Genomic DNA, 137,464 nt, shown 5'->3' with positions numbered 1-137,464 from the left:
TTTAATCAAAAATTGTTCCTGATTATTGGTAAATAATTATGAATATTTAATGGATCAATTGCAAAGCAGCAACGTTTGAATCGTCTTCCTTTCAAAGGCTCACTGCTTCTTCAGTATATAACCGGGTCGCGATATCAACTCGACTTCGGATTGCAAATTCATACCCGGTTCACGTAGTAAATGGCTTAACCCGCCCCGATTATATATATTTGCATGGAAATTAAATAGCTAGAAAATTTCTAACTATCTACTCGAAATTATAGGACAGCTATCATCGTAATCCCATATAAATTTGCTTCAACAATTCATAATAATATTAAGACATGATTCTACTACATCCAATATCAATTGTAATTGTAAGTACATAATCAAACTTTTTTTAAAATATTTTATATTAAAAATTGATCTATAAATATTAATTAATAAAATAAATTCCACACTAATGATTTTGTAATACTATAAAAAAAATTAAAATTTTAACTTAAATATTTGTAATTTAAGAAAAATAGTATTAATACTATTATTTTTACTAATACTGTATAATTAATTCGTATCAAGCTCGAATTCATGTTATAATTTTGCATAAATTTTCTATATCACTTATTTCTTATTGCTACATACTTATAATACAATAAATAAATAAAAAATTAATTAAATTCAATTAAATTTAAATTTTTTAAGATATTTAAAGTTACTGTTATTTTTGTTCTATCTCCGTTCTTGAAAAACATAAATATTTGAAATAACACGGATTTTAATGTACAATTATGAGAAAAAGTATGCGAAGTAAGTTTCACATTCAAAAATAGAAAGTTTAGATTTTAAGGATTCAAAAATAGAAAGTTTAGATTTTTAGGGAGGTAATAGGAAAGAAATTAAAAATAAAAGAAAGGAAATCCAGGTGGAATATATGCGTTTATATAATGCATTAAATCTAAGTGATCAGAACGTTGGAGAAATGTCTACGTCGGAATCTGAAGGACAAGTGATCGGTTGCCACACTGATGCTACCTGGACCGACCAGCTTCAGAAGGCAATCGACAATAAGAAGTTGGTGCGTTTATTTCTCTGTTTTTCTTCAAATTCGATTTTTTTTTTTCAATCTATTGCTTTTGCATGATTTGATTATATCTGGACTGTTCGACGATTGGAGATCTGTTAACTTATTTTTTGATTTTTAAGATCTGGTTCAGTTTCAGTTTTTCCGATTTATGTGTGAATTCTAGGTTTGATTTTGTTGCATGTCGAAGTTCTATGTTTATTTTTATGCATGTTTCCAAATTAGTTGATCTATGTTCATCTCATTTACCTCTGAATGCAGGTAGTTGTGGATTTCACTGCTTCCTGGTGCGGACCGTGCCGCTTCATAGCTCCTTTCTTCGCGGAGTTGGCTAAAAAGTTTCCTCAAGTGATGTTCCTCAAGGTGGATATTGATGAGTTGAAGGTAAATTTTGACCAACACTTACTATTCATTCCTCTTCAATGTTTATAATGTTGTGGTTTTCATGTTTCCGCAGTCGGTTGCTAGTGACTGGGCAGTGGAGGCGATGCCGACCTTCATCTTCCTCAAAGAAGGGAAGATCTTGGACACCATTGTAGGAGCAAAGAAAGAAGAGCTGCAGCAGACTATTGCTAAGCACCTCAATGCTACTACTGCCTAGAAATATGCTAGTACTAATCAGTTATTTTTATTTCTCTTGCATACTAATGTTGATATTTTATTCAATAAATGCATATGCTTTTTATTCAAGCTACATAGTTGCCTAGAATTTTATTTCTCCTACTACACTTAGATAACAAATAGCAAATTTCCTGGTTAACATTCCCATTACTACAAACTAATTTTTTTTTTTTTAAAAACCTACCTAGAGCTATGCAATCTGAATCAGGTATGCAATAACACCAGCTTCACACAGCAGAACTGGATCCCTTTTATCCACCTTTTGCTTCCGCGATAGATGCATTATTTTCGAGGGGCACATATTGCTTCGACTGAGAGGCGCTTCAAAATGTTGGGGCAGGGATCTTTCCCGAAGTTATAGATTGATATTGTCACTGAGCATCTTTGCTTCCCTATGCAATTCTGCAAGATTGGGAGAGATAAAATCGTTTAGATTTAGAACGAGACTCTGTTTAAGCTTTTTTTGATGTTTTAGCATGTTTGGTAGAGTAGATAACTCATCTAGGGATGAAATTCTATGAGCAAAATTTAAGTGCACCTTCTCTAAGATGTCATATGATGTTGGAGCATGGCATGTTCCTTGCTGAAAGCTTCCGCAGGTTCCCAAAGGAGTTCCGAAGCTGGCAAACTTTATGGAAGATATGGACTGCCCCAGACCACAGTGAAGGTGAATTTTTGGTTGGTGGAACACTTGTGTTCTGTCATTGCTTTCGATTTGCCATCTCTTACTGTTTGGATGATACTCAGCGACATCTGCACAAACTGTCGTCACTGACCTCTTGACGAGAGTGATCCCTTTCGGGTCACCTCCAAGTTCTTCAAAAAGCACGAGGAGATTCTGCGTTGGTTTTAGCCATGACCGTGGTAGATGATACCTGAACGCATTTCTGATTAGTAAAGTTCAACAGAAAACAGATCACAGTGCTCTAAAAATTGGTCAGTTACCATCTTTGAGTTGGTTTTCCACAACCAATTTGACACTTGGGAGGCTTATAGACGCCCGCGTAACTACAGCCGTTGCAGTCACCAGCTGCGTATTCTGTCCAGTATCTTCCGAGGCTCTCGCCATTGACCCACAGTTCACCTTTTCCCATGCTACTCATATCCAAAGCAAGTGGCTCGTCTCCATCAGGTGTGTCGAAGTACGTCTGCAAAGTAGTAGAGTTTGAGATTTGAAAACATAATTTTTACCTTTTGGATACTTTTTTGTGAATTCTTTGTGGGGGATTTACCTTATGCCATGCTAAAGGTTGATCTTTCTGTGCACTAAGTGAACCCTTTGTCCAGTCAACAGAAGAAATGCTATTTGGAGAGATGAGATTCATCGTTTCTCCCTTTAGTCCAACCTGTTCGAAAGGAATAGAGTTCACGAGAATGTTTTTTACGACGAAATCTCTACTTGCAAGAATCTGAGATGCTAGATGTAAACCTTGTATGTCCATTTTACCCACGACAAGTCCAATTTTCCCCGGTCGAGTCCATGCAATACAACGGGAGGCTGGACTCCGGTCATATAGTTTTCAAAGTGTCCACCAACATTCTGCAATGGAGAATAATGCAGTCATGAGGAGAAGTGATGTATCCAGAGATCAATTGAAAATTTGGACACTCAATACAATTTCTGAACTAAAAAAACTCTTAGTAATGTCACAACCACGGACCAAATTAAAATGAAATTGGTAATTATAAAGGGAGAATTCGGAACTAACTGGAAGTCCAACTGCGACACTGAGGAGACTAATTTTATTCGATCCAGCACGAAGATTGATTTCCCCTCGAAAGGTGAATCTCCTCTTCTCCCTCGTCCCAAAGGCAGAACCTTTTGTGGCAGCCAACATTAGCTATTAATAACAGAAAAAACAAGCTATCGTAATCTCTATAGAATCAGAAAGACTGCCATATATGGCCTACCGGAAAGCTCTCCATTCACAAAAACATGCAGAGTATGACCAGCTGACTGAACGATAAGAGTTGGGAGATCTCCACTGCGAAGAAAGGACTCTGACGAGTCAACGTCAACGCTGTAGAAAGAGACTTAACACGTTAACTACATCACGAGGCAGTAAATCTTAGAAAGGTGAGACTCAATCAGCCAAGATTTTCAGCTCACCTAGTTGTGTACCAAAGATAATCACTAGCATCTCTAGTAACATTTATCTGTTCCAAGAGACCGACAGCAGAAAATGCTGAGCCGTCGTCAGAAGAATATAAATCTTCATTATACGTTTCCCAGGAAGACATTTTGCTGTTGCTTGGCAGCATGTCCAATTGCGATGTTTGGGCTCCAACCTGGTTCATAATTATTTTCCAGTTTTTTTATGTAGGTTAGTATTTCCTCCAAATTTTGAGTAATTCGCTGAGATTACATACTTTGGCTGTGTTGAAGGCGACAGTCTTGCAGTCGGGAAGTATGCTGATCGACCAAGGAGGCAGGCTATAATGAACGTTATTGAACATCACCTTTGCCGTAGAATTGGTATCGTAATTTGAAAGAAAGGCTGCACAATCTCCTGATTTTGAAGAGTATACGCGAGCCTGAAAAAAACGTTGAGCTTTAAGGGAAATTTATCAAAAAATGAAAACGCAACAACAAACCGTGGAATATAGGTAAAAACCTGCTGAAGGTTTCCTAGTGAAGTCACAGTAGGGTCAGCTGAAACCAAGAGCTTTCTCACATAGTTTAACAGCCTTGTGCAGCTCCTTAAGATGACCATACTTAGGCTGCCTGATCAAACCTAAAATGTTGAACGGAGCATGAATCGATGTTCAGCTATCATAAAACATTGAGTCTTATGGCATCCATTAGTCACCTGCTAGAAACTAGTGCTGCAAAATGGTTTGGCAGCTTATAATGTTCTTAGGATGACATAGAGTTTCAAATCAATGAATGGTTACCATATTCGTCAAGTGGAGCATCATAGTCGTAGCTTGTCGTTACAAAAGGGCCTCCAGCAGAGCGCCCAAAATTCGTGCCACCGTGATACTGTTCAGACAGCGTAATGAACTCAAATGTTGCAACGAAGACATTTTTCAAGATAATACGAACAATTTAGTTTGGTGATTATTAAAAGATGGTAACCATCAAAGCATACCATGTAGTAATTGACAAATGAACCCCCATTTTGGATGAATTTAGCTACAGAAAATGCCAAATCTTTAACTGGTCGCTGGTAAATTGGTCCACCGAATTCCGTAAACCTAATTATTGGTTCAAGACAGTGATTAAAAAGGTGAAATGCATTGATAGCTGGGTTACTTAAGTAATAGAGAAAGATAAAAAAAAAAATAGGAAACTACCCACCAGCCACTCCAAGCCTCGGTCCAGATAGCTGGTTTGTAAGGCTTGTTCGGGGTGAAAGCATCGCAGTAGAAACCGTTGCACGAATTGATCTACCAACAACAGAACATAGCTTCAAAATATAAATGTGTACTTCATTTCGAACTCTTGCACACAAGTAATAATGTTATGCCTCGTCTAAGTATGCCCAGTCAAATTCTTGTAAATAGTATAACAAGAATGTCAAACAAAAAGCTGATCCTCATTTTTTGTTCTTACCACAGGATCGGGTGCGTCATCTTCCTTGCACATCACCCAAGGAACACCGGTATTGAGTCCAACAGCCATCTTTGCAGCCCAAGTCACATATTGATGACCAGGCTCGCCAAGTTGCTTCGCTTGTGAACCATACTCATTCTCAATCTGTGCAAACAGTCTAATTAGAACTTGAAAACATAACTAATTAAAAATCCATGCTATAGCAGATTAATACGTGGAAGAGTGACACTTTGAAGAGGTGAAAAGACGGACCTGGGAGAGAATAATGGGGCCACCCTGAGATTCATACAGATCTTCGGCCTTCATCATGTCGACTATCTTCTTAGTAAAACCTTCCATTGCCATCTACCACAATAGAAGCCATCAAATAAGTTTTATACACAGATTCTGACCAATAACAGAAATCACTCCCGTTTCTGTAATAGACAGGGAACTCAAACCTTGAATGGCTCATTATCTGTCCTGAAGCTAATCCCCGGCACATATTTCAGCCAAACAGGAAATCCTCTGTCAACATAAGACATTGTCAGTGAAAAATCAACAGTTCTGCAACTAAGACCTGTTAAAAACACTGCTAAAACTTTGAAATTGTGTGTATTTGCATGATTAAAGACAGTGGTAAATTGAATGTTAAAACTTTGAAACTGTGTGTGTGTGTGAGTGAATATAGTGATTGGATCTCCACTGCCTGTCTAAGCAAAGAAAAACTTCAGTTCTTACCCAAAATTCCACTCTGCACAAACATAAGGCCCAATTCTAAGATGAGCATATAATCCTGCTTTTTGAATGGCTTTCACAAACCTCACCAAATCATATCTTCCTTCAAAGTTATACTGAAACACACAAATAGCATTCACCAAACACAAATTTAAGCCCAAGTTCAGCAAAATAAAGCAGAAAACCAACATTCTTTAGAGATAGAGAGAGAGAGAGGTACATGGCCAGGACTAGGCTCATGAGCATTCCAAAACACATAAGTCTCAATCACATCAAGACCTCCATCTTTAGCCTTGTTTATCAGATCTTCCCACATCTAAAACACAAGAAAAAATTAACGCATTGCACCAAACACAAACTTCCCTGAAACTATGCACCAAGATCTTCCATTTCACATAAAAATTCAAGAATGTTGTAGAAAAGAGATCAGATATCTAGTACCTCAGGAGTGCTTCTGGGATAATGTATGGAACCAGAAATGAGAATTCTTCTCTGCCCATTGATTATCAGGGCCTTCCTATCATAAGTAACACTGCATTTCACCACCCCACAAACAAGAATCCCCAAAATGCACAACCCAAAAACCCACTTAGAAGATGAACTCATTCTCACATCTAACTCTCCAATCAACCTCAAAACTGGATCTTTTTTCCCCTCTCTCTATCTAAGTTGCATGTATACATGTACTATCAGAGAATTACAGTAGAAATCAAGAATCTTGGAAAAATAATGAGTGTGTGTGTGTGTGAGTGGTGAGCATAGGAGTGTCACAAAACCACAGAATTGAGCATATGCTGCATTTCTACTTCAGGTCAGGACACGAAGCAATAATAGAATGAATGTGTGTGGTGGTGTGAATCTTACTACTAATACATAAAATCTGTATATACAGTTCTTGTCTTGAAGCTGTGACTGAGCAAGCGAGCTGCCTCAAGTGCTCAACACTAAAAAAAGGTAAATTTTTGTGGTATGAAAAGTGCCAAAAAAATAGAGAAAGTGGGAACAGAAGAAAAGGGAGGGACACCGACAGCTCGAATGAATCTAAAAATTGGATTAAAATTTAAAATAATTAATAATGGTAATGGAAAGATTTGTCATAAACCAGATTTGCTTTTGGTTAGTGTGTAGTTCTTGAATGTATACTATAATCCCTTTGTGTGTAGGTTTCATTTTTAAAAGGGTTAATTGTAATTTTATTAACATATCAACTAGTACTACAATTTTATCGACTTAATTAACTAGCCATTCGAGAAGTGTTGCTTTAATGTCAAGAAAGCTAGATATGATAGAATTCAAACTTACATGAAACGTTTTGTAACTAAATTATGTGTTGGAAATAAAAAAAAATATGGATAATTAATCTTTGCATCTATTAACTAATAACGATATGCTTTTTGTAAGTGGCAAGTGTATTGAATCACATAGTTATATGATAGATTCGTTTGAGAAGTTTTCTTCATTTAAATGAGGTCGAATGCACTGTTTTCGGTTGCATCATTTTGTTAAGTTCAATGTTTATAGATCTGGGATTTATTTTGGGACTATTAGCAACGAATAGATCGATGCAATTAACGAAAAAAGTAGGTGTTTTATGAAGAGAAAAGTTGACAAGCAACAGGAGCTTTTTTCCAAAGCACTTTTCACTAGTGTTAAACTATCCGTTGGAAATTGACTATTAGTTGGAAAATTTCTTTGCCATGTTGATCATATTTACATCTGTTTCCAATTTATTTGAAATGAAGGCGAGAAAATTTTTAATTATAGGATAACTTCCTAGAAAATTATACGATCGGAGCTAAATTTTACGCGAGCGTACGTAGAATAAGAGGAGAAAGCAAGATATCTTATAATTTCAGAAAGATAAGAGCAGTGGCAGATCCAAGATTCAAAAACGGAAGGTCGGAATATATATTAATGGTTTAGTTTAGGGCAAACATGGGTAATTTTTTTATATTCGGGGTGGTTGGAAGCAAACAGTGGGGGTGGACAGGTTAATTAATTAAAGTCAATAGCAAAATTTAATTAATTAATGGATATTTATATCTTAAGCACCAAAATTATAAAAATAAGAGGAAAGCCTAGATTACTAGTAGTTTTGGATAAGACGGTCAGTTAATATTATTCTATTGTAGTGACTGATTATAATACTCCCTCCGTCCACGAAAAGAAGTTTCATTTTGTCATTTTAGTATTCCAAAAAAAAATAGTACTGTCATTTCTAAAATTGCTAAATTTCCCTCTCATACTTTACCCACTTTTTTACCTATCTCCCATATTCTACCTTTTTTTTATCTCCATCTCTTTTACTAAACCTATTTTTTCTCATTCTCTCTTATTTTACCAATTTCTCATTAAAACCAATATCGTCCACAAATGGAACTACTTTTTGTGGACCCTCGAGTACAAAAATTTATGTTATACTAGACTACTGATGGTCCCATAACACAGAATCGACTCACACATAGTACACGCTTTAAATATTGAAACGCAAAAGATAATTGTCACTCCACGGTCGCCACTTCTCTCCGTCGTCTCCACCACTGGGCTGCTGGGCACCATCGTCTGTTGACGCCGAGAAGCTCGTGGTGAGCTTCGTGAGTTGTTAATTTTTTGTATTCTGAAGATGTTTTGTTATCTCATTTTTGAACTAGTTTTAAAGTGGATAATATGATAGATTAGTACAAATACTAAATATCACATGAATCATTGGATGATTTAAAATGAATTATCTTATTTGATTGGAGAATCATTAATTATCTCAAGATTAATATTGCTAATTTACTGGCACAACAACTCAATTATGTGGATTTACATGTAAAATATGACGTCGAATCTCTTGGCATCGTTGCATTAGATTAGCCATATATTTTGCCGTGTTTGCTATTACACTTTCCGTGCCCAACTTCGCATCGGTGAATGAACCGAATTCTCGTCCATCCGAAGTTAAGAATATTGTAACAAATATATGTCACATGAAACATTGGATGACTTAAGCTACACTTATAGTCAACACGCACCTGGCTTTAGAAAAATTGTCTAATTAAGGAAGATTCATTAATTCCCTCAAAGGATAGATATTGGTTACTTAATGGCATGACAACTGGATTCTATGGATTTACTTGTGGAAATACGACGTTGAATCTCTTGGTATCGCTGGATTAGATTAGCCATATATTTTGTTGTTTTCGTGCCCAACTTTGCACTAGTGAATGAAGGAATTCTCATCCCTTCGAAGTTAAGAATATAGTAACAATTATATGTCACATGAACCATTGGATGACTTTAGTTGCACTTATAGTGAACACACACCTTGCTTTAGAAGAATTATCTAATTATATGAGCGGAGATTCATTAATTCCCTCAAAGGATCGATATTGCTTACTTAATGGCTCGACAACTCAATTTTATGTGGATTTACTTGTAAAAATATTACGTCGAATGTCTTGGTATCGTTGTTTTTGATTAGCGATATATTTTGTCGTTTATGTTGTTACCCTTTTTGTTGTGAATGAACCGAATACTCGCGTGTATATAATATAGTAATAAATATATGCCACATTAACCATTTGATTACTTTTTTTTAATACAAAAAATCATTATGCATACTGCTTGTAGGTACTTGAATAGCTCTACCAGTATTTTGAATGGAAAAGACAAGCTACTTGGATCAAGTATACACACAGAAAGGGCCACAACCTTTCGAAACAGCTAAATTGAACAAAAAAAACTCACAAAATATTGGTCATGACACGGGCACACAAAGATTAGAACTACCAGTATCCAAAACAGTTTTGTGAAGAATAAAACTCCACATTGTGGACTACAAAATTGGTATTCTCTAAGCCTCAACAAAACCTTCCATTATCATCTCTGAGAGCTCTCAAAAATGTGCACACAGCGGCTTAGGGATGATCCACCCGGACATCCACCTTCATGGGACCAAGGAGCCCTTCGGTCAAGGCATTCTCTGATGTCAGAGCAGACCTCAAAATGCTTATAACCTCTTCCCTGCCAATGTTCAATGTGAACTCCTCGATATCAAAAGTCAAAATGCCGTTGCGGAGTACGGAAGACATATAATAGGGTTGTACCGTCAAATCATCCAATATTAGGAACTTTTCGGGTCCCTTAAGAAAGATTTCGGGTTCCTCAGGAAAATTAGTAGAATTGCTCGTCAATTCTCTAGAAAAACCTTCTTCGACTAGGATGTGGTTTTTTGTCAGATATCCGTTAGCAAAGGTTGATTCCATCAGCTTCTTTTTCATATCATCATAGTTGAACAGCAAACTTCTCACCAAGTTTCCAGCTCCTTTTAATGGAGAGTCCATCCCCACATGCACTGCTCCCAACGGAATAGCAATAAAACTAGACATGTAACACTCCTACCCGATTGGCCGCCAACCGAATAGATTTTGTTGGTTTTGAATTGTAAGTTAAGCTCCCCCATCTTGTGAGAGAACTCATTATATATAAAAGATGTCTTAACTTAATATTTTATTATATGGCTCTCTATGTGGACATTTGGCACTTTTTTGTTTAAAACACAAGTTTTCATGGTCTCTAGATTTTTCTACTACATTCCAATAATTAAAAGACCACTCTAGACAAGAGAAATCGGCACTTTATTTATTTATTTAATTATCATTCTATACAAATGCCTTTAATTTAAATTTAAGCATGTGCCATATTTGTTTCTAGATACATCTACTAATTTAAAAATCCCAATTACCACTGATAAATGTAACCATGCATCTGAGTCGTCCATTGTTATTAAGCAAGACCAATGGCTGAGCTTCAAAGGCAATGGTAAAATGAATTGGGTGTTATTTCTGTTGGAGTGAGTCACCAGCTGGGACCACGAGCTGGATGAGTGAGCTGCCACGTCGGCATATAAAGGTAGAACTCAAAGCGTCTCTCATAACAGAAACGAGAAGCATTCCATTCCAGATCGAAGAATCGTTTTTGAGTTTATCACTTGATTAGCTTTGGAGAGAAAAGTTAGATTAGAAGTGAGGAATTGTCTTCCGATTTATGAGATCTTTGTTTGTAATCTCTGTACCATTTCCATCAATAAAGTTACTCTCTTCCCCACCCGTTGACGTAGATCTTCCGATTGAACCACGTAAAATCCAGTGTTTAGTTAAAATTTTTGTTCTTGAGTTTACAATCGGTCGCCAATCATAACAAGTGGCGCCGTCTGCGGGAAACGAGATCGACGAAATTGGCGATGGCGACGATGAGGTTTGAAGCCGAAAAATTCTCGGGGAAGAATGATTTTGGTCTGTGGCAGATCAAAATGAGAGCTCTGTTGATTCAACAAGGCCTCGACGATGCAATTGTGCCGATCGATCCAAAGGGAAAGGAGAATGAAATCTTGATGAGAAAGAAGTGAAGAAAAGGGCGGATATGGCCAAGAAAGCTCACAGCGCCATTGTTCTCAATCTCACTGACAAGGTATTGCGAGAGGTTTCGAAAGAGACCACAACACATGGAGTTTGGACGAAATTAGAGAGTCTATATTTGACTAAATCGCTGGCGAATCGCTTGTACATGAAGCAGCGATTGTTCTCATACAAGATTCTTGAAGATCGATCATTTGCAGAGCAGATTGATGATTTTAGTAAAAATCTTGATGATCTGGAGAATGTTGATGGCCCTATGAAGAACGAAGATAAGGCAATCCTCCTCCTGAATGCTCTGCCGAAATCGTATCAGCATCTAAAAGATGCTATATTGTTTGGCCGGAATGCAGAATCTGGAATCACCTATGAAGAGGATCAATGTGCTCTTCGATCAAAGGAGCTTGAGAAGAACTCCTCTGCCCCCAGTGAGAATGGCAGCAGTCAGGCTTTGAATGTAAAAGGATTCAAAGGGAAAAAGAAGAAGGGGACTAATGGTTCTAAGCCTCATCAACGTCAAAAACAATCTGATGGAGGTGGGAAAGAAACCAGGAGCTGCCACTATTGTAAAAAACCCAAGCATTTGAAGAAGGATTGCTTCTCTTAGAAGAAGAAGCAAAGCGAGGGGCCTCAGAATCAGGCTGATCTGACTTTAGAAGGGGAGCCATCTCAGGTAATGAATGTGATTGGCAGAGAGATTGAAAAGGCTTGCATAATGGATTTTGGATGCAGCTTTCACATCAGTTCTTGCAGGGAATGGTTTGAGAGTTTTCTTGAAGCAACTGGATTAGTGATGCTTGGGAATGATCAAGTGTGCACAGTCAAGGGGATAGGAGATATACAGCTCAAAACCAACACTGGTGCAGTCAAGATCATCACATAAGTCAGGAACATTCCTGACATCAAAAGAAATCTCATATCTGTAGGCGTTTTGGAATCAAAGAGTTTTAAGAACACTTCTGAGAAAGGGCAGATGGTAGTATCCAAAGATGGTATTGATGTGTTGACAGCTAAGAGGAAAAATAGCCTATATTACTTAGAGGAAAAATCTATTGTTGGTTCTTTGAATATTGTGGAGAAAGTAGGTTATGAAAGGTGGCATAAGAGGCTTGGGCATATTGGTGAAACTGGGTTGAAGGAATTGGTCAGAAAAGGGATTATTCAGGTTGATGTTCCATCAAACTCGAGTGTGTGTGAACACTGCATTTTGGGGAAAAGCAAGAAACTCCCTTTTGAAGCAGGCATACACTAATCAAAGGAGATTCTGGACTATGCCCACTCAGATTTATGGGGCCCTACTCAGCCTCTTACCATGGGTGGAGGGAAATATTTCCTATCCATCGTCGATGACTATTCAAGGAAGGTATGGGTCTACATCTTGAAAGAGAAATCACAGGCCTTTGAGAAGTTTAGGGAGTGGAGTTTGGAGTTGAAGCAAAAGACTGGAAAGACTCTCAAGTGCTTGAGAATAGATAATGGCCTAGAGTTTCTATCTGCGGAATTTGAAGGTTTTTGCAAGAATAATGGGATCCAGAGGCATAGGACAGTTCCAGCCAACCCGCAACAAAATGGGGTGGCTGAATGCATGAACAAGATTCTCTTGGAGAGAGTGAGGTGTATGTTGTTATCCTCTGGGCTACCTAAAAGTTTCTGGGGAGAAGCAGTCAGCACTGCTGCCACACTAATCAACAACCTTCTTCTGCAATAGGCGATGAGATACCTAACACTAGATGGTATGGAAAAAATAGCAACTACAGAAGCTTAAGAGTATTTGGTTGCAGAGCTTATGCTCATTGTAAGCAAGGCAAACTCGATCCCAGGGCCTTAAAGTGCATAATGGTTGGTTATCAGTCTGGAGTCAAAGGTTATAGGCTTTGGTGTACTGAGAAAGGAAATCAAAAGATCATTATCAGCTGGGATGTGGTTTTTGATGAGGAGAAGATGCCATATTTGAGTAATGCTAATTCCATGGATTATGGGAAAGGAAAAACAAGTCTATATGAAGCTGAGAGCAGGTTAACTAGTGAAGATAAAGAAGCTATTATTGAGGATGGAGCTAATGATGGAGGTGGAGCTGATGCTCAGACACTTGATGCAGCTCCACCACCAACTAATAACAGTGGATGGAAACTTACCAGAGATAGAGTCAGAAGGGAAGGAAAGAGACCATCTAAATTCAGTGATTATGAGATGAGTTTTTTTGCTTTATGTGTGGCTGAGATCATTGAACATGCTGAACAATCCAGTTATTCAGAAGCCATCAAGAGCAAAGGAAAGGAAAATTGGCTTAGAGCCATGAGGGAGGAAATTGAAAGTTTGTTAAAGAACTATACTTGGATCTTAGTGAAGAATCCACTGACTAAGAAAATAATCAGTTGTAAGTGGATTTTCAAAAGGAAGATCGAGGTGGGAAAGACAGAAAACATAAGATTTAAAGCCCGGCTAGTGGCTAGGGGATTCACTCAAGAAGAGGGGGTGGACTTCAATGAATTTTTCTCACCGATTGTGAAGCACACTTCAAAAAGGATCTTGTTGGCTTTGGTGGCAAAGCATGATTGGGTTTTGCATCAGCTGGATGTCAAAACAGCTTTTCTTCATGGAGATTTGGAAGAAACGATATACATGCATCAACCAAAAGGTTTTGAAGTGCCAAACAGTGAAGGAATGGTCTGCCTTTTAAAAAAGAGCCTATATGGGTTGAAACAAAGTAGTAGACAGTGGTGGTATATGAAGTTTGATGAGCACATTACTGCCATGGGTTTCAGGAAATCAGATTTTGACAGCTGTGTATATATAAGAGAAAGAAAGGGTATTGGCGTATTGCAGTTGCTTTTCTTCTCTTGTATGTAGATGATATGTTAGTAGCAGCTTCAAATGATGATGAGGTAATGTTGGTAAAGTCAGAATTGGAAGCCAAGTTCGAAATGAAGGACCTAGGAGAGGCTAGGAGGATACTCGGGATGGATATAATCAGAAATAGATAGCAAAGGGAATTGAAGTTGGTGCAATCTGATTACATTCTGCTTTTGAAATTCCAGATGCATGATGCAAAGGCAGTGAGCACCCCATTGTCTGCTCATTTCAAGCTTAGCATGGACCAGAGGCCAAAGGATGATGGAGAAAGGAGGGATCTAAGTAAAATTCCCTATACAAACATCATAGGAAGCATTATGTACACTATGCTTTGCACTAGACCTGATTTGGCACAGGCCATTAGTGTCACAAGTCGCTTCAGGTCTGATCATGGGAGAGAGCACTGGATTGCACTCAAATGGCTGTTGAGATACCTCAAAGGGGCAGCTAAGTATGGCTTGGTTTACAGAGCAGGGATTGATCAGCAAGGTGAAGCTCTCATTGGCTTTTGTGATTCGGATTATGCCTCAAACAGGAACAACCGAAGGTCACAAACTGGTTATATTTTCAACTTGTATGGAACTGCCATAAGTTGGAAATCTGGTCTGCAGCATGTAGTGGCTTTATCTACAACGGAAGCTGAGTATATTGTCATTACAGAGGCAGTAAAGGAAGGAAAATGGCTCAAAGGGATCTTGGAAGATTTTGGTGAGAAACAGAGCACTTTGGATATTTTTTGTGATAGTAGCAGTGCCTTGGCTCTAACAAAACATCAAGTTTTTCACGAGAGAAGTAAGCAAATCGACGCGAAGCTTCATTTGGATGAAGTGCAGAAGGGAGAGGTCAGAATGCTGAAGATATCCACTGATCACAATGCTGCGGACATGTTAACTAAACCATTACCGACTGTGAAGTTTAAGTACTGTCAAGAGCTGGTTGGGCTCCGAGAGTAAGAAAGGTGTGACAAGATATGGAAGTGAGTGATCTTGATGGCATGGTTAAGGTGGAGATTGATAAATGTAACCATGCATCTGAGTCGTCCATTGTTATTAAGCAAGATCAATGGCTGAGCTTCAAAGGCAATGGTAAAATGAATTGGGTGTTATTTCTGTTGGAGTGAGTCACCAGCTGGGACCACAAGCTGGATGAGTGAGGCTGCCACGTTGGCATATAAAGGTAGAACTCAAAGCGTCTCTCATAACTGAACGAGAAGCATTCCATTCCAGATCGAAGAATCGTTTTTGAGTTCATCACTTGATTAGCTTTGGAGAGAAAAGTTAGATTAGAAGTGAGGAATTGTCTTCCGATTTGTGAGATCTTTGTTTGTAATCTCTGTACCATTTCCATCAATAAAGTTACTCTCTTCCCCGCCCGTGGACGTAGATCTTCGGATCGAACCACGTAAAATCCAGTGTGTAGTTTATAAGACACATTATCTATCACATAGAAGAAGAAAGGCTGAGACAATCGAAGCTCCTTGAATAGTGGGATGCAAATGTGAACATGAGACAGAGTATTGTGGGTCGTCTTTATCAGATGTCGACTGTGTTTTCCTTTTATTAAATGTTTAATTTATTTGTATTTAAGAATTATTTATTTTATCATATGATTCTGATATTTTCTTATGTGTTTACTTGAATTTTGATTTTTAGTTGGCTAAATGTTAGTATCATCCGTGATTTAAGGTTTCAAAATAAATTTTAAATCTAATATCTTCCTCATTACTAATTCAAATCTAATTTTTGTGTGTATGATGTATCTATTGACCTTAAAAGCACGAACTTTATAATTTTGGAATAGTTAAACAACATATTACTCATACACATTATTTTATTTACAACTTATATCATTGCATTACACTACTAATGATGTAAAGTCAACTCTCTCTCTCTTACTTTACCGATTATACATTAAAACCTTCGCCAAACCAAATTTTCACACTCCCTCCGTCCACCATTTAAAAAGCTCTTTTAACTTAACACGAGTTTTAAGAAATTATTTGACTTTGTGAAGAAAATTAAAAAGAGAAAGTGAGTGGAATATGAGATTCACTTTTAGTATTAATTTTATACTTGTGAGTATAAAAAGTTAATGTAATAATAAATGGTTCTCTATATCGTGGAACCCAAAATGACAAAATGATTCTTTAAATGCTAGACAAAGAGATTACTTTTTAGGGACAGAAAAAATTTGATATTTTTGTGAGACAAACTAAAATAAAGTATAGAGAAAATATTATATCGATGGATATATATTTTTATTGAGAGACAATGATAAAAGGACATATTTTTCATGTACTTGTATCGCTTTCAACAAAACATTCTAATTCTCATCTCGTACAAAACGAATATGTTATTCCTTCATCAAATACTACATAGTTTGGACTTGAAGTAAATTGAAGCTCAATTTAATTAGTAATAGTCCATTAGGTTTGACCCTGTTAGGTTTGGTATACTGAAAAGCATGTTTCGAGCAAGTTTCGCTCGAATAGAATCTTGCTTGTATACGTAAAACTCTATAATCCACTTTTAACTCGATTCAGTATTATTCGAGCAGTTTCGCACGAATAGAATCAGTATATTATTACATTGTGTTTGCTTGTGCATTTATAAGATGTTTTATAAACATTTAAATGCATAAGAAGTAAACAAAGTCTAAGTCTTTTGCTTAGTAGACCGGTTGTGGGCGTCATCCACTTTAAGGTAACACGGTCAGATCTATGCAATGCTTTGCAAAAGAAAAAGAAGAATTTCACAACCTAGATAGGCTTTGGCTACCTATCGTGAAAGGTTGCAATGTCAGTCCGCATATTTCTAAGCCTTATTGAAATAAGATGACATTGGTGTGCTATAGCACTGAACGGATCTAACAGCAAGACGTGTCTTTATGCTATCTACTTGAAAGACTAGGTCTTGATAAAATACTATTTCTTAATCTACATATGTTAGCATTGAGCATACGGTATTGATTATGCACTACTTTGACTTATCAAATGGTGCGGGTTTTTCGCAACCCAATAATCCTGATATATTGGGTAGTGGTGATTAATATCTAGCGGTGTTAGGATTGCTATTATGTTGAATCGTGCGCGAGGTGAGTCTTGTTTGATAATGTCCTCAAGAGGAGCTTGAACAAGGTTTTATTATTCGGAAAACTGGCCAGTTGGAGTTTTATTACTCTATGAATAATAAATAAATGTTTCTTGCTAAGTCCACTCTTGGAATTAATAAGATGTTAATTAATTAAGTCCATAGCAAACATTAATTAATTAATGAACATTTATATCTTAAGCGCGGGAAATAAATAATAAACAAAGTGGAAACCCGGATTACTTGTAATTTCGGATTTGGATGGGGAGAGTTTAATATTACTTTTGTAGTGACTGGTCATATTGTTCCAATATAAGCTTGTATTAAATTGTGGGTTCAATTTAATTAGTAAAAAGCTAATTGGGGGAGCCCATATCCAAAACCTTCCATAGATCCCTGTCTGGGTCCAAAAGGAACTTAATATAAATAGGAGAATAAAGAGAGACAGAAATCATAATTTTTATTACTCATATTTTTCGTCTCCCTCTACCTAGAAGAGTTCGAATTTCTCTCCTAATTGGAGAAGGATTTCTTATGTCTTCTTTATTCGAGTCCTAGTATTTTGATAAGATCAGCCCACCTTGATATCGAGATACGGTTCGGGAACCAGAGAGAAGATCTGTGGTTTAGTATCAAAGATCATCACGTGGAGAAGGCGCGAGCAATCGATGATTCTTTGGATAATCAAATCGGTAACCCTAAACTGTAGAACTCATGTTTTAGGATTTACTTTCTTAGAGCATGAATTATTTGCGTTCTAGCATGCAATTATCTGTTTAACATGTGAATTGATTAATCGCATAATCGGTCAAATAGATCTGTGTCTGATTTATTTGTTTTGTACAAGTCTTTCGTTGTGCAAGGGGCTCCTAACCCCATCAGACCCAAGTGTAATCTTCATGAATTCCTCATCTGACCCATCATAAATTTGTATAAGGGAGACTAGACATAAGACAAAGTAAATCAGTGTCATTATTTTTTGGGATTTTCCAAATTCTCAAAGGTGAGAATTCGAAATCTTCATCTTTCCTTCTAATGGGAATATTGTCTTCTTTCTAACACAGTCCTTTCCTGTTCGATATGTTTTGCCCATACAAAAATCAAACTTTGTGTTTTGGAAAAAATCATAAGATCGAGTTTTGAAGATCATAAATTCGGTAATTCTAAATCGTAGAATTCATGATTTAGGATTTATATTGTTATACACAAATTATTTGTGTTCAATCATATAATTACGTGTTTAACATGAAAAATGATTAATCCCTTAAACGTTCAAATAGATTTTGTGCCTGGTTTATTTGGTTAAGCAAGTCTTCCACTGTGCTTGGTCACCATAACCCTAACACGAACTACATAGGGTCAATCTGGATAACTATAGGGTCAATCTGTATACCTTTATTATTAAAGAAATACTCATTCCGTCCCATAATACTTTCTTTTTTGGTTCGTGCCACAAAATATGTGTATTTTATTTTTGGAAAGTTATCCCAATTTATTACCCGTATACATCAATTTTAGCTACAAGATCTGCCCCTCCATTGCCATCAAGCACTCATATTTTTATGGGTCGGAAGGAGTACAATATTAAGTTGTCAATTTGTTTTCCCCTTTCAGTTTTGGTTCTATAAGCATATTTTTCTCTCAACACCCTAGCCGCCCTAATCTATACGCGTCGCCGCTACCAGTGGCGTATGCAGCTAAGGACAAGGGGGTATAACTGTACCCCCAAAATAATGTATTCTTACTGTATTATTTGTATTGAAGTTACTAAGTGTCAAGTGCTCTAGTGGCTGATGAAGCACTTTCGCATTACAGCCGAGCTGAGTTCGATTCCCCATCGTTGCACTATGGCCTTTTCTCAGCCCTTATGTTTAAGTAGTTTAGGTTTTTATGCTTTTATATAGTACTTAGTACTCCCTCCGTTCCATAGTAATGGAGGCAAAACTTTTCGGCACGGAGATTAAGAAAAATTGTGTTATGTGAGTTAAGTAAAGAGAGAATAAAGTGAAAAATGAAAAAGGTAGAGAGATGAAGATAGAAAAAAGTAAGAGAGAGTAAAGTAGGTGTGGAAAAATGTATTGACTTTTACTAAAAAAAGAAATGACTCTATTACTATGGAACGGACGGAAATGGAAAAACGCCCCTATTACTATGGAACGGAGGGAGTATAATTTAGGTGAAATTCAATTAGTTACACTTTTTATTCTTTATGGTTATATTAATTGTTTGTTATGGGATACAATCTCTAAGTTTAATTATGTTGTAAAATGACTTTAAAATGGAAGATTATTGTAAGATGTTATTTTAAATATTATTTTATTTTTACTATGTTACACTCTCTCTGTTCCATAATAGAAGTCATACTTTTCTTTTTAGTTTGTGCCACAAAAATGTTACGTTTTCTTTTTTAAAAAAATTCTCTCTAATATTAATATAAATATATTATTTTCTCTCCCTTAACACATAAAATAACGTCCCCCAAAATCCCGAACCATTACTCACGTGTGCCATCTATTATGGGACGAAAAGAGTATATTACATAAAATTCGCACCTCCAATCCAAAAAGTCTGGATCTGCCACTGGCCGCTGCCACTCCGGCGCTACTATATCTATCCCCATCGTCGCGCCATTCAATCATTCTATTGTCGTTTCCCATCACGCTACGAGCTCCTTTCGTATCACATGTGTATGAGAAGATTTGGGGAAACTGATAAATTTGAAAATTTTATCCGCAAAATGTTGCTTTAAACAACTTCACATCAAGTCCCCGTAAAAATGACGTTGTTTTACTTACACTATAATTCCTTAATTTAAGGAATAATTTAAAATTTGGATGAAAAAGTTAGATTTTGCTCAAAGTTGATTTCTAAATTTTAAAGGCCTTATTGAATATCTGAAACCAAGCCCATAATAAATTTAGCCCAAGTAGCTTCCAACGTCGTCGTCTTGATCGCTTTCATTCTCCACATTCCCAATTCGATTTCTCTCTCTAAACACAGCTCACTCTACCAATCCGCCATAGCCATGGGTTTCGGATCCCTAAGGTCCCTGATCCGACCCGCATCCAGAATCCTTTCACCCGCATCCTTTTTCTCTCCAGCTACAAGAACATTCTCCACCTCCTCTCCGCCGCAGCAGCTCCACCGCCTCTTCGCTCCCCTCCGCCGCGACAATCCTTGGATTCCTCCTCGCAGCGCCTTCCACAGTCTCACCGACACCAGGTACCCAAAGCGTAGGCCCGTCGACAAGCCGCGCCGCAAGAGAGCAAGCTTGAAACCCCCAGGTTCGGCTGAATTTAGGGTTTTGTGTTGCTTATTGATTGGAATTGATGATTGATAACGTTATCGTGGGAAATGTGCTTAATTAGGTCCGTATGCGTGGGTAAAATGCGTTCCTGGGGAGACTATTCTTCCTAACCAGCCGAATCAGGGAAGTGTGAAGAGAAGGAATGAGAAGAAGAGGATTAAACAGCATCGCGCATTCATAAAGGTGGATTTATATGTCAAATTGTCTTTATGGTTTATTCATGCCATTCATTGCCATGTTTTGGTCTTTTCATTTCAATATATTTTGAGCTAGATCGTGTTAGTTCGGATTGTTGCTGTCTTTGGGTTAATTCAGTGCCTTCTAGGGTAGAGTTTTGGTTCACATTGAGCTTGATCGTGCTAAGTGAGACTTGTTGATATGAAATGTTAATTGCCCGATAGGAGGTTTAGCACTCGAGCTCGTAGTTATAAAAATGAAAACTATGTTGCCAAATGCATTTTTATGTGGGATGTATGTCAAGTTTGATTCCCATTGAGCTTGGCTGTCGTGAACTGAACTTCTAGTCTAGTATGAGGTTTAGGAATTGAACTTGTAGTAGTAGAAATGAGAATTATGTTATCAAATGCATTTTGGTGACTGACGTGTGCTTCTAGTTGATTTATCTACTATACTTTAGTTAGGCACCTCATCATCGGATGGGTTCTATAACTTCGCATTGAGTTGGAGACACCTTCTTTCTAAATCATAATTGCATGTCACAGCAGCATAAGTTTTGGTCAGCTGAGGATTTAAACTAGAATTGAGTCCATCAGGATAGAATATAAATTATAAATTTGATTGAAATTAACTTTTGATATGGTTACTCAATGTCATTCTTCCCCACTCTATGTTTTAGCTGTTGTATGTATGGTACTAAAAAATGTTATCTTGTCACCGGCCTACTAACATTGCCTCAAGTTTTCGTAATACGTTGAGCTGATTATGAATCAAACTTTTAGTTAGAAGTTTAAGATTTTATATTGAGCTCAACTCACTAGCATGTTGTAATATATGAACTTAAGCTTATGGAGTAAAGGTTTTTAGCAAGGCAAGTGCTTTTGATTGTGCATGCGCTGCTTTCAACTTACTCTGTGTGAAGGAGGGGTATAGGAAATACATTAGTTCATATTTGTTTTTCAGCTTTGAAACAAAGACTCGTGTTGACATCCTGTAAGTGATTGAGGATCTAAGTAGTTCTGTTATTGTAGCTCACTGTCTTCATTAAAGAAGTTTAAGACAGATTTTGTGATATTTCAGATTCTCATTCGAACTGCCAATGGTCTATAATTTTTGTTTTGGTGCGTGTTCTTGTTGGCTGTTGGTAGTTTGGAAGGACATTTTATTTCATAATTGTACATTGCTACCTTTGAATGTCTGTATCATTTCCTGTATTAGTTGGAAAGAAAGATACGCAGAGGTCAGGTGCAGGAGGCCAAGAAGAAGAAGCTCACCCTACGGGTGGAGCGTAAGATGGCTGCCGTTGCGAGAGACAGAGCCTGGGCAGAAAGATTAGTTGAGCTCAAACGGATTGAAGAGGAGAAGAAGGCAAGCAGCTATGTGAGCTGATTCTCTCTCTGCATCTCTAGATTTGGCTTCTTTTCAAGTTAGATGCCAAAGCTGCTGGTTTTCCTTTGCATATGGAAGCATCACTCTCTTTTGAGAGATGAAAATTCAATGCTTTAACTGATTTTAGCTTCTTTTAGAAAATTTTCCTTAACTACAAGTATATTTTGAGGACTACCATTTGTAATTTGTATGCAAATGGAATGGAATACAAGCTACGTGCAGAATGTTTCAATAAAGAAGCTGTGAAATTCCTTACTTGTATGGTGCAAGATTTTTCATTACATTCAACGGTGATAAATATTGATATGCGCATTATATATTGATAGAAAAGTATATCGAATGTAATCAGAAAAATCAGATACCAATTTTAATACTAATATTCAAGTATTCCATCCGTCCCATTATATGTTAAACATTTCTTTTGGGCACAAGTTTTTAGATGGTGTTGTTTAGTGATTAAATGAAAAGAAAATAAAGTAAAAGTGAGAAAAAAAAAGTAGAGAGAAAATGTAGGAAATAGGATAAAGTAAGAGTGAGATAGATGATTGTTGTTTTGTCATAAAAAAAAAATATAACTTATAATAGAACTGATCCAAAAAGGAATACGTCTAACTTGACTAGTATTATCAACCCCCTAATGTAAATAATTGAAAAACACTACATTTAGGTACAATGCAACATAAAAATAATATAAAATTGAGTAGTATTATCAACCCCCCTAATGTAAATAATTGAAAAACACTACATTTAGGTACAATGCAACATAAAAATAATATATAAAATGGACTATCCTCCTGTAAGGTTGTAACGAACATAATGCAATATTGTTCATTATATGGGATAGTTCTTTATATATACATAAAATATGGGTTGTGATAAAATGTAAACTCTATATATTGTACAAACTTCGAACTCCTCAACACAATGTCAACGCATTGTAAAATTTCAAGATTTTAATGTCAACACATTTTCAACCGTTGACACTCTGTTGACATTTTTCTGTTGATATTATTTTGTTATCTGTTAATATTTTTTAACGGTCCATGTCATAGTTTAGAGCTTGTACAATATTTAGAGTTTGCATTTTATTATATTTCCATAAAATATTCATGATTGCATTAAATATCATATCTCACTGAAAGCTATTTCTAGTTAAACATGTTTAATTGTATTTCAATGTGATATGAGTAAAAGTAAGAGTAACTTTTATTCGTTGAGCGACAGTGCTTCCACTCGGCACCGTTTGATCACTAAGGCCGACTTTCGTCCCTGTTCGACGGATTGGTCTTGCAGTCAAGATCCCTTTTGCATTTGCACTCGAGGGCCAATCTTCGTCAACGTATGCTTGCATATTCGTCCATAGGTCAAATTGAATATGTAATTATTGAAATAATTGTTGGAGACTCAAATAATGGATATGCAAGCATGATAACTTATATGTTGTTCTAGTCCAGAGCCTTTGTCCTAGCGGCAAGGAGCTTAGACATCAATGTATGAGGTGCCGAATTCGAGCCCTCTCGACGTCAGTTGTAATTTATGGAATTTCAGCAGTAACATATTGTTCCATGGAGGTAAGGTCCAAAATATGGAATTTCAGCAATAACGTATTGTTCCATGGAGGTAAGGTCCAAAATATGGAAGAAAGAAGCGTTTCCACCACTCTACCACCCAGTACGGTCATGGAATAGATTAAATCAATCCAAAAATGGATTTCGTTGTTCAAGAATTTTGTTTGGGCAGTTCATACCATCCATACATATAGTGCTTTGATCTAAGATTTCAATTCTTCCGTTTTTCAGTAGTAACATATTGTTCCATGGAGATAAGGTCCAAAATATGGAAGAAAGAAGCGTTTCCACCACGCTACCACCCAGTACGGTCATGGAATAGATGAAATCAATCCAAAAATGAATTTTTGTTCAAGAATGAAATCTTATTGGAACTATCCATATCCGGTTCATCCTTTAGAACCCTATCACACCCCAGATCTAGTGAAATATGATGAATTGAGACGATATTTTGAAATACGTAATTATCTTGAATAGATTAACCAGTTCTTTATTTTCTGATCGTCTGGAAGGAATCGCAGAAGGTGAGATGTTCTTGCACTTTTAATGTTTGGTTGCTGATTTTATCTCTTAAATATGAAATCAGCCGTTTATAATTTCAATTAATCAATGATCCTAGAGTTGTTTTGCATTTCCGTTCATTTTTCTCCATTATTTCAAGGTGTCGTCATCAAAATGTATTGCTACGTCATGTGTTACCAATTACCAGTACCAAATTGCACTGTTATTTATTAAATATCGCATTTGAAAGGGCATTTGCAGTTCAATATTTAATTGCATTTCAATTTGATATTTGTCACATGCTTATGTTTTGTTTTTTATTTTAACCAGTTTCATATGCAACATTTAGCGTATCAACAAAATCGCTAATTGCTAGTGCCATAGCAACTTCAGACGAATATAGCTCTTTCAATGCTTTATTTGGCGCTTCACCATTGCTCATGTTCTCTGTTCCATCTAGGCCTAGCGATACATCTGGTATATTGCTACTTTCTTCTTGGATTACCTGCTCTACCCTTCTCAACAGTGCTATGTCTCTATCTATGCCTTCTTTTATCATACGATCAACGTAAAACCACGTCCAAACCACCCAGCTTTTTGTTCAAACTGTTGATTTGTCTTTAACAATTCCATTATCCAAGTGCTCTGATAGTTGAGAAACGACGTTCCACAACCCTCCTGCCAATGATCATCCAATCAACATAACAATCCTGATAAAAAAAAAACACACATAAACTAATGACTGTGGAGATATAAAGTAATTGACCCTACCACAAGGAAAACAATGGGTCATGTGACTACACACATAAACTAATGACTGTGGAGATATAAAGTAATTGACCCTACCACAAGGAAAACAATGGGTCATGTGACTCAACAAGAAGATATTACACAGGACCCACTGTTTTCCTTGTGACAAGGTCAAGTACTTTATATCTCCAAATTCATTACTTACTCATAGTTGATGTAAGCTTCTATGTGTGTTCTTTATCAGGGTTGTTAACTTGATCAGATGATCATGCAGGAGGTTTGTGGAACGTCATTTCCCAACTACCAGAGACTTGGACAATGGAATTATTGAAGAAAAGCCAGGAGTTTGAAAAAAAAGCTGGGGGATTTAGACGTGATTTTACGTTGATCGTATGATAAAAGAAGACGTACACAGAGACAAAGCAAAGCATTAAGAAGGGTAGAGTAGGTAATCCTATCTGATGAAGAAAAGAGTAACATACCAGATGTATCGCACGATGGAACGGAGAACATGAGCAGCGCTAAAGTGCCAAATAAAGCATTGAAAGAGCTCTAGGCTCCATTGAGACAGGCAAGAGGCTCTCCACGCGTATCAGCATGAAACGAGCTCAACGTTGTGATGGCTTTTGCTTGTCCGTGAAGTGATGCCCTCGTAGATTTTAGTATGTGAACTTCCACGAAGTCACCAACTTTTGGGTTCCTTATAACATCGTTATCACTTCTATCTGGAACAGGATGAATGGCAAATGATACCCTGTGGCCTCTATCACTCTTCCCGATGAGCTCAGTGTCAGGGGCTCTCTTGTTGGGCCCTTCAACTAACACGAGTTGGACTGAGCCAACTTGGGAGTCAAAACACTGACCTGTGCTCTCCCGGAAAACTGAGATAAGCTCTGTTAGTCTCCTCTGCTTTACATCATCAGGAACATCGTCAGCATAGTTTCTGTGGGCGTGTGTTTTCTCCCTCATGCTGTAAGCAAACATATACGCCATGTCGTAGCCAACAGCCGTCACGAGGCTTAAAGTATCCTCGTGATCCTCCTCTGTTTCCCCACAAAATCCTAGGAATGTGACCGAGAAGGGTTAATAGAGAAGTGGTTTGAATGTCTAATAGTACAAGTCAACAAATTATTGCATTCCTACACAATAAAGATGGATTTAAACTCGGATTTTTTTATAGATTAGAGCCAAATAGAATTGCATGTTATAACTCAAACTTTTACTTCTCCTAAGAACAAATCCACATAGTAGAGACTAGAGAGAAATCTCTTTCAATTTCACCAATGCAGCCTAAGAATTGAGGAAAAAGAACTAAACGGTAAACAGACTTACCACATATGAAGTCACTGCTTATCCCAATATCAGGAATTATAGAGCGTATGTGTTTAACAAGATCCAAGTATGCTTCCCGGGTATACCCCCTGCGCATGCTTTCCAGTACTGTACTGCTGCCAGACTGTGCAGGCAAATGGATGCTTTTGCAGACATTGTATCTGTCTCGCATGACATACAATAGTTCATCAGGAAAATCTTTAGGGTGAGGGGAAGTGTATCTGAATCTCATATCTGGAAATTCAGTTGCAAGTGTGTCGAGCAGATCAGCAAAGCGTAAACCCATATTCTTAACTTTGCACCTGCTAGAAAAACCATCACTATACTTCCAGTTCCCACCAGATTCAACCTCTTCAACACCAGACGTATCATTGTAACTGTTCACATTTTGCCCAAGAAGAGTTACTTCTTTGACTCCTTCCTTCCAAAGTTCTGCCACCTCCCTAACGATGGATTCCACAGGACGTGATCTCTCCCGGCCCCTAGTGAAAGGAACAATGCAAAATGAGCACATATTATTGCAACCCCTCATAACAGAGACAAATGCACTTATTGAATTCTTCGAGATACGCACTGGATTGATATCAGCATAAGTTTCTTCAAGCGAGAGAAGTGTGTTGATCCCTTTCTGGCCTGAGTCCACTTCCTCTAACAGCCGTGGCAAGTCCCGATAAGCATCCGGCCCGCATACAACATCAACCATCTTATCTGAATCCAATATTTTATCCTTGAGCCTCTCGGCCATACATCCCAAGACAACAACTTTTGGAGGATGCAGGGACTGTGATCTTCCTGTAGCAACATTACTTTTCCACTGCCTCTTAAGAAACCAAAAGTAATTAAGTCTCTGCCACACCTTCTGTTCTGCATTGTCTCTTATCGCACACGTATTTATGAATATAATCTCTGCACTCTCAGGAACTTCAGCAATTTCACTATATCCAGCATTCTTCATGATAGACAGGACAATCTCCATATCATTGACATTCATCTGGCATCCATAAGTTTCATGGTATATACGTCCTCTTGGAAGAACATCAGACTCAGTGTTTGAGCTGGATAATTTAAAACAATAAAATTAAGCGCATAAGTTCCTGAATTGTATGATGCAAAAGAACCTGAGGGTGAGAGTTGAGCATTGTTTAGGGAGGTTGATACAGTGGTGTTGATTCAGAGCGGATGAGAGAGAGTAAAAAGAGGAAGACGCCATTAGAGATGAAGTTTGATAATACAGAAAAGATAAAGAGGATTTTGGAGGTATTTGGATTGGGCTCAAGATTCAACTATTTGGTGGCCCAACTCTTTTGCTATTAATAAATCATCTGTTTCAGGAGGAATTTGGGCTCAAACTTCAACTTTTGCTATTAATAAATGGGCAAATTGCCTATAAGATTGACACACTTTTTGGTGGACAATTTTTCTTTTTTGTCCATAGCCACTTTTTATTTGTCCATAGGCAAAAAAAAAAAAAATTCGCAGTAATAGTGGACACTTTTGTTAGCCACATTTCACTTTATTTTTATTCTTTGTATATTTTAATTCAATTAGATTTAAAATTATCGGACTAAAAATAATTAGAAAACGAGATAATAATAAAATTAAAAAGTGCGATGAGACCAAATATTCGTTGTATTAATGGATACCGGAAAATTATACAACGAACATTTTATAAAAAAAACATATAAAAACAAATAAAAACACCGCCACCATCTACTCGGTGGCGGAGTCGGAATCCTCTGCCTCTTCTTCGCCGCCCACTCCCCCCGGCGCCGCCGCCCCTGCCCCTGGCGCACCCAGCGCTGCTGGACCAGCCCCAGATCCTCTCTGATCCTACACATGAGCTCATAGTATATCGCCTTGGTGATCGGGTCGGTGGCCGACTCGTAGAAACGGCAGTTCTCTTGCAGTTGTTTCATCAACTGCACATTCAGGTTCCTGTTCAAGACCACATGGGCACCATGGTCCACCGGACTGAGCTCCAGAAGGCGCCTGCGCGCTGCGCGATCCAGACGCGGGCGCCGAGTAGCGGAAGAACCCGCAGACATTCGGGCGCTGCGGATACCGGCCTTCTGCCCCGGAGGGCGTGAGCGCCTAGTGTGTGTATCAAAGGGCTCCTCCGTTTGGGCGTCGTTGAGGTCGATTGATTGTCCGCCGCTGCTGCTGCTGTAGTTCTCGGCTCTGTTGCGTCTATTGCGCTTCGCCCGTGACCTTCGGCCTCCTCTCGCACAGATGGACTTGAATTTCGGGCAGATTCTCGAGAACGAGAAACTCCTCCCAATGGGTGAACTTAGGCTTCCATACCGCGTTGTATCGTGGGACACGTATGCAGCCTTCACGTCGGCTTCGTTGCGGCCACTCTCGCCGTTGAGAAGGTTGTTGCCGTAGATGCCCGCGAACTTCCTGGTGGGTGTCAGAATCCTCCCAAACTTTTTCCGGATCTGTTCCGCGTCACGCGGTTTGGCGCCTCTCGGCTTGAACTCATTGTAGGTCAACAAAACGCGCTTCCAAAAGCCCATCTCGGTCTGATCGGTGCCAACACAGGGGGTCTGATGTGACGGCATCCCATGCCCTCGCCACAGCAATCGACTCGTCTTTGGTGTAGTGCCCGCCCCGACTTGCTACCGCGACTCGCTACCGCTCGCTGCCGCTGCCATCCGCGTCCGCGCCGTCGCCGCCGGCCCCTCCCCCCACCGCCAGCGCCCCTCGCCGCCGCCTCTCCCACCACCGCCGTCGCCGGAACATCTCGTCGGCGGGGTCTCCGGTAGGCCCGGACTCATCAGCCCCATCATCTGCTCCAGTGTGAACCTATCGAAATCAGACAAAGGAGTTTGGGTGCGCTGGAAAGAGTGAGAGGGGGTATCCGGACGCGGATGGTTGGGCGAGTCCATAGTGGGTCGATAATCTCCGAATGCCGAACGACCCAAATTCCTCTGATGAGATGACTGACCCCGATATTGGGTTTGTTGCCACGACGGGGATGTCGGTGACCACGACTGGAATGGAGGGGGACTGGGACTCGATCCCCGGGGGGTGGGACTCGATACCCACAGCTGAGATGGCTGGGAAGAAGGATAGTATCCGTATCCCGATTCTTCCGTGCCGGGTGAATCTTCGTCTCTCCCGTGCATTTGGTATAAAATTCTGAAGAGTGAAATTGGAGGTGGAGTGAAAATGGGTGTGGAGTGAAAAACAAATTGGTGGGGTATTTAAATAAGCCAAAAATTAATTACAAATTCGAAATAAAAAAATAAATAAAAATACAAAGCGGCGACCGCCGCGCAGTAGATAGGCGCGGCGGCGGGCGCGCTTCTCTCTCCTCTGGCTCGTCCACGCCGCATTCGGGGCGAATGCCCGTCCGCCCCAACAAAATCGTCCGCCTCCGGGGCGGACGCGTCCTCCGCAGTAGGCAGCCGCGGCTAAGCCGCGATGGGGGCGGCCAGCGCGCCACCCCTATAGTGGATGCTCTAAAGTCACAAAATTTGGGAAAAGTTTGGTTTTTCCCACAAACTATAAAAGTTGCGCCTAAAGTCACGAACTTTATCGGATCGTGCAAATTTCTCAAACTACCCGACCTGACGACATATTTCCGTTAAAAACTTATCCCACGTGGCATGCCGGAGGCGTGACTTGACAAAATTTCTGACTGGGCACAACACGACGTCGTTTTATGCTTTTTATTTTTATTGAATCTTCTTTACACATTGCCGATTTCATCCCTAAACCGTTTGTCGACGATTTCACTTTTGTCGATTCCGTCGGTTGAATTGGGGTTGCGCTTTCGAAATCAGCCAAAAAGAGGTTATATTACCCGAGTTTAGAAATTTTGCCAAGTCACGTGGGAAAAGTTTTTAACGAAAATATGTCGTCAGGTTAGTTTGAAAAAATTGCACGATTCGATAAAGTTTGTGACTTTAAGCGCAACTTTTATAGTTTATGAAAAAAAATAAACTTTCCCCAAAATATGACTTTTTAGACAGTTTACCCTTAATAAATCATCTGTTTCGCTAATAACCTAATATCATATACTCCTCAGTCAATTTTAAAATTTTCATGATGTTTTAAATATTATACATATTTTAATTTGTTGTAAATTTAAAACTCTAATCTTGTTTGGCTAATCTTGGAAAAGATGCAGTTTGATCAATTGACAATTATAAGACTCATTTTGTGGGTAAAAAGTGTAAAATAAACATAAAGACGTGAAGTTTTCGATATCTAAGATTAAATAAGAATTACTTCTATTCAAATGTTTCTCCGCACAATTTTATATTCTTAAATTTTTATTTTTTATGTGTATTTTTTAGATATTTTCATGCAATTTCGTTTTACGGTTCAAATTTGATTTCATAATTTAAATTTAAGTTTTTTGGGTTAGGTTTTTCGGTTAATTCAGTTGGATTGGTTCAATTTAAAAAATTTTGACGGTTCCATTCTCGAAATATCTTTTTTATTTTCATTTTATTTCTCAAAACCAAGCTTGTCAAATATATTTTATTAAAATTTATAATATCTCATTCATATACTAGTTACGACTAAAAATTGTTTATTTTTTTACGGTCCGTCAAAATTAGACTCTATCTATTTATAGTAAGTAAATTTTTCTCTCTAACAAGGTGAGTCTAATTTTATAGTGATAAACACTTCAACTAATTTTTTCTATCTATCTCTTTCTTACTTACCAATTTTGCATTAAAACTCATGGCGTGCACAACCAAAACTATTTTTTGGGAGTAATACTAAGAGCATCGCAACGCCAATTAAAAAACACGTCCCGCTCGTCCCAGCGAGACAAGATGGAGGGAGATGCGTTGCAACCCCCCAACAGGACTGATGGAGAAGGGAGGGTGTGTGCGGCTGTCTAACTACAAACACACACACCCCTTCCCCCCAACTGGTTTCTGGATGGGCGGTGAAGCTTACTCTCCCCCAGCGAGTGGAATTTATTTTATGACTGTTTAAAATAACTTTTTAACTAATAATAGGAATTTATATAATATAAAATTATCACTCTTTCTCAAATATAATCGTTATATTAGCATTTCCTTTTAACTTTTTTTTATTTTTGTCATTCAATTCATTATATTAACTTCTATAAATACCTCATTCATTACATAATTTTTTTCACACAAAAAAACTTTCTCAATCAAATTTATTCTAAATTTTCATTCTCAATAATGAAAAAAATGTCTAGCGGAAGAACTTGGGACCATATCAATCTCAACCATCCGGAATCTGGATCACTCGACTTTGGCAACCGCCGGCTCGGTGACACATGCTACACCAGCTGATGATGTGTACATCTCCCACATGTCCAACATGCCCTACACGCCCTATAGTCCGATGCCCTATATGCCCTACAACCCGATGTAGTCTTTGTCCCAAATTCCAACGTCCAATGAGCGAATTTCGACGTCCTACGAAGACGTTGAGCCCGACGTCCGTCATCCTTACTCTCCGACTGAGATGAAGAAATTGTTCGAAGTGTTGGCCACCACTTCGAAATGTGGGTAGCCAAGAGCCCCCACCTCCCCCATTGATAAGAATATTTCATGTCTATTAGAAGAGAGCTATAATCGCCAACACTATCCATTTCACGCTAGGTGGAACAATTGATTTCACATTGTCTTTTTAAATGGCCTCTCGAGATGATTTGAGCATTCTGTTGTACTCCCTCCGTCCCAAGAAAGTTGATACAAAACTTTTGGGCACGAAGATTAAGAGTTTATATTAAATAAATAGGAGAGATGGAAAAAGTAGGAAAGATAAGAGAGAGTAAAGTAAATGATGGAATAAAGTAATAGTGATTAGATGTTTTGTCTTTTGTTAAAAAAGGAAATGACTCAACTTTGTTGGGACGGACTAAAAAGGAATACGACTCAACTTTCTTGGGACGGAGGGAGTATTATGGAACAGATGAAGTAGTACTAATTTTTCAGACTTTTAATTATGTGTATTTTAGTATTTTTTGATTAATTGTATTTCTAAATTGAAGAAATAAAATAGTAATATCCATTAATTTGAAATTCGAACTAATTAAGAAAGAAAGTGGATGAATTTAAAATTGTATGGAAATTTTGAATAAGCTTATCTGAACACGTCAGTATATTGACTAACCAAACAGAGAAAGGCCACATTATGAATTTAAATCGATCATCGCTATTGCACTGATTTCATATCGCGACGGCAATTTCAAGAATCAATGAAGTATTTTACAGCAGCTACTCGTCTACTCAGACATTCATCCAATCGTCGCTCCAACCTTCAGTTGCTCTCTTCCATCCGCCCTTCGAGCTCAGGTACCTGTGCTACTATACTCAGATTCTGCTCATATTCATGTAATTGTGCCTAATTTGTGATACATAGGAGTACATATTATAGAATGAGTTTTTGGGAGATTTTAGCAAGTCTATTTTGTCATATCAAAAAGTAGTTTTACTTCACTCATTTACATCAAATTCAAATTTCACACCATTTTTGAGCATAGAACTTTTGTGCAGTATTTTAAGCAAATCAGGAGTTGGTCTCTCATTATAAGCAGTTACTAGAAGGAACAGTGAACAGTTTTTTTTTTTTTTTTGGGTATAATCTGATGATTTGCATTGTCTTTGGTGTCAGGTCATAGTTATACATCTCTCCGGAGTTATGAGAAGTTCATGCAAGATGATTGTTTTCACAGAAAAATTATGGTGAAAAATAGCTTGAGAGGTTCTGGTGTTGGTATCCTGAATTGCTTAGCTAAATTTGGGAGTGATGGCATCCGAACACATCGTAGAAATCTTGCTTCCACTACCTCAATACCAGAGAGAAACAAGTCCTTTGCTACAATAAATTCTGATGATATAAGCTATTTCAATAAAGTACTGGGTGGGAGAGGTGTGGTTCAGGATGAGGAAAAGCTGGATGATGCAAACACGGATTGGATGCGGAAGTACAAAGGCTCAAGTAAGCTTATGTTACAACCTCGGACAACCCAGGAGGTTAATGTCTTCTTTTGACTACCAAACTTACATCCTTCATTCAATGATTAGTTTTAGTCTGTAGTCACATCCACATACTTAGTAGTCTATAGAACTTAGAGATAACTATATGCCGAATCAGTGGAACTAAAGGGTTTTCCTATTGTATAAACGAGATAAGATTGAGTCTCAACTCAGAGAAGAGTCAGAAGACTATTCTGAGATAACTACCACCAAACATCTTAATTCTTAACTCTGAAGAGCATTTTCTTGTGTTTGTAATGCACGGCACTTGGCAGCAAATCTATAGTCCTCAGGCACGGAGTTGTTATTAGGCTTGACTCTAGCGATTGGGTGCATTCTTTTGTTCTTAGTTCTGCCCGCTGCTAAGTTTAATTTTATGCTGTAAAATAGAGAATAATTATATCTTAGTCAGAAGATCTTTATCCGTAATACTGCTGAGCAGACACTCATGCGTCCTTTGATGGCAAATAGAAAGGAAATTTGTCTTTTAACGCCCAAAATATTTTAGTGTAAGCTTTAGTTTCTTTCTGTAGCAAACGCAATTTTTAGATGTACAAAGGTTCCTTTTGTGCACTCTGTTTCTCCTCTTTGCTTTCTGATTGACAGGCTAAGTTAACTTTTATTTCTTTACAGCTATAACTGTTGATCTTCCTCCCCTGTATAGGTTTCTCAGATTCTTGATTACTGTAATTCCAGATGCTTAGCTGTTGTACCGCAAGGTGGAAATACAAGTCTTGTGGGAGGAAGTATTCCTGTGTATGATGAGGTATTAACATATCTCTTTCTCTTCTAATTGGGAGATGAGAAAATGTGTTCTCTCTGTGACATTTAAAATTAGATTTTTTATGGTTATTTCATCTTTTAACTATTTTGCATAAACCTCTCTTTATGTCTATCTCCTTTCAGGTGATCATCAACATTGGCTCCATGAATAATATCCTTTCCTTTGACAAGGTAACAGTTTTTCATTTCAACATCCATACGTTTTTCTCTTATCTTCCAGAAGTAAGTTGGGGACCAGGAAAAGAACAAAGGAAGAATACAACCAGAAGCATCAATGTTGTAGATTAGCTCTGATATCAATGCTAGCACTTGCATTGATGACTCGTTTTTAGTTGTAAATAGGTTAGCGGTATACTGGTATGCGAGGCTGGATGCATTCTGGAGAACTTGATGTCGTTTCTCGATAATGAAGGGTAATGCATTCTTCAACATTTCTGTTATTAAAGACTGGCACCTTGTATAACATAATGATGATATCCAATTCTTCTCAATTGAATATAACTTTGAAGTTCTAAGTCCTTTTTATTTCCAAAAATGAGAAGTATTTCTAGTGTATTGTTTGCAGGGGTGGATGCTATCACTAACATATGTTTAATTAATCTTGAATTTGGGCGTCTCCTCCTTTCTATTTTGGGGGGATTGGGCAGGATTGCTACATTAATTCCTAATTACCGTTTAAACTTTCTGAAGGCTTTTTAATGATTTTTCCCATATCCATGTTACTGTAAGTGTTTTCTTCTTCAGATATATTATGCCACTTGATTTGGGTGCTAAAGGAAGCTGCCAAATTGGGGGAAACATCTCAACCAATGCTGGGGGCTTGCGCCTTATCCGATATGGTTCGCTTCATGGAAGTGTTCTTGGTGAGTTGTCTTCTGTGTTTTCTGTCTCCTTTGTACAAACAACAAAGTAACATCTACGTTGAATCTGATCAAGCACTTTAATTGAGAGAAAATGTATTTTAAAGAATTATAATAGATTTGGAAGCCTTGCTGGTGGTGTATGCTAGAGGTTGGTTAGAGGATGTTGAGTTCAACTATATTTTGACCTTGCTCATGAGAGACATTGTGAAGGTTTTTCAACATAATAAGGAATTTAAGAAGATCTCTTTCAGAATGTTTTTATATATCTGTACATCTTACTAAGGCTATTCACAACTAGAGAAGTGCATAGTTCTTTCTAGGTCGTATGTGCCTGTGTGGATTCTACTATTTTGTTCTGTTAATGGCACTCCCTGTTTTTTTATTTTTCTTGAGAATACAATTTATGGGTTGATATTTCAGGTCTTGAAGTTGTTTTAGCTAATGGTACTGTGCTTGATATGCTTGGTACTTTACGCAAAGACAACACAGGATATGACTTGAAGCATTTGTTTATAGGTGAAGTCGTGAAGACTATATTGTTGGATTTACCGTAATATCAAGATCTACCAAATGATCGTGTTTAAACTATAGTTATTTGTTGGTATATGTAGGGAGTGAGGGATCATTAGGAATTGTCACAAAGGTTTCGATACTCACCCCTCCAAAGTTACCTTCAGTAAATCTAGCTTTTCTTGCTTGTGAGGATTATCTAAGCTGTCAGGTAAAGCTGAATACATAGCCACTACCAGTTAAAACTTCAGTTTTTCAGATAAAAATAGTTCTGGATCCTACTCTGTTTCTAAATACATGTGATAAATTATAATGAAAACTAATGTTAACCATTCTTAATCATTCATATTTGGATGCTTCTATGCTATAGTATCATTTCATTATTCTCCAAAGTATGAGTATTAGGAGTGGGCAAGTTTAATCTACTATGTTACACTGGAGAGTGATGATGAGAACATGCCTTACATAATTCTCTGATCATTACAGAAAATCTTGGTCGAAGCTAAGACGAAGCTTGGAGAAATTCTTTCTGCATTCGAGTTTTTGGATATCAATGCTATGGATCTGGTAAGGTTTCATTAGATTAAACTAATACTCTCATAGAGTTATGTAAATCCTGTGTAAAATTCTACATGTTCTGATTGTCAGACTCTGATTACCATCGCCACATTTGCTTTTCATAATATATGTGGCTAAATTTCCTTCTATATATTGCTAGTAAAACGAGCTGGTTAATTCATGGCTTAAGATTGCATTATTTGATGTAGTCCTTACTAGGGGAGAGGAACGAAGGATCACTGCATGAGAACCTCTTTACTTTTTGAATATTCATGTTATTTTTCGACGATGGTTCTATGCAAAGAAATTTTATTGGTAGTTCTCTTTGTGAAACCATATTCATGATGCAGTCCCCAGACTAAGGGAAAAAGGAATGTAATGTATTGCGAGGTAAAAAACCTGAATGGATTGAGCAAGATCATGTGCTTCTTCTGTCAAGTATGATGCGGAGACATTATCTATATATCTAACCTTACGCATGGATGAATATCTAGTTTGTTTTCTAATGTATCACCAGGCGCCTGATTACATCTATATCTTAATAATAATGCCAAAGTTAAGAAAAAATTCCAATTGCAGCGAAAATATCATTTTTATAGTTTGCATCATGTATAACTTCTATTTGCGGGTTTTGTTTGACAGGTTTTGACACAATTAGATGGTCTTCGTGATCCTTTACCTTCCTCTAAGCACAACTTCTATGTTCTGATTGAGACTACTGGCAGCATGGAATCTCATGACAAGTAAGCTTTAAAATCTTCAATCATCCGCAGGATTCAAATTGACTTAATTTTACTTTTATGAACCTTAGCGTTTATTCAACTAATTCATTGTTGTAAAACTGATTATGAATCCTGGCAACATGGAATCTCACCGTTTCTCTGTCTGATACTTGACCAAACTTAATTTTACAATTTGTTTGATATTCAGTACTAACAACTGATGACCACAAAGTTTCTCTTTGTAATGCTGTCACAATATCATCACTAAGAACTATAGTCTTGCACTCTTGCTAGAACTGAATTGGTCTCACCATTGTGACTGGATATCACCATTTTTTTTAGTCTGTCTAAATAATTCTTCTGCCATGATTACTCATTTTAAGACGCAACTGGTTATACTAGTTTATAGATATGTGCGAGTATTTAGTTTTCGTTGATGAACTGGAATACCTGCTATTTGACCCAATATCACTAGGGAGAAGCTTGAAGCCTTCCTTGCTCAGGCTATAGAAAGTGGATTGTTAACTGATGGAGTTGTAGCGCAAGACATAAATCAAGCATCATCATTTTGGCGCATACGTGAGGTAATAATTTAGACTTCTGTCAACTTTTTTATTAGCATAATTTTAAAATGCTCAGTTGGGTGACATTTTTACATTTACAGGGAGTACCTGAAGCTCTGCTGAAAGCAGGGGCTACTTACAAGTATGACTTGTCTTTGCCCCCAGAAAAGATGTACAATCTTGTAGAGGAAATGCGTCAACGTCTTGGTAAATAACAAACTATAATCTCGCTGGAGTTTTTGCTTCTCCGTGAGCTCACCTTGGTCCTTAATTTAAAATTCTAGGCACTGCAGCAAATGTCGTGGCATATGGTCACCTGGGAGATGGAAATCTACATCTGAACATTTCAACCAAACAATATGACGACAATGTAACACTGCATTCCTTTTCCATCTGTAGATTATCTATTTCTGAGCTGCATTTACAAGGATTTGCATTCATTCCAGATACTAGCTAAAATTGAGCCTTTTGTATACGAGTGGACATCTAAGCAACGAGGAAGCATCAGTGCTGAGCATGGCATTGGACTGATGAAAGCAAATAAACTTCATTACAGCAATTCAGCTGAAACTGTAAGTCTCATCTCATTTCTTCTCATGTGTTATAGTAATGAAAGGTCAATTTTGCTGCCTGTTGCTTCTTCAAAGGTTCAAAACCCTCTTTAGCTGTCAGCACTCTAGCATAGACTCCATGGCCATCTATGTTTATGCTGTCTTTTTAGAAATACCCTCCATCCTTGTTTATAATTCAAATTCTTTAATTGTTTGGGTAAAAAGAGTAAATCTACCTCCGTTTTGGGTAAGATACTTGATAGCAGATGACACTTATTCGAGGACAGGAATGGGAACAAGAATGCGCATAACAAGAACTTGTGTGTATTTCTTTGCTTTTGAATGGATTTTTTTTTGGTATGCAGGTGCAAGTAATGGCAGCCATCAAGAAAGTTCTAGATCCCAGTGGAATACTCAACCCGTATAAAGTTCTTCCAAATTCCGTATTATCACAGAGTTGATTCAAACAGAAATCCAAAAATGTGTAATAGTTTTATTAAATATCATTGAAATGCAATCCGTTGTGACTGACACTAACAATTGTTATCTCAGTTATAAAAAGAATGAATAAATGATGAAATCAGATATCTTTCCTCCTAGTCAGTTTCAACATATTCAGCACATTCTCATACACGATAAATGTAACCGAGGCAGCAGGAGCGTTTTTCAGCACGTTTGCAGTTATGCCCTTGTAGAAACCTCGATAACCCTCAAATCTGCACATCAAAGAGGATAAGAAGCTAGTAAAGGGTGCCATGGCATAATTGAACATTGAAGATATGGGCTGAGGTGACCACGAATATGGTACTAGAGTATGACTAATAGAAAGGTCCTGTGCTTGAATTACAGAGCTGTTTGTAAAAATGTTTGCACATGCAGCAGTGCTTTTAGAGAAGGTGGCCATTTTAACACAAAATATTTAAACGGAACGTTTGAGACGAAATTATTGAACAGTAGAGTTCTCATTACCTTAGAGTTTCTTTGGCGACATGCCAGCTATCTATATATCTTGGGATGCCCTTAATAGTTGGGCGTTGCTGCAGGAAAAGATCATTGGTTTGAAGAGATTAGAATTTAAGTTCTGGTCTACTTGTGTTCTCGCCCTCTTAAGAGCAGTTTGAAGAAGTAATGACGGATTACAAATGGTAAGATACTTTTACCTGTAATCGAGCTCGAATAACCTGCCAGACATAAGACAACAACATTCAGCAAACAAGAAAAAGTATCATCTGATAATGAGTAAGGAGAAGGGTTAGCAAAGATTATGAATCCCTTCAAAAGGGTGCGTACTTGAAATGGATACGTCATGCTAATGGCAGCCAGCTTTGAAGAAGCACCTAATACGGCATAATCAATTGAGTCCTGTAACCACAATGCCAGAAAATTCGAGTCTTATAAACCAATTGCAAGTCAAAACTAACCTTTCTAGTTTCATATTGTTTTATGGTAACAAAAAAAGAAAGAAGTGTAATCAATGCACATATAAAAGAGCGCAGAAATTTTGCTACTTTATAAGACTACAATATTCTACAAAGGAAATGATGACACATGTTGTTTTGATTGATAACATAATATACAAAGGCATAAGAATATGCACTTAGCTTGGAGAAAGAAGCAAAACCAATAAATGCCTGTTTGTCTGCAGTTAAATTCAATATATCTCCCCAAGTTAACGAACTGTAATCAGATACTCACCAATGAATTAACACCAGAATTAAAACTTTGTTCACTTTCTGTAGTTCTGAATCTGATAACCATTTTCCGAAGTTCCTCATATGTTGTGAACTGAATAGCACCATGTGTAATCTGCTGAACAGCACCAAAGTCATTAAGTTATTCAGGCCTAACTTGTTCATCGAGATTTTAAACGATAAGTGTCATATCAGTAGACAATTACATACAAGAAAACATATCAAAAACAGAAAGGGAAAAAAGGCCTTACCAGAAACAGACCAGGACCGAGTCCTTTGTAGAGTGCTTTCCATCCCTCTTCTCTCAATATGGTTCTCAAAGCATCTGAAATTCAGTAGATGAAGAAGTTAAATATTACCTAGAGAAAACTATCAACCAAGAAAGCTGAAGATCCCTAACAATCTCTGATTATATTAAAAATAACGATACCAGAATTTAGGACTAAATAAAGAAAGACCTTGCTTTGCCAAAAACGCGATATACATATCATTATAAGATCAAAGCTAACCATGAAAGCCAGAATATGGTCGAGCTTGCTGTGGAGTCTGAAGCTGTAACCTTGTCTTCACCAGCCATATAGGATTAGTACAACAACTGACCTGGAAGAGTCAACAAAACTTCATTAAGCAAGAGAAGAAATTGAGGAGAGTTGAGGAACCATTCAGCTAACTCACTTTACAAAATGGAGACAACTGGAAAGATGACAAGAAGAAATCAAAGTGAGTCTTACAGAATATTACTTGTCTACGAATCTCATCATGAAAATGATTTTTATACTTATTGGCCACAATAAGTCACCTTTTATAAAAAAGTCTTGAATGGAACTACTTTCTGAGCTTCAGTTTACACATAACAGTAACATAATAGCCTAACCAATATAGAAGATAGAACAACATATTCATTGAGGGACTTCCTCTGGTAAGCATTTAGTTCCATATATAGCTGTTCTAACTTTTTCAAAAAAAGAAAAAGAAAATCAATACGGACCAAGGCTCCAGCTTCAGCAGCTGATGCAAGATGAAGACCAGGGGTCAGTTCTGCTCTGCTTCTCAGATAGCGCTCTTTGGCATTGTTGTAGCTGCAAATGAATAAGACAGGGTTATTGATCAAATAAAAGGTTGCGATTGTTCAAACAGCACTATGTCAGCAGACAAATTAGTGAAAAAGCTGTTTGCTAAAATTAATACTAGACGAAAAATATAAGCAGCACCTTTAGATAAGCACACAATATTTTGTTTCGTAGTCCAGCAAAAAAACCAAGAGACAGACTCAAACATATATAAACTAGAAAGATAGTATAAGATTACATCAACCCTAGAAGGAAGACATAATACCATAGATAAGAACTTAAGCATTTGATCCTCAAGTTATCTCTAGAAAAAAGATAAACAACATCCCTTGCACAATGAGAGCATGTATGCATAGACATGGAAAATGGAACACTCAGAAAAAAAGAGTCCAGGATTCAATTGGCCTTATAGAGAACATTTTGACCATTGCTTCTGCAAGTTTTCCTCATGTACATGGACACTCTTAAGCACAAAAAAGTTGATAAAACATAGGATTGCATATTTGAAGGATAAGATTGTCAAAATTAATCGTATCACTCAAAGTAAATGTCCCCAATAAGTTAACCTAACCAGCAAGATGAAATTTTTACAATATGGGCATGAGGCTTACAAGAAGAAATATAAACCCCAGGAAATGGTTGAGCCAAGGACGGCAGGATAAAATCCAGCATACAGCCCTCTGAGACCCTGAACCATAATACAATGCAATGCCTATTAACTTTATGAATGAAATGAGTAAGTGTTTGAAGTGGATTATGCAAATATGGAAAACAAACCTCGGTGCGAGCAATGGTGAATAGAGCGTGAGGAGTGTTCTTATAGGTAGGGAGGTGCAGTAAGCGACCGTCGTTCACTGAAAAATAGTAATTGAAATTGAAAAAAAAACAAGGTTTATTATTGGAGACCTAATCGATGAAATTGAAATTGATAGTAATTGCGAGACCTTGGAATCGAGTGCGGACGACGTCGAGCGGGTGAGTGAAGCTGACAGTGGCGAGGCCGGCGGCGGATCCGGCGGCCGCGTTCTCCCACTGCCAGTCCGCCGCCATGGATCTCAGCTGCTTAATAGTTTCAGCGCCAATCACTAATCAAATTAACCGTCGATTAATTAAACATGCAATTTAGGAATTGCACTAATTTTTCAGACCTCAAAGTTCAAATCTTTACGCACATATGTACTGTTTCTCTGTGTGGGACGCTAAGAATAACTACTTAACTTGCTCACCAAAAAATACTCCAATTTTAGTTGTTCAATTTTAATCAAAAAAAAATTGAAATAGTTGAAGTATTGAGATTGGCATTTTCATCGACATATATAAATTACAATTCCACCAAGAGGTGCCCACGATTCCGGTTTTGGAAATTGCCGAACCGGAACTGAACCGTGAGGGTGTTTCGCAGTTACGGTTCCGGTTCTAAAACTGCCGGTTTCGGTTCCCAACCGACGGTTTTCCGGTGGTTTTTTTTTTATTATGGCTTGGTTTCACGGTTTTCCGACGATTTTTCGCGGTTCCGGTATGGTTTCGATTTGAAAATTTTTGAACCTGAACCGAATCACGGTTCAAAAATCGACTGTTTCGATTTGAATAAATTCTCACAGTTTCGGTTTTAATCGCCGGTTCGATAAATCTTGGGCAGGTCTACTTCCACCCCAGCCTAAGTGATGTGTATTTCTGAAATGTCATAGCTTAAAGTGAGACATTATCTCTTTTAACAATAATTATCCCTCTTACACTTTATAATTTTATTTCCTTGCTTATTTTTTTCTTAATTTATTATCTTTCATACTTTAGTATTTATAATTTAACTTATTAAATACCACTATATAAATTCTTGTGCTAAAGTGAAAATGTCTTATCTAAGTTGGAATGACTATTTTTAAAGGACAAATATACTATAGGAGTATTTTGATTGAATTCTCATACATTATTCGTTAGATAAAATCACGATTAATTAGAATTCTTTATTAAGTTGGTGGAATCCAAATTCTTAACATTGATTTTTATTTACTTTTAATAATCTTTCAAATGCTCTTGACAATTGAAAATTTATACTCCTAGAAATTACTAGCAGTTATTGGTGTATGTGTTACCGTGAACTATAAGAAATCCTGTTCAAAAATGTTAGAATGCATACTCTCCAGTCTTCATTAACACATTGCACATTTTTGTGTATGGAGAAAATATGATTTACAAACCAAGTTCTTTTCATTTTTGTATATATGCTCATAACATATTCTTACGTAGGAATATTATGAAAGACTTTATAATCTTAATTTAAGAACTTCAAATATATGCACGCAATTCAAAAAATACGAAGACAAAGATGAGTTCAAATACACTCATTTGAGAAACTAATTAGCTCTGGACCTTAACCTTAATTTATTATTGAGCAAATAGATCGGGAGTTCGAGTCATCTCGGGAGTAGATATTGATTGATCCTCTTTGAAAAAAATTATTACCTTCAACTATTTCCAGATGCTATCCTTATTGTGAGTAAGGTAAGTTCATTAGCACAAAAAATCTTCAAAGCACCTCAAGAAAAATTCCTCAGAGATCAACTTAAACTTAACGCAATATCAATGAGGGTGGATTGCAAATATCAACATGAGGTATGAACACTAATATCTTGAAATGGCACGAGAACTTAGCACCTCCCATCCTCTATAATATATTGAACCAGTATTATTCTGGATTCACACGATTCCACAATGAGGTCGGTCCTTTATAAACATCAACGCATGGGACACGGCCTCTGTATCAACCAGTTTCCACTTTTGTAACTAGTGATATCCTCTAGTTTACAGCACAAACTACACAAATGTCAAACGAAAATTAGAGAAACATCCAAAATCACATTCAAAACATTGCACATTTGTGTTTTCTCCTAAAATTTTTACCTATCTCATGTTCATCACATGTATAATCCCACAGATACCTATCCTTGCCTCCAAGCATACAAATCAATCAAATCAACTACTCCTATAACCCAAAAAATGTATAGAAATAAAATTAAGCCACATTTTCAAGTAGAACAACAGAAAACAATGACTATGATCAACCACCTTACCTCACTCTGTTCCAATTTCCAACCAGTTTATACCATTATTTTTGTAACTAGTTAAAATGATTTGGACATGAACTAGTTTATAGCACACACTAAACAAATGCCAAACACAAATTGGAAAATATCACATTGAAAATACTGCAATTTTGTGTTTTACCCTCAAAATTTTACCTATTTCAAGTTCAATGTATGGATATTCCCACAGAAATCTATCATTGCTTCCATCACATTTCAGCATGTATCCATAGGAACCATCACATTGTGGAATCAATTAAATCTAAATTATTAAAAAAAAAAAAAAAATCAACTGCATTTTGAAGTAGAACATGAGAAAACAATGACTATGATCGACCACTTTACCTCACTCCATGATCACTTTAGCTCCGATCTCCTTCATCTTCCCGATAATCTTCTCGGCCTCATCCTTGGTCACGCCTTTCTTCAGCAAAGTCGGCGCTTTCTCCACCAAATCCTTGGCCTCCTTCAAGCCTAGATCCGTGCACGCCCTCACTTCCTTAATAATCTTAATCTTCGCACCCGCATCGAAGCCGCCCTCGAGCTTCAAATCGAAGGACGTCTTCACCTTCTTCTCCTCCTCCTTCGCCGCCTTTCCCCTTCGCCCCCGAAATTCCCGGTCCGAATCCCATCCCTGGCATCATAACCGCCATCATCGGCATATCCTCAATCTCCAATTTCTGCCTCAGGACCTCGGCTAGGTCAGATATTTCGAGTAATGTGAGAGCAGAAAGCTCGTCAACGATCTCATCTACTCGTTGTGATTGGGCAGGCTTCGACACCTGAGCTGTATCCGAGAATTTTCGAATCAGATTATGGCATTTCAGAGGGGTTTCAATTCGGGATTGGGGGATGCCGGTGAGGGATTGAGTAATGAATCGGGTAAAATAGTGTCTCATTGCGGGAGAAATGCTAGATTTTATTGGGAATTTACGGAGGTTGAGATGAAGTTGAAGGAATCGGAAATTAGGGGTTTGGCTGAAACCGAATGTTAAGCAGGGTTTAAGGATCCGGGTGGGTTGGCTTGAATATGGATCCTAATTTCAACCCGTATTTACATTCTGCCTAAGCTCAGAAGCTAATCACTCACTCACAAGTCACAGGTGCCTAAGCTTATAAAGCTAAACTAGAGTAGCATGAAGCAAAATACTAAATCATCACGTAATTTAGCTGCTTATTAGCGGAAAGAAAAATTGCCAACTACTACTTCATTTCTTAATAAGCTTAATTATCAAATGTCTTTTTCTTTAAGCTATTGTATTTGTATATGTTAATCATTAGCTACGAATTGCAGATCTTAAATATCAAATTCACGTATTGCTATTCAAACATTGTTTTGATGTTTCAGCAGTATTTACCTAATCTCTTTAGCTCTTTGTTAGAGGAAGAAAAATAGCCAACTCTACATAATAAGCTTAAGTACTCCATTTGTGAGATCTCGCTCTGAATAGACTTAAATCGTCAGATGTATTTTTCTTTGTTAGTGGAGTAGTATTATGTTTGTACGTATGTGGGATGTGACAAATATTTTGTTGAGTAGGATAAATAGAAAAATTTTACGTGGAATATTTATTGCCAAATGAAATTAAAATTAAGTGAAAAATAAATTAAATCTCAAATAATGTAAAATAAAAATACAAAATTGTATTATGTTAAAATAAATCAATATATAAACTATTTATGAAATTAGTCTTGCGAAACTATAAGTAAGCTAATAAATAGGCCTGCTTATTCGTCCGGTTCCGGTTCTAACCGGACCAGTTGGCCGATTAACCGGTTTTAAATTTTCATAAATCTTAGAATCGGAATCGGAACCGGCCAGTTAAAAACCGGTCGATTCCGGTTCGGAACCGGAACCAATGTATAATTTTAATCCGAATTTGTTTTATAATTTTAAATAATTCAATACCAATAAAATAATAATCAAACATTTGAAAATATAACAAATAATACCAAAAAATTCAAATAAAAAAAAATGCAAACCAACAATACAATAATATTCATTAATGGGTAAGAGGATGCTAAGTGTAGTAGGTTGGACTAGTTTATGTTGGCAATTCTTTTATAAAATAAAGAGTTCTAAAATTTAGCATTTTTTAAAAATTGAATTCCATTTCCCTTTTTTTTGCTAAATAAATATTCGATAGAATTTCCAATACTAATTGATCTTGTTGTGACTTTTTCATTTAATACGGAATAGTTAATAAATCATGCACAAACAAGTTAAAATCGTATATTACATAAATTTATTGTAAAGTTACATTTCTATCATATGAAATGATATTGTATTTTTATAGTTCTTTTGGAAATTAAAAACAAACTTACGATGTTCTACTCATAGAAGTTAGTTCATAAAAAATGGATAGGGGAAATAATTATAGATTTAAAGTATCACGGTTTAAATATTTTAAATACTTCAGAAAACAGTATCTCACTCAATGTTTCAAATTATTTTATTGTAATTCAATATTAATTCAATTAAGTTAGATTTATTAGTATATTAAATTATTTAAAAAATTGAATTGTAATCCGGTTCTTGGTTAGGAACCGGAATTGACCGGTTCCTAACCGGAACCGGTTTTATACAAAAAGATGGAACCGGAACCTGGGTTCGGAACCTGGGTTCGGTTCCCGGTTCCCGGTTCCTCAATTAATAATCGGTCGGTTCCGGTTAACTGAGAACCGTTTAAGCCCCTACTAAGAAATGTAAAATAATCAAATATATACCCATGAAATAAACTATTTATGAAATTAGCCAATGCATAAACATAAATTTGACTGAAAAATGTGGATTGTACACAAGTACACAACAATACATGAAAAAGATCAAAGTATTATAAATTTACTGACAAATATAGAACATATCAACGTAGGAAAAGGGCAATAATTAATGGAAAGCAAAGTTGAAAAACACAGCAACAACTTAGTTGAATCTTGATTATGAAGAAGACATCTTCCTGCAGTTGGTCCTGATCTCTCCTCTGCGGCCCGTCAATGGCGAAATGTTCCCCATTTTCACCATCGACTTTGCAAACTGGTCGAAGAAGAGTTCCTCGCTCTCCGCATATCTCTTCACCAGCTCCAGCGATTCTTCACTCTTGGTCACCAGCACTTGATCCGAGCTCAACAGCCCCTTGAAGCTCAGCAGATTCTTGAAGTAGCTGTTGTCGAAGCTTGTCGGAGATACAAAGTCGAGGAAGAAGAGGTTCTGGTCGCCCCCCGACTGCGGGCACCTCGTGCGCAGCTGGGCTGCGTACGACCGATCCAAGCTCGAATCCGGCTTCCCCTTCCCTGTCTGGTTGTACAGCCTCTGCCTGAAGCTTGTGCACCTTGCATTCCCTATGGTGTGGCTTCCTGCATATACCATCGTGTTAGAACTACCGCATGACTAATTTAATGTGTGTGACGCCAAATTATTAAATGTCATATATAGACTAACAGTGTAGATGTCATATTGTGATTTTTAGTTTGTTGAGGAACCGAATTGAAAACAAACTTTCTTATTTTCTATATAAGATATAATTCCACATGGATTCTGGTACGCTTCCGCTTTAGGTTTCTATTATGCTAGCTCTTTGTCTCGGTTTATCATCGTAGAGTTAAGGTTATGTGTTTCCGATCCAAAACATAGTAGTATTAATTTGAGAGAATAAATACTTAATAATTGCACTGAACGTATAAAGTTTACCGGATAATGCTACAAGATCAACAATGTTCAATCCTTTTAGCTTGAATTTGGTGAGGATTGTTTGGAAGGTGTTGTTTGGAGCTGGGATGTTGTTGTTCGAACCACTCAAACTTGCATCTCTCGAGTCCCTTCTCCCCAACGGAACCACCCAGCTCGGTCCACCAGCCTGCACGTGTTACATTTTCATGTTACATCTCGTATTTCGTTAGTGAGTATATAATATCAGCACATGGCCGGTCTAGACCACATTTTTACTCACTAGAACGGTGGAGTCTCTAGCTACGACAGCCAAAATATCTGCACATGAAACGGTTCGAGGGCAGGCTTTCTCGAGGGCTGATTTGATCTCATCAATCACATCGAATCCACGAACCGAATTCCTGTTTGGGATTGAGTTTTTCTCACTGGTTAAGCCTCCAGCGCTGTCCAAAAGTATCGATGCATCACATCCCTTCAAAACACATTCAATCAAGATTATTACACATATGTATGTGACCAAATGAGAGCCACATCAAAATAAGAATAGTGAACCATATAAGTTCATTGATTCATTAATATCAGTTTGGCATCACAAAACATATTAGTTGCTGACTTTCAGTATCACAAAAACCCTACTGATATTCATGAATCAGTGAACTGATATGTTTTGTGATGTCAACTGATATTAATGAATCAACGATTTGATATATAGGCTTAGGATTACGTTGGTTCATGTGTTTGTGGGCATATATAGTTGTGAGTACCTTCACGAAGCAGTCGTGGAAATGGAGCCGTAGGAGTGAGGCAGCCATGCGAGGCTCTTTAGCGACGGCTTTGGCCACGATGGATTTGACTATATGTAGAGCTTGTGGGCATGTTCGGTCGTAGAATTGTGGGTAGAGATAGCCTCCATTTGTGCTGTGGCACAAGCAGAGAGGAGCAATTGCTACAAAAGTGGTTATAATCAACAACATGTTGATGGAGTTTGCCATGTTTGTGTTGCTTGAGGAAAGGCTTGTTTGATGATATGGGAGATGGAAATGTTGAGTATTTATAGAGTTTACTTTTGTGTGTGAGAGAGAGTAGCAATTGGAGTTGGTAGGATTTTGAGTTGAATTGGTTACTGCCTCCATGATAGACATTAATCATCTTATTTAATTTTAATTTCGTATTTTTTAAGTTTGAGCAACGAAATATTAAATACGATGTTTTTGGATTTGAGTTAAGTAAAAGACCAAGTCTATGAAATATGGTGATAAATATGATAGAAAAAGTACATCACCTGCTCTGTTGACAAAAGGGGATTCACTCAAATAATCATGTAGTAGTTTATACAATATGCATCTAGCTAATATACAAGCTGCATAAGACATTAAAAAAACAATTTCTATTTGTTTACTTATTCTTTTTTTTCTTCAATCAAAGAAAAAGGAAAAGACTAACATAATATAGTAGGGCAACTGCTCCTCTGATTTTGTCAAAAGATATAGTACTACCATTCTCTATATCATACAAATTCTTATTAATAGTATTATTATATCGTAACGTGACAATTCGATTCATTTTGACTATTTTCTGTTCATCAATTGAATCGCGACCTTTTCAGCAAATTTACGTACAAATTATACAAAAGAATGTAATGCTTCGTTATAGTAGTTTTTACTGGTTAGGTAAAGATGCTTGCAGTTATTTTCTAATTCAGAAATTGACCAAACATTGAAATGATTTTGATTTAAAAGGACTAAAGAGTAGAACAACGCCATTAAAATTGTAGTATAAACATGGATCAGGCGAATAGAGATCTTAATTTTTTTGTTAGAAAATTAGCACAAACAAATCACAAACACAAAAGTGATGAATACACGAATTATTTCTCAATTCGATCCAATATGTGGGGGTAATGTCACGCTATAAATTCACTGTATAATTTTTCGTATACTACTATTTTACTAGCATAAGAGAACTACAAGTCATAAATAGAGTAGAAAACATCTTTGGTCTAAGTTACTTAGTTACACATAGAAAAGATCTTGGATTCATTTACTTTATTTTACTCAATATATAACCTTAATCTCATTCATGCATTATCATCTCCTAACCTTTTCTACAAGTTCCAAGTAGCTATTAAAGCTATTTTTTTGTTTCTTTTTTTGTTTTTCTTTTACATTTTTTTGTCATTGATCAAATTTAATTTGAATTTTAAAATTGAACAAATTTTAAGATTCAATTAATTGCACATTTAATTTTAAATTTTAATTATATGGTAATTTTAAAAAACTTTGTTTTAAGTAATTTATATAATAATAATAATACGAGTCTTATTATTTATTAGCATGATTTGAATTACTCTTTTATTAATTTTATATGAACGGAACAACTAAACGATAGCAGTTTGAATTTTGGAGCTGCTAAAGAAAGCTTCAAACTAACTTTTTTGAGTGTTGTGTAATGGTTTCACTCTCGAAGAAGCTGATTGCGCCCATACTCAAATCTTCATCCTTCATCTCCACAGTCGCCAAGCTTCACGACGACCACCACCTCCCATTCATCCCCTTCTCCCACCTTCAAAAAATCAAACACTTGGAATGCCAACTCGTCTCCACACTCGAACATTGCAGAAGCCCCGCCCAAATCAAGCAAACCCACGCTTACATAATCCGAAAATGCCTCCATCAATCCTCCTACATAATCGCCAAACTCATCCGAATGCTATCCAAATTCAATGTCTCCACAAAATCATACGCCGCCTCTGTTTTCTCCGAGGTCAGACACCCCAATGCGTTTCTCTACACTGCTTTAATCAGGGGTTATTTGGTCGATGGAATGCTAAAAGAGTCGATTCTCGTATACAATTCGATGCGCGGACGAGGCTTGATTCCCTTGTCCTTCACTCTCGCGGCGCTGCTGAAGGGATCTGCGAGCGAATCGGATGCCAATTTAGGGCGGCAGATTCACGGAGAGAGTGTGAAATTGGGCGGATTTGGTGCGGATTTGTTTGTGGTGAATGCTTTGATCGATATGTATGTGAAATGCGGGGATTTGGATTGCGGGCGGAAGGTGTTTGACGAAATGCCTGAACGAGACTTGATCTCTTGGACTACGCTTATCGATGCTTATGCGAAGGCAGGGGAGATGGACTGCGCGGATGAGATTTTTAGCGCCATGCCGGAGAAGGATATGGTGGCGTGGACCGCGATGGTGACCGGCTTCGTTCAGAATGCCAGGCCTAGGGAGGCGTTGGAGTGCTTCAAGAGAATGCAGAGCGCCGGTGTCCAGACAGACGAGGTCACGTTGGTCGGAGTTATAAACGCGTGCGCTCAATTGGGCGCGGTTAAGTACGCGTATTGGGTTAGAGACGTAGCTGTGAGATGTGGCTTCGACCCTGCACACGACGCTCATGTAGGTTCTGCGTTGATCGACATGTATTCGAAATGCGGATGTCTGGAAGAAGCATATGATGTTTTCAACTCATTGCAAAGGAAGAATGTCTACTCCTATAGCTGCATGATCATTGGTTTCGCAATGCACGGCCGCGCCACCTCAGCAATTGAGCTTTTTCACGAGATGACGACGAGGACAGATGTAAAGCCAAATTCGGTGACATTCTTGGGAGTTATGACTGCTTGTAGCCATGGAGGTATGGTGGAGCAGGGGAAGCTCTTTTTCGACGAGATGAAGGAGAAACACGGCATCTCTCCCTCTGTGGATCACTACAACGCCATGGTGGATATGCTGGGAAGAAGGGGTAGGTTGAAGGAAGCGCTTCGCCTCATCAAAGCCATGCCTATGGAGGCGAATGGCGGCGTTTGGGGGGCTCTCCTAGGAGCAAGCCGTGTACACGGAGATGCCAGCATTGCAGAGGAAGCAGCAGGGCATCTCTTCAAGCTCGAGCCAGGGAACATAGGGAACTATATACTGTTATGCGAGGCTTATGCAAAAGCGGGGAGGTGGGAGGACGTGGCGAGGGTGAGGAGGGAGATGAGGGCGAAGGGGCTGAGGAAGAAGGCGGCGGTGGCGTGTAGCTGGGTGGAAGGGGAGAGGGGGGAGGTGCAGGAGTTCTACGCGGGGGAGTGGACGCATCCGAGGAGTGGGGAGGTGAAGGGGGTGCTGGAGGAGGTGGCGGAGAGGGCGGGGTACGAGGCGAGGGTGGGGGGAGTGGTGTATGATGTGGATGAGGAGGAGAAGAGGAGGATATTGATGGGGCATAGTGAGAAGATGGCGTTGGCGTATGCGGTGTTGGTGGGGGGAGAGGGGAGTGTGAGGATTGTGAAGAATTTGAGGATATGTGAGGATTGTCATGTGTTTATGTGTGGGGTGTCAAGGGTGATTGGGAGGGATATTTTGGTTAGGGATAATTTCAGATTTCATCACTTCCGTCATGGGGTTTGTTCCTGTTCGGATTTTTGGTGATACAAAATGGATTTCACTATTTATAGTTGATGAAAATGTTTTTTCTTCTTTTTCACCCTCTTCATCTTCATTTCAATGGTCGAAATAGAAGATGAATTTTTGACAATACTATGATGAATAAAATGCTTTTTCCCCTTCTAACCTCAGGGTTTTTAATTAAAGAAATGCACATTAGCCTAATACTAATACATAGAATGGTTACCAAGAGTCTCCTATTCATTTTTTACTCAATACAGTCATTAGTTCGAGCCACATTATAATGTGCATTCCAATTTTAGTTCATATATGGTCAAACTCAATTATTTACTTGTGTACAGGTATCCCGGAAATCTAACTGAGCAAAGCACATGTTTTCGCCTCAGGATTTGGGATAAAAGAGATTACCAAAATCAATTGGACACTTGCCACAATTTCATTTGTTGGCGTTGACATGGTAAAAAAGTCAATTGTCAAAAGTTACATTTATAAGAGATTCTAAACTGGTAAATGTTTCGTATGTGAGAGTTATAATTATATGGAGGCACATACTTGGTTTAAAGATGGATCGGAAAATTCATTATTTGCATTAAATTTCGTATGTCATTCAAACTTTATTGAGTGGCTAGGCCAACTCAAAATTAGTGCCGAACTCTTGATGTTTCCTTTTGGATTAGGAATCAATTATAGTTGTAACTTGCAAGAACTTGCAATTAGATTAAAGTAGAAAGGGATTTGGAAAGTAAAAGGTGATAATACTCCAGTATATATGTCACACACAGAGGCCACTCCTCGAGAAATGGCTTATTATGGCTACTACGCATACACTGCATTATTCATGTATATATATATGTATATATATGTTCAATGGTGGCCGGGAAGCTTCTCCTTGATCTTGTCCATGATTCCCTTCTTCTCATGATGCTCTTGCTCGTACCCCACTCCAGTGGTGCCTGTTCCAGTGCCGGTTGTGCCGTAGCCATGCTGCTGCTCCGTGGTCTTGCCGCCAGGAAGCTTCTCCTTGATCTTCTCCTTAATCCCCTTCTTCCTTCTCCCACCTTGCCCATCATCCTCCTGCACACGCAAACGAATCCTAATTTACTCAACTTAATTTCCTCAGTTGCAAATATTTAAAGAACTTAATAAAACTTTTGTTAGGGAAAAAGCCTCGGTTCCAATTAAATAGAAAGTGGTGAATGATGAATAAGAAGAGAAATAAAGTACTTTAGAAAATATTTTTACTAAATATAAAAATGACTTAATTATATTAAAAAAAAATTAACTTCTCAGAATAAAAAATACATATATATTGACTCAAATAATTTTTTAAAATTGGAAAAAAAAAAAGATGGGGAGTTGAAAAAGCTATGATCATACCGAGCTACTGGAGCTGTCGGAGCGGCGGTGGTGGGCGCCGCCTGTGGCCATACCAGTACCAAGGCCTGCACCACCATGAGTGGGATAAGCTCCGGTGGTCCCCGGAGCTCCTACACCGTGAGTGCCAAAAGCCCCAGTGGTGCCGGTGGCGCCGTACTGATCAGTCTTATACGCTCCGGTGGTGCCCGTGGTACCATGAGTCATCCCTCCACCTGTGCCAGTGGTCCCATGAGTCAGCCCTACGCCGGTTCCGTGAGTGCCGTACTGTCCGCCGGTGCCGGTGCCATGGGTAATCCCACCGCCGTGAGTGCCGTACTCTCCGGCAGTAGTTCCATAGCCAGTGTGAGTGCCGTACTCACCGGCGGTGGTTCCATGGCCGGTGTGAGTGCCGTACTCTCCGGCGGTGGCTCCGTAAGGGTCAGTGCCTCCGCCGGGGCGTTGGACGGGGTTGCCGTACTCGTCAGTGTGGCGGATGGGGTTGCCGTACTCGTCGGTCTGCCTTCCGTATTGCGCCATCTTTCCTCTTTGAATTGAAACTTGATTGGATTTATGTTAGTAAACACAGTAGAGCTTGTGTTTGTAGCAATGGTGAAATGAGGGAATGAAGGGCATAAATATATATAGAGAAGAAGGATATGGTCGGAGAGAGAGGTGTTGAATGAGAGAGAGAGACACGTAGGTTGGTTTAAGTGAGTTGTTCTTCGGAGAGGAGCTTTTCGACATGTGTCGCATTTCCGCGTAGCAGCGGTTGCGGATAAGCACACACATTTTTTTTATTTTTGTAAACCTAATCCTCTTCCTTGTGTTTTTAACTTCGCTTTTATGACAAAAAACATCATTCATGCAAATGATAAGCATCGCAATCAAGTAACAACGAAGAAAAAGCACCATTCTACATTTTATTTTATCCAAAATTATTATCGTACATTTACCTAACAATATTTTTAAATAATTTTAATCGAACGCATTTACATGTTTAACAAGATAAACTGAAACAGAAAACGAGATATTTTTTATAAGACAAGACAGTATCATTTAGGAGTAGAGCGAACACAATTCATACTCCGTATGAGATCAAAAAGTGTTTTTTTCTAAAAGACTAATTTAACCTTAAGTCCTTATATACATAAATAAGTCTTGTAACCTTTTTTTTCGTACAAATAAAAAATTATGACACACTCGTTATAAAATGCATACTCTCTCTCTGCTCTATTTAAAATATCCATCTTTTTCGTTCTATATAATAAATCCATTTTTATATTTAAAAATAAATTTATCTTCTTATTTTATTCATTGTCTCATTTAATAAATCCATTTTTTATATTTAAAAATAAATTCAGTCTTTTTTTTATTTATTAAAACACTGAACTAACTTTTATCACTCTATTATTAATTTTTTCTAAAATTTCGTATCATTCAAAATGGTGGACTCTTAGTGAAACGGATGTAGTATCTTTTGATTAAAGATTGAAAACTAGTGTCATTTAATGAATGTTTTGAGATAAACTAAATTTGCATTTATTATTACAAAAATCGGTGACTAAGCATAGAGTTGTTTCATTAGAAATGAGATTAGGATGAGTAGCAGGAAAGCAACAAGTGATAGTAGTAGGCAAGGATTAGGTATTCAGGTAGCAGATTTCCTTGTCGGTGATACGATAAGTGATTGAATTTTAATTATGAAACAAATAAAGGTGAATATAGAGATTTACATGTGTCACCGACTTTGACTGAGTATTATCATAGGCCCATACGTCCAGGCCCAAGTGTCATCACCTCCGGCCTTGTAGATTTGCGTGGCCCTACTACTCCTATATTTTTAATTTTTGAGACTTACATATGAAGATATCATCCTTCAGTTTTACTATATGCACTAATATTACATTCATTAAAGCTGGATCTCTGAGTCTATCATCATTTTTTCTGCAATTCAGTTTACTGATAGACTTTCATCCACCAATACAACAAATACATTATACAAACATGCAAAATAAAGTAGATAAATTACCTGCGCTTTTGATTTCATATAAAGACCAATCTTGTCACATTTTGTGCATAAAGCAACAGATGTTGAATTCAAAAATATGCATAAACATAGATGGAACACACAAGTATAGGATTTTGCATATTCCGCAACTAGCTTCTCTATTACACCTCCAAATGTCTAACAAAAATGTCCAAACCAATTGTCAGCAACTTCTATCGAGTTAGCTGAATGCATTTCCTTCTCAAACTTCTGCAACATAATTGGACCATCAATAAAGTAAGTTCTATTTTAACAAATATCGGTATCTTATAGTTTAATAGTTATAGTTATGAATTGAAAGGTCTGCAGCTCCACAACCATTAAGTACTCTCTCCGTTCACTCCTAGCTTAGTGACTTGAGTCACTTTTTCAAAAGTATTTAGAAAATTTATACTAATAAATAATTAAAATAGAGAAAAAATAAAATAAAATAAAATAAATAACGTGGCAAACGAGAAATATTATGTAGGTATACAACTTTTTGAAATGGCCCTTTGGTATGTGGACCTACACATCAAATAGCCAAAATAAAATTTCATGGCTATCAAGACATAATTTTACACAAGGTAAGAACTAAGAAGCATATAGTTGAATAATTGAATGTTTATATGGATAAACAGATGCTGAAAATGAAGCAGCACATTCCGAAATTGAGGGTAAATTTTTTTAATAAACCTAATCAACAAATAAAGAAATGAAAGAACTGCATAAGCATAGGGAAAACGAATCTACGCCGGAGATTCTTTTTCAACTTAAACGAGCAATTTTTGCACTAGAAATGCGATACAAGAGATTCTAGCTTCTTTCAATCTGAAATCCAAAGCAGAGATTTTTGCTTGAGGTGTCTGCACTTAGCTGAGGGCTTCGTGTTTGCTTTGGATAGGAAAACTGCCAGAATCTGGTTGGGGAATTTGGCGGGTATTACATTTTTTCACAATTGGGCTTAGCGGCCCATTTGATATTGGCCCATAACTATCTTAATTTTTCAAAAGAAATGAGAATTAGTATAAATTAACAATTTTGAGAGATCATATTTAAACGAATTACATGGTATTTTTGTTAACTTTATAATAAAATGAGTCTAACTTCTTTTTTCTAAAATGAACAAAAGTACTTACGCCACCTTATTAATTTGGGCATGTTATAACTCTAGAAAGGATCTAGATATTGGTATTCCCTACGTGCACAAGAAATAGACAAGTTTTACTATTTTGATCATCTATTAGAATTAGATCAATTTCTAAACATGAAAAATTTTAAACATTTAAATACTGTTCCCTCTGTCCTACAATAGAAGTCATATTTTGTGTGGACACGAGTTTTAAAAAATATAAATAATAGTGGATTAATAAAGTTAGTGGAATATGTGGTCTAATTTTTTTTTAGTGAGACCTACTTACTATCAGTAACTCTTTTTTGGAACGGACCGAAATGACAAAATATTACTCTAATTGTGAGACGGAGGGAGTACTATTAATTTGGAATCCACAATCAACTAACACTACCTTTCTCTTACTTTACTTTATTCTCTCTTATTTTACCAATTTCACATTAAAACTCGTGCCATATACAACTGTCTATTTTTGGTAGACAAGAGAGTAGATTTTTATCCACTTAAATGTCTAAAAATAGATCTTTGCTCAACCTCCCAAACTGGGGCTCCTTTTAGCTTGATTTGTTTCGATATTTAAAATACTCTAAGTTCATTAATCAAATTTGCTGATAGCTCGAGACAATTAATTTATTTTCTAAGAGTATTAGAGTTCTGAAACCGTTATTTAATAAGTAAAATAATATTCCCTCCATCCATAAAAAATAGAACACAATCATTTATGGAAAGTTTTCAACAAATAATAACCCTACATATCATTCTACTAACATTATTCTCTCTTATTTTTTTCTCTTTTCTCCTATTTTACCAATTCTACATTAAAACTTATAGCATACACCAATTGCTCTATTTTTTATGGACGGATGAAGTATCCAACTAGATAGGTTTTTATACTATAAAACTTACCGAGAGCCTCTCTTTATGGACAATGTCATCTCCGGCATAACAAGGCATGAGTAGGGTTATGGAAGACCGCACGGAAGATGATCACATTGGTGGGGGTACTTGTCTCTTCTCTCGCTCATTGCTTGGTGTTTGTCTCGGCTTCATAGCTGTTAGGTGATGATCCTGATGGCTAGTTGCGTGATTTGTTCAGCTAGTTCTGTTTTATGTTTCTCTGGGTTTGAGCTTTTGTTTCCTTCTTCTTCTTGGGTTCTCTTAGCTCTTGTTTTGTAGATGTTGTTACTTTGCTCTTCTTCTTGTTGTGGTTGGTCTGTTTTCATTATGTTGTTATTCTGCACTCTACCTCACCAATACTTGGTGGTTTGAGATTTTTGAATTATAAAAAAAAAAACATGAGTATACAAAATAAAATTACTAGCTCTTCTCCTATTCAAGTCACTTTTACGGTTTTACCCAATATGTTGTGATGGTTGGGTTAAAAAAAGCTATGTTAGAAATTCAAAGTAGTGCGAGATCTAATAATGTATGTTGAATGTTACTTTTATAGATATAAAAATAAATAATCACTAAGATCTCGTACTTGGATTTAAATAAAACAGTAGTATTTATCTCTTCGTGATCCATTCAGCGTTAAAATGCACTTTAATATTTTTAGTCACTAAAAATAGGAAGTGACTTTAGATCGACATTACGAACTTTTTTTTCACGATAGATTAATTAAATTTAGTTGTCACGCGGCATTCATAGTCGTTTGATATTGCGATCCTAATATTGATATTTGAACTTAGTTATTCAATAAGATGCAAATTAAATTCAAAATCAAATTTTAAATTTTCATTTGATTCTACATGAATATTCAGATTTCATATATTTTGCTCACCTTTAATTTGGCGTGTTCAAATAAAGCCTAGTCGAGCACTTTGATACCTATAACTCCACCAAACCACAAACATGTCTTGATCACTTGTCCTAATCTCACAATTACACATCCTCGAAGACGATGAAGGACAAGTAATATGTACTTTAGCTTGCTATAAAGACGGCAATAGAAATGCAGCCTTGGACCCCTATCTAAAGAGACCCCTTTTGCTATCTTGGATTAAGTGAAATTCCCCATATCCATCATATGCTTTGAAAGATAAAAATGTGCATTTCCTTTTTTACAAAAGACCCCCCATTGGCTTATCAATCTTTTTTGGCAAAAGAAGTGAATCAGATAATGGGACTGTCCCTCACTACTGTTTATAGTAATAAAAGTAATAGAAAAAGTAATCCACAAAATCATTGATTGATGATTCTAATTGCACAAAACTTTACTACACTCCAAATCCCAATTTTGGACCACAATGTTTAACTAGGTGGCGTAGGACAAGTGTCTCCCTCACATTGCAGCTTACAGACCACAAAGATCCAACGGCCCAGAGTCATCCAGCACACCTATTGTCTAAAGTCAATTTTTACTCTTTTCAGAAAATTTCTTAGCTTTCCTTGAATGGATTTATGTTGCTTGAACTTGTCATCTAAAGGTTGAGGAAAAGAGGGAAATTGCTGGCTGTATTTTCCACACACAAGTTTGTTAAAATAATGGAGGACAAAAAATAAAACCTTGTGCTCAATTTTATTGTTTCTTTTGAGAATTGCCAACATTGGAATTTCGATTAGGACATACATAAGCACTCCCCATGAATCAATCTTTATCAAACATGCACTTGCGCGTGTAACTTTGGTCCATGTCCTTTTATTGATGCTATTTGTTTTTTCATGTCCTTTTTTTGAAGCAAATATTTAAGTGGCACCCTTGCTTTCCAATGTAATAGCATTCGTTATATAATCCAATTAAATACTCTCTACGTCCACGAAAAATAGTCGCATTTTACAATTTTGGGATATCCATAAAAAATAATCCATTTCTAAAAATAGAAATTTTCTCTCTCATACTTTACCCATCTTTTCTCCTCTCTTCCATACTTTACTTACTTTTTCTCCATATCTTATTTTACTATTTTTTTCTTTCACCTCTCTTACTTTATCGATTTCTGATTAAAACTTGTATCGTCCACGAATTGAACTATTTTTTGTGAAATGAGGGTGTATGTTGTTTCAATTTTTTACTTTTAGGACTTTTTTTGTGTGTATGATGTTGTTTGTGGAATAGCATTCCGTCTTCTTCTTTTTCTCTTCTATCTCTTGGTCATTTTTAGGTGATTGGGGGCTGAAAATCTGATTAGCATCGTACCCTAGCTCCCATTTATAATTAAGCTTAAAATGGAAAGTTTCCTGTAATGGTCGGCTTGTACTCGACCGAGTAGCCATTTAGGTTGAAATTGCCTTTGTCGTGTAGAGATCTCTAGATTTGGATGTTCGGCATGGACTTGGCCGAGTGGCGTCACACGCCAAATATGACACGGCCAGGTAGGATCTTCTGCATCAACTAGGGTCGACATGACTCGGTTGAGCGGCTTTAGATGCCAAATGTGACTCAATCGAGTAGGATCTTCTGGATTGATGTGCATTGGCAAGATTCGGCTAGTGAGTTTAATGGTTGAAATCAACTCAGCCGAGTAAAATGTTCTGAATTGGCGGAGATAGAAAGAAAAAGTAACTATAGGAGTATTATTAGGGGAGAATGGAGTCCACTTTATTAAAGAGAAAGAAGTTATCAAAAATAGAAGAAGATATAGTTTTATGGGACATCCCAAAATAGAAACTTATTTATGGGACGGAGGAAGTATTATAAATGAAATCACTCTTTGTCCATCTACTTTAATTATTAGTTTAATTTCCTCATTAATGCTTTCAATTTTAAATGCGCATTTGCATTTTATTTGATAACAAAAAAAATAAAAAATAAAAATCAAATGAAGTACTCCTATTAAAAAAAGAGACATGAGGACATGTGTATGTGACTATGTGGTAGGAAGAGTGGTATGACGCAGAAATTGAGAAGAATAATTATGTGGAAGTGGCTAGAGGTATGATGAGAGGTAGCCGTTGTGAATGATCTTACCACATTCGGCATCCCCCACTTTGCATAAACCTCCTCTCTCAATATTCCCAGTTTAATAAACATGATGAAATGTCATTCCAATTTCCAATTTATTTGGTTAGCGGTATGATGAGAGTCGAATTGGATTAATAGAGTCTAGTGGGGTGTTAATGAATGACTAAGACATCTTATATCTTCGTATCAAAAAAAAAAAAAAATCTTATATCCCAGTTCTTTTTTTTATTTCCTTTTTTCTTGTGTTTAGTTTGTTTTTGCTAATGTTATGTTTAAATATTTAGGTTAAGAATTGATCATTTCTTAATTATGATTTATAATATTTTTAATTGGGTTAGTTTCCCATAAAGTTAATAATTCTAGTTTGTCCCGACTTTTAAAATTTGAATGATAAATCACAAAATATCAAAAATTTCTTAATTATCCCATGATAACTTTTTTAGAGACAAATTTGATAATGAACTAGTGCATGCGCGTAAAAGTTTTGGTATTTTCAATGAATAGTGGCGTAAATATGTATTAATGTGACGACGTGGATGATTAAATGAGATAATTTTGAGCTTAAAAAATTAAAAATAATAGCAAAATGTGATCCAATAGGACAATAATTTTTTTTACACGATTTGTCATTCAAATTTTGAAATAAACTAGAATTTATTCAAACTTTATGATTTTATATGGACAATTAATCATTTTCAGTTTTTAATTTAAGTTAGTAGCATTGACTACTGACTAGTTTGGTTTATTATAATATAGTACTATACTTACTATTACTAAATTTGTGTATAGAGGATAGTAGGTCAAATATAATTGTAATGTATGTTTTCGGACACTATTCAATGAATCTAGTTTCATGGAAGAGTGCCCTTCAGCTTGAATGCAAGTTCGGGAGAAAATGCATTGAAGATTCATATATGATTTCAAATTCATATTTCATGATTTTCCCATTTTCCTTTTGCTACGTAATTTCAGTGAAATGTGAAGATATTTCATATCAAATGATAATGTTAAGCTGTGTGTACTCATTTGGCATCCAAACCTTGGAAGTTTTGTCTCAAACTTGTTGCCGAGGGAGTTTATCATCGTGTGAGCAGTCGAGGGTCGCAAAAGAGCACTCATTGATTACAACAGACAAGTTGAAAAATCACACATCCTTAGATGAACAATACAAATATTAATTTTTTGAGTATCAATCTTTTATGATGTTGAAACATTCGCTTTTATTCACATGCACAAAACTAACATATTAATTATCATTTTGAATGAACTGTCTTGATTTGAAGATGGTGTTGATCACTACTATAATGGGACAATTTTGCTCGACTCTTGAAAGTTTACACTTTTGTTGCAAGATATTGTTCTAATTCAATGATTTTATAGGATAAAATCGAGTAAACACCCACAGTAATGGAACAAAATGGAGTAAACCAATAGTTTTGAAAATTACACCTCATATATCATCATCGCGTAGATAATCGATATGTAATTAAGCTTTCACATCGATATTTCAATTGCCAAATTTTTTTTGTGATATTTTATTTCCCAAAATAAAGTAATGAATACTAAATGGTAATTATCTAGACTAGACATTTTCAAATACTGCCCCAAATGATGAAATAAAATCAGTCATTTTAATTCCATGATTGTAGATCGATTTAAAAAAAAAACACCCGCAAATAATTAATTGCAAAATATCTTCATATCGATTATTAGTACTTAATATCAATATAGTACTTAATGATTTAATCTGAATGAATATCACCTCCAACTTTTTTGTTAAATCTTTCAAATCGAGACCTAATTTGAGGGACCAAATTAACATTTAGCCTAAAAAATCTTGATCTCATAAAGCTCATCCAAATAGTGGAGCACTAACAATTAAATTGAGTTTGGCTATCATCACAATCAAATCAACATGAAGGCAAATTTAGAAAAATTTGAAGCATGAAAAAATAGGGAAAATCTTATAGATTTTGTGGTTTGAACTTTCGTCACAACATCAACTTCTTTTACTTTTTGACTTGTTATCCACTTTCCTTTTTTTATAAGTTCATGAGTGAGTTAGTGAAAAGTTTCACTAATTAAACCACATTTCCACCAATTATAGTAGTATGATATTAGGTCGTTCCACCTTATAACAGTGTGCTCAAGTTATTGTATTCATCCATTCCACTAGAATGGGATTATTCCTTTATTAAAAGAGGAAATATTTTTTTTGTCCGTCAATTTTACTAAACTATTAGTTTAAAATATTATATTAAAATATTAAAACTGGGAATGTATTATTATAGTAATTTCGCAATTGTGGTAACATTGTCAAAATTAAAACTAATGTGGCGATATCAACTATAAGGTTACAAAATAAAATGATGTATTTTGGACAAAACAACGTGGTTTTATTTGGTACATCAATTTTTTTTTGCCATATAATTTTGATTGTGACTATCTTGCGACGATTGTGAAAAATTGAGAATTATGGTTTTATGTTCTGATTTTAAAAATTATGGAGTGTAAAATTGATCGAAAGCAAAAGATGCAATAAATTTTTTAGATTTTGATTTTATAAATGACAATCATCCCTATATTTTTCGTTGAACGAATCATAACTGTCGAAACAAAGGTCTTTTCTGAAAAATATTTAGTGCACTTTAAATAAAGACTACCAAAAAAAATAAAATTGATCAAACTTATTATTATTATTATTATTATTATTATTATTATTATTATTATTATTATTATTATTATTATTATTATTATTATTATTATTTGGCGCTGCGAACTAACTTAACGTGTTACTACTGTTAAAGAAAGGAACTACGTACATTCGTGTAACATTCGTATTTATTTTAATATGTATATCCTCCGTCCTAAGAAAAATGATCCTTTTTTTAAAGGGGTAAGATTAATTTTATATGTTAAATAGAAAAAATAAAGTAAAAGATGAGGAATAAAGTAGAAATAAATGTGTTTCTATTTTTAATAATGAGTAATCTTAGTTGGAATAAATTAAATGGAAAAGTGAGGACGGATGGGGACTAAATTCAAGTCGTGAGACATGAGGATAAGGAATTGATCTCTTTCCATTTCACCAACTTAATGACTTATCAACAATCCACTTAGATTCGGGAATTTGGTTCTTTTCTCTTAATCTCCGTCAGATTAATAAATAGAGGAGTATAATGTTAGATATGAAATTTTCACTAATTGTTGGATTAACTTTGTTTTAGTGCAATGAATAATATAGTACTACTATTATTTTTGTCCCACGTTTTATGTCATTTCTCTTTATAATTAAAGAACAATACATATAATTTCTTTATATTATTTCTTTTCAATTTTATTCTCTCTTTTTTCTTCTTCATTCATTCTCCTATTTTAATTATTTGCTTTTCATTTAACCATTAAAAATCATTTTCTTAAATTTTATGTTCAAAATAAGCTACTAGTAGTATTTAATTACGTTGAATGAAGAAGTAGTAATAATTTCTACTACTACTTCAGTCCATAAAAGATAGACTAATTTAATCATTTTGAATCATCAACTAAAATTAAACCAACTTTTAAATATGAAAGTTTTAAATATTAAATTACTATTAATAATATGAATTTCACATTCCACAATTCCACACTAACAGTACATCTTTATTATTTTTACTTTCTTTCTCTTACTTTATTAATTACATATTAAAATTCACATCATACATAATTTATTTATTTTTAATGGATGGAGTTAGTTTTACGGCTACAATAGTTCGTACACACATACTCGGTTGATTGTTTTACTTGAAATGATTTACCAACTAATCGATTATATTTGATGAGCTTAAACCATTTTAGGCCAAACATTCATAAAGTGGAAAATGACTTGAGAAGAATTTTCCGCGTGTCTCACAATGAATTTCCACATGACACAAATCTAATTGAATGACATCCAAGTCATACAAAAATGATTAAAAATTGACATTTAAAAACCATCAAACTCTCAGAAGATTCCCTCCTCCCTTCACATGAATTGATAGAGACTTTTTTTTCTCATACAAAGTGATCACTTTGAAATATACTCCCTCCATTCCTAAAAAACATGAATTTTTTGAGTTTGACACGAATTTTAATATAAAATTGATAAAATAAGATAGAGATAGAGATAAAAAGTAACTAAAGTATTATTAGTGGAAAATGAGTTCCACCTTATTAGAAAAAAAAAACTTTTTAAAATTAGAAAGTACATAAAAAATATTTTTATGGGACGAACTTAAAAGGAAAAGGTGTGTATTCTTGTAGGACAGAGATAATATAATATTTTAATTAGATGAAATTATTAATTATTTCCTCTCTTTTCTATCAGGTGTTACACGTTGAATTGATAAGAGCTTTACAAAGAAAAAGTAGATGTAGAAAAGTACGGAATGTGAATTCTTCATACTTTTATATAATAATTTAATATTATAATAAAATATGAATGAAGTAGTTAGTGAAATATATAATCTATTAATCAAAATAGTAAAATGAGCAAATTGATAAGAGACATGTTCTGTTTAAGACACTTTCCCCATACCTGATACTACTAGTTTCATTTTTAAAGTTTTAGTATATCTCACAAATGTAGTTAACCTTTACTTTTAATAAAAAAAAATTCTTATTAGGTGGACTTCTTTCTTCATTAACAACACTTTGGACAAATTTTTCCTTCTAACTCTTTTATTTTAATAATTTTACATTAAAATTTGTGTTATTCTCAAATTCATTATACGTAGGAGACAAAGATTGCACTATTTTCTTGAATATACGTTATTTGTGTAGAATATAAGAATGCGGATATTTATGGAAATATGGAATCGGAAAAAAGAGAAAGCCGCAAGGTAAACAATAGAAATATTTAGACGATAAGCGTGATAGCCAAGCCCAGTTTATATCCCCTACATTAATCAGCTCTATCTAAGAATACTCTCATTAGTTTCTAACAAATTACACACTTCCACGTGTCAAAGCAACACGGGTTTGACACCCCAACATCTCCTTCCCCTCCAAGCTTTGCTAACAAACTCATGTTTATATAAATCTCATGGAAAGAAACCCAATATTCGCAGCAGAGAAACCTCAATTCGACAAAAAAATGAATCCTCTCTGGGAAATGAAGTCGATGGCGGGGAACGTCTTCTCCGCCTACGCCTCGGTGGCGACGTCGGTGATGCTGCTCCGATCCCTCGCAAACGACATCGTTCCGGAGCCGGTGAAGTCCTTCTTCTACGAGGCGTTCAGTCGTTTCTTCAAACACCTGGTGGACAGACTCCTCGGGAGGAAGCCGTCGCAGATGACGATGGTGGTGGACGAGCAGACCGGCATCGCGCGCAACCAAATCTACGACGCCGCCGAGGTCTACCTCCGCACGCGGATCAACCCCGACGCCGAGCGCCTCAAGGTCAACAAATCGCCTAAGCAGAAGAGCATCACGCTCAGCATGGTCAAGGACCAGGCCGTCGAGGACGAATTCCACGGCGTCGATCTCCAATGGCAGTTCGTCCTCGTCGAGGCGGACGGCCAGAAAGGCGATTTCCAGCCGGAGAAGCGCTGGTTCGAGCTCACTTTTGAGAAATCGAAGAAGAATGTCGTTGTGGATGAGTATCTCCCCTTTGTTCTCGCCAAGGCGCAGGAAATTAGGGACGACGACAGGGAGGTGAAGCTATTTACTCGCGATTGCCCCTTCGATGACGACGACGACGGCTGGAACGGCGGCGGCGGATATTGGGGATGCGTTAACCTAGATCATCCGGCGACGTTTGAGAAGCTGGCGATGGATCCAATTTTGAAGCAATCGGTGATGGATGATTTGGATAGGTTTGTGAGGAGGAAGGATTATTATAAGAAAGTCGGAAAAGCGTGGAAAAGGGGATACCTCTTGTACGGACCGCCGGGAACTGGGAAATCGAGCTTGGTCGCCGCCATGGCTAATTATTTGAAGTTCAATGTTTATGATTTGGAGCTCAGCAATCTCTACTCCAATTCCGAATTGAGGCGAATGCTGCTCTGCACCAATAGCCGCTCAATCATCGTGATCGAGGACATCGATTGCAGCGTGCAGTTCCACGATAGGGACGGGGACAAGGAAGGGGAGGCCGACAGCAACGAACAGTCCAACACGAAGGTGGATTTTGAAATACGAAACTCGAAATGACTTAAAATGTGTGAGCTTATTATGTTCTGTTTGATTGATTTAAAATATTGGGTCTTGCAGTTGACGTTGTCGGGGCTATTGAATTTTATAGATGGATTGTGGTCGACATGTGGAGACGAGAGGATAATCATCTTCACGACCAACCACAGGGAGAAACTGGACCCGGCCTTGTTGAGGCCGGGCAGAATGGATATGCATATCCACATGGGGTACTGCACGCCAGCGGGATTTGATGTGTTGGCACTCAATTATTTGGATATCAATGATCACCCGGTGTATTTCCCGGTGATCAAAGAAATGATTGAACAATTCGAGATCACTCCGGCCGAGATTGCCGAGCACTTGATGAGGAGCGAGGATGTCGAGCTTGCTCTTCAAGGAGTGGTTGATTTGCTCAAGGAGAAGAAGGCAAAACAAGAAGAGTTAAATATGGTGGAGAGTGATGCTAAGGAAATGAAATTAGGTAAAAATGTGGTTAAGAGTGGTAAGGAGAAGGGGAAAAAAGGGAATTTCTGGAAATCTGTGATCAAATTTCCGAGACAACAAGGGAAAGAAAATAACAAGTGAAAACTTGATGATGATATAAAAATTAGTATCCCATTTTCAATCATTCATTTCTACTCGAAGAAAATTATGTACATTCTGAAAGCCACGGCCAATTAATGAGTTTGAGGATATTTATGTTATATACTTTGCGTATCTCTGAGTTAATAGTGTGACAAACATATAAATAATTTTGTTCACGTGATGGACCCAAAAAATAGTAGGGTGTATTTTTGAACCAAACATATGGTCCACTTAGCAAATAAGCTATCAAATTTGTTTGTTTATTTTTGAATCATTTTTTCGAGTTAATATTGTTGTTGTAAATAGAAAGGGCAGAAAAGACAAAGGAGGTGGTGCGGTGTATTTTAGAATTTTAATCACTGTATTTTAAAATTTTAATTAAATTATTTATGTTTTATAGTTAAAATATGTAATAGATAAAAATGAAGAAAAAATTACTAAATCATAAGATTTGATTGTGTAAAATTACAAGATTATTTCAGTTCGAAGGTAATTAATTTGATGAAGGTGTGACGACCAAAATTTCATTATTATTTTATTTGCTTATGATTTCACTGATAATACGACTAGGGTATGATGTTGTATTTACGTAGGCAAGCGAATGAAAAGGTACTTTAATTGAAACAAAGATCCAAAATTTGTGATGGCGTCGCGTCAATCACACATTTTCAAGTGTTGTTATCTTTATTCTAGCAATTAAATGAAAGAAGCTTTACTTTAGATTATGGTATCCAACAAGGAAAGTAAAACTATTTGACAAAAAAAGGCAGATCATATTATTTCTTAATCAGGTTTACGTGTCTTTCTAGCGGGACAACATGAAAATGACGGCATCTAATCTAATGTCCTAATCATATTATAATGCCAATTAAATCTGGAGTGAATTGCCTCATTAATTCTTAACATTTTGGGTCGTGACTCTACATACCTCTATCAAAATAGCCCTAGAAGATTTTAACACTTCATATAATCACGAATGATGTTTTTTCGGATGAAAACATCCTCAGGTCCTATAAGGACATTTTTATCGCTTCATTATATTGCTGACATATAATTTCTGGCGCCCCATTTCTATCAGTAACTTCTTATGTCATTTCCTAATGAGTTCTAGTGCTTCATACATAATTAAAATTTTGTCATTATTTACACATTTTTTTTTATAATATGCAGATTTATCATTATCTGCATCAATTAATATGAAAATAATAAAATGAGACTATTTTTTTCTTATAAAACTCATTTCTAGTATTTTTTTCGTGTTTCTATTTTCTCTAATTTTTTCTTTGTCTTTTACCTTGATTTATGAATCAATTTTATTTATTATGAAAATATCCTAATTTTACGGTATTAATTTATAAATTTACATTCTCTTAATTTCAAATACTATTATTAAAAATAAAAAAAAGTTCTCAAAGGACAAAATAGCTAATATCGCATGCTTGAATATTTTCAAGATATTACTCATGTTTCAAATTTTAAAGATTGAATGTTCATATGATGTTAAAAATTTCAGTTGAGCTAAATTAAAATTTCCAATAAAATATCAATCATAAAAATCGTCTTAAAGTTAGACTTAGAGTAATAAATTAGTTCGATGATATATGATGAAATAATATTTTAAATGTTAGCGTTTTCAAAAAAATAATTACTGTATCTTTTAATTAAGTGTGAAATATTTTTTACCCTGCATACTCCCTCCATCCCACTCTAATTAAACCATTTTCCTTTTTGGGTGTCCTACTCTAAATAACACATTTCCAAAAAAAAAAACACCACTCTCTCTACTTTTTCCTATATCTTACATTATTCTATTCACTTAACTTACAAAACAACACTGTATAAAATTTCGTGCCGGAATAGAAATGCTCCACTTAGAGTGGGTCAGAGGGAGTATTATTGATTCAGATTTTATTGCATAAATAACTTTACTTTCCATATTTTTTGTTGTTTCTCAATGAATTTCCTATATGATATAAGTTACCATTAACTAGAAATAAAGGGATATGAGAAGTTTTTTTTGTGTGTGCAAATAATGACAAAACTTTAATTATGTAGTATGATTGTAAGTACCAGAACTTATTAGGAAATCACATAATAAGTTTGTGACAGAAATGTGACAGAATTCATATATCAGCGAATTTAGGGATTGTCAAAAGTTCCCTTCAAGTTATTTGGGTTTTTTCATGCGAAAAGTGGCTAAAAAACATTACATTCATGATTATACTAAATGTTAGGGTCCTCTTCACTATTTTTTTTATTAGGGGTATATGGTGCCATCCCAAAATATTAGTAGGAACCAACGAGGCAGTTTACTTTAGTACTGCGTTCATTTGTTTGGTTTCTTTGTTAGTACTTTAGAGTTTTGGGTTGGTTTGTTTTAGTTGGAAATTGGAATATTCTTTCGCCGAAATCCTCTGGTTTGAGCCGATGATGATACATTCACAAGATCTGGTCAGATTTCTTTCCAAGTAATTTGTGTATTTGAAATGTCTTTTCTTTAGTATCTTTGATTTACTTATCTTTCTGCAAAAAATTGGTGTGTTTCAGGCTATTATAAATTTGTTTTTGTAGGATTCCGTTGTTATTTGTCGCAAAAATTAGTGTGTTAGGGTTTCATTTTTTTTCGTTTCATTCCTCAAATTTCCCTACTATAGATAAAATGATGACATCTTTATTAAGTTTAACTAAAACAAAATTGAAACATTTTTTTATGGGACGGATGGGGATTAATTTAGGATTTAATATCATATCCATTGAAAATTAGGTAAAATCAGAAAGTAAGGCTATAATTAAATTTACTTTATGATAATATATGTTTATTGGCTGAAATATAAGAACAAAAAATAATGTGAATCTTCATAGGGAGATTCATAGTTGGGTTTCTACAACTCAAATTGATATAAAAAGGATAGGAGTTATCGCACAAAAAGTTATAGAGTACTACTAAATTTAAATCGATGGAAAAAAAGAGATAAAAAATGTGTATTAAGTAGAAATTCTGTTTAGGACCAATGGACATTTTCCTAAAAGAAATTAGATATTCCATCCATCCACGAAAATGGTCAAATTTTGCTAGGTGGATAGTCCAAAAAAAATAATTTTATTTCTTAAAACTAAAAATTTTCTCTATCATACTTTATCATTTTTTCTCTTCTTTCCCACACTTTATTTTTTCTTAATATCTCTCTTATTTTACCTATTTTTTTTCTCATTCTCTCTTACTATTTTACTCCCTCCGTCCCATAAAAGATGTCACGCTTGTGGGACGGCACGAAATTTTAAGAGGTTTTATTTTGTGTGTTAAATGAAGAGAGAAAATATTACTCCATGTTCATGTGAGAGTGAACTTTTTCTAAAAATGGAAATGTGCCCTCTTTTGTGGGAACAAATTAAAAAGGAAAGTGTGATATCTTTTATTGGATGAAGGGAGTTCTAAGTACTGAGTATTTTATATGAACACAGAGAGTACCTATATTGACTCCACAAATCTAGCTATAGTATCTTACATGCATAATTAATTCGACAATTGAATAAGCAACCTTGATAAATATGTTATTCCACAAAGAACTTTTAACATTATCAAAGGAGTTATCTTGATGCCAAAGAGTATTGGTTATGGATCAGACAAGAAAACTCGCCATTATCTTCCTAATGGATTCAAGAAGTTTCTCATGATGCACACAATGTCCCAGATAAGAAAGGAAATTGTTTAGCGTGCTGCTTAGTTGGAAGGGGTGGACTTTTTTTGATCGGACAACCCGTATACTATTGGATCAGTCATTTTTTTCGATTCCCCAAATATACTACTGGGTCAGTTAATTTTAGCCCACACTCGGTTACCCGCTCTGATACCATGATAGAAATTTATGGGTTCTATCCTAAAATTAATTGGGAAAAGGAGTAGCCATGAGATTTATATACTAGTTTTAGTTTTTCTCTTGACACGATGTATGATAGTTATATGTTATTTTCAAGTTTCAATTGCAACACTGGATGAAACATCATTTAAGCACATATTTCTTTTTTTGATTAAAATTAGTGTTCGTTTCATAAGCATAAAAAAAACATCATCAAAATTCTATATTGATCACTATTTTAAATCCTCTATAAAAAAATCAGAAGAGCAGTTAACTACAGGGTGGCCAGTTGTCATAGTAAAAAATTTAATTTATGAAGATTAAGTCAATAGCCGCGACAAAATAATGAAAGATGATTTATCACAATTTCACAACCCACCAAAAGTCAACGAAATAGTCACCTCTATCATTGAATATTACTAATTGATATTCCTTGGAACTCATCCCAAACTAATTCAAATTTTGAACATCAAGTCCATCCCAACATGCAAAACAGAGAAATAGATTTCTGAGTTGCAATTATGTTTTGGATGAGTTGCAAAGTGCTATACATGATTCCATTATATATATATATATATATATATATATATATATTAGTAAAATGTTGTCTACACCTCCTCTTGCTGCTGAGCTGATTCGGCTTCCACTTCCTCGTTTTGTCTCGTCTTCTCGTGCAGGAAATCAACCAGGCCCTGCAGAGCATCATGAGGCTCATCATCCTTGAGCAGCTGCTCGGCTACTTCAGCCGGGGTTGCTCTAGCATTTGGCAACAAATCTTCGATCTCTTCAAACATAGGGTGATCCTTAATGTCAAGATAGTTAGAGGCCAGCAGCTTGAATCCACAAGGGGTGCAGTATGACATGTTGATGTGCACGTCCATCCGGCCTGGTCGCAGCAGGGCTGGGTCGAGCCTCTCGATGTAGTTTGTTGTGAAGATTATGATTCTCTCGTCCCCACAGCTCGACCACAAGCCATCCACAAAGTTGAGCAAACCAGAAAGTGTCACCTGTTTCATATTTTGAATGCTAACATCAGATTCTTGAACATGTCTCAATCTGAATCTACCTTTTCCATCAATTTTCAAATCTTACTACCTCTGTCCCTAAAAATTTGATACATATTATCATTTTGGTCCGTCCCTGAAAATTTGATACACTTCATTTTTACCATCCCCTAATTTATTCACCTAAAATGACATCGTGACGTCATTATGTGCCACCACCGTTGTGTCCACTTAGAAAATTCTAGTTTCCACATGATCTAAATGACGTATGAGATAATTGCAAAATTCTGAAACTTAGTAATTTATCATTCTAGTTTCGAATAATTTAAGATAAACAAGAATTTGACTTTTATATGGCAATTTGCAATCAAAGGGTATCATAAATATTAAAAATCACAACCAATAAATGAAGCAATATAATGAAGTGATTGATGCAGGGGAAACCAAACCTTATTTTCTTCCCGCGCTTGGTAGTGCGGTGTGGAAACGGCGGCGGCCCTCGTAGCGAGCTTCTCTTTGAAATCAATGGTGCAATCGATGTCCTCCACCACCAAAATCGACTGATTGGCCGTCGTGAGCAGCAGCTTCTTCAAATCGGAGTTGCGCCGCAGCTCTGTCAGCTCCAAATCATACACATCGAATTTCAAGTAATTGGCGATCGCCGCAATCAAGCTCGATTTCCCCGTCCCCGGCGGCCCATACAGCAAGTACCCTCTCTTCCACGCCTTCCCCACCCTCCGATAGTACTCCCTCCGCCGCAGAAACCTCTCCAAATCCCCCAAAATCATCTCCTTCTGCCGGCTGTCCATCGCCAGCGTCTCGAACTTCGCCGGGTGGTCGAGCGTCACCGGATGCCACATATCGTTGAGGTGGTACAGGTTCTCGTAATCCACCGTGAAAATCTTGATCGTTTTCTTCTCCTGCTTCTTCAGTTTCGCCTCCTGCGTGATGAACGGGAGGTACGAATCCAGGGCTAATCCCCTGTTTTTCTTGTGGAATGTGAGCTCGAACGACCTCACCTCCGATCGGAGAGTCGAATTCATGTCTCGGGGGTTGTAGAAATTGTGGGAGGAGGTTTCGATTTTGCGGCAAATCCAGACCCATTTGAATTCGTGGCCGCGGAAGGAGTCGGTGATCTCCTCGCCGCGCTCCATGGTGATGTTGATGTGGTTCTCCCGCTCGGGCTTGCTGACCTTGAGGCGGCGGGTGTTGGGGGTGATTTTGGGGCCGAGGTAGGCGGCGGCGGCGGTGTAGAATTCGTTGGCGCCGAGGCCGTCGAACTCGTCGATGACGATGGTGAGGTGGCTGGAGAAGCGGGCGGCGAAGGAGCGGAGGCCGGAGAAGAGGTAGTCTTGGAATTCGCGGGGGATCAGGTCTTGGGCCACGCCGCGGACGACCATGATGCTGGCGGCGAGGGACCCCGCGGCGGAGAGGACGGTGGCGAGGTGGTTGGATTTGGAGTCCGAAGATGATGATGCCATTTTCGGATTTGGAAGGAGAAAGAGGAAAAATGGGTATTTTCTTGAAATTGATTTGAAGTGATTTGAGTTAAATAGAGATGACGATAGGTCAAGTGGGCCTACATTTTCAAATAGGCGGGAATCATGCGTCTAAATTCGAGACTTTTTATTCAAATACAATATCCATTTACATGTAACGTCAATAAATTTACACGCTTAGCGTATGCCAACAATTTTTCCCACAACATAATTAGAAAAATGTTACTCTCTCCGTCCCACTAAAGATGTCACACTTTCCTTTTTAGTTTGTCTAACAAAAGATGTCACATTTCTCTTTTAACACACAACATAATTAGAAAAAAGTTTCCTCTCACATAAATATAAAAGTTATATTTTCTCTCTCCATTTAACACACACAACAAAACCTCCTAAAATCCCGTACCGTCCCACAAGTGTGACATCTTTTGTGGGACGGAGGGAGTACTACAATTACTACTTTAGCCCCTTTAAAAGTTGTAGGTTTAATCAAAATTAAAACTTTTAAAAACAATTTGTCATATAAAATGACTGTTTATTTAATCAATTTGTCATATAAAATGATTGGTAGTGCATGCTAGGGCTCCAAGATTTAAATTTAAGCAAATTTAGAGAATATTTTAGCAATCTGCCATATAAAATGACTACAAGAGCATACATGGCCCCAAAATAAGGGGCAGCAGTCAGCACTATTGTAACGTAGCCAATAAAAATGTGTACCCCAAACTTAGAAACTTTCCCACCAACACCCATTCACAATTAATGGTCTAATAGTATTTCTCATTAAGATGGTGGAAGGAGTCAGAAGAACGTAGTCACCAAGGAAGATTTTTTAAGGTTAGACTGATCAAAGTTGGAATTTTCGGACTTTGCATGTCATCGGCAATTCCTTCGAAGTTTCTTGGAAATTTTATATTGGCCCACTAAATCATTTCTGCAAACAAAAGTCACAAATTGGTCGGCAATTATACCTGCCTTAATAATAATAATGGAGTAGTAATTAACCATCCCTTAGAGGCATAGGGAAATTTTTTAGAAAAAAATGAAAGTCAAACTCATTCATGCTAAAAATAAGATGTGATATTATTAACTGATGGATGAAAAAAAAATGAAACGTATAATTACATAGACGTTCATTTTAATAACTAGAATCAAACCAGTGTGATGGACATTTAAGATACATTCAAGCATTGATCTGAGGTTTATAAAAATAATTAAATGTGGAGTATAATTATTTACAAGAAAAAGGGAAATATCAAGAATCACCAAATCCTACACATATAATTGTGTGTGTATACGTATGTTGATGTGGCTTATATGAACGGGAGTACACACTGTATATGTACATGTATGAAAGTGCTAAATAGTAGTGAACTTCTTCTACGAAAAGGACTTTGCTAGAGGACTAAGGTAGAAGTTGGAGAGCACTCTTTTCACAAAGAAGGAACTCTACGTTAGAAAGAGGACAAATAAATTGATAGTCCATTCTTTACAAATGTTCACCCCACACCATGGGACTAAAAAGGATAAAGGAACAAGCTCTTGAGATTTGCTGAATTTGCTTGATATCACCCTCCACTCTTCTCGATCATTGCATTACCTCATGCCAAAGGAGATATCTTGTACTAAAATGACCTCTTTCTTGGGGGTATGAGATTTTATGTAGCTTTATTCTGTGTGTTAATGGAAAGAAAGTGGATCATTTTCAGTGGGACGGAGAGAGTAGCTAGTATGGACAGCAAGCAAGTCGTCCTTAAGCCTGCCAAGATTAACACCAAAGTGGTCAAGTTTTCTTTAGCAAATCTTAAAGCAAGTACAAGATTAAAACCAAGTTAAATACCTCTTGTGCTTTTCATAAAAATAGGAATCGAAACAAACTGACAAAGAGTTAATGAGCTCAGCATAGAGGCTTTAGTCACTCTATTTAGAATCAAACAAACAATGCCCGTTCGGTAAGCCATATCAGCGCCATCGAGATCAACAACGTTACAAGCACCAGTGCCACACAGGATGTAATCACATTCAACTACAGCCAAGCCATGCCAACAAGCCAGGATCGAAACCATTAATCTCAAATACATAAGCAAAAAGTCAGCGCCAACTACCAAATGCAAAAATATTAAGCCAATGTTCTTCGCCATGCAGAATCCCCCGTCTGCTCCGACCATTCCAATTCAGCTTATCTTAGTTAGCCAAATTTATTACCTCTTTCTGGATAATTATCATCTAGCGTTTCTTTTTTCATTCTATATTCAGTTGATTTATTTAATCTTATTGATACATTGACAGAAAGACACAATTGTTAAATAATATAGAATGACAAGTTAGGCGCTAGATATTAATTATTCACAAATAGCTAATAAATTTGGGTAGCTAAAGATAAGACGAATTGAAGGGTCGGAGCTGACGGAGATTCTGCGTGATATTTTCACATTTAGTAGTAGTGGGCACCAATCCTGACTAGCTGGCAGGGCTTGACTGCAGTTGAACGGGACGACATCCTGCATGACCCTGGTGACTGTGACATTGTTAATCTCGACATCGTTGATATGTATTAGAGACAACTTACTCAAAGAGCATTTTTTGTTATTCCAAAGAGAGGGAAACATGCTCCTCTTTAAGCCTCTATGCTGACTGAGCTCATTAGCTCTTTGTAATTTTGTTTTTATTCCTTACTTAGAACGAGCCAGTAGCTCAACGTCAGCCTTTTAGCCTCGACCATCTACTGATAGACTAATCATAAAACAAATTATGGTAAGACAAACATTTTATTAAATAAAAAAATAATAATAGTAAGACAAACATTTTATTTCCATAAAGCATAAAATACATCAACCTTAACTCGCTCGTGGAAAACCTTTTCATATAATTCCAAAATCAGTACATACACAACACGACATGCGTCATTATTATCTTTCGATTCTCGGCGAAACTCACTTCCTTTGTCCCTTCATAATTTTCAAATTAATTAAACTCGACTTGAAATAATTAATTGCATTATGCATCTATATGATTAAACTTAAGTTGATTATTCCGAAAAGAGAATAATTTTAGAACTAATTCATAGTTCGGGAAATAAATTAATAATTACCCGTCGCTTCGCCACCACCACCATCGTTGCTGAGCAGCCGCCACCGCGCTGCTGTCCGTCCGACCACGCCCAGTTCACTGCCCAGATCGGGAAGTCTCGTTAAGTTTGATAAAAATTTCATTCTTGGTTCGGTTATATTTACATGATATGCAAAATGAAGAATGCAAAACAAGATAGAAGTTTGAATTGAGTTGGGAAAGACATATACCCTTTGCAAACTTGGTAGAACAATTGGGATGGGCGGTTGGCTACTTGATTCCCGTCGAGTTTCTTGAGAAATTTGGGAATTTGAATATGAATGTGATTTGTGGGTGTGTAGAGAATGAAAGGAATTCATGCATTTATAGAAGTAGGGTTTGATTCTTGATGACCAAGTTTGTGGAATTATTTGGTGATCTTCTTGCCATATTTTGGGGAGTCTAATTTTGGTGTATAATTTAAGAAATAAAGAAGGAAATTTGGAGTGGGGAAAACCATGTAGGCGTGTAGTATGGAGAAAGGAAGAAGATCTTTTCTTAATTTGAATTTATTTGGATTTGAGCTCAAGAAAGATAAAAAGAAACTTAAATAAAAGGGTCATGTATCTTTGTGGTCAAATAAATTGGGTAAAGCCCAATTCACGTGTTTTAATAAAAAATTAACCATGGATTTTAATTATTTTGATGGACTAAAGATGTTATATTGTTAACTCAATGCTTAATTGCTAACTATAATTAAATAATAGTTATAGATATTTAAATTAATGGCCTAAATCATAACCCCGAAATGTGAATACGATCATTAAATAACACCAATAAAGTATTAAGATCAATTTACAACAAATTAGTTGTAACTAATTTTTGAAAAATATCTCATAACTTTAAAACACATATAACTTTCTCGATTTAAATTATTCTTTCGCACAACATATATCTAATTAAAGATTATTTCATGAGGATTCTAACGAGTTCTCACTTGCACATGTTCCGACTCAAAATTTGAAAAAAAAAATGAAATTTTATAATTTTTTTCGTACAGCACAAATGTCAACATATTATATAAAATATATCAATATAATACATGTAGAATGTCAATATAAGCATTGTGTTAACATTCTCAAAGCATTGTGTTGATATTTTCGAAGCACTATATGGACATTTTCATCAAAAAGACCAAAACCCTAATTTGGTACTTAGGTTTTTTTTTTTTTTTATCTTTTTCGATTTAATTAATACAAACGAAAATTACACGTGGCAAATTGTAGACTATAAGTTTTCTAAAATTCTATGGTCTTAAATTAGTTGTAGTTAGCAATTAAATGATGAGTTAACAATTGATCACTCCCCCCTAAGATAGTATTTATATTTGATTTAATTATTGTCCTTTTGAAAGTCCAAAGACTTAGAAAATACTCGAGGTCATGCTAAAATGTACTCAATTTAGTATCTAATCCACGACTAAGATCAATCCTATACCATTAGATCTTAAAATGACTGGATGAGATTAAAGCTCACGTATTTCAATAAATAGTAAATAAAATATCAACAAAAAGATAAAATAGTCAATCTATTATAACATAATAATTTTTACGGTTTTTTATATCAACATAGTGTATTACAAATATCAACACAGTGACATGAGAATCTCAACACAAGTACCAGAAAATTTTAATACTGTTTTATTAATATTGTACATGCATTATATTGAGATTGTTTGGTGCCTTTATTGATATAAAATTTGATTATCAACATATACGAAAATTGAAATAAAAATTATACCCTCCGTCCCATAGAAATATGTTATATTTCCTTTTTGGTACGTCCCATACAAACAGTCCATATCCATTTATGGTAACCTTTAGTCTCTTTCTCTTTTACTTTATCATTTGTGGGCTTCACCACCCACTACACAATTTCAACTATTTCTTCTCTTTCTTTCTTACTTTACCAATTACACATTAAAACCCGTGTCAAACCCAAATGACCTATTTCTATGGGACGAAGGGAGTATAAAATTTCATCATCCGATCATCGTCGAAACATATGCAATTGAGATCTCTTTAGAATCCTTATGAATTTACCTTTAATTTGATATATTTTTTAAGAATTTTTTTTTTTAATCGAGTGAGTTACTTAAATTCAAAATCTTAAGATGATTTTGAGGAGATATAAAGCGGTTAATATTAACTACCAATGATAAGAATTGACATTAATACTCTTTAAGTTTATTTGAGTAATTTTTTTAATTTAAAATATAATCCACTTGACATTATTTCAACCACTAGATCACATAATCTAATGCTTAAGATTTGGTCATAATTTGTGATTGGTAATTAGTTAGCAATTGATCATCACCCTACTAATATGTTGTCATTTCCTGAATAATGTCAACTCATGATATTTTTGTTATTTTTAATACATGATCATTTTTGTGATTCTCACGATATCAACACGGTATATTAATAATGTCAACTCAATGTCTTGAATATGTGAACTATATTTCTTTACATTGGACATGCATATGATTAACATTATATGTATAGTTGTTAACAAGAATCTAATTGTCAAAAATATTGAAAATTCAAATAAGATAATTAAATTTTATCATCAAAACATATGCAATTAGGATTGTTAGTTTCTTTATAAAATTATCTTTAATTTGATATTACAATACACCTTCCGTCCCACTCTAAGTGAAGTATTTATATTCCTGTACGAGATTTTGGATAGTGTTGTTATGTGAGTTAAGTTGAAATAATAAAGTAAGAGAATTGAAAAAATAGAGAAAGTAATGTTTCTATTTTTAGAAACGTGTTATTTACAGTGGACATCCAAAAAGAAAAATGATTCACTTAGAGTAGGAGGGAGGGAGTATAAGACAAGTAAACATTGAATCATGACAAAAAAAATTGTTTAGTTGAAAAGATAACTTTAATATACTTCTCTCTTCATCCGCCGTTTATAGTCTCATTTTGAATTGGCACAGATTTGAAGAAATTGTTTGATTTTATGAAGAAAAATGGAGAAATGAATTAGTGGAATGTAGACCTACTTTCATATATTAATTGAGGGAACATCTTTTTAGGTTCACGAACTTTGTCAAAGTATCATTTTAGGTCTATGAACTTTAAAAATATCATTTGAAGTCCGTTAACTACAAGTTAATATCATTTGAGGTACTTTTAAATATTTTCAAATTTTTTTGACCGAAAATGCCCTCAAGGCTTTGAGGGGCAATTATGTTAATTTAGTTTGATGGGTGGTCTGACGCTGCTGCAATGAGATCAACCTTTTAAGTGATTTGACGTATTTTTGCACTTTGTCATACCGATGAAAGAAGAGAGAGAGGTACTTCATGTATTTACTAAAATAATTTATCTATGTCTCTTTCTTTCTCACATTTCCCCTCATTCCTTCTCCTCCCCTCTTTCTCTCTAATTCGAAATTATCTTCTAAAATTTCTACATGTCGACCACTTCTACAAACGGATGTCACTTGTTACGCTTTGAATATGGTAAAATTGTTTGTGCCGTGAACGGGCAGCCCTTAAAATCGTTGCAGATTCGAGGAGGCATTCGCATGCAATATTATACTATTTTATTTGCGAGAAGAAAGAGAAGAATGGTGGGTGCTCATTTTTCCGTTGGTGCTACCCTATTACTAGCGATTATGCAAGAAAACCGTCGAACGAAGAAGGAAGAGAAGCTGCAATTTCAGGAGTCAGTGAAAATGGAAATCTTCACGAAGTTAGCAGCGGTTTGAAAGAAAAATTTGTTGTCGTTGTTGTTCTTTTGTTTTCTCAACTATGAAAATTTTGGTTAGTTTATGCAAAAAGATCACTCAAATCCTACACATGCAGAGAAGTGACGTCTCTAACGCAGAGATGCAGCAGCGAAGAATTGTCGAAATTGCCCTTTGAAGGCCTTAAGGGCAGTTTTCCCCAGAATAAAATCCAAAATACCTCACATGATATTAACTTATAGTTGACGGATCTAAAATGATATTTTCAAAGTTCACAGACCTAAAATAATGCTTTGGCAAAGTTCGTGGACTTAAAAAGATGTTTCCTCTTTTTTTTATAATAGAATGTGAGTGTAATGAGTTAGGTGAATGGTGAGGTCCATTTATTTATAATGGAAAAAAGCTAAATGAGACTATAAATCCCGAACAATCCAAAGTGGCAAAATGAGACATTATTTCACGGATGGATGGAGGGAGTATATGAACACTATCTACTAATTTACTTAAATACCCTTCATTTTTTCTCTTTTATTAGTTCGAAGCCAAGACTATTTTAGTTGGAGGGGATGAGTATAACTCATTATTATGAGATTATCAATTTAGTATTATGTTGTGTTATTTATATATTTAATTACATGGGTGAAAATAAAATAAGTTTGTTAGCTATAAATTTTTTTTATAAGTAGGTGATAAAATTAATAAAGTACTCCTCCCATCCGTCATTAAATGTCTCATATTTCCTTTTTCGTCCATCGCCAATAAATGTGTCATTTCACTTTTACTATGTTTGTTAAGTGGACCCTACATTCCACCAACTCATTTTACTCACATTTTATTATAAAACCAATATATAAAGTAGACCACATATTCCGCCAACTTACTATCCATTTATTTTATAAAGTTAAACAATTTCTTAAAACTCATGCCGGTCAAATATGAGATATTTAATGGTGGGCGGAAGGAGTAAAAAAAAGGAATAAAGTAAGAAAATACAAAAGGGATGAGATATTATAAAAATAAGAGTAATTTTGGTAAAAGTAACAAAAAGAAAAATAAACTTCTACTACTACTCCCTCCCAGGGACGAAGCCACTATGGGGCTTGGGGGGCCACTAGGCCCCCCAGCTTATGTTATTATTAGTATATATATTCTAAACAAATACATAAAATCTCACCTAGTGCAGTTGGTTTGGGCCCAAGCCTCTAATCTTAGTGTCCCAAGTTTGAATCCTGGTATGTACAAATCCCTATATTTTTCTTTTTTTATGTCCCACTTTTTATTTTCCTTGTTTTGTGTCCCAAGTTCGAGTTCCCTCTTGAACAAATCGATTTATTCTCCTTGTTTTATGTCCAATTATATTGTCTAACACTCTTTTTTCTATAATCTAAAATAAATGCATTTGTACATTATATGCCAATAATCATTTGAATTGATTAAAATTTTACAAATCTTAGTAAATTAAAACTAATTATAGAAAAATAATTTACCTAATTAGATAAACTAACATATCAAATAAAATGAATTTATCGACCGCTTTATTTGACGATTGTATGCTTGTAACCCCATTTGGTTATTTGTAATTTAATACATAATCTTTGGAATCATTTACAGCTAGCTCTAGCAATCATTGCAATTTATTAGATCCCTTCAATTTTTCTATGTGAAATTGCATTTGAGATTTGACATGAGTTATATTCATAAGAGTCTTTATTTTATTTTTTACACTTTTATGTCGAAGAGTTTTACTCGAACTGCTATTTATTTTCATATATATCCGATTTTTGTCTTATTTTCTAATTTACTTACACTTTATTTTCTAACAATGACCAACATATCTATATCTAGGTTCTACTACGTATCTCTAATTTTTTTTCCTCTAATTATTCATCTATATCGCTTGCAACTATCTATTTATTGAAACAACTTTTGGCCATACCGACACTAAAAAATACCTAAAATTCGGGTCCTTCAATAAAAAATTTCTGGCTTCGCCTCTGCTCCCTCTGTCCCGACTAAGATAACACATTTCTTGGTCGGTATGAGATTTTAGGAGTTATTGGTTATTATGTTTAATTGGAGAGATAAGAGATGAGTGTAAGTATTAAAATTGAGAGAGAAAGAAACATGAATACATTTTTTAATAAGAGTGAAAAAAAATGATTGCGTATATTAAATGAAGAAAAGATATTTCTAAAAAAACAAATGTATCAGCTTTGAATGGAAAACGTGTCATTAAGTGGAAGCGAGTAGTATTTTCAATGGACGAACCCCGTTTTAATGTATGTGTTCAATATGCATAGGTTTTATGATGACTGAATTTTTGGATACGAGGCTAGGTTTTTTGCGATTCTCAAAATTATGGCACAGATTCCAGTTTTGTTCGTTTCTAATTTATTCATAAATAAAAGGAAAAAGTCCGCCTATTACTTTTGTTTCACTGTTCTTATCTTCTTTTACATTTCTTGATTTCATTTTTGTGGAATTAAGTAAATTGTGTATAGTCCACGCGTCCATTTCTGACCTGTACTGATTTATTCATCTGTAAATTTCTTGATTTTGAATTAACTTCCAAATTCGTTGGTGGTGAAGCTCCGCAAAACGCCACCAAAATCCGAGTAAAGAAGGTCAGAATGTCTGCGATTTTCACTCCCATTTCAGCTACTTCCTTTTCTGTCTCTGAATTGAGAAATTCTCGAGAGCCCGCCAAGAGTTTCTCAGAAAGACTGAGTTTTTCAGGGGAATCCAGCTGCAGAAAGTCTGTTTCTTGGGACATTAGGAGAAGGAATCTCTGTAAAATGATGGGTTTGAAGTGGGGTCGTGCGAGCACGACCGATGATGGAGTTCAAGCCTTTGAGCAGGAAGCTTTTGTGGATGTGTCCTTGACTTTTGAAGATGGTGGAATTGAAGCTACTATGAATAATTTGGTTGGTATACCCTCAAATTCTTGTTTAACATCTAAATTTGGAGTTACTTCAACAGACTAAAATGGAGTTATGTGCTATATTTTCTGTTGACATAATAAAGCATTATATTTGTTGAAGAATTTTAAACTCGGTGCTAATTTGTAGTATAAAATTTATGTGGTATTGTTGCTTGTATACATGGTTTTTCCGGTTTGTTGCTTATCTATGTAGGCATGTGTTCATGCTAATGGATGTGAAACTGATGATTATTCAAGAACTAGGAGCTGCAATTTTTGTGTATTTAGCAGTTAATGTTTTTGCAAATTTTGTAAGGCTCTTGATCATGATCTAGTATTGGAACTTTTATTGTTAGTGATATGGTTTGAGGCATTGGTTTGAGTATAAAATGTACTTGAAGTGGAAGGTAGATGATTTATAATGGAAAGCTAATGATGCTAAATGAATCTGTTGTGTAATTGTATAGTGGTTAATCACAGAAATGTGCCTGTTCAAAGATTGTGTTTAAAGCAGACGTCAATGTTGCGAGACAGAGTTTAGCTACTAAATTGCTTTCGACAAATCATAATTTGATAGGAGTTCAGTTCTGTTGTTGAATTAGAAGTTTTGTTTTGTTGTAGGTCTTCTTGATGTTTATTGTTAATATGTTATGGCGTTTGCTCCGGTAATGGACTCAATTTGTATGTTTAGTAAACAGATCATGTTGTTATTCATGTAATTTTTTTTTGAAGTTTCATTCTAAAGCTCTTTCAGCTCAACGCTCATACATTGTCTAATTGTTTTTTCCTCTTGAATTCTTCACTTGTCTTTTGTCTACCGAAGGTCCAATGTGTAGCTTGATTACGAGATCAACATGAGTAATCTTGGAGAATTATGCATATACATACATACATAAATCGGGTTGAAAACAACAATTTTCCTGGACTTGATTGTACTTGAAGAATATTTTCTGGTCTTTAAGAATTTACTAATTGCATTGGCTTCTTACACTTGACCAGAGCAAGTGGCTTATCTCAGCGATTTTTATCGTATTTGTTCTCTGGAGGCATGACGCACTAGCTTTATGGGCTTCTCTGGGTTCTGCACTCAATGCTTTACTCTCAGTTGTACTCAAGCATTCACTAAACCAAGAAAGGCCCTTTTCTACGTCAAGATCAGACCCCGGGATGCCTTCTTCTCATGCACAGGCTATAGCTTATACCATCATATTTCTCGCTGTTACATGTAAGTTTTATGCTGCAAGTGGAAATTTTGTGAAACTAGGAAGCCAATTGTATGAGTTTCAAGCACGCATTCCTCTGCACGATATGATCATCTTCTCACAAATTTACTGTGTATCCTTCTCTGCAGTGGTGGAGATGTTCGGAGTCAATGCTTTTACAGTCGCTCTAAGCGGAGTTTTTGCTGTAATTGGTTCTTACTTTGTAAGTATATAACGCTTAAATTGGATTCTCCGAATTCGGTATTCTCCTTGCATCATAATCGCCATTGAGAGTACATTACTGTGATTTAGTAAATTATCATGAAATAGTAGAATCATTTGGTTGTTGAATTTTTCATACCATATCGTTACAGGCATGGCTTCGGGTCTCCCAACGTCTTCATACAGTTAGCCAAGTGGTCGTGGGAGCAGTCGTGGGATTCACATTCGGATTCCTCTGGTTCTGGTCGTGGAACAGTTTCGTGCTCAGCTTGTTCACATCCTTCTTGTGGGCAAGGATTGTGATCACTTTGGGTGCTGTTGTTTTTGTTGCTTTTTTTCTTCTTCACAGTTACCGGTCCCAGCTTAAAGTATAACAAAATTTACATCTCTTTCCACATCTTTTTTGTAGCTCTGAATGATCTTGATTGGATTATTGTCCAACTCAATGCTCATAGTGAATGAAAATCCGTAGCTATATCTTGTTAGTCCCTTCAATAGATATGTTCCATGATGCGAGTTACTAAGGTTCGCATCATTCCTCTATGCTTGTGAAGATTTTGTCCTCAAATCTGGAACATCACCTCAAAAGTCAAAATGGCTTGAAACAGAGACACTGAAAGTGTTGTTATTCTGATACATATGCATAATTTTTTCACTTTCTCAAGCACTTGGAAGAGACCATGTCCTATACAGCCTGTAGGATCGAGCTTAGACTAGGTTTGGTTGGAAAATTGGATCTTTCGAAAGTTTACCCAAACCAATTACTCGGTTGGAAGATCACCTCACTCTTGGTTTTGTTAGAGATTAGGCATGGTGCTTATTCTTCTTCTAGATGTTCTCTTACACATTGATATGGAGATCTTAGATAAATTTGGCATTTTAGACACTATCTACATGACACAAATGAGGCAAATCCGACGTGGAGAGACTAAAACCATAAACAACCTCAAAAGAAGAAAAAGTTTGCGGTATAGTGGATAGTGCGACTATAACCAAATTCGGTAATGAGAATGCACAACTCCCATGACTTCCTATTCTTGGCCACTAAAGCTCTAAGAAGGGCTATTAGGGTACAATTAACTACCTCGGTTTGTCCATCTATTTTGGCTGGGGCGGCGGTTGAGAATTAGAATTGGGTACCTCGATTTCCCAAAGGGTCTATCAAAAGTAGCTAAGAACCTTGACATCCCTATCACCCACTAGAGTTCATGGTATCCGGCATGGACAACCTTCCTAAAGAAAAGATTAGCTATATGTTTAGCATCATTGGTCGTTTTGCAAGTTATGAAGTGTGTCATATTTGAGAACCTATCTACCACCAAATACTATCATTCCCCTTTCGAGATGTAAGCAAATCTAGCACAAAGTTCATTGGCAAATCTACATAAGGCTGTGTTGGAGTAAGCAAAGATGTCTATTGGCTAAAATTATTTTGTTTTGATTTAGCTTGCCTACACTCAATGCATAACGGACAAAAATTTTCAATATCATTTTTCGTTTTAAGCCAATAGAAATGCTCACAGAAAATGTCAAAAGTTTTGTGAGTAGCATACTTCCTAAAGATGTCCGTTGTCCCTCCAGTTCCCAATCACATACCCAGTGTCATTCAAGACTTAGAATTTCAAATGTCTAGGATTCACACAATATCAACAAGGCATTCCAATTCTCAACGGTACCACTAGTCAATTCAAGTTCAAGTATGTCAACCAAGTAATTGAGAACTAGCAAATAGAACCAAGTGAAAGTAGGTCTAAGGCTTATGTGAGAAACCAGCATGAATAAAATAATACAGTAATAATAAGCTTCAAAATTGAAAAGCAATTTTCAAGCAATAGGAAAAAAGATTTTTTTGTTTTGCAAAAGTTACCCAACTTCAATGGAAGGTCTAGAATATGGAATAAATAATCCCAAGAAACAAGATTATAAATTGAATCCCAAATTTTGTATTTCTGCCAAATTTACTGATAACAAGGCAACGTGGACCTATCAGACAGTGGAATGCTTGGATGAAAATTTGTAGATATAATAATAATATACCCAAGAATATATGTTTAATATTTTAGCTCAATCCAATAGCTATATACAATAATGACATGAACATATGCACAAATCATACCACCTCAATTTCTTAAAAATAGGGACATTTAATACAGCACGAGTTCTAATGCAAAATTTGAAAAAAGTAAGAGAGGGGGAGAAAAAAAATGGTAAAATAAGAGAGAGGAAGAGAATAAAGTAATAGAATTAATGTTAGTGGATTATGATGTCCACTTTATTACGGATGTGTATAAAGGTGTAAAGATTTCCAAAAATGGAAGTTTGAAAGTTGTTATTTTTATTTTAAGAAACGAACTAAAAAGGAAATAGTTGCTATTTTTAAAAAACGGAAGGAGTAACAAAGAAAAGGTTTATCCAATCACTTATAAAAAGAAGAATCAATAACTCTTGATACCAAATTAATGATGTGAATCATTGCACATGAACCCAAGACCTGGATCGGCCTTTCTAACTCTGCCACTTCCTTACTTGGTTGGGTGGTTTGAGTGCTTGGCTCCCACTCGGCCGGGTTCAAAACCCTGGTTCATTTTTGTTAACACCCGTTCGGGTGGCTCAAGGCCTTCATAGCCAACGAGCAAAGTGGTCATAGCTCAAACACTGAAATTAGCGTAGTCCTTGGTGCTAGAGAAACAGGTACCATACTTGGATTTAACCGGCAGAATGCACTTATTTATTTATAATTTAATTTATTGTTATGCCATACTTTGTCATCGGTCATCTAGAAATGAGAATTTTTTTTCCTTTCATTTTACTATTTTAGGCCTTCTTCCCGTTCATAGTCAAAATTTGATACACATTCTATCGCTAGTCAACAAATTTGAAGTCGAGAGCATGCACCAATGTCGTTTCGACGAAAGGCATTCTCGGCTAGAGGTGCCCACAGTTCCAGTTCCAAAATCGCTGGTTTTGGTTCCGAACCGACGGTATTTCGCGGTTCTGAACCGCCGGTCTTTTGCGGTTCCGGCTTGGTTTCACGTTTTTCTGGCGATTTTTCGCGGTTCTGGTTTGAAACTACCCGGAATTGGCGGTTCTGGCACGGTTTCAGTTCGAAAATTTTTGAACCTGAACCGAATCACGGTTCAAAAATCAATGGTTTTGGTTCAGATAAATTCTCACGTTACGGTTCGGATAAATTCTCACGGTTTCGGTTCGAAACCGTAACCGGCGATTACAGTTTCGATTTTAACCAACCGGTTCGATAAACCTTGGGCAGGTCTATTCCCGGCATTCCACATATCATTTGGCCCATTAAAATTTTAATGGGCCTGGGCCGAAATATGCACGATCCAAAATCAGGGGTTGCCCCTCTCGACAAGAAATGGTTTGATTTATTTCGAATTATTTATCGGAATATCAGTTTTCGAGCTTCTCATTTTCTTTCTCTCCTCGCGTCGGCGCCGGAGCTGGATTTGATCTGAGAGTTACTGGTAAGTGTTGCTCGTTTACCATTTCGACTTTGTGATTATTGAATTGTGCTCTTATTTATCTCTGTGTTCTGCGTGTGTGTTACGGATTCGTGATTTTCAGTTTCTGTTTCGTTTACCTTGCCCTAATTCCCTGCTTGGAATTGTGAAATTATATAACTTGATTGATATATTTGGGGGATGTATCTGTGAAATTGAAGTTTGATTGCTTGAAGCAGTAATTTGACTAACCGTGAGAGAATGCTCCACCGCCTTTATGTTGAATTTAATTTGATTTGCTGCTAAACTAGATTGTTATTGTTTCTGATTTTTTGTTTAGCATTGGAGTCTCATTGAACAATGAGTTTCATTTAGTTGTTGGAAATTTAGTGGTGGCTTTGTTGGTAACTATGAGTTTAAATCTGGTGGCAGAAACCTCCCATCTGAAAGGAATAACTATGTCATCTCAACATGTTCCTGCAACTGAGGATTCGATTAGTGCTGCTAAAGAGAAAACTGCGGCTGAGGCTATCCCTCTCCTTTATGGGATCCTTGAAGATCCTTCATCTTCTTCGGAAGCCTTAAAGATCAAAGAATTGGCTATTACCGACCTATCAGATCGGCTGAGGGAAGTTGGGCGAGCAGAGGAACTGCAGAGCCTGCTGACTAAATTGCGGCCTTTCTTTTCCTTGATCCCAAAGGCGAAAACTGCAAAGCTCGTTCGTGGTATTATTGATTCAGTGGCTAAAATTCCTGGGACCTCTGATCTCCAAATATCTCTCTGCAAGGAGATAGTGCAATGGACAAGGGCTGAAAAGCGAACTTTTCTCCGTCAAAGAATTGAGGCTAGGCTTGCAGCTCTTCTGATGGAAAGTAAGGAATACTCGGAAGCACTGAATCTCCTTTCAGGTCTCATTAAGGAGGTTAGAAGGTTAGATGACAAGCTGCTGCTTGTGGAGATCGACTTGCTTGAGAGCAAACTCCATTTTGCTTTGAGAAACCTGCCCAAAGCCAAGGCTGCACTCACTGCAGCAAGAACAGCAGCAAATGCGGTGTATGTGCCCCCAGCGCAGCAGGGAACCATAGATTTGCAGAGTGGAATTCTCCATGCGGAAGAGAAGGACTACAAAACGGCATACAGCTACTTCTTTGAAGCATTTGAAGCTTTCAACACTCTTGGAGATCCCCAGGCAATTTACGGCCTTAAGTACATGCTTCTGTGCAAAATTATGGTGAACCAGGCTGAGGATGTGGCCGGAATTATATCATCGCCCAAGGTTGGTCTGCAATATAAAGGACCAGAACTAGATGCGATGAAGGCCATTGCTGATGCTCACTCAAAGCGCTCTCTGAAGCTCTTTGAGACTGCGCTGCAAAATTTCAAGAATGAGTTGGATGAAGACCCAATTGTCCACAGGCACCTTTCCGCCCTCTACGACACCCTGCAGGAGCAGAATCTTTGCAGATTGATCGAGCCATTCTCAAGAGTGGAGATTGCCCACATTGCTGAATTAATCGAATTGCCATCTCATCAAGTTGAGAAGAAATTATCTCAGATGATTTTGGATAAGAAGTTTGCAGGGACTCTAGACCAAGGAGCTGGATGCCTAATCATATTTGATGATCCCAAGACTGACGCTATCTACCCAGCGACTTTGGAGACTATATCAAACATGGAGAAGGTTGTTGACAGCCTCTATGCAAGGTCAGCCAAAATAATGGCATGAGGATCACTGGCAGCATAGAACTTTTCTTTTTTGCAATTTATGTAGGTTCCAAGAATTATGGCCCATATTACTATCTTGACGTTCATCTAATCTTTGTACTCTTCTTCTCTCACGCAATGTCACATTTGAGCACTTGATTGTTGCAACTTATTTGAATTTCTAGCTTTTTATGTGCTCCACATACGCATGGTTTCTTTTGTGTATATAGATCATTTCTGGCTTCATTTTGCTTGTAGATTATTCTGTGTTGAATGGAAGGGAATTTTATTTGTTAACCCCCAAGGAATTTTTCAGGACTGCCCCATGAAAATGTTCTCTTCAATTAAAATAATGATTTAAAAACTAGCCATGAAAATGATGAACATTCTCCAATGGAACACACTCAAAAAAGATGCATACTTTGGCATTTTAATTGCTTCTGTATAGCTACTAAGTAGCTATGTTTTTATTACATGTATAAAACCTGCAATAGCAGAGATTGCGCAACAAACAGGAAGAATGCAGTTGGTATTCACAAGATGGTGTTTAACCCCTTGTTTTTCTATTATTATGACTACTATAATTCCTTTAGTGTGGCCTCGACTTACACTATATCCTCTTGGAGTTCACTTGTTTGAGCCACGGTCAGTCTCCGAAGATTGTGCTGAGCTTTGGGAAGATGACCCCTTTCCACCGTGTAAGTAAGAGTACAATAAGACGCCCGATCCAAGCGTCAATGCAGCAGAAATCGAACCCCAGATCCATCTTTGTCGTCTTTTCCTTCTTTGCCTGAGGCGCCTTGCTGTTTCTACACAAGGTTACGAGAGATGAGATGAGAATCTCACTAATATCAATGCCGAAAAGAGGAAAAAATAACTTTCTTGAGAGATTGAAGTGTGCTCGACTAAGTTAATTCTATCAACAAAACCATCATATTAACAGGACTTACTATCAAGCTTATCAATTTAAGAACCAATTCAATAACATTAACATACATCACAAAACCATGAGACTTAATGAGGTGTTAGAGATTATTTGGAACAGGTATACGATGATCAGTAAGTGCAATATAAATAGCAAGCTTTTTCTTCCTTGATCTCTAAGGCCAGCAGTTACAATTATTCAAAAAGAATGGAAACCAAAAATTCGAGTCCTCAATGAAGTATAATAGGGTTAGGCTTAAATGTGGCACTTAGTTCTATGCATGGAAGGCTAGAAAGATAGACCCCCTAAAGGATATCTATAGGTAAATAAATCAAAACAGGGAATACAAATATCAAATGTAAGACATCTTTAAGGCAAAAATAAGTCCTAGAGAATTTATCTAGGGTCTCTCTATGTTCTGTTAGTTCCATTTTGCATAATAACAAAATTTAGATAACCAGGTATTGCTATGGCTGCATATGCATAAAAACTGAAATAGAATAAAACCTAAGCTCACAGCAAATAGTATGGCTTCAGAAACTAACCTACGACTTCTTGGTTTCTATAAGACATCTCTTGGTTCACAGCTTCAAAGTAATGAAGCCTGTCCAACAAGCGAGCAATTTCAGAGTTCTTTAGCTCTATCTGCGCTTCCATCTCCATCTCAACTTCAGCCTTTGCAATTCCTCTACCAATTGAATTAGACACGAATTGGGTAAGATAAACTTGTTGGCATATCTCAGCTGCTGGATCAACAGGTTCTTCACCCTCTCCCAAAGCGGTTGGATCAGCAGGAAGATTCAGTCCTACAAGAGACGATTGTTCACAGATCCTCTGCCATTGACTTTGCAGAATATTTAGGTTTTCCTCTGCTTCCTTCCTCTTTTCAATCTCCATCAGCAAAGTCAGTTTAATTTCTCGCAGTTCTGTTTCAAAATCAGGTGGTGGATGCTGGTGTCCACTTTCAGACGACAATTCTAAGGCACGACACACATCCAAGTCATAAACAGATTAGTCCAAGTTAGTGAAACAGTCATTTAAAAGTTAATAACTCCTAATAAAAAGAGAACTCTATTTTTCACTCAACCCTCCCATAATCCCATCAGAACTAACACCAGAATCGGGGGAAAATAAGCTTTCCTCTATTAAATAATAATGAATAACATGTTCTAATTCAATTCACAGATCATCTATGTGACAATGCCTTCACGTATTGTTAAATTGAAGTAAAGAAAAGATGCCACATGAACACGAACTGACATAATCAGTGAAAATGAGATATTCTCTATTTTACCTTAATAGTCAGGTAAATAAAAATGAAGAGTAAAGGGTAAAAAGAAGGCACCTTCCCAAGCATCATAGAACTCTGTGATTGGAGTCGCCTGACTCAGATATGACCGTTCAGCTCCACCGTTACCCTCACTTTCACCAACGGTCTCAAGACTCACTGATTCCTGTGGATCAACTGGACTACCAACCACTCCATCCTGCTGCAAATTGAAGTTGACAGATTTAGTCGCACCATTTTTCCCCACTGGACTATTCGCTATTTTACTGCTTCCATATTTTTCGTTTAAGACACAAGTTAGATTCTTCTGGATGGCATTTCCAGTACCAGAGCGACTAGCATAGTCATCCATGGCAGGATCGATAACCTCTGTAGGAATACTAGAGTCATCTTTACATCCACTTGGTACACCTTTTTCAGCCCTACTCTCATTCTTATCCACCTTGATCTCATCAGATTTATTCTTCCAAGTTGCAACGTCATATTCAGAGAAACTCTTCATGAGCCGTGGGCCCCGTCGCTTGTGATTAATAATGTAAGGTGATGGGGGAAATGAAGATGGGGAATCAGGAAGTGGAGTTGATTCAGGAGTGGCATAGAGGGCTGGCGAGATCTGAGTCCAATGGTGCTCTCTATCTACAACTGTTGTAGTTGGTGCATGAGAAGACATAGCAACACCCCTCTCTAGTTTCGTATTAGGAGGCACACTAACTCCCCTCTCGAGCTTCGAATTAGGATGTATACCAACGCCTCCTTTCAGCTTCGTGCGAGGAGGAACACTAACACCTCTCTCCAGCTTGGGGTTCGGAGGATCATTAACTCCCCTCTCCGACTTAGGATTTGGAGGAATGCCGTATCCCCTTTCCACCATTGAGCTAGGAGCATCCATTGCCCTAATTTCTATAGTGTTCGCAGTGCTACGCCTCCTCTCAAGCTTTGAGTCGGGAGAATTTCTTGCTTGCACCATGGACTTTGCAGCTCCCGGTTCGATCAGCCTATCCAATGCTATAGCTGTAATTGTTGGCATGGCTTTCCAGCATTCAAACAATCTGCACACACAATGAAAGAGACATCCATGACTTCAAAGAACATCAAACCACCAATGAAGTCCTTCTCATTAAAAACATAGTAACATTGAAGTCACAAATGAGGCATAGAAAAATAACAACTTTTTCATTGTTTCTAAAAGGTTCCACAACAACAATAAAGGAAATGCAAAGCACATATACCAGAAACTTCATCTAACCAATTCCAACCTAAATTTCACATTCTTAATTGACAGCGAAGCATTTCTTCAGTTAAAAAAATCATTTCTACATTGTTAATTTTGTCCCTCACCCAATCCAAGAACCATAAGAGCTGCATCTTCAAATCCCCTAAAAAAATCCCCAAAATAAAAACAGCAACAATCCACCCTTCAATACACCTAATAAACAACAACACTCCGCCAATAAAGCCATGAAAAATCGAATTGAGAGAAAAAATCCCTCGAAACGATCGATTCATGATATGGAAAGAAGAAAGGGAAATGAAACTCACCGGCGGAGAAGAAAATAGAAGGAACCCTGGAGGAAGGGAACAAGAAAGAAGCGTTCATATAAATAAAAATTGTGCAGGCTTAATGGCGTAGGGCACCAAGAATGGATCCATGAGGTGCGAGAGAAAGATGAGAGAGTCGGTTACGATATCTGAGGAAACAACACTCTTTTCTTTCTCTCTATAAATTTCTTCTTCTTCTTCCTCAAGAAAAGTTTTGATTTTGTTGAATTATGATATGTGGAATTTGAAATTAGTCTGCGGGTGGTGCCGAATTTTCTGCTCTTATTTTTCATCAAGGCATTGCCTCTTTTTCCCCACCACCGTTTGCCATTTGGAAGTAATGATATGATAGTTACATTTTCTTTTTATTTTATAATTATTGATGATTTTGTCAGAAAAAATGTGTTTATCTATTATCGAAATGGCTCAAATAAATAAATGTATTTTATTTGTTCGATAAAATTGCAGGGATCATGTTTAGCTGTGGTTCGGCTATATTTTTTCTCTGTTAATGATTTATTATGATTGAATTTGTAAAATTTAATCATGCTGTAATTGAGGAATTAAGCTATTGTTTGGCTCAACAGCGATTTAATGATTCAAGCATATTGAAGAAGTCAAGTCGACCACCCAATAACAGTTGATTTGAAAGTCAACTAATTTCTATGTTTTCAAACTATGTAACAATTGTTATAATGAAGGTCAAACACATGTATTTGGATGTATCGTTAACGTGTGAAAACTAATTAGCTCTTTGTACTCTTCCACACACTAAAATGCAAGGGCCAATTAAAATAGCCCACCAAACTATAGCAAATATGTCGGTCGTATCATTAAAGAATAAGAATTAGGTCATTCCATCTATTTTTGCCTTTTCAATTTAAATTATACACCCCTTTGACAATAGTGCAAGTGAAGCCTTCACCCATTAAACGGCCGGGTCATTCAATGTGAATTATTGTAGTAATAACTTAATATGGTTAAATAGAATTGTCTAAAGTTTATATATATATTCCCTCCGTTCATTTATAGTTCAGTCATTTTTCCATTTCAAGAAATTTTTTCATAGATCATTTCTATATATGATAATCTTTTTCTCTTTCTTACTTTATTCTCTCTACTTTATTCACTTTATACTTTATTCTCTCTATCTTTTCCTCTTTCTTACTTTTTTTTATCTATTTATTTAACACACCCAATATTCCTTTCCAAAACTCCGTGCCGAAAAATTTCGCCTCAACTATGGCGAAACGGAGGGAGTATTATGATTATTTATTGAATAACTCAATTACATAATTTACCAAATTGAAATAATTTATAGGGTTAAACAACCATCTATAAAAAATAATTGTGCAAATACTACTATTTTAGTTCATTTTTAATTTGTTGTAGGTGAAATTACAATTATAATAAAGTTAGGAACTATATTCTCTAATTACGGGTTTATGATCTCCAAATGCAATAGATAGATACTTTGACAAAATCTCATTCATATACGTTACGGAAACAACATACATATTTTATGTGAGAGCATCAACATTTATAACACCAAATTCACACTTCAAATCATAAAAAAACAACCAACTTCATGAATCTGGATCTATATATGTTTTCGCTTTATATTTATCAATCATATTCAACATGTAAACTATAATTTATATGAATCATTAATTTAATTCCAACAATATTCGATCTCTATAAAGCCAATAATCTAGGAAAACATGATGGAATAAACGATTGATAACCACTCTTCACAAGGTCTTAAAACTTGAACATGTAACCCCAAAGAAATGGCTTCATTTATGAGAGAATACATGTGTTTCGCATACACAAATTTATGAGAGACTCCAAAACTAATAAAGCATTAACAAAAAAAAAAGTTTCATTTATAATACATAACAGGCCTATCTGCAGCCATGTCCCATGCTCCTCCTTCCCTGAGATAATTCAAATACCGGGAAAATTCCGGCTTGGCCGTCGCCTTCTTCCTCCGTCTCGACTCGAAAATACTAAAAAAGGGATGAATTTTGCTTGCCTTCTTTGCTTCTTTCGGCATTTTTGGTGGGTTGACCATTTTTGTTGGCAAACTTTTTGATCGGCTCAGCTTCGGCACCAAAGCTGCCGAGGGCGACAGCTTCTCGCCTTTGTTGCCGAGCTGCTCATAGCCGCGCCACTTCCGCCGTATGCTCAGAGCTCCAAACATGGATGTGTTTTTTTATGAGAGAGCGAGAAAGAAGATAGAGAGGTTGTGTTGTTGTATAGACGATGGAATTGGCATATCATGTGTATTTTCTTATGTTTGTTTGAGTTGTGATGTTTTGACATTTTCTTTGGATTTTGAAATAAATAACGTAAGTATCGACCAATTCCTTGCTAGTATAGTTTAAAATCTTCATCCATTGTGTTTTTTTATTTGCAGAAATTAGAAATTTAAAGACGGTCGCCTCATTCTGTCTCATCCATTGTTCAATTCTAAATTAGTAAATTACTATGCCGATCAGAATGTGTTGGATATTCTAACAGAGAATTCGAGTTTCATATATTGGATTCAATACATATAATTTATCATCTTGTATGTAATATATATGCATTATATATTGTAAATTGTAATACATTGGATCATGACAGAGTGCTCAGCCATTTACCGAATTAGCAACGCGCTCTATAATTTAAAGAATAAAATAATTGTCCAATACATCGAACAATCTCTCTGCTCAGCAAATTGTGGATAATTTATCACATTATTTCTAAATCTCTACTTATATGGTTCCGAAAATCTCTTTAGTAAAAATAACAAATTTTCATTTATATAATTAATGTAACAGATAAATACTCCGGATAAAAGAAGATAAAGAATCCAGTTATTAGAAAAAATACCTTAAACTTAAAATAAACTAAGTAGTTAATTTTGAATAAATACAGAATAATGTTAATTTCTTGAGTGTATAATAATAAAAAGTAGTAGTAAAAGTTTTTATTTATAAAATTAATGTAAAAATAAAATAATTTTTTAAAAAAAGATAGTAAGTAATTATCAAAATGTTAGATTAGAATATTGCGGAACAAGGAATTGATCCACACTCGTGGAAGCCAGGATCATTCCTCGAACATTTGGACAAACATTTCAATTTAGTACTCCTCCATGCGTTCACTATTTAAAGAGCCATTTTAATTCGGCACGGGTTTAAGAAATTGTTTGACGTTGTGGAAAAAAAGTAAAAGGAGAATGTACGTAGAATGAGAGACCCTTTTTCATACTATTAGTTTTATAATAAATTGTAAGTGTAAAAAATTAGTAGGATGTGAAATCTACATATCAAAAGTGAAAAAAAAAACTGAATGGCTCTTTTAATTGTGAAAAAAATCCAAAATGACAAAATGGTTCTTTAAATAGTGGACAAAAAGAATACTACCGCCTCTAGTCCATTAAAAATAAAACGTTTTCTTTTTCTAGGTTATCACATTAAAAATATATTAGAACCCATAGGTTGTCCAAATGTATCATACAACGGTCATAATGAAATCTCCAATCATATTAATTTCACATAAACCCATTTCTCGGTAGGGGCCCCTTCACCGTTTTCGTACTCGTTATTATCATACTCCCTCCGTCCCGCTTTAACAGTTTCAGTTATTTTTCTGCACTCGTTTTGTACAAGGACACACTAATTTTTGAACCATCCATTTTAGAGTGATGTTGCATAACAAATTTAATAAACAGATCCAATCAAAATTTCCAGGTTATATTCTCATGTGGAAATCTTCTCATATATACATACACTCTCTGTCCATTACTCATTTCACTAACCTTATATCATTCGAAAATTAAATAAATTAATTAAAATACAACATAAACTAAAGCATGTTTACAGGGGAAAAAAATAAACAGATACCTTATACTTTATAGAAATATCAAATTCTTAGATATGGTAACTCAGCTTTCTGATGCCTTCCCCGGGATATCAAAACAAGGGCATCTAATAAAGTTGAAACAGATAATCATGAAAAGAGCAAGCAATATCCAAGCGTTTAATTAATTGAAGCTCCTCATAAGAAACACTTTGTACCAGGATTGATCCTTTGAAACTTTAGCCTGGCCACTGAATTTATTGGAGGCGAAACTCAGCCATCTTCTTGGAACTCATCAGAAACAAAAAACAAGGAAAAAAACAAAAACAAAAACAAAGCTGAAACGTGTTCCGTATTAGGAAACTCTTGAGTATTTTTGTTTTGGAGTTATGGTGATGCGTCACCCAACAACACCTGATTTTAAGTCATATCCTCCGTCCTGTCCAGTAAATTTCTTCTGAAGTACCTTTTCAAGCTCTGCCTTGTCAAAGTCCTTTGCATTTTCGGCAGCATGAGCTTCCGCTAGGTTTGCATAATTGGTAGCTGACTGAGATATGAATGCGATTTCATCATCTGTGAGATTCCTCAGGAATTTGGCTGGATTCCCTCCCCATATCTGATATTGAAAAATCACATATTCAGAAAAGACTCTTTAATTGGTCTGTATTGTTAAACGAATTGAATCCGAATTAGGTATTTAAGTCACTGATTTGAAGCCAGCAGGACAAGATGCTGAAGGTCCGAAAGAAGATGTTTAGGCGGCTATTGAGATATGTTAAGCTGAATTACAGAAAGATAGCGCTTCACGCATCTAAGGGCACTTCCATGCATATTTCCATAACAAAACTTCATGAGATAAGATAATAGGCAGCTCATCAGTGTGTCTTACTAACCTCTCCAGATGGTATTCTTGTATTCTGTCTGACAAGAGCTCCGGCGGCGACCATTGAATGCTTCTCAACAACCACCCCGTCAAGCAATGTTGCACCCATACCAATAAATGCTTCATCCTCTACAGTACAACTGTGCAAGACAGCACTATGCCCTATAAAGTCCAACGTGCAAATTATCACTCAGGATCAAGAAACTCTGAGATGAAAATATTATCTGAGAATGCCTTCGATGATACTAACCAACAGTGACATTGTCACCAATATTTATGGGCAGAACTTTCCCAGCAATATTAGATTTAGCTACATGAATAAGAGAGTTATCCTGTATGTTGGTTCCAGCTCCGATGCTAACGCTGTTCACATCACCTGCTTACCGACCATTTCAACTTAGAAACGATGCCATCACACAAGCACACCATGCCTAAAGACAATGAGGGAACCAGCAGTGATGACACTAACAACCAAAACACATCCAAGAAGTTCACTAAATGTTAACGCAAAAGAAACTTTCAGGTTTACTTTTTTACTTTGGACAATGTCAATCCACGAACTGAAGATTACTAAACCAAAGACGTGATACAAACCTCAAAAAGATTATAGATCACATTTGCATAGGAACCATAAGCATTTCAGACGCATAAAAATGAAAAGCTAGAGCAATGGCCCATCAGATGGATTCTATCATGACCTTCATCGAACACAGAATGGTTTTACTTGGGTTTGAAATAGCTCAAGTATACACCGGTAGCTAAGACTCCAAGAAAGATCAGTATCTAATGAGAGAAGACATGGATGACTCTGCACGAAAAACACATTACAGTAAAATACTTGAACTTTACTTAACTAAATATGGTTACTTCCTCTCATTATAAGTTACGCCAGTTAGAAGAGTTTCATATTAGATCAAAAGACATTTTCTGGAGCACAAAATTGATAAGAGTTATTTTTATAAAGAGATATCAATCAAATTAAAGTGCAACATGGCAACAAACTATATCTCAGTCAGCATAAACCATACCTCTGACAACACATCCGTACCAAATGGAGGAGCTTGGTCCAACATAAACCTCCCCAGTCAGTGATGCGTTAGGGGCCACAAAAGCATTCTTAGCAACCGAGGGGGCTTTATCAAATAAATTCATGAGTGTTCTATGTCTTGACACTGGAAAGAAATTGTAGTGTGTCAAATATTTCATCCGAATAATTTATAAAGAAGATGGAACAAACACAAATCTACCTGATTATCTATGCATGCGTAAAGAGAATGAAAGATACACTGTGGATTTTATGATAAATCACCACGACATTTTCTACATAGAGGCACAAAAGAATTTGAAAAATAAACTATAGTTATGTGGTTCAATGCAACACCTGTGCCAACAACAATTCCATCTATCTCCTCCAAGAGGCCAGCATTTTAAATGAAATTATATGGCTCATGTAGCACCAAAATGGTTGACAGGATGGGGAGCTTAAGATATGGCTGAATTCCTCCTCTAATAACCATCTTCTTACAGCTTCGTAGAAAAGCTAGCTGAGACAACACACTTCTGATTAAGGTCATTTGTTTTTCCTAATTAACCCATAAACGGAAAGGGGGGAACAGAAAAGACGCATTCCATCATTGAGGCCCAATTTACTTAGTCTTACACATTCCCTAGATCAACGCTTTCTCTAACACAGATTAATTTTGGTTCGATTCAAAAATTGAAGACCGAGTCTTCTAAGACCGGGCTCAAATTTGACAGATAAGTAGATGAATAAAATAATGACGGCAGCAGAAAGCTAAAAACGGATATAATAGGTAAAGAAAAAGAGGGAGATAGCATGATTACATTGTTCCTGGAAAAGGTAGTTTCCCTGGAGGCGGGAGCCGAGGCGATCGAGAGCTTGGCCGGTCTCCCTAATCCAGAATCCGACCGTGTAAAAAGCTCTTCCCATGGTGCCCATCCTGCCCTTGAATTCTTCACGGAATTGGATGTTTCCGGTCTAGGGTTGTGAGAATGGGGGTGATTTGCAGAAGTAGCTAGATTGATAGTGTGGGAGACTACAAGAGCAGCACAACAGGAGTACTTATTTTCTGTTAATTACGTGAAACACCAAAATTTAAATTTTTAGGCAAACGTAAAGGTGCAATACTATGGCTTGACAAAGGCCAAAAAAGACGAAAAATGATTTAAAAAAATTATACTCCTATTTTAACAAATAATTAAAAAACAAAATAAATATTAGTATAAACTTCGAACAAGAGGGACGTAATCAAATACAAACTCCAAAATATAATCTGAACCGTTAGAAAATGTCAACATATAAAAAAATAATAGCAACAAAAAATGTCAATACAAAGTCGACGGTTGATGTTATGTTACATTGTGTTGACATTAAAATCTTAAAATTTTAAACAGTGTTAAAACCGTGTTGATACTGTGTTGAGCAGTTTGAAGTTTTTACAATATACTCCCCCCGTCCCATAAAAATTGGGCAATAGATATGGCTTGGGAATTAAGACAAAATTGGTAGAGTATGAGAGAGGAGAAGAAAGGTATAGTAAAGTAAGAGAGATGAGGTAAATGGTAGTTAAAATAGTATTAGTGGATAGTGAGACCTACCTTATTAAATTGATACTCCCCCATCCACAAAAAGTAGAGCACAATTACCATTTTTGGCCGTCCATAAAAAATAGAGCACATTTATTTATGGAAAATATTCAACAAATAATAATCCTACACAACATTCCAATAACACTACTTCTCACTTACTTTTTCTCTTTCTCTCTTATTTTTTTCCATTTTCTCTTACTTTACCAATTCTTCATTAAAATTCGTGTCATACACAAATTGCTCTATTTTTTTTTGGTCGGATGAAGTATAACTTTCTAAAAATGGAATGTACATATTTTTTGGGATAGACGCAAATAGAAAGTGCACATATTTTTATAAAACAGAGAAAGTATAAAATTTGCATTTTATCACCGTCCCTCGAAACAAACTATATTCAAATAAAATTTCAGATATTAAGATTGCACTGAAATGAAAATAACTTGTGTATTAGGCAGAAAATTTCACCGATAACTACTTGATCTCACAAATGCGTTTGTTCATTACTTTTTGAAAATAGAAAATATTTCTTTTTTAGTTTGTTTCTAAAAATAATCTTTTCTTTTAGAAAAATTCTTTCTGAGGATGTGAAACTAATTTTACACTAATACATTTTTTTTCTATACCTATCTTACTTAACTAATTTTGTATTAGGACTAATGTCATTTTAAATGTTTTTATTTTATGGGGATGGATTGAGTATGTTTGGCCAAAATCAATCTATTATTAAATATAAAATCAATCTATTCAAAACAAATTAAATATTAAATCAAACATAGTAAGTCTGGCCAAAATCAAATTGGCAAATGAATTTAGAAGAGGAATGAGTAATTCTTAAGTAACATTAAACATCAAAGACATGAAGTACTAAAATACTCCGTCGGTTTGCGAATAAGAGTCATATTTTTCCATTTTAGTCTGTCCGTGAATAGGAGTGCCGGTTCATTTTTACCATAAATGGTAATAGGGTCTCACCTTCCACTAACTCATTTCACTTACATTTCATTTAAAACTAATATATTCAAGTGGGAGTATGAGACCTCTATTGTACTAACTTTTTTTCACCCACTTTTCTTAACATTCTTAAAACTCGTGCCGCCCATAAATAGGACTTCTAATGGCGTACGAAGGGAGTACATTTATAGATTTTGAATATTGTTGTAGGCTGGCTCACTAAGTATAGGTATCGAGAAAGTACATGTAAATTAGCCGATTAGCCTTATTAATGACGTTGTTACAACTTTTCTATTCGTGATCTGATTGACGATCATATTAATTTTAATTTGATAAAAGAATGAACCAATATTGTAAACCACAACGTACTACTCCCTCCCTCCATGAAATGTTGTCTATTTTTATCATTTTTGTTTGCCCGTGAAACATTGTCCACTTTACTTTTTTTTTTCCTTCCATTTTTGATAAATGGAGTCCACTTTGCACTAACTCATTAGACTCACATTATATTATACTAATATATAAATGTTGAATCCACATTCCACTAATTTTTTTCACTATTTTGTAAAACATTTCTTAAAACCTGCATGAGTCAAACGTGGACAACACTGTGAAGAGAAGGGAAGTATGAAGGTAGTGTGGTCGGTGTCATAATTTAAAAGTTGTTTTACTATAATATTTGAAAACAAACTCAAAGAGTGCTTGGGTCGGTGGTGATGTATCCCAGTCGATTGTGAAATAGCGAGTCAGTCCCCCGATCACCTATGGGCACACACTAGCACATATTGTTGTGTCGGCCAACACTTGGGCATCCGGTGGTGCGCATGCGGGCTCCCAATGCGACTAATATTAAATCACTCTTCGTTAGTATTTTGGAAAAATTATTCCTAGTCTTTTCCATTCTTGTTCTTGTTTTATACTAGTTGCAATATGGAGTAACATATGAACTTGCTTCTTTATTTATAATGTAAAAAATCAGTATCAACGCACTTATACCATAATTATAAGTACTTATTATTATTTTTAATACTATTTGCTTTGTTACATACCATAAAAGTGACAGTGTTATGATTTTGACATGAATAAACTTGAGTTTGCTGAGAAATCGAAACAAAAGTGGAGTGCAGGTGCAGCACAATCCCTAGAGAAACTCAGTCTAGCTGAGGGACTTCATCTCGTTAATTTATCAGTTAAAACATAATATTACAAAAGGGTCGAATACAAATTGTTCAAGCAAAAGTTCCTGTCATGACGGACTTATACAGAACACGATAACAACATTATACGATAAAAAAATTAGAAAAGTGTTGTGTGATGAGTTTATTTAAAGGCCATCAGCTTAAGTTATCGCTGCTTTCAATTGATTCAGCAATCACTGCCTCAAGTTCTCGACAATGTATGAGGCGTAAAGATCCCTACAAGCCACAACACAAAAAGTGTATTAAGGGGTCGTTTGCTAGGGTAGATAACTCATTTATCTTGAAAGATCCGTTTTTCATATAATAAAAAAGAATTTGGTATGGAAATGATTGAACACTCACATTGAGTATTTGATAGCATCAATAGCTGTTTCAGCAGGGAGGAACTCTTTCACTGCAACTGACTTGTTCTCATTCTTCTTATCTGTTTAAACGAAAGTGAAGTGAAGGACACAAATGGAAACTAGTATACACAGGCAGTTAACTAGTGGTTTTGGGAAAGGATACAGTCCTCAAAGAAGCGGCGAATTTCAGCTAGACGGTGAGGAGGGATCTCGTTTATGTCCTGATAGTGGCGGAACTCAGGGTCGTCAGCGCATACTGCAATGATTTTGTCGTCCCTCTCGCCCTGTGGGATGGATGGTTCTTGAAAGATGAGTTAGGTGAAGCAAGTGGACTAGCTAGGGAGACAGACGGTTACCTGATCTATCATGGGCATCAAGCCAATGGCACGAGCACGGAGGTAAGTACCCGGAAGAACAGGTTCCTGTGCAGGAATGAAACATGTATTACAAGTATTTTCAATATAGTACTAGCAATCTGAGAAGTAAAGAAAGGAACCTGCATCAGCACCAAAACGTCGATGGGGTCGTTGTCTTCGCAGAGGGTTCGTGGGAGAAAACCATAGTTGTGTGGGTATACAACAGAGGAGTAAAGAACTCTATCCACCTGTAAAAAATCATGAGCTGTTTCATAACTTTGAGCATATAAATAAGGAAAAGGAAGGAGTTTCTCACTTTGATAAGGCCACTGGTTTTGTCAAGCTCATATTTTACTTTGCTGCCTTTTCCAATTTCAATCACCTGGCAAGTTATTGATTGGATAATAAGTGTAACTAGAAAGATGGTTCAGTTTTTGGTGCAATCTGAAAAAGAACTCACACAATTGAATACTGCAGGTGCTCCCGGCCCTATATATACATAAACCACGTGAACGACGATGGTCCAAACTAAAAAGCATAGGCATAGAAGAAGAAACACGGTCTAACCAATTTCCAAGTCATGCCAAGGATGAGCAGCAACCGATCTCCTTGACATAGAAGAAAGAATCCTCTCATTCAGAGCAACGCGACGACCACCTTCTTCAGCCATTTTCTACAGAACAAAACTCACCTGGCTATCATCAACGTTGTCTTATTTTTCTCTTAAAAATGATGCTTAAACACCACATAATTCTACTAAGCATGCAGCCAACTTGTTCAAAACCATGAACAAGTGCATATTTTGCATTTCAAGAATTACTAGTTTACTTCAAACCCAAGAAAAAAAGCATAAATTTTCATCACATGAGGTGTAACTTACAGATAGAGAGGCGCTTGAGTTTGAGGTGTGGCAAGCTTCCCAACTGGTCATGAATGAGAGATTCAGAAGCATAAGTTAAGTACATGGACATGAGGAAAGGGAACGAAAGAAAAGCTGAGAGTGACGCGACGCCTTTTTATTTTATTTTTTCTTTAGTTAAATCAGGCATGGTCGAATATGAGCCGTAGATGTTAGTTCCCTTTGCATCGCACGACCAATATGTTCGGAAAATATTATCTCGAGAAAAGGAGCTTTTAGTAAATACTCCAGAATCTAATCATATGAAAGTTAGGACCAGAATATTCCTGATTTGAGGTTTTTAATCGTTTTATTTTTGTCATCTATTTCCTGATTCAAACTAACAGAATATCATTTACTTTCAATTCCTTTCTTATTGTTTGACAAAATTGGGTGAATAGATGGATACCTCACAGCTTTATGAGAAGAAAAAACATTATCTAGAATAAAGGGTGTAAAGAGAAAGTGTGAAGCATCTACTATCAGAATAATGTACACGAATCCTTCTATCCTTTCTCATGCAACTTGAGATCATATCAATCTTTAACCTTATACATGAAAATACAGTTATAGAACTAAGAAACATTTAAAGGCTTACTTAACATCTCTACAAACTCAGGAACTGAGGCGGCTACCCCGCTGCACAAAACCAAACAAAAATTACTCCCTTTTATCTATTACATTTTCATGTTACATCTAGTCACCATGCACTTGGAATGAATCGGACAATATCACCGTTGCTAACCTTCTATTAATGTTCTCTAACTCACGCCCATTGTCAGCATCAAGAATCTTAAGCAATAAAGTTGGAAATTCAAAAACGTGACACTTTAATAAATCCCATTACTTTTAAGGCTGAGGATTGAGACATACCTCCATTACTTTGAAATCTGCATTTCCAACTCCAACGAAATGGATTGAGAGGGGTAAGTCAGACGATATCACAGAATTTGGATATTTCACTCATCCACTCATTCATTCGGATATTTCACCCTCTCTCTAAGTCGGATCATTCTCGTCTCTTGAGTGTGCTTTGCCTTCTCTAAAGGCGATCCTCTCTTTTTAGTAGACTCTCGTTTGTCACGTTGATTAGCAATCTTATGAATTCGTTGCAGGACAGGCAGATAAATTATAGAGAATTTGCGGCCATGACGAGAAAAAGAAACCATGAGGAGTACTATAAACTTGGGGGAAGCACTTAGGTTAGGGGTTACAGACAAGAAAGGAGGAACCTAACAAAGCCAACTCTGACTTCCTTTCCTTTTTGTAGTTACCTAGCTTTATTCTAGTGTGAAATTTTAACATTCTAATTGAGAAAATAAGCTCATCTTGCTCCCTACTCCTCATAGTTGCCACTGCCAATATATACTCAGATGCATATGAGATTATATTGACAGTGCCTTTTCCTCCCACAACAGAACGTCGAATTCAAAAGTTCGACCACCTTACTAGTTTCTACTATTGCTGCCAAAATATACTCAAGTACAAAATCTAAGCATGATCAATGTCAAAATATGGCCTTGCACAAATCTTGATTTCTTGATAATATATACAATGCGGGCATTCAAATAGTTGACACTTGTTTTGTATGTTTGAAACAAATTATTAAAGAGCTAAGTAGCATCAATAAAATTTTCAAATTTTACTAGGGAGAACCAGATACTTTGTGTGGAGTGCCTTGCTTTCGATCTCAACTTCATCCTGAAAAGAAATAGCAGGTTCTAAATTAATGGATATTATTTGCAAAGCAACTAATATCTATAAAGAGAAAACATGCTATGTAGTAACTTGAGCATTGAAGATAGGATTGCATGAAGAATGAGAAAAGCAAAGCTCAATTAGTATGAGGCAACATGATGCAGAAAATAACACACACTAATGCAAATACTTCAAACAGCTCCATTACCGAATCTTCTATTTGACACATTCAGTCATTTACCATGTAAGCAGAAAACTATCATAACTACTACACCCTCTGTCCCCCAAAAATTGCCATTTTCTACAAAATTAGTCCATTTTCTATTTTTAGAAAGCCCAAACGATGCGGCCGCGTTCGACGTGATCGATTTTCATGCCCTACATCACCATTGGCTCTATGAATCTCTCCGGCATCGAATCCACAGTGAATTCGTACGGTCCGCCGGTTTTCTCGATGAACTTCTTGACCGTCTCATAATCCATACTTTCCGGCGACTGGAGTTGACGGCGTCCAATCTCAGGCGAAATTCAATTCAAGCAATCACTAGTTTGATTTATTGATTCTCCTATCCTATGTGTCTGTTGGCTTGGAAGAGTTCGATTAATTTAATTTTATTACTATAAGAGCATCCACACAGTGGGCTCCTATCAAAGCGCTGATTGGTGGCCTCCCCCAGCACCCAACTCACTTCCGTGGCGATTTTCGAACCGTGCTTAGATCGGCGGTCGACCGCATCCACTGCAGCCGCGGATCTCGCCCCAATTTGTATTTTTTATTTTTTTAAAAATTAATTTCACTCCTATATATACACCCTCGTATCCCATTTTTTGCCAGTCCGGATCACCTAATTCTTTTTCTACACCATCTCCTGAGATGCTCCACTCCTCACAAACATAAGTAATGGGCCCACCATCATATTTTATGTTTGTGAATAGTGGAGCAGAAGATGGTGTAGGAAAAGAATTAGGTGATCCGAACCGGATTTTTGCTTCACACCTTTCACCATTCTCTCATTCATCTAAACTATTTCTCTCTCTAGCTCTAAATAACGAATACCGATGGAAGTTCCCTAAATTCTAGCAAAAAAAACCAATATCCCGGCGATCCCCCTTACCCTGGCTTCCCTTCGTACCATGGCGGTCACCCATACCCTGGCAATACCATGGCAATGCGATGTCGGTACTGGTAGACCCTTAACCCTGCAAGCATCACAAAATTACTAGTGGAGCTACAGACGAAGGTATGACCCGAATTATGGTGATGAAGTCTATTGACCAACAATGCTTAGTACTCCCTCTGATTCAGACAGTTCCACAACTTTTCCGAAAACTGATTCGACCTTCAGCACGGACGAGCACGAGCTGACGGACATGCAACCATCTTCTCCCAATGAGAATTCCACTCCCACGCCGAAAGGAAAGGGAAAGGCAGTGGGAGAGGGGAAGGAGACTGCGTCTGCGCCTGCATCCGTGCGAAAGAGAGAGAAGAGGATGAAGAACTACACCCCACATGAGTCGACGGCTCTAGCCATGTCTTGGGTCTACATCTCCAATGACCCGATTGTGTCCACCAGCAGGCGAGAGGAGGGTTCTGGGGGCGTATTAGGGATACATCCGAACGGGTGAAGCCTTAATGGCAAAGACCCACACAATATTGTAGAAATATGAAACAATTGGGTGAAGGATATTAAGAATATTCCAATAGTCGTGCTAGTTGACATGTGACATCCCTAACCCGAAACTTACATAATTTTTGCATATTGATATAGTTTTATTGATCATTTCATATTTATAATGCTAATTGCATATAATATATATAGAAATGTGTGTAGGTTTATTAAAATTCTAAATAATTAATTTTAAGTGTGTGTATGTTTATTTATGTATGTGTGTACATGAAATTATTTTTATGTGGATACTTGTATTTAGGTTTTTGCATGGGAATAAATTGTAGGTACGTAATTAAAGAAAGTTGATATGTATATGTTGTTTTAACTACTTTTAAGTTTTATTTTATGAAGTAAATAGTACATGGAAAATAGAATTGTTACGTGTGTTTGCATGGGAGCATATTAGATTATCTAATACACTTGAGTTAATAGTTTAATATTTTTGTATATGATGAGTGTGTTGTTTTGGGCAATAGCTAAAATGCAAACATGTGGCTGAATATTGATTAACATGCAAGTGACTAAGCTCATAGGATATGTTACTAAATTATTTAAATTAGGAAGTCGGTGGAACCGACTATGGTATTCGATAAATAGGTGAGGAGGTGAGTCACAGAGGGGGAAGAGGAGATAATAAAAGAAAAAAAAGAATAAGAAGAATATAAGAAGAAATGAAGAACATATCACATGGAGATTTTCAGGAATAAGATATCAATGATGCGTGGATTGATGTGAGTTACAGTTATTATAAGGGTTGGCGGCTGGCGCGTTTTGTCAACCTTCTCCTCCTCATCATTTTTGCATCTAAATAAATGTATAGTATATATAGAGTGGTGAGAGGGTCCCACTAGATTTAGAATGTTTCGAAATATGTACTTGATAAATATTGGTTTTTGAAATGATATAATATGTGTGTTTTATTTACTTGACGTGTGAATTATTTCTTTTAAATTTTGAATTTATTTATTATAAGTTTATACGTCAGAAAGGGTTGAGGTGTGACATGACAGTATGAGATCGAAGTTCATGGAACACTATGCAAAGAGGATAGATGTAGGTGAAAGGATTGGAAGGCCACACTATGCTTCCAATTGTTGTTCACCATCTCAATGTTCTTAGTAGATAGACAATTGGGCCACTAGAAAGTCCAAGTAGGTTGTATGGGTGAGGCAGATGTGATTAGGATCACAAATAGACACAAGATAATTAGATATATGGTGGATCTTGAGCAACACGCTTCCTCATGCAAGGAGTGGCAAGTCTCAAGGAAACCATCCCCACATGCATTAGTAGTGATAACTTCACCTAGAAATTCTTAAATGGATAATTGCCTACATCCTTACTTTCCATTGAAACTATTTAGGCTAGCATATGCAAGGGTAATTAGCCCATTTTCTGACGACAAGTCTCACTGGCCTAACATGGACCTTGGCTTTAAGGTGTTAAAGAGCTCCCGACATCCTGGGGAAAAATAGGACACCAAGATGCTTGGAAGGCAAGGGAACAAATATAGGACAAAAGGAATGTGGCAGGTCCAACATAAGCAACGCAAAGTGGGCACGAGTTCTAAGAAATATAAAGAAAAATGGCTTGAAAAAGTTAGTGGAATGAGAGTCCCACTTTTATATATTTATATAATAAAATGTGAGTGCAATGAGTTAGTGGAATGTGAGACCTACTTATCAATTATGGTAAAAAGGGAATGTGGACAATAAATGGGGGATATGTGAAAATGGCAAAAGTGGAAAAAAATGGGGGACAGAGAAAGTAGAATGTGAGTATAATGAGTCAGGAGAGTATGTGGCCCACTTAGAGCATCTCTAAGAGAAAAAGGTAAATAGAGAGGTAAAGTCTTATAACTACCATATTTACCTTCTTTTCATGAAAAATCATACTCCAAGGGGAAAGATATTAGAAGGTATTATACATTTTTCCATTTTAAAGAGGTACTCCCTCCGTCCTACAATAGGGGTCACATTTTGTGTGAGCACGAGTTTTAAGAAATATAAAGAATAATGGGTTGGAAAAGTTAGTGGAATATAGGTCTATTTTTTTATATTGGTTTTATAATGGAATGTGAGTAAAGTGAGTAGGTGGAATGTGAGACCTACTTAACATTTATGGTAAAAGTGAAATGTGACTCTAATTGTGGGACAGACCGAAATGACAAAATGTGACACTTATTGTGAGACAGAGGGAGTACCTTAGAGCATCTCCAAGGAGGTAAGGTATATAGAAATAGTATATCATCTATTTACCTTCTGAAAATGAAATATACCCTTCTAAAAAGTTACAAATTCCAAGTCAACAGGTATATAGAAAGGTAAATTATTTTTTAAAATAAGAAAAGAGCACAATATACACTTCATAACATTAACGGAATAATACTTTCTCAAATACCTTCCCCCTTGGAGAACGATTTTTCATGAAAAGAATGTAAATATGGTAGTTATAGAATTTTACCTCTTCATGGATGGAGAGGTAAAGCTATCTATTTAAAATGAAAAAGAAAAAGGTATAATACATTCTCAAATACATTTCCTCTTTTCATGAAAAGAAGAGAAATATGGTGGTTATAAGACTTTACCTCTTCTATTACCTCTCCCCTCGGAGATGCTTTTATAACTATCATATTTCCCTTCTTTTCATGAAAAATCATTCTCCTAGAGAAAATGTGTTTGAGAAGACATTACATCTTTATATTTTGGAATGCATCTTGTACTATTTTTTTTTAGTTTAGAAAATAATTTACTTTTCCCTTTAGAATTTGTTACTTTTTGAAAGGGTATATTTTCTTTTTTGGGAAGGTAAATAGATTATATATCTTTTTTTATACCTTACCCTCTTGAAGATGCTCTTACTAAAAGTGAAAAAAAATGTAAATGTGTCTTTAAATGGCGAACACCCATTGGAGAGAAATAAACTAAACGGAGCAATGGCCACTAAACAGGTCTACGATAAAAAGAACACTTGTACTCTCTCTGTCCCATTAAAGATGACCCACTTTCCTTTTTAGTTTGTTCCAACCAAGATGACTCATTACTAAAATTGGAAACACCTTTCTCTCTACTTTATTCCTTCTCTCTTACTTTACTCTTTCCATTTCACACACAAAATAAAGTTTCATAAATTCCCGTGCCGCCCAAGAAATGGGTCATCTTCTTTGGGACGAAGGGAGTATTCATCAAGGTCATTCGGGGTCCAAAAATCTAAAATTAAATTTATACTCTCTTTATTTATGAGAATTAGTCCTACTTGACCTTGGGTATTTACGAAAAATAGTTTCATTTTAAAAATAAAAACTCTCTTATACTTTATCCACTTTTTTCCCTCTTTTCTCTCACTTGTTTTTCTTTCACTCTACTACTTTATCTACTTTCTCTCTTATACAATTATATATTCTTAATCAGTAAAATCAATAGAATAAGGGCCAAAAGTGTTCCTAAACATATGCCGATTTTATAGCTTTGGTCCTAAACATTACATTTTGGATTATTGCATCCTGCATATTTAAATAGGGGCAGAACCAGTCCATTTGGACGGCGCCGTTTAAAATTGACAGTCAACGACTAGATTATAGGCTTAAATTAAAATATTTAATTCTTTTCTTAATTTTTAATGACAAATTATTTTTTACTCTCTCCCTCTCAACACTATCATCTCTCCTTCTCTAATGGAAAAAACAAAGGCAGTGCACCTTAAATCCACCCTCTCGCCGTTCTCGGCCGCCATCGAGTCCCCCCTCCGCCACGCCCACCAAATCACCCCCAATTCTTCCTTCATCCTCATGCCCTCCTGGTCCACCTCGTGTCTCCTCCCTTACATCGGCACCAAGCTCGTCACTCACAACCCTAAAAACTCCACCCAAAACTTGCCCGCAGTCCACACAATTTTCACTACAAAAAAATGCCAATTAGTGATGGATATTTCCGTCAATAAACAGCGAAATTTCTTCACATAATAGATTAGTGACAGATCAAGTTTTGGCAGATCCGTCAATAATAAACTTGTCAGTGAAAAGTTTTAGTGACAGAATTTCCGTCACTAAAGTTATTGTGACAGGAATCATAAGCGTCTGTTTCGCATTACTGACGGAGTACTCTGTCACTAATTACTGACAGACATGTTTCAGTCACTAATTTTGTCACATTTGTTGAGCTATGGAATTCCGTCACTATTTTCCGTCACTATATTGCATTTTTTTTGTAGTGTTTCGTCCTCATCAACTCCCTCAGCGGCCACTGGCAGACGCACGTTGGAACAAGGGGTACCACTATACCCCAAATCTCGTTCCTCTAAGTACTATTTTCACTGATTATATTAATGCAACATTGGTGGTCCAGTGGTAAAATGCTCTGAGGTTGTCTTTTCCTGCTCGTATTCGATGCCCCATTGGGGTGCATTTAAACCGAATTTTTTTTTATCGCACCTTTCTCTCTGTATATTTTTAATTGTGTTTAGACGAAAGAATCTTTTCAATTATCTACCCTTCTTTTTAATATGTTTTAAGTATGTTTAGAGTCCTTTTTAAGTTAGGTAGATATCCAGTAATAATTATTTGCTCATCTATTTTCTGTTTATGCACTTATATTTTTCAGTTATTAGGTTGTTTAGTGGAGTAGCATGTTTTCATTATTTTAAATTTTGATATTATATTCTATTATTTATTTTTTATAATTGCTTTGATTTTATTACTTTAGACGCTATTATTTTTATAATTTTATGTAATATTATCTGTAGCACGACTTGTACTAAAAAAATATTCTTGTTTTTCAAATTATGCTATAATTTTGTTTAATTTCTTTGATTTTTATATTATACGTAATTATTTCATTATTTTATGTAATATTTTTGTAGGACAATCCGCACCTAAAAATTATTGCTATTTTTAATTCTTTTTTTTATTTTTTAATATTGTTTATATATTATTTTATGTTGTACGATTCGTCCCCCAAAACCAAAAATTCCTGGATACGCCACTGTCAGCGGCCAGCCCCTCGCCCCCATGGGCGCCACCGCTCTCATTCTCTACCTCACCATCTACGACTCCGCCCTCGCCTCGTAGTATCTATCGAGAGAGGACGCCGAGATTCTTGTCATGGTCGGTGCCGGATCCACAGCTCCTCACTTAATCAAGGCTCATTTAAGTCTGTCTCGACGTCGTGAGGTCGTTCGTAAGATAAATTTATTTTATTTTTTCATTTGTAGTTCTCACCTTTATGATTTTAGATGTTCAAGCATTTAAGGAAAAAATTTGGAAGGAAAAAATTTGGAAGAAACATTGATGATTAACTATTTGGAGTTGAATAAAAAGAAAAAGGAAAGCGATGCCATATTAAGAGAGAATTTTTAAAAAAATCAAGTATATTCTAATTTAAACCCTAATCAAGTCAAAATAGCAAAAATAACCGTTGATCGTTACTTTTAAGCGGTGCCGTCCAAAATGGACTGATTCCGGCCCAAGTTTAAACGTATATGAAGCAATAATTCCGAACTTAATATCTAGGACCAAAATTATATAATTGTCTTATGTTTAGAATCACATTTGGCCCTTACTCAAATCAATATTGAACAAATTATTAGACGTCATTGTTTGTTTCAATGAAGACTGAAGGTGCGGACAATAGATTAATGTAAAATCAATAAATTATCCTTTAAAAGCATCTTCAAGAGAGAAAATAAATAAAAAGGTAAAAAAAACTGTATTATATTTATTTTTTCGTTATAAAAACTCCTTCTTCAAAGCAACGAATATTTGAAAACATATTATAATATGTATATTCTTCAAGATATATTTACCCCTTTCTTGATATAAAAGGTAAATATAGCAGTTATTAACCCCTCTAATTTACCTTATTTCGTTTAAAAAAAAGTATATTTACCTTAAATACATTTTCTTAATTTACTTTCCTTCCCTAGTTCCATTAGATCAAAGTTACTGAGTATATATAATTGTAGTTGAGCACCCCTCGGCCGTATCATAGCACATTACCATCTTCTTTATTCCTAAACCCTAACCGTAAGAGTATCTAGGTTTTTACCTTCTTATATATTCGTGAATTCTGAGTTCCTTGTTCATATTTGAAAGAGCATCTAATTAAACTCGTTTGCATCAATGGCCATGGAGGGGGAAGGACGGGCGATCGGGATTGATCTAGGCACGACGTACTCGTGCGTGGCAGCATGGCATCACAACCGCATCGAGATCATAGCAAACGATCAGGGCAATCGCACCACGCCCTCTTACGTCGCTTTCACTGACAACGAGTGTCTCGTCGGTGAAGCTGCCAAGAATCAAGTCGCCAGTGCTCCAACTAACACAGTGTTTGGTTTGTTTTTTCTCGTCTATGCACTTATTATCTTCGTTCAAGTTATTTTTCCTGGTCTATTTTTGTTAGAAAATACAACGATACTCTAATTATTTTACTCAATTAATACTGATTGACGACTATTTCTTACTTTGATTCGCAGATGCAAAGAGGCTGATTGGCCGTAAATTCAATGATCCAATGGTTCAGAGTGACATGAAACTATGGCCATTCAAGGTCATTCCTCATCCCACCGACAACAACAAGCCTATGATCGTAGTAACATATGAAGGAGAGGAGAAACATTTTTCAGCTGAGGAGATATCTTCAATGGTGCTCTCCAAGATGAAGGATGTCGCCGAGGCCTATCTTGGATCGTCTGTGAAGAATGCTGTCGTCACCGTGCCTGCCTATTTCAACGACTCTCAGCGTCAGGCCACCATGGCGGCTGGAACCATTGCCGGCCTCAACGTTGTAAGGATCATCAACGAGCCTACTGCTGCAGCAATTGCATACGGTCTAGACATAGGGGGTAATAATGTGGCTAAGAATGTGCTGATATTTGATCTAGGTGGTGGCACGTTCGATGTGTCTGTGGCCACGATTGAGGCGGGTATCATTGAGGTGAAGGCTATTGCCGGTGATACTCATCTTGGAGGTCAAGACTTTGACAGTAGGATGGTGAACCATTTTGTGAAAGAGTTTGAAAGGAAGAATGGCAAGGACATTAGCATGAACCCGAGAGCTATTAGGAGATTGAGGAGTGCTTGTGAAAGGGCCAAGAGGATGCTTTCCTCCACTTCCCAAACTAATGTTGAGATTGAATCTTTGTTTGAGGGGATTGATCTGTTTTCGACTATCACTCGTGCTAAATTTGATGAGCTCAACTTGGATTTGTTCAACAAGTGTATGGAACTGGTTGAGAAATGCGTTAGTGATGCAAAGATGGAGAAGAGTAGCGTGGATGAAGTGGTGCTGGTGGGCGGGTCGAGCAGGATTCTGAAGGTGCAGGAGATGTTGAAGGAGATTTTCAGTGGGAAGGAGGCGTGCAAGACCATTAATCCAGATGAAGCTGTGGCTCATGGTGCTGCAGTGCTGGCTGCCAAGTTGAGTGGTGAAGGCAACGACACGGTACAAAAGCTCGTTCTTTTGGATGTTTCTCCATTATCCCTTGGCGTTGGACTTGATGGAGATCGGATGTGCGTAATTGTTCCGAGGAATACAACTATCCCAACGAGAAAGTATCATGATAATATTCACACGGCGAAAGACAATCAGATCAGTATAGGTTTTCCGGTGTATGAGGGCGAAAGAAGCAAGGGGACAGACAACAATCTGCTAGGTAAGCTCGAACTCTATGGCATTCCAGCAGCGCCAAGAGGTGTTGATAAATTCAAAGTGTGTTTCGACATTGATGAGAATGGAATCCTGAAAGTGTCGGTGGAGCACATGGGGACGGGAGTGAAGAAGGAGATCAGCCTCACCAACTACAAGGACAAGGGCAGGCTGTCTGAGAAAGAAATAGAAAAAATGGTGAAAGATGCAGAGAAGCACAAGAGGGAGGATGAGGAGTTTAGGGAGATGGCTGGTGCAAGGTATGCTTTGGAGAACTACGCCTACGACATGAGAAACAACACCAGATGTGCAGCTGGGATGGCAGCAGCCGACAAGAAGAAGATAGACAATGCTTTTGAATCTACGGTGAAATGGTTGGAGTCAAACAAACTTGCAAAGGTTGATACTTTGAAAGAGAAGTTGGAGGAGCTTAAGCTGATCTACGATCCCATCGTTGCCAAGATGCAGCATAGTCCCAGTTCAAGTAGTATCAAGAAGTGGATTAAGAGTGTAATGCCATGATCGTGTGCATTGTCTCTTTAACTTCCTTTTATTAAGACAAGTGTTGGTCTGTTTCCTTTAATTAGTCAATTAGTATAGTTTAAGGTTTGCGAAGCCTTCGGGTTGTTATGTTACACTACATTTTAGTTTAAGTCCATTGCATGCTACTGGTAGTAGGATTAATACTTATCACATTTGCTTATTATTGCTTTTATAATACTACCCAGTCCCCCAAATATTGATACACTTTGACTCGACACGAATTTTAAGAAATATAATGGAAAGTGAGTTAAAAAAGTTGATGGGATGTGGTTCCTACTTTTAAAGTATTAGTTTTATAATAAAATGTGAGTATGAATGAGTTAGTGGAATATGAGATCCACTACTAAAAATGTTAAAAAGTAAAGTGTGTCAAACTTTCAGCGACGGATCGAAATGATAAACTGTGCCAAACTTTCAGGGACGGAGGTAGTAGATCTCAATTTTTTTTTAGTAACTCACTTCACTCATACTCCCCCCGTCCCATTAAATTAACACACCCACACTTATCAAATTTGTTCTGTTCAGGTATTAATCACTCTATCATTTGGCCAACACACCCACACTTATCAAATTTGTTTTGTTCTACTAAAAGGTGGGGATTTCAGATGTTTTTTTATAATTGGTTGCAAAAGTACTATGCCATATTTGGTTGACAAGATTCTGTGCAGGAGTAATCTGATTCCTTAATTTTTAAAATCCTGTGATTGTTTTGATTTTTAATACTTGGAAAGTAATCAAAATCTTGAAAACAAGGAAAGTAATATACAACTTTGTAGGATTCTGAATCCTAGCTTTTCTTAGATATTTTTTCTCTAGTTTTAGACTGACATATTTAGATATTTTATTTAATTAATTTTTTATAAAAAATTTAAAAATTATGAATTATATTTAATTTCAATATAATAAATAACTATAACAACAATTATAATTATAATAGTAAAAACTATACTAGTATTAGTATTATGCTACCTTAGTCTAAGAAATAGATAAAGTTTCAAATAACACGAGTTCTAATGTGTAATTGGTACAATATGAGAGATGAAGAAAAAATGTGGTGGAAGTAGTGTTAGTGGATTCCAGGGTCCACATCTAGGATGACGGTTAATATTAGTTTAAAACTTTCCATATTTGTAATTAGACTAATTTTAGTTGGACAACCCCAAATAATAATTATAATTGTTAGTATCATAATTATAATTAATAATTTATTAAACCATAAATTATAATATAAATATTTAAATTATGAATCATATAATATTTAATAATAATTTATAGTATTACTTATAAATTAATAATTAATCAACAAAGTCTTAATGAATTTTTGAAATGATTTGTTACTCTCTTCGTCCCACAGAAATAGATCATTTAAGGTTGTCATGAACTTTAATGCATAATTGGTAAAATAAGAGAGGAGGAGAAAAAATAGTTAAAATTTTGAAGTGGATGTGTGGAGAAGGAAAAATGGGCCATTTAAATTCGGGCAGGAATGAGTCCATTTTGGACGGCGTCATTTAAAATTAATGTCAATGACTGGATTAGGAATTTTGACTGGATTATAGGCTTAGATTAAAATATTTAATTATTTTCTTATTTTTTAAGGATAAATTAATTTTTACTCTCTCTCAACACTATCGTCTCTCCTCTCATTGATCTATTATGGAAGAAGCAAAGGCTGTGCACCTTAAATCCACTCTCCCACCGCTCTCGCCTGCCATCGAGTGTCCCCTCTGCCACGCCCACCAAATCACCCCCCATTCTTCCTTCCTCCTCACACCCTCCTGGTCCACCTCGCCTTTCCTCCCTTACATCGGCACCAAGCTCGTCACTCACAACTCCAACAACTCCGTCCATAACTTGCCCGGAGTCCACGCAATATTCGTCATCTTCAACTCCCTCACCAGCTTGCCCCTCGCCTCCATGGATGCCATCGCCTCGTTGTATCTATCGAGTCATGGTTGGCACCGGATCCATGGCTCCTCACTTAATCAAGGCTCATTTAAGTCGTTGATGAGGGAGTGCAACGAGGAGGCGGTGAGTGTGAACTGAACGTCGTGAGGTCATTTGTAAGATAAGTCTATTTTGTTTTTTCATTAGTAGTTCTCGCCTCTCTGATTTTAGATGTTCAAGCATTTAAGGAAATTTTTTGAAAACACATTGATGATTAACTATTGCCTGTTGGAATCTGAATTTTAAAAAAAAAGAAAAAAGAAGGCCCTGCTATATTAAGAGAGAGAATTTATCTGTTAAAAAATATGAGAAAAACTAAATATTCTTATCTAAACTCCAATAAAGTCAAAATATCTTAAACAACTGTTGACCGTTAACGTTGCTTTTAAATAGCACCATCTAAAATGGACTATTACGACCCGAATTTAAATGTGTAGGATGCAATAATTCAAAATGTATTATTCAACACCAAAATCGTAAAATCGCTATACTAGGCCCAAATTTAACCCTTATTCAAATCAATATTAAACAAATTATTAGACGTCATTGTTTGTTTCAATGAAAGGCTGATGGTGCGGACAGTAGAATATGTAAAATCAATAAATTATCCTTTAAGAACATCTTTAAGTGAAAAAATAAATATAGAGGTAAGGAAAAATAATAGTAGTACTTATTTATTTTTCGTTATAAATACTCCTTCCCTAAATGAAATAATATTTGAAAAGATATTATATATTCTTAAAGATATATTTACCGATTCTTTATATAAAAGCTAAATATAGCAGTTATTAACCCCTTTAATTCTTCAGTGTGGATCAAAGTCACTGAGTATATATAATTGTCGTTAAGCACCCCTCGGCCGTATCATAGCACATTACCATCTTCTTTATTCCTAAACCCTAACCCTAAGAGTATATAGGTTTTTACCTTCTACTAATATATTAGTGAATTCTGAGTTCCTTGTACCATATTTGAAAGAGCATCTAATTAAACTCGTTTGCATCAATGGCCGTGGAGGGGAAAGGACGGGCGATCGGGATCGATTTAGGCACAACGTACTCGTGCGTGGCAGCATGGCATCACAACCGAATCGAGACCATAGCAAACGATCAGGGAAATCGCACCACGCCCTCTTACGTCGCTTTCACTGACATTGAGTGTCTCGTCGGAGAAGCTGCCAAGAATCAAGTCGCCAGTGCTCCAACTAACACCGTGTTTGGTTGGTTTTTTCTCGTCTATGCACTTATTATCTTCGTTCAAGTTATTTTTCCTGATCTATTTTTGTTAGAAAATACAACGATACTCTAATTATTTTACTCAATATATACTTACGAGTAGACATGGCCACGGTTCAAAAACCGCCCGGCTGTTAACCGCCGGTCCGGTTGGGTTTGGCCACCTAAACTTACGAGTTACTATTTCTTACTTTGATTGGCAGATGCAAAGAGGCTGATTGGCCGTAAATTCAATGATCCAATGGTTCAGAGTGACATGAAACTATGGCCATTCAAGGTCATTCCTCATCCCACCGACAACAACAAGCCTATGATCGTAGTAACATATGAAGGAGAGGAGAAACATTTTTCAGCTGAGGAGATATCTTCAATGGTGCTCTCCAAGATGAAGGATGTCGCCGAGGCCTATCTTGGATCGTCTGTGAAGAATGCCGTCGTCACCGTGCCTGCCTATTTCAACGACTCTCAGCGTCAGGCCACCATGGCGGCTGAAACCATTGCCGGCCTCAACGTTGTAAGGATCATCAACGAGCCTACTGCTGCAGCAATTGCATACGGTCTAGACATAGGGGGTAATAATGTGGCTAAGAATGTGCTGATATTTGATCTAGGTGGTGGCACATTCGACGTGTCTGTGGCCACGATTGAGGCGGGTATCATTGAGGTGAAGGCTATTGCCGGTGAAACTCATCTTGGTGGTCAAGACTTTGACTGTAGGATGGTGAATCATTTTGTGAAAGAGTTTGAAAGGAAGAATGGCAAGGATATTAGTATGAATTCGAGAGCTATTAGGAGATTGAGGAATGCTTGTGAAAGGGCCAAGAGGATGCTTTCCTCCACTCTTCCCAAACTAATGTTGAGATTGAATCTTTGTTTGAGGGGATTGATCTGTTTTCGACTATCACTCGTGCTAAATTTGATGAGCTCAACTTGGATTTGTTCGACAAATGTATGGAACTGGTAGAGAAATGCCTGAGTGATGCAAAGATGGAGAAGAGTAGCATGGATGAAGTGGTGTTGGTGGGCGGTTCGAGCAGGATTCCGAAGGTGCAGAAGATGTTGAAGGTGATTTTCAATGGGAAGGAAGCGTGCAAGACCATTAATCCAGACGAAGCCGTAGCATATGGTGCGGCAATGCTGGCAGCCAAGTTGAGTGGTGAAGGCGATGAGAAGGTGCAACAGCTCATTCTTTACGAAGTTACTCCATTTTCCCTTGGTATGGAAGTTGATGGAGATGTGATGTCTGTATTTATTCCAAGGAATGCACCAATTCCAACCAGGAAGGAAATGATTCATGGGACGGTGAAAGACAATCAGACCAGTATAAGTTTTCCGGTGTATGAGGGCGAAAGAAGCAAGGCAAAAGACAACAATCTGCTAGGTGAATTCGAACTCTATGGCATTCCAGCAGAGCCAAGAGGTGTTGCTAAATTCAAAGTGTGCTTCGACATTGATGAGAATGGAATCCTGAAAATGTCGGCGGAGCACATGGGGACGGGAGAGAAGAACAACATCAGCATCACCAACTACAATGGCAAGTGCAGGCTCTCTGAGAAACAAATAGAAAAGATGGTCAAAGATGCGGAAAAGTACAAGAGGGATGATGAGGAGTTTAGGGAGAAGGCTAATGCAAGGTCTGCTTTGACGAACTACGCATACGACATGAGGAACAACACCAGATGTGCAGCCGGGATGGCAGCAGCCGACAAGAACAAGATAGACAAGGCTTTCGAGTCTACAGTGAAATGGTTAGAGTCAAACACACTTGCAAAGGTTGATGCTTTCAAAGAGAAGTTGGAGGAGCTTAAGAGTATTTACAAACCAATTGAAGCCAAGATGTACCACAGTCCCAGTCCCAGTATCAAGAACTGGATTAAGAGTGTAATGCCATGAAAATAACGTATTCTCAGATTCTCAAAATATTTATTCAACCCAAAATTTCAATCATTCCTAAACTTTCAATCCTTCCCAAGATTATGTATTTTCAATTTCGGCAATTTATATTATTGTAATTTATATTTTTTATTTGTATGTTTTTATAATTTTTAGTTTGTCATTTAATGTGTTTTTTAATAAATTTTATTATGCAATAATAAATATTTATGTGCCGAAATAGAAATGTTCCACTTAGAACATGAATAACGCAGGCGGGTCGGACCGCACCTGGGTCCCGGCCCGCGGCCTGCGTATTGAAGGAGGGAAGGGACGGGGCTGGCCCGCGCCCGGAGCCGTGTGAGCGGCCTGAGGTCGGGCCTGGTTGCAGTCTGGCCTGGTGTTACACGCTCTCGGGACGGGCTGCAGTTATTTTTTTTATTTTTTAAAAAATCATATTCAAGTTGTTGTATTTGAACCTTCATATTTGTTGTATTTTCGAGTTGAGGAGAGGAGTGCTTGACGGGAATGGAAGTAAAGAAAGAAAATGAAAAAGAGAGGTGAGGAAGAACATGACTGCGGTCTGCGTGGGGAGAAAGGAGGGAAAGAACAATTTTAGGTTTAATATATTTAATGGGCTGGGTTGCGGTATTTCAATTTTATACATTTAACTATTTGTTCAATTTTAATGGGCTAGCTTTTTTAATGTATTTTTTTTAATTTTAAATTTCTAGGTTTGAAATTATTTATTTTCAACTGAATAATGAATTTTTTGTGCTTTAATTGTTTAACGTTTTCTATTTTACCATTAAAATAGCTTATAATTTTGAATAATGCAATTTAATAGTTGAGGCCTGAATGGGGCCTGCACGGTTATGGGAGTTGTGGCCTGGCCTAGAAAATTAGGAGAATGATGAAGGGAAGTTGACTTGTGACCTGAATTCTGTCCAGAGTTAAGAGCATCCACATCGCGTCTCGATGCGGACTCGGTCTCGTTGCTCCGAGAGGAGACCGCATCAAGACAGCGATGCAGCCTCCCATCTCGTCCCGTAGCTCGTTCGGGAGAGCAAGCTGGCGAGCTCCCGTTCGTCCGTGACGCCCACTCGCCGGCCGCGAGTGGGCGTCGTTTATATCCGTTAAAAATGTTTTTTTGTTTTTTCTCAATTCTGAAAAAAATCAAAAATTAAAAAAAATATTTTTTCCCCCAAAAATACTAGCCGTTTTTTCCAATATTTTGATATTTTATTTTCTATTTTTTAAGCCCCCAATCACTTCTATAAATACTAGGATTTCAATTATTTATTTTTCGTATTTTTGGATGTTGTAATTTTTGTGGTTTTTAATAATTTTATGAATTATTAGTATTAATTTAATATTTTAATGAAATATTAATTGAATTTGCTGGAAATAAAAATAAAAAATGAAATTAAATGAATAGTTAAGGGATGAGATGGTTAAGAGATGCAGGGATGCAGGTGGTGTCTCTTACTTGAGAGATAAGGTGAAAAGTACAGTGAGACCCATGAATAGTGAAGGGATGAGACGATTAATAAACGTATAAAAGACATGGATGCAGATGGCTTAACAATGCTCTTAGGGTTTGGACGGAGGAAGCAGTAGACTACAATGTAGCATTAAACACTTCTTCGCTTGTTAAAATTAAAAATAAATAGTACGTAGTTAGTTGGAGTTGTTGTTTATAGATTTTACCTATATAGAAGGTTTTTCATTGTATTTTATAATAACCATTTCACAATACAGTGCATTAATGAAATTTTCCCTTTTATCTTCTCGACAGCTTTTCTTCATCCATAGACCATGTCAGTTTCTTCTGTCATCTTCAATACGTTCCTTTGTTTTTCGTTCTTCATTTTTCACATAACTAATGAAATACTCCATCCATTTTTTAAAAAATAGACAAACTTATAAATGATACAAGTTTTAATGTGCAATTAGTGAAGTGAAAGTGAGATGAGAAAAAGTACAAGAAAATATGAAAAAGTAGTGGAAATAGTATTAGTAGATTATGAGATCCAATTATTAGTGGTGTGTAATTTGTTAAAAAAAATGTATATTTAGACTTGGTCGAATTTTAGAAGACGACCTAATAGATAAAACTAATCTAACTTTTTTGGAATGGAGTATAACAAAATCTATAGTCCCCAATATATTTTATTAAATCACTTACGCAATGATTATTTACAAAATTGATTTTGTTATTACAATTAATTTTGAAAATATATTGGAGTATGAATTTTATAAAAGTCATAGAAACCATAGTATATGCACAATGTATCCTAATTACTAGTACTATTAATATACAATCTTGGACTGAGTACTTGTTAATATATTAGGAGTAGTATATTTTTATATACTACCTAATATATACTCCCTCTGTACCAGATAATTCGTCCTAGTTTTCCATTTCGGTCCGTCCACATAATTTGTCCCATTTCATTTTTACTAATTTTTGGTAGTGGACCCCTCATATTCCACTAACTCATTTCTACTCACATTTTATTATAAAACTAATATATAAAGGTAGGACCCACATTCCACTAACTTTTTCAACTCACTTTTCATTACAATTCTTAAAACCCGTGCCCGGTCAAAGTGACCCGAATTATCCGGGACGGTGGGAGTACATGGTATTTATTTGGAACGTAGAAATATATCAAAATGCCCTCATCCTTTAGTCAGCATTTTAGTCCAAATAAATTATACTCCATCCGTCCCATTAAATTGAATCAAAATTTTTGGACATGGAGATTAAGAAATTAAGTTGGAAAGTAGGAGAGAGAAATAAAGTATGAAAGATATAAACAAAGTAAAGTAAATGATAAGATAGAAAAAAAAAGTAAGAGTGATTGAGTATTTTATTTTTTTGTCAAAAAAGTAAATAACTTAACTTAGTTGGGATATCTCAAAAAGATACTACCACTCAACTTAGCTGGGAGAAAAGGAGTATTAAAATGATAAAGATCAAAGTTTAGCGATATTCCATGATAATTATGCAATGCGTAAAATTTAAATTTTAGGGGGCTATGTGCGTGTTTTTTATTGTTCGGATTTGTGGAGTTACAAATATTTAATTTCACGACTCATTATGTGTAATGAAGAGTAAATCGAGGACTCAGTATATAATTACCTCAACAAATTTAACTTTCTATTTTTTAATTTAAAATAACTAATCTTAATTAGAACTAAAAGGACTAAATTTGAAAGGTCCAAATAAATCCTAGTTGATAGATATCAAAATCTCTCTATCCGATAATTAATTAATACAGTAAATAAATCCATGTAGGACTAGGAATCTCTCGCCTATAAATATGAGCTAGGTTTATACTTTACATACGTATCGTGAATTCTAGTGGAGAAGTTCCTTGTTCAAAATATCGCAACTAAACTCGTTTGGGTGAATGGCCGGAAAGGAGGAAGGACGGGCGATCGGGATTGATTTGGGGACGACTTATTCGTGCGTGGCAGCATGGCAGCACAACCGTGTCGAGATCATACCCAATGATCAAGGCAACCGCATCACGCCCTCTTGCGTCGCTTTCACCGAGAACGAGCGTCTAATCGGAGACGCTGCCAAGAATCAAGTCGCCAGTGCTCCAACTAACACCGTTTACGGTTAGCTCTCTCTCTTCTAGCATTTACTATCGCAACATCGATCCATGTAATTACTTTTCTTTAACTATAAGTAAACGACAATTACGATTAATTTTTTTAAAAAAAAACACTGATAATTTTTGTTATTTGATAGAGAGATCGGAGAATAATGAGTAACATTTTCTAAAAAGTTGAATAATGTCTCCGTCCCAGATAATTCGACCCAGTATTCTATTTCGGGCCGTCCCACATAATTTGTCCCACTTCACTTTTACCATTTTAGATAGTGGACTTCATATTCCACTAACTCATTTCTACTCACATTTTATTATAAAACTAATACTTTAAAAGTAGGACTCACGTTTCACCAACTTTTTCAACCCACTTTCCATTAGATTTCTTAAAACCCGTGTTGGGTCAAAGTGTCCAAAATTATCTGGGATGGAGGTAGTAGAATTTATTATTAAAGTTTTCTTTCTTTATATTTATATTTATTTTTATTTTTATTTTTGCTGCCCTAGAAGTTGTTGCATTCTTCTCATCTCAATCTCAATTCTCAACTATATTTAATTTTTATTATTTGTCTCTTCAGATGCAAAGAGGCTGATTGGCCGTAAATTCAATGACCCAACGGTTGAAAATGACATGAAACTATGGCCATTTAAGGTCATTCGTCACCCTACTAACAACAATCCTATGATAGTAGTAAGCTACAAAGGGAAGGAGAAACAGTTTTCAGCTGAGGAGATTTCTTCGATGGTGCTATCTAAGATGAAAGATATCGCCGAGGCCTATCTTGGTTCATCTGTCAAGAATGCTGTTGTCACCGTGCCTGCATATTTTAACGACTCCCAGCGTCGTGCCACCAAAGATGCCGGAACCATTGCCGGCCTCAACGTTGTGAGGATCATCAATGAGCCTACTGCTGCAGCCATCGCATACGGCCTGGATAAAGGGGTTGATGTGGCTAAGAATGTGCTGATTTTTGACCTTGGTGGTGGCACATTCGATGTGTGTGTGGCCATGATTGAGGCGGGAATCATCGAAGTGAAGGCTATAGCTGGAGATACTCATCTTGGAGGGCAAGACTTTGACAGTAGGATGGTGAATCATTTTGTGAAAGAGTTTGAAAGGAAGAATGGCAAGGACATTAGCATGAACCCGAGAGCTATTAGGAGATTGAGGAGTGCTTGTGAAAGGGCCAAGAGGATGCTTTCCTCCACTCTTCCCAAACTAATGTTGAGATTGAATCCTTATTTGAGGGGATTGATCTGTTTTCGACTATCACTCGTGCTAAATTTGATGAGCTCAACATGGATTTGTTCGAAAAGTGTATGGAACTGGTTGAGAAATGCGTTAGTGATGCAAAGATGGCGAAGAGTAGCGTGGATGAGGTGGTGCTGGTGGGCGGGTCGAGTAGGATTCCGAAGGTGCAGGAGATGTTGAAGGAGATTTTCAATGGGAAGGAGGCGTGCAAGAGCATTAATCCAGACGAAGCTGTGGCTCATGGTGCTGCAGTGCTGGCAGCCAAGTTGAGTGGTGAAGGCGATGAGAAGGTGCAACAGCTCATTCTTTCCGAAGTTACTCCATTGTCCCTTGGTACTGAAGTTGATGGAGATGTGATGGCAGTATTTATTCCAAGGAATACACCAATTCCAACCAGGAAGGAAATGATTCATGTGACGGTGAAAGACAATCAGACCAGTATACGTATTCCAGTGTATGAGGGCGAAAGAAGCAAGGCAACAGCCAACAATCTGCTAGGTGAATTCATACTCAAAGGCATACCAGCAGCGCCCAGAGGTGATGCTAAATTCATAGTGTGCTTCGACATTGATGAGAACGGTATCCTGAATGTGTCAGCGGAGCACACAAAGACTGGAGTGAAGAACAACATCAACATCACCAACTATAAGGACAAGGGCAGGCTTTCAGAGAAACAAATAGAGAAGATGGTGAAAGATGCAGATAAGTACAAGAGGGAGGACGAGGAGTATAGGAAGAAGGCTGATGCAAGGAATGCTTTGGAGAACTACGCATACGACATGAGGAACACCACCAGAAGTGCAACCGGGATTGAAGCAGATGACAAGAAGGAGATAGAGAAGGCGTTCAAGTGTACTGTGAAATGGTTGGAGTCAAACAAACTTGCACGGGTTGATGCTTTCAAAAAAAAGATGGAGGAGCTTAAGAGGATTTACAAACCCATCGAAGCCATGATGATTAGTTAATAGCAAATGTGTAAGGGCATGGTCCTGTGCACTGTCCTCTTTTTTTTTTTTCTTTTTTCTTTTTTCTTTTTTTCTCTTTATGTCATTGTTTTACACATTCACAAAATTAATAAAATTTGATTTGATTTTTACGTTTAAATCTTGACATGCAATTGACACGTGACATAATTGCCAAGAAATTGTGGTTATCACAGGAGAGGTCCATTGAAAAAGTACTTCAAAGGTTTAGACGGTGAAGCAAAGTCCCTCCACAGACAAAGAGAAGGAAGAGATGCAGAAAGTTCCATATTCTTTAGCCATGGGTAGTTTGATGTATGCGATAGTACGCATCACAAAGGTCCATATGCCGCATCAATTAATCACCAATTCAATAAATCTAACTGCACAAAATAGACATCTATTAATCATGGAAAGTGAAATTATATTACTACAATTAATTAAAAATGAAATTATTATCATAGAATATGCATGCAATATACTTATAATATGTATTGAACTCTTAATATAATAATATTTTACACATAAAAAAGTAATCATATAACAATATTTTTCATGTCAAGAAATAAAAAATCATCTTACAACTCATTGACAATAGTACTATTTTTACATTTTCGGTGATCATCGAGCTATACTATTTGAAATAATATGATACTAATATTTTTCATTTTGATATTCTTATTTTAAATTTTTTTGATATTTTTATATGGTAATTAAGAAAATATTAAAAATTATAAATGATTATTTAGCATACTAACAAAATGTAAGTTATGTTTTTTAGTAAAATTTGTCCCACTTTGACCTGACACGACTTTTAAGAATTATAATGGAAAGTGGGTTGAAAAAGTTAGTGGATTATGGGTCCTACTTTTATATACTCCATTTGTCTCATGTTACTTGAATCGTATTCCTTTTTGGGTTGTCCCAAGTTACTTGAGACATTTCATTTTTAGGTAAAAATTAGGGAATATTAATAAACAATTAACTCTAATTAATATATCCCTTGTTGTAATTAACAAATTAATCTCTCTGACACCCACTCACCCGTAACATTCATTTTACACATTCTTCTTTCTCACTCTTCAATCATCCTCTCTAGTTTCTCTCTCTATTCGATTATTGAATCCCTAAATTCCGCCTTAATTACCATATATTCTTCATATCAAATGTTGTACTATATTTAATATTGATATTACCAAATATACTTCATATAAGTATATAATCCAAAAATTTTATTATATTTTATATTAAATGCTCAACCCGCGGGCTAACCCGCAACCCACCCGGGCCAGCCCGTATAACCCGCCGACCCGAACGGGTTAGCCCGTGTAGCCCACTTTTGAATATGGGTTGCGATTTTCCGGCCCAAACCCTATGATTTTAGCAGGTAACTCGGGTCGACCCGTGGGTTTCGGACTAGATTGACATCCCTAGATACGAGTATTAGATTTTGTTTGTTATGTTCTTGTGTTGTTTGTGCTTAGATTGGATTATGTTATAAGCTTGGGTAGAATTGTGTTGTGAGCTTGGATGAGATTGTTAACAAAATGCATTCTTTACACAAAAAAAAAAAAAAAAAAAAAAAAAAAAAAAACATTCTTATCAATGTTTACAAAAAACCATTATGTCTCCTTTCTAAAACAACTCCATAAAGCTCCTCTGCCTTGTTAAACTTCCATACCCAAAGCTCTGGCAATCATTTCAAGTCCATCAATGCATCCCTGGTCTTTCAAATATGAAATGCATTCAATGGCAAGCTCCTTTGGAACTTCTAAGTTATGAGGGAGTTGTGCTACTCTTCTTAAAGCTTCCTTTCCCATATGGGGAAGTTTGTAGCTGTTATGTCCTCTAGCCTTCATGATCTCAACCATGCAACCTTGCAGTGATAGGAACACATTGTCTAATGTTACAGCAGATAGGTCCTCAAATGATTTCTCAACCGCCTTAACCAAATCATCAAGTGTCTTGCATGCAGTCTGCAATTGTAGTGATTGTATTGCTCTAAACCATCCTAAATCATTCACATTAGTGTCGGGTGAGTTTGGAGGTTGCTGCACAAGTTTCATAGTGAAACCATTTTGATTTGCAGCAGCCCTAAAATCAGGATCATCGTCCAGAATGTGTGGCTTTGCATTGTCTTGTTGGATATATATGCACTTACTTGCACCTTCTGGCCATTTTTCAATTATTGCTGGTATGATCTGAATGCATGCATCACATTAGTCTATCATTAAGATATTGATCAAATACATGTATGTAGTGCAAAAATTAAAGGCATAAAAGTAATGCACATAGTATTACCTTATTGATCAAGAATTCCTTCGTCACAACCTTTGTTATGTTTTCGATAGGCTTAGTCTCCATAGTTCCTACACTTCTATTTTTGCTTTTTCTCTTGGCTGGAACTTGTTTTGTGAAAGGAAAAATTCCAATCTTTCCGTCAAACAAAACCTCTCCATTTTATGAAATTAGTGGTCTAGTAACAGCACACATGAACATAATTTTTGAAATGAACCTTTTGTTTTGACATGTCCTATGTAGCTCAACCTCTCCCGGTGCCAAGTAATATCGTTGAGCTCCTTTCGTAATATAGAACCACTTTTCATCTATGTGGACAGTGTTGTGCATGTTCCTAAACTTGATAGTGTTTAAAAACCTGTCTAGTTCTAAAGCTTCTAGGGAGAACCTTAATCTTAGCAGCTTGTTAGGGGCGGTTAAATCAGGGCGTATAGCTAAGTTTGAGATCTGATCAGCCCTGCCTTCAACCATCTCCAAACTGTTGATTTACTGCATCCTAGTCCAATAGCTATACTTCTAATATTGAATCTTTTAGAAAGTTTCAGACCTTGAAATAAAGTAAGATCAAAGTAAATGATTTTTGAGTATTGTCTAGACTTCTTACCACTTACTAACTGGATTGCTTTTCCACTTTCTTGTTGCTTCTTTGTAGCATTCCAATATCTTGTGCATGTCTGCCTTGATATCGAGAACTTAAGTTGAGCTTCCTTGAGTGTACCTCGTGGTGGTTTTCCTTTGATGCAACGTTCAAGGATGAATTGAACCACTTGGTTTCGTTGTTCCGAGGAGTATTCACGAGGCCTCATTCTCTCTTTTGTTTCTGTTTTGATCTTTCCAGTTTGATAGGATGTGTGAATATCAGATTATGTATTTATAGCAATAAATGCTTAAATTAGGCGCCAAGTCTGTAATTGTTTTGCTCTTTTGGTTCTGCCGCCATTTACAGAATTTTGGAGGTGGATTTGTAATCTATTTTTGGTTCTACCGCTAAGTAATGATATTTATTACACTTGATTTGGCTTTTGGTTCAAATAATTATGGATATGGAGTAAATTGAGTTGTATTTGCAAATTTCAAAAACGGCGCATAAATTAAATCAATATTTTAATTGGAGCATCTAATCAACTAATCTACTTAATTAGACAACCCACTTAAAACACTAATTATGCAGGAGCTTGTTCCATCTATGTTGTTGTAATGAACAAGACGAAGCCGTTTTTATCTTTGAGGATGACATGTCAAACCGAGAGCAGTATCGGGGCATATCTCGTCTTGTGAAAAGATGACTCATCGGCACGGTTTGATCAGTTTTACTCCTTTCTGATTTTGTTTATGTTTTATGTTTAGCTTGATCAGTTTATTTCCTTGTATTTCTCCTTCATTTATTTTCTATTATTTTGGTTCTTCATCTTTATATGTTACTTAGACATCCAATAATAATGGTATGTCGAAAGTCATCTCATTGTGGATGCTCTAAGACATTACAATAGTTCTTCGGTAGCCAAAAGAGTTGAGAGAGCAATGCTTTATTTACATACTCGAGTCTCAAGAGATAACTAGAGGAAATATAAGTGAGAGAAAATTGGAGAGATATAAACTAGAAGGAGAAATGACCACTAAATACGTCCATACTAAAAAGAACACTTGTATTCATCGAGGACATTCTGGTCCAATGAATGTTGTATACATTCGAAAGATAGGCAGTAATATGGTTTGCATCCTTTGTTGCTTCCGAAGGACAAATGATAGTACTAGTACATAATATTAAAATGGATGCAGTTATAATAGTTCAGATAGCGTGTGTGGACTTGTGAAGCGAAATGGACATGTGAAATACTAAATGAATAAACGCGTAGCAAGAAATTACTCCGGAATGAGGCTAACAAAAAACAAGTACTGCACTTACTATATCTCATTCAAGAAGAAATTGCGTGGAAACAAGGTAGAAGAGGGGTATTAACCTCTATAAATATTGGCGTTTATCATCACTGCTTCCTCACACAACACAAGCTGAAAAATATGATAAGCCTGAGCGCCCAAACAGAGAGCCTGGCCGAGAGCCTGGCCGCAATGGCCGCCCAAACAGGCAAAGCCTTAGCCGGCCTCACAGTCATGTTCGCCATGTTCCAAAACTACTTCCCCTGCGAACTTCGCAACATAATCATGGAATGCTATGAGAAGCTCGTCAATTTCGTGTATCCATACATCCAGATCACCTTCCCTGAGTTCCAAGGCGACGGCTTCCGCCGCAGCAAAGCCTACTCCGCCATCGAGAGGTACCTCAAAGCCAACTCCACCAAGCAGGCCAAGCGCCTCCAGGCCTACGTCTTCGATGACTGCGACTCTGTAGTCCTCTCCGTCGCCAACAATGAGGAGGTCACCGACGAGTTCAAAGGCATCAAGGTCTGGTGGAGCTCTCGCGAGCATAACCCCAATAAGCAGTCCATCTCCTTCTGGCCGAGGGAGGATGAGAAGAGGTATTTCCGCCTCACTTTCTACCGTAAACACCGCCATCGCATCACTGGAGAATATATCAAGCACGTGATGGAGGAGGGGAAGGCGATCACGGTGCAGGAGCGCCGCCGGAAGCTCTGCACCAACAAGGCCGGCGGCGGCGCATCCGGCCCCGGAATCGGCGGCGGCGGGATCTGGAGCGAGGTGGTGTTCGAGCATCCTGCAAAATTTGATACTCTAGCCATGGATCCAATCAGGAAAGATCAAATCGTTAAGGATTTGTTGTATTTTTCCAAGTCGGAGGAGTATTATAAGAATGTGGGGAGGGCGTGGAAGAGGGGGTACCTTCTGTACGGACCCCCCGGCACCGGAAAATCCACCATGATCGCTGCTATGGCTAATCTGTTACAATACGACGTGTACGACCTCGAGCTGACGGCCGTGGACAACAACACCGAGCTGCGGAAGCTGCTGATCAACACCACCAGCAAGTCGATCATTGTGATTGAGGACATCGACTGCTCGATTGATGTCACAGCAAAGAGGGAGGACGAGGAGGATGAGGACGAGGACGAGAACGAGGAAGATGGAGAAGAGAAGAATCCAGTGAATGAGGAGAAAAAGAAGAAAAAGAAGAAAAAGAAGCAGAGTAAGGTGACTCTTTCGGGGCTACTGAACACCATTGATGGGCTGTGGTCGGCGTGTCCGGGTGAGAGGATTATCGTTTTTACGACGAATCATGTGGAGAAGCTGGATAAGGCTCTGATCAGGAGGGGTAGAATGGATGAGCACATAGAGCTGTCTTACTGTGGATTTGAGGCATTTAAGATATTGGCCACGAATTATTTGGAGGTTGAATCGCATGAATTGTTTGCTAAGATTAGGCAGCTGCTCAGCGAGACGGAGATGTCGCCGGCCGATGTGGCTGATAAACTGATGCGGAAATCCGATGGGGAAGATGCGGATGGCAATTTGATGAGATTAATTAAGGCGTTGGAGGAGGTACAAGAGAAGAACAAGACTGCTAAACTAGAAGAGAAAGAGAAAAAGGTCGCAAAGGGAAATGGGAGTGGCGATCAAGCTTTGAAAGAAAATGGTCACATAATTAAATTGTAATATGTGTGTGCTGTGTAAGTTTAATTGATCCTAGTTTGATATGAATGCATGCATTTTCTATCAGAAGACTATTAATGAGATCTTAAGTATTATAATATAAATTATTTCTAATCATACATTAATGTTGGATGTTGAATTAATTCAGTTGGCTTCGGATAAGTTTATAGTAGTAGGTTATTTTCAGATTAGCTTTATGTATACGTAACACATTACCAACATCTTTTAAAATATTGCACCTAGGGATGTCAATGTAGCCCGCAACCCATGGGCTGGCCCGAATAGCCCGCTAAATTTGTAGGGTTAGGGTCGGAAATTTCTAGCCCGATAAAAATAAAACCCGATAAGCCCGCACCCGATTAACCCGCAACCCGTTAGGGCCAGACCCGAAAACCCGATGGGCTGGCCCGATAACCCGGTAAAATTTATATTCTTCATTTTTTTACTCCTAATTCGACACTTCGTTGACTAATTTTATGACATAGATAACTAAAAAAAGATAACTTTCAATTTTATGGTAAATATATAAATTATATATTGAATTTTTATTAATATAATAATTGTTATATAAATTAATCTCACTAAAAGAATATTAAAATTTTTAACATGCATTAAAATCTCACGAAATATCACAAATATTAGTATTTTATGATTGAGTTTAAGCATATATATCAAATTTATCATGATTAAATATTTTATATTTTATAAATATAACTAACTTTCATCATGATTTATTGGATTGTTCGAGCCTTAATCTTATCGGTAGCAACCCGATTAACCCGCCGGGCTAGCCCGAAACCCAACCTTTTAGGGTTAGGACTGAACTTTTACAACCCGAAAGAAATCACAACCCGGCAAGCCCACACCCGATTGACCCGCAACCCGAGTAGGGTTGGCCCGAAACCCGATGGGTCGGCCCGATTGACATCCCTAATTGCACCTATAAGACTTGAAATTGCAAAGTATACATATGTATGTATACTTATTAAATTGAGACTAATAATTGATGTGTTGCATGCAATCAACTTTATGGGAATGGAAAGTCAAGAGGTGAATTTAAATAGTTGTATTTGTTTTATAAAAAGTTGAGTCATCTATTTCCACTCTTCTTAACTTAAAAATTGTATTGAAAGCATAAATCAACTGACTCCATGTCCGGCATGTATTGAAAAAGGGACCAGATGTTTGTCACTTTTATTATTAAGTCAACGTAAGGTATGTATTAAAAAGCACTAATTCCACCGTCCCATTATAAGCGAGTTCCTTAATTAGTTGTCCTATTATAAGAGCATCCATAGTGGGACGTCCTAATGTCCGTCTTATGCATCGGGTGCGCCTTAGGGCGCCACTGTAGCACCCCGCTCTATGCAATTTCCTTAGTCCGCGCCCTATTCCGGACTATGCACACATTTTTCATTTCTTTTTAATTTTTTTTTTATTTTCTTCTATACATATCACCAATTATTTTACTCCCTCCGTCACACAAAAGATGTCACACTTGTGGGACGGCACGGAATTTTAGGAGGTTTAGTTTTGTGTGTTAAATGGAGAGAGAATATATAATTTTTAGGCCATCCGCGACGCTGTCTCTTATCCGTCTCTTAACCGTCTCATCTCTTCACTATCCATGGGCCCCACTGTACTTTTCAGCTCATCTCTTAACTAAGAGACAGCACCTGCATCCCTCCATCTTTTAACCATCTCTTAACTATTCATTCAATTTCATTTTTTATTTTTAATTCCAACAAATTCAATTAATAAAAACACACTTCATTAAAATAAAATAAATATTACAATTTAAAAGCCTAAAAAATAAAAAAAATACATAATTTAAAATCCTAAAAAATAAAAAAAATACATAATTAAAATACTCTAAATTAAACTATACAAACTACTCCGCCGGCGAATCATCATCCCCGAAGTCGGCGGTGCACCTATACCAAGTTGAGCTCTCATATACTCAATTCCGGCCATAAGGGCTGAAACTTGGCCAGGAGTCATTTTTGAAAGGTCCGCCATCGTGGCGACCAGGTACATGGACATTAGGGTGTGCGAGCCCATGCCCGTGCCGGAGCCCCCGAGCCCTCGCTTCGCCTGGCTTGATTCGCCGCGGCCCCTCCCTCTCCCTCTCCTCCCTCGCTCTAGCCGCCTTCGCCTTGCCTTGAGTCCCTTGCGGCCGACGCCGTGTACCGGAAGAAGACCCCCCTGCATCATCGGTTGGCATGCCCTCACGTGAGGTGTTGCCTTCGCCGCCATCACTAGACGAGTAGTGGCCCACGCGCCGTGCGTTTCGAGCCCGACTTCGACATCCCGCCAGCCCACCTTTCAAGGTGGTGGACTTGCGACCAAACATCGACAAGCTTGAAATCTTTGCCGACGTCGTCTTTGAAGACCCGCAACGCCGCTCTCAGAATGTCGGCTCCATTGGCTCCGCTCTGATAATTCGCCTCTTCTCCCCCGTATATCGCGCAAAATTTTTTGACATCTCTGTCGCATCGGTCCCAATGACTGCGGAGCATCTTCACGTTGCGGGCAACGGTATTCTTCGGCCTTCGTGCGTTGTAAACTTCGGTGACTTTTAGCCAAAAACACTTGTGGGTTTGTTGATTCCCGACGACAGGATCGTACGAGACGCTGATCCCAAGCTGGCCGTACGTGAGCCAACGTCTCGGGCTCACCGTCATGAGATGATGGTCATTGCCTCTCTACAACTCTCTGTCTCCGCTTTCCTCCTTCTTCCTCCTCGGCATTTGACAGCTCGATGCTCGATTCCCGCCGAGCCTCCACCACCGTCGGGCCAGTCGGGCAACCTGCGTTGCGTGCGCCAAAAAATTCTCCGGAATTTGGGATAATTCCTGGCGATTGCCCGTACCTCTGGGCGGGGGGAGGGACGATAGTATGCATCCTCATCAAAATGTGGTGTTTGGTACGCTGGCGGGGTGGTCGAACCTTGGGTGCTCGGCGACGAACCGGGTAGTACCCAAACAACTTGTACATGCTCGCCCAATCGTCGAACGAATTCAAGTCGAACCCGCCGGAGTGCCGCCTCGACATTTTTTCACCAGTAGTTTCAGAGTAGTGTTTGTGTGTAGAATGCAAGTTAAGAATGAGAGTAGAGTGTGTGTGTAAAATGGTGAACGGAGTAATTACTTCATTTCACACATTTCACTCCACTCTCTTCCCCATCTCAATTTCTCTCTAAATTCAATAATGAATTCCGACGATTTTCATATTTGCAAGCATAAAATATAAAAAATAAAAAATAAATACTGACAATAGGATATGCCTTTAATTTGTGGTGTTTTTATATTTTTATTCTTGCTAATTGATATATTTGCAAACATAAAAAATAAAAAAACAAATAATACAAAATACTCCCTCCGTCCCACAAAAGATGTCACACTTGTGGGATGACACGAGATTTTAGGAGGTTTTATTTTGTGTGTTAAATGGAGAGAGAAAATATTATTTTTATATTCATGTGTGAGAGAATTTTTTCCAAAAATGGAAATGTGACATCTTTTGTGGGACGGAGGGAGTAGAAGTTAAAATTATAGGGCGGGCTATAGGGCGTCCCACTGCAAGTGAATGGGTTGGAAGGATAAAATGCTGATATGGCGGAGGATAGGGCTCCCTATAGGGAGGAGTATAGGGTGCCCCATTGTGGATGCCCTAAGTGAGTCATTTTCATATTAACAAAAAAAATAATAACCTCATCGGGATGTGATCAATTGATAACTTTCTTAAGTTGTTAACTTGCTAACTCATCAACGTAGTGTATTAAAAATGTCAACACGATGACACTAAAATATCAACACATAATTTTGTTGAACTTCAATATAATGTGTTGATATTATGTGTTGACATTTTGATGTCACCGTGTTAATATTTTTAATACACTGTATTGATGAATCAAAAGAATTAGTAATTTAAATAGTTAGCAATATAGGGCACCCAAACCTCATCAATATGCCTTCAATTATGTAAGTAAAGTCACACTATAAGTTTTTTCTACTTTTTATAGACTCTTGTTTAATTGAAAACTCCCTAAATATCTTATAAAGGTATTTTCGACCTTTTTCTTCCTGAATTTCCTGCTACCTGCAACATGCTGACAAATATAACATTGATTTAGTGTATGAGTTTTCAGTATATTAATGATGGCAATGTCCTCACGTGTTGGCTAACGTTCTCGACGACCATAAAGAAAATTTTCTACGTACGGAATCACATTAACATCAAGTAAAGACATTATTACTAAAATAAGTGAAAATAAAATAATGATAGTTAAATCGAGTAATTAAGAACGTACATCTCTGGCTCCACGTAATTGTTGTGGCAAGCGATTTCATCTGTTGATGGGGTATGTGTGTTGTCTCTTAAGTCTCAATCGACCCGAAAACAACACCAAAAGCAGCTTGGGAGGCAGTAATTTCGGCATAAAGTAGTTGGTGACATATCTACTCATCTCTACATCATTTAATGTAAGTCAATAGCAATATTGTATACTGCTATCTGTCTCACATAATTTGGGACACTTTGACCCAATATAGGTTTTAAGAAATCTAATAGAAAGTGAGTTGAAAAAGTTAATGGTATGTGGGTCATACTTTTAAAGTATTAGTTTTATAATAAAATGTGAGTAGGAATGAGTTAGTGGAATATGGGGTCTACTACAAAAAATGATAAAAATGAAGTGTGTCAAATTATGTGGGACGACCCAAAATAG

At 36.7% G+C, this 137,464-nt stretch overlaps 24 protein-coding genes and 2 pseudogenes across 29 annotated transcripts in view; 13 read left to right on the top strand and 13 right to left on the bottom strand.

The window, feature by feature from the left end:
* LOC125193897 overlaps positions 1-77 on the bottom strand; it is a 5,687-nt gene extending 5,610 nt beyond the window's left edge. Inside the window, exon 1 of the mRNA XM_048091868.1 lies at positions 1-77. This exon is cut by the window's left edge and continues 64 nt beyond it. The gene's annotated coding sequence lies outside the window, so the exon portion shown is untranslated.
* An 877-nt stretch (positions 78-954) lies between these two features.
* On the top strand, positions 955-1,750 carry LOC125205210 (thioredoxin H1). Its single transcript, XM_048104036.1, has 3 exons — positions 955-1,054; positions 1,322-1,444; positions 1,518-1,750. The coding sequence occupies exons 1-3, from the start codon at positions 959-961 to the stop codon at positions 1,659-1,661; spliced, it is 363 nt and encodes a 120-aa protein (XP_047959993.1). The 5' UTR covers positions 955-958; the 3' UTR covers positions 1,662-1,750.
* On the bottom strand, positions 1,692-6,920 carry LOC125205182 (beta-galactosidase 3). The gene is given in 20 exon segments (XM_048104011.1): positions 1,692-2,083; positions 2,220-2,556; positions 2,627-2,829; positions 2,914-3,027; positions 3,111-3,221; positions 3,391-3,500; positions 3,593-3,702; positions 3,792-3,970; positions 4,052-4,216; positions 4,297-4,344; positions 4,346-4,416; positions 4,577-4,664; positions 4,774-4,879; positions 4,983-5,071; positions 5,238-5,381; positions 5,490-5,582; positions 5,678-5,744; positions 5,958-6,070; positions 6,175-6,270; positions 6,396-6,920. Coding segments are annotated over 20 exon segments (2,529 nt in total). The 5' UTR covers positions 6,561-6,920; the 3' UTR covers positions 1,692-1,963.
* Positions 6,921-9,628: 2,708 nt separating this feature from the next.
* Positions 9,629-10,380, bottom strand: LOC125205199. Its single transcript, XM_048104026.1, has 2 exons — positions 10,046-10,380; positions 9,629-9,962 (listed from the first exon to the last, which is right to left on the bottom strand). Exons 1-2 carry the CDS (start codon positions 10,325-10,327, stop codon positions 9,819-9,821), a joined length of 426 nt encoding a protein of 141 aa, XP_047959983.1. The 5' UTR covers positions 10,328-10,380; the 3' UTR covers positions 9,629-9,818.
* A 4,011-nt stretch (positions 10,381-14,391) lies between these two features.
* On the top strand, positions 14,392-15,159 carry LOC125186801 (secreted RxLR effector protein 161-like). Its single transcript, XM_048083247.1, has one exon. The coding sequence runs from the start codon at positions 14,392-14,394 to the stop codon at positions 15,157-15,159; it is 768 nt and encodes a 255-aa protein (XP_047939204.1).
* Positions 15,160-20,237: 5,078 nt separating this feature from the next.
* On the top strand, positions 20,238-22,423 carry LOC125201989. Its single transcript, XM_048100332.1, has 3 exons — positions 20,238-20,579; positions 20,664-20,785; positions 21,998-22,423. The coding sequence occupies exons 1-3, from the start codon at positions 20,321-20,323 to the stop codon at positions 22,166-22,168; spliced, it is 552 nt and encodes a 183-aa protein (XP_047956289.1). The 5' UTR covers positions 20,238-20,320; the 3' UTR covers positions 22,169-22,423.
* Positions 22,424-25,530: 3,107 nt separating this feature from the next.
* On the bottom strand, positions 25,531-28,835 carry LOC125186790 (CDK5RAP1-like protein). The gene is made up of 4 exons (XM_048083234.1): positions 28,027-28,835; positions 26,622-27,374; positions 26,320-26,480; positions 25,531-26,048 (listed from the first exon to the last, which is right to left on the bottom strand). Exons 1-4 carry the CDS (start codon positions 28,833-28,835, stop codon positions 25,540-25,542), a joined length of 2,232 nt encoding a protein of 743 aa, XP_047939191.1. The 3' UTR covers positions 25,531-25,539.
* A 3,621-nt stretch (positions 28,836-32,456) lies between these two features.
* On the top strand, positions 32,457-38,448 carry LOC125201162 (D-2-hydroxyglutarate dehydrogenase, mitochondrial). Of its 2 annotated transcripts, XM_048099130.1 has the most exons (15): positions 32,457-32,615; positions 32,935-33,296; positions 33,964-34,065; positions 34,206-34,253; positions 34,425-34,495; positions 34,827-34,945; positions 35,366-35,461; positions 35,557-35,666; positions 35,942-36,022; positions 36,656-36,756; positions 37,211-37,319; positions 37,400-37,505; positions 37,583-37,668; positions 37,745-37,870; positions 38,215-38,448. In XM_048099130.1, exons 1-15 carry the CDS (start codon positions 32,519-32,521, stop codon positions 38,308-38,310), a joined length of 1,710 nt encoding a protein of 569 aa, XP_047955087.1. In that variant the 5' UTR covers positions 32,457-32,518; the 3' UTR covers positions 38,311-38,448. The 2 variants fall into 2 exon arrangements, with proteins under 2 accessions (XP_047955087.1, XP_047955088.1); XM_048099131.1 differs by lacking the exon at positions 32,457-32,615 and having other exon boundaries at positions 33,054-33,296; positions 33,996-34,065.
* LOC125201163 (folate transporter 1, chloroplastic) lies at positions 38,323-41,796 on the bottom strand. 2 transcript variants are annotated; one of them, XM_048099132.1, is made up of 12 exons: positions 41,783-41,796; positions 41,555-41,695; positions 41,388-41,464; positions 41,222-41,298; positions 40,529-40,619; positions 40,050-40,140; positions 39,792-39,865; positions 39,545-39,658; positions 39,140-39,211; positions 39,010-39,030; positions 38,819-38,886; positions 38,323-38,565 (listed from the first exon to the last, which is right to left on the bottom strand). In XM_048099132.1, exons 2-12 carry the CDS (start codon positions 41,658-41,660, stop codon positions 38,430-38,432), a joined length of 927 nt encoding a protein of 308 aa, XP_047955089.1. In that variant the 5' UTR covers positions 41,661-41,695; positions 41,783-41,796; the 3' UTR covers positions 38,323-38,429. The 2 variants fall into 2 exon arrangements, with proteins under 2 accessions (XP_047955089.1, XP_047955091.1); XM_048099134.1 differs by lacking the exon at positions 41,783-41,796 and having other exon boundaries at positions 39,545-39,655; positions 41,555-41,759.
* A 1,475-nt stretch (positions 41,797-43,271) lies between these two features.
* Positions 43,272-44,818, bottom strand: LOC125195093 (50S ribosomal protein L7/L12). The gene is given in 3 exon segments (XM_048093314.1): positions 43,272-43,424; positions 44,039-44,280; positions 44,282-44,818. Coding segments are annotated over 2 exon segments (552 nt in total). The 5' UTR covers positions 44,593-44,818; the 3' UTR covers positions 43,272-43,424; position 44,039.
* Positions 44,819-46,452: 1,634 nt separating this feature from the next.
* LOC125195027 (peroxidase 72-like) lies at positions 46,453-48,367 on the bottom strand. Its single transcript, XM_048093254.1, has 4 exons — positions 48,125-48,367; positions 47,641-47,832; positions 47,382-47,547; positions 46,453-47,047 (listed from the first exon to the last, which is right to left on the bottom strand). Exons 1-4 carry the CDS (start codon positions 48,350-48,352, stop codon positions 46,632-46,634), a joined length of 1,002 nt encoding a protein of 333 aa, XP_047949211.1. The 5' UTR covers positions 48,353-48,367; the 3' UTR covers positions 46,453-46,631.
* A 1,441-nt stretch (positions 48,368-49,808) lies between these two features.
* LOC125200910 (pentatricopeptide repeat-containing protein At5g44230) lies at positions 49,809-51,989 on the top strand. The gene has a single exon (XM_048098736.1). The coding sequence runs from the start codon at positions 49,809-49,811 to the stop codon at positions 51,768-51,770; it is 1,962 nt and encodes a 653-aa protein (XP_047954693.1). The 3' UTR covers positions 51,771-51,989.
* Positions 51,990-52,480: 491 nt separating this feature from the next.
* LOC125200911 (dehydrin DHN1) lies at positions 52,481-53,723 on the bottom strand. Its single transcript, XM_048098738.1, has 2 exons — positions 53,124-53,723; positions 52,481-52,820 (listed from the first exon to the last, which is right to left on the bottom strand). Exons 1-2 carry the CDS (start codon positions 53,637-53,639, stop codon positions 52,611-52,613), a joined length of 726 nt encoding a protein of 241 aa, XP_047954695.1. The 5' UTR covers positions 53,640-53,723; the 3' UTR covers positions 52,481-52,610.
* An 11,460-nt stretch (positions 53,724-65,183) lies between these two features.
* On the top strand, positions 65,184-67,022 carry LOC125200654 (AAA-ATPase At3g50940-like). The gene is made up of 2 exons (XM_048098358.1): positions 65,184-66,306; positions 66,397-67,022. Exons 1-2 carry the CDS (start codon positions 65,227-65,229, stop codon positions 66,901-66,903), a joined length of 1,587 nt encoding a protein of 528 aa, XP_047954315.1. The 5' UTR covers positions 65,184-65,226; the 3' UTR covers positions 66,904-67,022.
* A 4,049-nt stretch (positions 67,023-71,071) lies between these two features.
* Positions 71,072-73,274, bottom strand: LOC125218022 (protein HYPER-SENSITIVITY-RELATED 4-like). The gene is made up of 2 exons (XM_048119618.1): positions 72,214-73,274; positions 71,072-71,767 (listed from the first exon to the last, which is right to left on the bottom strand). The coding sequence occupies exons 1-2, from the start codon at positions 73,243-73,245 to the stop codon at positions 71,369-71,371; spliced, it is 1,431 nt and encodes a 476-aa protein (XP_047975575.1). The 5' UTR covers positions 73,246-73,274; the 3' UTR covers positions 71,072-71,368.
* A 9,140-nt stretch (positions 73,275-82,414) lies between these two features.
* LOC125214051 (lipid phosphate phosphatase epsilon 2, chloroplastic-like) lies at positions 82,415-84,909 on the top strand. 2 transcript variants are annotated; one of them, XM_048114923.1, is made up of 5 exons: positions 82,425-82,694; positions 82,807-82,994; positions 83,990-84,215; positions 84,342-84,415; positions 84,567-84,909. In XM_048114923.1, the coding sequence occupies exons 2-5, from the start codon at positions 82,866-82,868 to the stop codon at positions 84,786-84,788; spliced, it is 651 nt and encodes a 216-aa protein (XP_047970880.1). In that variant the 5' UTR covers positions 82,425-82,694; positions 82,807-82,865; the 3' UTR covers positions 84,789-84,909. The 2 variants fall into 2 exon arrangements, with proteins under 2 accessions (XP_047970870.1, XP_047970880.1); XM_048114913.1 differs by having other exon boundaries at positions 82,415-82,994.
* A 2,896-nt stretch (positions 84,910-87,805) lies between these two features.
* Positions 87,806-89,783, top strand: LOC125201816 (26S proteasome non-ATPase regulatory subunit 11 homolog). The gene is made up of 2 exons (XM_048100109.1): positions 87,806-87,899; positions 88,308-89,783. Exon 2 carries the CDS (start codon positions 88,334-88,336, stop codon positions 89,600-89,602), a length of 1,269 nt encoding a protein of 422 aa, XP_047956066.1. The 5' UTR covers positions 87,806-87,899; positions 88,308-88,333; the 3' UTR covers positions 89,603-89,783.
* A 191-nt stretch (positions 89,784-89,974) lies between these two features.
* LOC125201674 lies at positions 89,975-93,642 on the bottom strand. 2 transcript variants are annotated; one of them, XM_048100000.1, is made up of 4 exons: positions 93,333-93,642; positions 91,851-92,842; positions 91,051-91,482; positions 89,975-90,383 (listed from the first exon to the last, which is right to left on the bottom strand). In XM_048100000.1, the coding sequence occupies exons 2-4, from the start codon at positions 92,818-92,820 to the stop codon at positions 90,208-90,210; spliced, it is 1,578 nt and encodes a 525-aa protein (XP_047955957.1). In that variant the 5' UTR covers positions 92,821-92,842; positions 93,333-93,642; the 3' UTR covers positions 89,975-90,207. The 2 variants fall into 2 exon arrangements, with proteins under 2 accessions (XP_047955957.1, XP_047955881.1); XM_048099924.1 differs by having other exon boundaries at positions 89,975-90,389; positions 93,333-93,636.
* A 3,569-nt stretch (positions 93,643-97,211) lies between these two features.
* Positions 97,212-100,143, bottom strand: LOC125204385 (gamma carbonic anhydrase 1, mitochondrial-like). The gene is made up of 5 exons (XM_048103043.1): positions 99,910-100,143; positions 99,093-99,236; positions 98,315-98,440; positions 98,075-98,226; positions 97,212-97,797 (listed from the first exon to the last, which is right to left on the bottom strand). Exons 1-5 carry the CDS (start codon positions 100,022-100,024, stop codon positions 97,582-97,584), a joined length of 753 nt encoding a protein of 250 aa, XP_047959000.1. The 5' UTR covers positions 100,025-100,143; the 3' UTR covers positions 97,212-97,581.
* Positions 100,144-102,767: 2,624 nt separating this feature from the next.
* On the bottom strand, positions 102,768-107,734 carry LOC125202007 (soluble inorganic pyrophosphatase 4-like). 2 transcript variants are annotated; one of them, XM_048100316.1, is made up of 12 exons: positions 107,626-107,734; positions 107,236-107,320; positions 106,086-106,123; positions 104,405-104,447; positions 104,092-104,197; positions 103,985-104,013; positions 103,841-103,906; positions 103,665-103,772; positions 103,525-103,590; positions 103,332-103,452; positions 103,167-103,248; positions 102,768-103,040 (listed from the first exon to the last, which is right to left on the bottom strand). In XM_048100316.1, exons 2-12 carry the CDS (start codon positions 107,254-107,256, stop codon positions 102,998-103,000), a joined length of 723 nt encoding a protein of 240 aa, XP_047956273.1. In that variant the 5' UTR covers positions 107,257-107,320; positions 107,626-107,734; the 3' UTR covers positions 102,768-102,997. The 2 variants fall into 2 exon arrangements, with proteins under 2 accessions (XP_047956273.1, XP_047956274.1); XM_048100317.1 differs by lacking the exons at positions 106,086-106,123; positions 107,236-107,320; positions 107,626-107,734 and having other exon boundaries at positions 104,092-104,219.
* Positions 107,735-111,463: 3,729 nt separating this feature from the next.
* Positions 111,464-113,082, top strand: LOC125186781 (protein SAR DEFICIENT 4-like). The gene is made up of 3 exons (XM_048083227.1): positions 111,464-111,670; positions 112,856-112,957; positions 113,020-113,082. Exons 1-3 carry the CDS (start codon positions 111,464-111,466, stop codon positions 113,080-113,082), a joined length of 372 nt encoding a protein of 123 aa, XP_047939184.1.
* Positions 113,083-113,905: 823 nt separating this feature from the next.
* LOC125186771 (heat shock cognate 70 kDa protein-like) lies at positions 113,906-115,955 on the top strand. Its single transcript, XM_048083220.1, has 2 exons — positions 113,906-114,119; positions 114,262-115,955. The coding sequence occupies exons 1-2, from the start codon at positions 113,906-113,908 to the stop codon at positions 115,953-115,955; spliced, it is 1,908 nt and encodes a 635-aa protein (XP_047939177.1).
* Positions 115,956-118,556: 2,601 nt separating this feature from the next.
* On the top strand, positions 118,557-121,103 carry LOC125202345 (annotated as a pseudogene).
* A 3,307-nt stretch (positions 121,104-124,410) lies between these two features.
* LOC125202346 lies at positions 124,411-126,897 on the top strand (annotated as a pseudogene).
* Positions 126,898-131,161: 4,264 nt separating this feature from the next.
* LOC125202347 (AAA-ATPase ASD, mitochondrial-like) lies at positions 131,162-132,801 on the top strand. The gene has a single exon (XM_048100730.1). The coding sequence runs from the start codon at positions 131,188-131,190 to the stop codon at positions 132,736-132,738; it is 1,551 nt and encodes a 516-aa protein (XP_047956687.1). The 5' UTR covers positions 131,162-131,187; the 3' UTR covers positions 132,739-132,801.
* Positions 132,802-134,993: 2,192 nt separating this feature from the next.
* Positions 134,994-135,419, bottom strand: LOC125186760 (glutathione S-transferase T3-like). The gene has a single exon (XM_048083209.1). The coding sequence runs from the start codon at positions 135,417-135,419 to the stop codon at positions 134,994-134,996; it is 426 nt and encodes a 141-aa protein (XP_047939166.1).
* Between the last annotated feature and the right edge of the window lie 2,045 nt (positions 135,420-137,464).

The sequence above is a fragment of the Salvia hispanica genome, chromosome 1 (assembly GCF_023119035.1).
Source record: "Salvia hispanica cultivar TCC Black 2014 chromosome 1, UniMelb_Shisp_WGS_1.0, whole genome shotgun sequence".
Classification (NCBI taxonomy): domain Eukaryota; kingdom Viridiplantae; phylum Streptophyta; class Magnoliopsida; order Lamiales; family Lamiaceae; genus Salvia; species Salvia hispanica.
This window is presented reverse-complemented; position numbering and strand designations above follow the sequence as displayed.

Bases quoted from the DNA above. Each gene is read 5' to 3' on its own strand.
- LOC125200654 (XM_048098358.1), top strand. From the start codon at position 65,227: ATGGAAAGAAACCCAATATTCGCAGCAGAGAAACCTCAATTCGACAAA. The intron at 66,307-66,396 runs GTGGATTTTGAA...TGGGTCTTGCAG, and splicing joins ACGAACAGTCCAACACGAAG to TTGACGTTGTCGGGGCTATT.
- LOC125201674 (XM_048099924.1), bottom strand. From the start codon at position 92,820: ATGCCAACAATTACAGCTATAGCATTGGATAGGCTGATCGAACCGGGA. The intron at 91,483-91,850 runs GTGCCTTCTTTT...GTCGTGCCTTAG, and splicing joins GTTCTATGATGCTTGGGAAG to AATTGTCGTCTGAAAGTGGA. The intron at 90,390-91,050 runs GTTAGTTTCTGA...AACCTTGTGTAG, and splicing joins TAGAAACCAAGAAGTCGTAG to AAACAGCAAGGCGCCTCAGG.
- LOC125186760 (XM_048083209.1), bottom strand. From the start codon at position 135,419: ATGACGGTGAGCCCGAGACGTTGGCTCACGTACGGCCAGCTTGGGATC.
- LOC125186801 (XM_048083247.1), top strand. From the start codon at position 14,392: ATGCATGATGCAAAGGCAGTGAGCACCCCATTGTCTGCTCATTTCAAG.
- LOC125201163 (XM_048099132.1), bottom strand. From the start codon at position 41,660: ATGGCGGCGGACTGGCAGTGGGAGAACGCGGCCGCCGGATCCGCCGCC. The intron at 39,866-40,049 runs GTTAGCTTTGAT...ACTGAATTTCAG, and splicing joins ACCATATTCTGGCTTTCATG to ATGCTTTGAGAACCATATTG. The intron at 39,212-39,544 runs GTGAGTATCTGA...TTGTGGTTACAG, and splicing joins ATTCTGGTGTTAATTCATTG to GACTCAATTGATTATGCCGT.
- LOC125186790 (XM_048083234.1), bottom strand. From the start codon at position 28,835: ATGGGCTTTTGGAAGCGCGTTTTGTTGACCTACAATGAGTTCAAGCCG. The intron at 27,375-28,026 runs GTGGCGGTGTTT...TAAATTATCCAG, and splicing joins ACTCCGCCACCGAGTAGATG to CTCAAACACTGAGTCTGATG. The intron at 26,049-26,319 runs GTAAGTCTGTTT...TCACATTCCTAG, and splicing joins AAGCAGTGACTTCATATGTG to GATTTTGTGGGGAAACAGAG.
- LOC125186781 (XM_048083227.1), top strand. From the start codon at position 111,464: ATGGAAAAAACAAAGGCAGTGCACCTTAAATCCACCCTCTCGCCGTTC. The intron at 111,671-112,855 runs GTCCACACAATT...CTCGCCTCGTAG, and splicing joins CCACCCAAAACTTGCCCGCA to TATCTATCGAGAGAGGACGC. The intron at 112,958-113,019 runs GTCGTTCGTAAG...TTATGATTTTAG, and splicing joins GTCTGTCTCGACGTCGTGAG to ATGTTCAAGCATTTAAGGAA.
- LOC125214051 (XM_048114913.1), top strand. From the start codon at position 82,701: ATGTCTGCGATTTTCACTCCCATTTCAGCTACTTCCTTTTCTGTCTCT. The intron at 82,995-83,989 runs GTTGGTATACCC...ACACTTGACCAG, and splicing joins AAGCTACTATGAATAATTTG to AGCAAGTGGCTTATCTCAGC. The intron at 84,216-84,341 runs GTAAGTTTTATG...CCTTCTCTGCAG, and splicing joins CATATTTCTCGCTGTTACAT to TGGTGGAGATGTTCGGAGTC.
- LOC125186771 (XM_048083220.1), top strand. From the start codon at position 113,906: ATGGCCATGGAGGGGGAAGGACGGGCGATCGGGATTGATCTAGGCACG. The intron at 114,120-114,261 runs GTTTGTTTTTTC...TTTGATTCGCAG, and splicing joins TCCAACTAACACAGTGTTTG to ATGCAAAGAGGCTGATTGGC.
- LOC125202347 (XM_048100730.1), top strand. From the start codon at position 131,188: ATGATAAGCCTGAGCGCCCAAACAGAGAGCCTGGCCGAGAGCCTGGCC.
- LOC125195027 (XM_048093254.1), bottom strand. From the start codon at position 48,352: ATGGCAAACTCCATCAACATGTTGTTGATTATAACCACTTTTGTAGCA. The intron at 47,833-48,124 runs GTACTCACAACT...TGTGTTTTGAAG, and splicing joins TCCACGACTGCTTCGTGAAG to GGATGTGATGCATCGATACT. The intron at 47,548-47,640 runs GTGAGTAAAAAT...TAACACGTGCAG, and splicing joins CTAGAGACTCCACCGTTCTA to GCTGGTGGACCGAGCTGGGT.
- LOC125202007 (XM_048100316.1), bottom strand. From the start codon at position 107,256: ATGGTACGAAGGGAAGCCAGG. The intron at 103,907-103,984 runs GTGAGTTCTTTT...ATAACTTGCCAG, and splicing joins CACCTGCAGTATTCAATTGT to GTGATTGAAATTGGAAAAGG. The intron at 103,249-103,331 runs GTATCCTTTCCC...TCGTTTAAACAG, and splicing joins TCGCCGCTTCTTTGAGGACT to ATAAGAAGAATGAGAACAAG.
- LOC125204385 (XM_048103043.1), bottom strand. From the start codon at position 100,024: ATGGGCACCATGGGAAGAGCTTTTTACACGGTCGGATTCTGGATTAGG. The intron at 99,237-99,909 runs GTAATCATGCTA...ATTTCTTTCCAG, and splicing joins CTACCTTTTCCAGGAACAAT to TGTCAAGACATAGAACACTC. The intron at 98,441-99,092 runs GTATGGTTTATG...GTCGGTAAGCAG, and splicing joins GTACGGATGTGTTGTCAGAG to GTGATGTGAACAGCGTTAGC.
- LOC125218022 (XM_048119618.1), bottom strand. From the start codon at position 73,245: ATGGCATCATCATCTTCGGACTCCAAATCCAACCACCTCGCCACCGTC. The intron at 71,768-72,213 runs GTTTGGTTTCCC...AATATGAAACAG, and splicing joins AAGCGCGGGAAGAAAATAAG to GTGACACTTTCTGGTTTGCT.
- LOC125201989 (XM_048100332.1), top strand. From the start codon at position 20,321: ATGGGTTTCGGATCCCTAAGGTCCCTGATCCGACCCGCATCCAGAATC. The intron at 20,580-20,663 runs GTTCGGCTGAAT...GTGCTTAATTAG, and splicing joins AGCAAGCTTGAAACCCCCAG to GTCCGTATGCGTGGGTAAAA. The intron at 20,786-21,997 runs GTGGATTTATAT...TTCCTGTATTAG, and splicing joins AGCATCGCGCATTCATAAAG to TTGGAAAGAAAGATACGCAG.
- LOC125205199 (XM_048104026.1), bottom strand. From the start codon at position 10,327: ATGTCTAGTTTTATTGCTATTCCGTTGGGAGCAGTGCATGTGGGGATG. The intron at 9,963-10,045 runs GTACAACCCTAT...GAACATTGGCAG, and splicing joins TAATATTGGATGATTTGACG to GGAAGAGGTTATAAGCATTT.
- LOC125200910 (XM_048098736.1), top strand. From the start codon at position 49,809: ATGGTTTCACTCTCGAAGAAGCTGATTGCGCCCATACTCAAATCTTCA.
- LOC125201162 (XM_048099130.1), top strand. From the start codon at position 32,519: ATGAAGTATTTTACAGCAGCTACTCGTCTACTCAGACATTCATCCAAT. The intron at 34,066-34,205 runs GTATTAACATAT...ATCTCCTTTCAG, and splicing joins GTATTCCTGTGTATGATGAG to GTGATCATCAACATTGGCTC. The intron at 36,023-36,655 runs GTAAGGTTTCAT...TTTGTTTGACAG, and splicing joins ATATCAATGCTATGGATCTG to GTTTTGACACAATTAGATGG.
- LOC125201816 (XM_048100109.1), top strand. From the start codon at position 88,334: ATGTCATCTCAACATGTTCCTGCAACTGAGGATTCGATTAGTGCTGCT.
- LOC125200911 (XM_048098738.1), bottom strand. From the start codon at position 53,639: ATGGCGCAATACGGAAGGCAGACCGACGAGTACGGCAACCCCATCCGC. The intron at 52,821-53,123 runs GTATGATCATAG...TTGCGTGTGCAG, and splicing joins CCGACAGCTCCAGTAGCTCG to GAGGATGATGGGCAAGGTGG.
- LOC125205210 (XM_048104036.1), top strand. From the start codon at position 959: ATGTCTACGTCGGAATCTGAAGGACAAGTGATCGGTTGCCACACTGAT. The intron at 1,055-1,321 runs GTGCGTTTATTT...CTCTGAATGCAG, and splicing joins CAATCGACAATAAGAAGTTG to GTAGTTGTGGATTTCACTGC. The intron at 1,445-1,517 runs GTAAATTTTGAC...ATGTTTCCGCAG, and splicing joins TGGATATTGATGAGTTGAAG to TCGGTTGCTAGTGACTGGGC.